Source organism: Mobula hypostoma, chromosome 12 (assembly GCF_963921235.1).
Source record: "Mobula hypostoma chromosome 12, sMobHyp1.1, whole genome shotgun sequence".
Taxonomy (NCBI): Eukaryota; Metazoa; Chordata; class Chondrichthyes; order Myliobatiformes; family Myliobatidae; genus Mobula; species Mobula hypostoma.
The window spans coordinates 101,602,688-101,707,615 of NC_086108.1; the positions used below are offsets into that span (position 1 = coordinate 101,602,688).

General features: G+C 42.6%; 1 pseudogene; it reads left to right on the top strand.

Moving 5' to 3' along the window:
• The first annotated feature begins 23,358 nt into the window (after positions 1-23,358).
• Positions 23,359-86,390, top strand: LOC134354545 (calcium-activated chloride channel regulator 1-like; annotated as a pseudogene).
• Positions 86,391-104,928: the final 18,538 nt, after the last annotated feature.

Below are 104,928 nucleotides of genomic sequence, written 5' to 3' on the forward strand. Positions count from 1 at the left end.
GGCTGTTTGCTGCTACCTTGTATTGGGAACCATCTCTGTGTGTCCACGTCTTCACTAGGTAGTTCTGGCTGTTTACGACCACCTTGTGTTGGGAACTGTCTCGTCATGTTCAGCACTCTGTGTATTAATCCCAGCCCTACATCCTGTTCCCAAGGAGGGGTCCTGGCTCTGTGTTCCTTGTTCCTGCCTCTCAAGACCAAAGGTCTGTGTTCTTCATTCCTGTCTCCCATGATTACCAAGGCTCTGTGTTCCTGTCTCCCAGGAACAAGTCTTAGCTTCGTGTCCTCATCCAGTTCTGGACCCGCGTCCTGCCACCACATCCAGTCCTGTTGCCTTGCCACATAATGTCCTCGCCTAGATCCGGGGTCGGAGCCCGAGTCAAGTCCCAGGTTCCAGGTCCCTGTCCAGTCTCTGGCTTAGAGTCCCTGTCCAGGTTCCAAGTTCCTAGTTCCTTGTCCAGGTTCCACTTTCCTAGTCTAGTCCTAGCCCACGCCCTGTATCCTAGCCTTGTCCAGGGCCTGTATTTTGTCCAGTGTTGTTTCTTCCCCTCTTCCCTTGCTTGCTTGACACACCTAGTCCTGTTCCTAGTACTTCAGTGTCTGTGTCTTGCATTTGGGTTCGCCACCAACACCCCCCTTATGACATTTTTGCTTGTTGTTTGCATGATTTGTTTTTTTTGTGTATGGAGGAGGTGGGGGTGTTGACGCTTTTCACTTTCATGCTTTTTATGCTTCATGGTTATCTGTAGGGAAGATGGGACTGTATCATTGGTCTTATGCCAAGATTATCTTATTGTCGTGAATATCATAAGCAGTAATTTCCTCTGCATTCTGGCCATGTCCATTTGATAGTATAAAAGGCAGGGTTGTTCAACTGATTGTCAAAATTCCCCTTTGATCAAGTTTGTAATGGCTGCAGGTTGAGACTGGACATCTGGCCACCGCTCTTGAGTCCTGTGAGTGGAAGGAGAGACGTGGGTTGTCTCTTATTGACTGGATATAATTGTTGCATGCTTTTATAATAAACAGAGATTTTCTGTAAACTCTACTGTTTAATTGCTGCTTTCACCAAGAATGTACAGGAGCCTCAGGACTCACACCACTAGGTGCAGGAAAAGTTAATACCTCTCAACCAACAGGCTCTTGAACCAGATGGGATCATTTTACTCAGCTTCACTTACCTTATCACTGAACTGTGGACAACCTATAGACTCATCTCATGTTCTTGATATTTATTGCTTATAGTGTATATTTAGTGTTATTATTATTTCTTCTTTTTACATTTGCACTGTTTGTTCTCTTTTACACATTGGTTATCCAACCTGTTAGTGCGGTCTTTCATTGATTCTATAATGGACATTGAATTTTTTGAGTATGCCAGCAAGAAAATGAATCTCAGGATTGTATATGATGACAAATACTGTACATAATTTAATGATGAATTTGCTTTGAACTTTGAATCAGATCTAAACCATCACTAAAAATCTCTGTCCTGGTGTAGAGATATTGCAATCTGACTTGTTTGTGAAGGAAGAAAATTTTGGTAGCAACAGTGGAAGGGGAAGACAGTCAAGAAAACATAGAAACATAGACATAGAAAATAGGTGCAGGAGTAGGCCATTCGGCCCTTCGAACCTGCACCGCCATTCAGTATGATCATGGCTGATCATCCCACTCAGAACCCTGTACCTGCCTTCTCTCCATACCCCCTGATTCCTTTAGCCACAAGGGCCATATCTAACTCCCTCTTAAATATAGCCAATGAACTGGCCTCAACTGTTTCCTGTGGCAGAGAATTCCACAGATTCACCACTCTCTGTGTGAAGAAGTTTTTCCTCATCTCGGTCCTAAAAGGCTTCCCCTTTATCCTCAAACTGTGACCCCTCGTTCTGGACTTCCCCAACTGGTTTAAATATTCTAGTTCTCTTATGATAAATGCTAACACTGCATTTGCCTTCCTTGCAAACTCAACCTGCAAGTTAACCTTCAGTGAATCCTGCACAAGGAATCCCAAGTCTATTTGCACTTTTAATTTCTGATTTTTTTTCCTGTTTAGGAAATAGACTATGCCTTTATTCCCTCTATCAAAGTGCATGACCATGCATTTCCCTACACTGTATTTCATTTGCAACTTCTTTGCACATTCTCGTAATGTGTACATGGCCTTCGGCAGGCACCCTGCTTCTGCGACACTATCTGTCCCTCCATCTTTCTTTGTATCATCCACAAATTTGGCTGCAAAGCCATCAACGGAATCATCAAAATCTTTGACATATAACATGAAAGGAAGCAGTCGCAACACGGTCCCCTGTGGAACACCACTAGTCACCGGCAGCCAACCAGAAAAGGCCTCCTTTATTCTCACTCCTGCCAGTCAGGGCCTTTTTTATGATTTTCCTACAAGAAAATGAATCTCAAGGCAGTATATAATGACATACACTGTACATACCTTGAACTTTGAATCACCACAGAATCAGAATCAGGTTTAACATCACAGACATATGTCATGAAATTTATTGTTTTGCAGCACAATACATAAAATTACAATGTGAAATATATTAAAAATTAAATAAGTACTGCAAAAAGAGAGCAAAGGCAGTGAGATAGTTTTTATGAGTTGGTACATTGTCCATTCAGAGATCTGATGGTGGAGAGGAAGAGCTATTCCCAAAAAACTGATTGTATGTCTTTTGGCTCTAGTACGTCCTCTCTGATTATACAAATAAGAAAAGAGCATGTCCTGGGTGATGGATATGCTAAACGATAGATGCCGCATTTTTTGAAGTATTGCCTTTGGGTGGTGTCCTTAATGCAGGGGAGGCTAGTGTCCATGATGGAGATGGCTGAGTTCACACTCCATTGCAGCTTTTTCTGATCCTGTGCATGGCCTCTCTACACCAGATGGTGATGCAACCAGTTCGAATGATTTCCAAGGTACACTGTAAAAAATTGTTAGAGTCTTTGGTAACATACAAAATTTTAATTAAACATAGCCACTAATGTGCCTTTTTCATAATTGCATCAATATGTTGGGCCCATGATACATCTTCTGAGATGTTGACACCATGCAACTTGAAACTACAGGTTGCTCTTCTCATCACATTCTATCCTGGCTGGAAAATGTATTACTGCTTCCTTAACAGCAAAACTCTAGAACTCTGTACCCAGCAATTTTAGAAGTGCATTGAATTTTTCAAGCAATTGGTATTGGTATTAGATTCTTATTGTCACGTGTACTGAGGTACAGTGAAAATTTGTCTTGATACTGATCATATTGATCATTGTACAGTGAATTGAGGTAGAACAAAGAAAAACAATGGGAGGATGCAGTGTAACAGCAATAGGGAAAGTACAGTGAAGATAAACAATAAGGCACCAGATCATAACAAGTAAGAGTGTGAAATCAAAAGTTCACGTTATCATACAGGAGGTATGTTCATGACCCTGTTAACAGTGATTTAGCAATTGTTCTTGAGCTTGTTAGTAAATGGATTCAGGCTTTCATATCTCCTGTCATTGGGAGAGGGAAGAAGAGAGATAGTATCGGGTGGGTGGGGTCTCTGCTTATGCTGGCTGCTTTACTGAGGCACTGAGAAATATAGACAGAGTTCATAGAGGGGAGGCTGGTTTGCATGATGTGCTGAGCTGTGTTTACCAGTCCTGATGTAGGGTTCACCTTGAAAGGTGGACAACACCTTTCCCCCTACAGGTACAGCTGGCTTTCCCCATCCAACTCTTGCTGGAGATTTAAGCATCACCAGTCTTTTGTGTTCCCACTCTATAAAATGTTGGCAACAGCCACGGGTGAGAGAGAATTACGAAGAGAAATCCAGGCACACAATAAATCTGCTGCCAACAGGTGGCCCTCTTGTGCAAATGCAAAGTCAAAATCAAAGTTAATTTAATGTCAAAGTATGTGTGTGTCACAATGTACTATCTTGAGATCATTTTCTTGCAGGCATTTAGAGGAAAATAAAGAAATACAGCAGGATTTATGAAAATCTATACACAAAGACTGACAAACAATCAATCGACAAAAGAAGAGATATTGTCAAATAAAAAATAAATCATACTGATAACCTAATGTGTAAAGTCCTTGAAAGTGAGTCTGTAGGCTGTGGTATCAGTTCATAGTGTCATGAGTGAAGCTATCCATGGCGATCCAGGAGCCTGATGGTTGTAGGGTAACAACTGTTCCTGAACCTGGTGGTGTGGGACATAAGGCTCTGTATCTCCTGCCCTATCATAGTAGCATGCAATGCCTGTAAGGTGGGGTCCTCGATGATGGATGCTTTTTTTCTTGTGACAGTGCTGTTTGTAAATATGCTCAATGATGAAGAGGGCTTTGCCTGTGATGGACTGGCCTGTATCCACCTCTTTCAGTTCTTCCTCTGCAAAGTCCTGGCCAGAACAAATGTATTTCACCAGAAAATCTTGGAGCTTGAACTCTTTAAGGAATCCTTAAAGTGAGATTATTGGTTGTGGGAACATCTCAACAGAATGGGGTAACTACACTCATCTATTGAGATGTTCCCACCACCAATTATCTCATTTTAAGGATGTTTTATTATTTTACTTCATGCTCTTGTTGTTTGTTTATATTTGCATTTGCACATTTTGTTGTCTTCTATACTCTATTTGATCTTTCATTGATCCTGTTATTATTCTATAGATTTGCTGAGTATGCCCACAGGAAAGTGAATCTTGGTGTTGTACGTGGTGATATATATGTACTCTGACAATAACATTTCTTTGAATTTTGACTGGCCTGTACCCTCTACTTTCTCTAGTCTTTTCCATTTCTCTGCATTGTTGTGTCCCATATCCCACTGATACTGTTAAAGAATAAGAAGAATTGAAAAGGGAGGTCAAAAGTGCTGACATAACCCAAAGGTAAGGCAAGTTCTTCCTTTGCAAAGTCCTGGCCAGAACAGAAGTCTTTGACTAGAAAATCTTGGAGCTTAAACTAGAGGGAACAGGAAAGGCGGAAACATCCTTGACATTGATTGAGATACCTAATATGTCAATTCCAGTCATCATTGGGAATGCTGTCCAGTGATGTCAGGCAGAATTTGACTGAAATGAACATGAAGATCCATCAGAGACAATAATGGTGGAACATGTCCCACTCCCAGCACAGACACACTGTAACTCACAGTGTCCCTGAACCAGTGATAGCACAGGGAGGATGTAAATGTTGTCGGATGGAAATCTGTTACCACTGTTACTGAAGTGCTGTACACTCTCTGCATGCATGCCCATTTGTGATTCCTCTTTTCATTCCAGCCTTGCTGCACCAAGTACTGAGATTGCAGATATGGTAGATTAATGTAGTACTAGTTCTTCTTGTAGTACTACTACTTCTTACTAGTAGTTGTTTCAAGTTGCTAATCTTCATTCAGATGGGTTTTGTTTCTCTGTTTATTTTATGGTGAGAAGGTGGGGGAGTGGGACTAAATGGGAGAATGGATCAGCTCATGATAAAATGGCTGAGCAGACTCGATGGGCTGAATGGCTGACTTCTGTTCCTTTGTCTTATGGTCTTATGGTCTTATTTTCATACCAAGTGAGAAGGTGTCAGGTGTATAATGGGTGACTTCAATCTACATGTAGACTGGGTGAACCAAATTGGTAAAGGTGCTGAGGAAGAGGATTTCTTGGAATGTATGCGGGATGGTTTTTTGAACCAACATGTCGAGGAACCGACTAGAGAGCAGGCTATTCTGGACTGGGTTTTGAGCAATGAGGAAGGGTTAATTAGCGATCTTGTCGTGAGAGGCCCCTTGGGTAAGAGTGACCATAATATGGTGGAATTCTTCATTAACATGGAGAGTGACGTAGTTAATTCAGAAACAAAGGTTCTGAACTTAAAGAGGGGTAACTTTGAAGGTATGAGACATGAATTAGCTAAGATAGACTGGCAAATGACACTTCAAGGATTGACGGTGGATATGCAATGGCAGGCATTTAAAGGTTGCATGGATGAACTACAACAATTGTTCATCCCAGTTTGGCAAAAGAATAAATCAAGGAAGGTAGTGCACCCGTGGCTGACAAGAGAAATTAGGGATAGTATCAATTCCAAAGAAGTAGCATACAAATTAGCCAGAGAAAGTGGCTCACCTGAGGACTGGGAGAAATTCAGAGTTCAGCAGAGGAGGACAAAGGGCTTAATTAGGAAGGGGAAAAAAGATTATGAGAGAAAACTGGCAGAGAACATAAAAACGGACTGTAAAAGCTTTTATAGATATGTAAAAAGGAAAAGACTGATAAAGACAAATGTAGGTCCCCTGCAAACAGAAACAGGTGAATTGATTATGGGGAGCAAGGACATGGCAGACCAATTGAATAATTACTTTGGTTCTGTCTTCACTAAGGAGGACATAAATAATCTTCCAGAAATAGTAAGGGACAGAGGGTCCAGTGAGATGGAGGAACTGAGCGAAATACATGTTAGTAGGGAAGTGGTGTTAGGTAAATTGAAGGGATTGAAGGCAGATAAATCCCCAGGGCCAGATGGTCTGCATCCCAGAGTGCTTAAGGAAGTGGCCCAAGAAATAGTGGATGCATTAGTGATAATTTTTCAAAACTCGTTAGATTCTGGACTAGTTCCTGAGGATTGGAGGGTGGCTAATGTAACCCCACTTTTTAAAAAAGGAGGGAGAGAGAAACCGGGGAATTATAGGCCGGTTAGCCTAACGTCGGTGGTGGGGAAACTGCTGGAGTCAGTTATCAAGGATGTGATAACAGCACATTTGGAAAGCGGTGAAATGATCGGACAAAGTCAGCATGGATTTGTGAAAGGAAAATCATGTCTGACGAATCTCATAGAATTTTTTGAGGATGTAACTAGTAGAGTGGATAGGGGAGAACCAGTGGATGTGGTATATTTGGATTTTCAAAAGGCTTTTGACAAGGTCCCACACAGGAGATTAGTGTGCAAACTTAAAGCACATGGTATTGGGGGTAAGGTATTGGTGTGGGTGGAGAATTGGTTAGCAGACAGGAAGCAAAGAGTGGGAATAAACGGGACCTTTTCAGAATGGCAGGCGGTGACTAGTGGGGTACCGCAAGGCTCAGTGCTGGGACCCCAGTTGTTTACAAAATATATTAATGACTTGGATGAGGGAATTAAATGCAGCATCTCCAAGTTTGCGGATGACACGAAGCTGGGTGGCAGTGTTAGCAGTGAGGAGGATGCTAAGAGGATGCAGGGTGACTTGGATAGGTTGGGTGAGTGGGCAAACTCATGGCAGATGCAATTTAATGTGGATAAATGTGAAGTTATCCACTTTGGTGGCAAAAATAGGAAAACAGATTATTATCTGAATGGTGGCCGATTAGGAAAAGGGGAGGTGCAACGAGACCTGGGTGTCATTATACACCAGTCATTGAAAGTGGGCATGCAGGTACAGCAGGCGGTGAAAAAGGCGAACGGTATGCTGGCATTTATAGCGAGAGGATTCGAGTACAGGAGCAGGGAGGTACTACTGCAGTTGTACAAGGCCTTGGTGAGACCACACCTGGAGTATTGTGTGCAGTTTTGGTCCCCTAATCTGAGGAAAGACATCCTTGCCATAGAGGGAGTACAAAGAAGGTTCACCAGATTGATTCCTGGGATGGCAGGTCTTTCATATGAAGAAAGACTGGATGAACTGGGCTTGTACTCGTTGGAATTTAGAAGATTGAGGGGGGATCTGATTGAAACGTATAAGATCCTAAAGGGATTGGACAGGCTAGATGCGGGAAGATTGTTCCCGATGTTGGGGAGGTCTAGAACGAGGGGTCACAGTTTGAGGATAGAGGGGAAGCCTTTTAGGACCGAGGTTAGGAAAAACTTCTTCACACAGAGAGTGGTGAATCTGTGGAATTCTCTGCCACAGCAAACTGTTGAGGCCAGTTCATTAGCTATGTTTAAAAGGAAGTTAGATATGGCCCTTGTGGCTACAGGGGTCACGGGGTATGGAGGGAAGGCTGGGTTCTGAGTTGGATGATCAGCCATGATCATAATAAATGGCGGTGCAGGCTCGAAGGGCCGAATGGCCTACTCCTGCACCTATTTTCTATGTTTCTATGTTTCTATGCCAGGTCCTGGTTAGTTAACAGCTCACTGTCCAAGGCTGATCCTGTCAGATCCTGGTAAAACACATGCTGTATGACCTGAGCTGTGGGCACAAGAAGTTGTTTTGACACTATGGCAACCATGCTTCAGTCTGAAGTTAATGCAGAACCAATCTGAGCATGTTTTGGTACAGTGAGAGATAGCCAGAACTGAGTTTAAGTAGATTCATTGTCAGAAAAGCCAATCGTTTAACTTACAGGAATTCTGTAAAACTGTGAAAAGACCTTTATGTTTCACTATTTAACCTTCTAAGGGTAAACGTTAACCTGTTTTGTTTTCCAAATTCTGATCATTGCAACTGGGCAAAACACTGTCACTGTTTTCAGATATGGGCCAAGTGTGGAGCGAGAGACACTGAGGTGGGTCAATAGTTCACAGAATTAAATGCAAACAGAGTTAGAGTGAAAATAAAACAATAAACGCTAGGCCAAACAGGGCTGTTTAAATGGAAAATGAAGCCAACACTGCGGCTGAAAGGAATGACTAAATATAAAATGAATACCGCTAGTCTTCAGAGTCAGTTGACTCGACAGCCCTATTTTCCCAGGCAAGGCTGAATGCAAGCAGGCAGCGAAACGTTGCTGTGCTTTGCTCAAGTCTCGACACAGGCTACAATGTAAAGAATGGAGTTCAAAAATCATCACAACTAAGTAATAATTAGCTGACACTTGCACAATTGCCATATCTGCTGCGCTGCTGAATCCTTGGTTGTGACAATCACTTTACTGAGATTTTCTAGTGAGAGAGCTTGGGAGAAGAAGAAAGAAGGAAAATGGCAAGACAACAAAGATAGCAGAAGAAGAGTGAAATACTCACAGGACCCATATGGAAGGACAGATACGGATGTCAGAAAATCCTCATGTAGAGGATTCACAGAGAACAAGCAGATAACGTTCAGTTAATTAGCTAGCACACAACACTGGAGGAAGTTCAAAGACTTTTTCCTTGGACGTTTCATGGACTTTTATTTATGCTTCACTTGGACTGGTTTTTCAGGGCAGAACCATTTTGAAACTATCAGTAAACAAAGTAAAGCAGTCTAGATTGATTATGCAATCATGAGCTCCAATGATTACGTATAAGTTATAGACTAATAGATGCATATGATGGGCCCTTTTTTTTGTACTTTAAAATTCTTCGTCAACTTTAATTTACATTGATTCTGGAGAAAAGTAAATATGCATGGGTGTGGTGTCAGTAGTCAAACTTCCCCTTCGGAGAAGGAAGTCTGATTTTCTGAGCGGAAGTGCGGCGGAAGCCATTTTGAATTTTTTTTTTTTCGATTGGCGTTCAGAGAGGCGGGGCTGCACAGGAGTGTGATGTCGGGCAGTGAAGCGCGGAAGATTTAAAAGGAACACAGCCTTATACAGCGGGCAGCGTAGTTTGCGGGCTGCGGAGTGAGCCGGGAGCAGAGTGATGGCTTAAGGGCTTAGACAGAAATGGGCGAGGCGAAGAGGGTTTGGTTTTCATTTCTTCCTGTTATTTGAAGAAAGGGGGGAAGTCTGAGTGTGAGGGTAGCTTGTTGTTCTCGGTGTCGGATGTGAGACGTTCTGGAGTCTCCTAGCCTCCCGGACGTCCACATCTGCGCCAGGTGCGTCGTGATGCAGCTCCGAAGGGACTGTGTTAGGGAACTGGAGCTGCAGCTTGTCTGGTCAGGGAGAGAGAGGAGTTGATAGAGAGGTTGTTACAGTCAGGTGGTCACACCGGGGCCACGGGCGGCAGACAAGTGGGTTATGGTTAGGAGGGGGAAGGGGAAGTTTCAGGTACTAGAGGGTACCCCAGTGGCTGTGCCCCTTGAAAATAAGTACTCCTGTTTGAGTACTGTTGGGGGAGACAGCTTACCTGGGGAAAGCAACAGTGGCCGTGCCTCTGGCACAGAGTCCGGCCCTGTAACTCAGAAGGGTAGGGAAAGGAAGAGGAGGGCAGTAGTAATAGAGGACTGGATAGTTAGAGGGACAGATAGGCGATTCTGTGGACACAGTCAGGAGACCCAGATGGTAGTTTGCCTCCCTGGTGCCAGGGTCCGGGATGTTAATGATCGCATCCAAGATATCCTGAGATGGGAGGGAGAGGAGCCAGAACTCGTGGTACATATAGGTACCAATGGCATAGGTAGGAAAAGGGAAGAGGTCCTGAAAGGAGAATATAGGGAGTTAGGAAGGAAGTTGAGAAGAAGGACTGCAAAGGTAGTAATCTCGGGTTAACTGCGTGTGCCACGCGACAGTGAGAGTAGGAATGCAATGAGGTGGAGTATAAATGTGTGGCTGAGGGATTGGAGCAGGGGGCAGGGATTCAAAGTTTTGGATAATTGGGACCTCTTTTGGTGCAGGTGTGACCTGTACAAAAAGGACAGGTTGTACTTGAATCCTAGGGGGACCAATATCCTGGCAGGGAGATTTGCAAAGGCTACTGAGGAGACTTTAAACTAGAATGGTTGCGGGGTGGGCATCAAATTGAAGAGACTAGGAGAGAGGAAGTTCGTTCACGAATAGAGAAAGCTAGTAGACAGTTTGTGAGGGAGGAAAGGCAGGGGTCAGAGATCAGGAGCACTCAGACCGAAGATGTAGGGGAGAAGGAAGAAAAAGATAGCAAAGTTGTTTGCTCCATTCAGGATAAACAGAGAGTAAGAGGTGGAGAGTTTCTTAAATGCATCTATTTTAATGCTAGAAGCATTGTAAGAAAGGTGGATGAGCTTAGAGCATGGATTGATACCTGGAAATATGATGTTGTAGCTATTAGTGAAACATGGTTGCAGGAGGGGTGTGATTGGCAACTAAATATTCCTGGATTTCGTTGCTTCAGGTGTGATAGAATCAGAGGGGCAAGAGGGGGAGGTGTTGCATTGCTTATCAGAGAAAATATAACAGCGGTGCTCTGGCAGGATGGATTAGTAGACTCGTCTAGGGAGGCTATTTGGGTGGAATTGAGGAATGGGAAAGGTGTAATGACGTCTATAGGGGTGTATTATAGACCACCTAATGGGGAGCGAGACTTGGAGGAGCAAATTTGTAAGGAGATAGCAGATATTTGTAGTAAGCACAAGTTTGTAATTGTGGGAGACTTTAATTTTCCACACATAGACTGGGAAGCCCATTCTGTAAAGGGGCTGGATGGTTTGGATATTGTAAAATGTGTGCAAGATAGTTTTTTGAAGCAATACATAGAGATACCAACTGCAGAAGGGGCAGTGTTGGATCTCCTGTTAGGCAATGAGATAGGGCAGGTGATGGAGGTATGTGTTGGGGAGCACTTCGGGTCGAGTGACCACAACACCATTAGTTTCAATATAATTGTGGAGAAGGAGAGGACTGGACCCAGGGTTGAGATTTTTGATTGGAGAAAGGCTAACTTTGAGGAGATGCGAAAGGATTTAGAAGGAGTGGATTGAGACAATTTGATTTATGGGAAGGATGTAATAGAGAAATGGAGGTCATTTAAAGGTAAAATTTTGAAGGAACAGGATCTTTATGTTCCTGTTAGGCTGAAAGGAAAGGTTAAAAGTTTGAGAGAGCCATGGTTTTCAAGGGATAATGGAAACTTGGTTCGGAAAAAGAGAAGGATCTACAATAAATATAGGCAGCTTGGAGTAAATGAAGTGCTCGAGGAATATAAAAAATGTAAAAAGAATCTTAAGAAAGAAATTAGAAAAGCTAAAAGAAGATATGAGGCTGCTTTGGCAAGTAAGGTGAAAATAAATCCAAAGGGTTTCTACAGTTATATTAATAGCAAAGCGATAGTGAGGGATAAAATTGGTCCCTTAGAGAATCAGAGTGGGCAGCTGTGTGCGGAGCCAAAAGAGATGGGGGAGATTTTGAACAACTTCTTTTCTTTGGCATTCACGAAGGAGAAGGATATTGAATTGTATAAGGTAAAGGAAACAAGAAGGGTAGTTATGGAAAGTATGATGATTAAAGAAGGGGAAGTACTGGCACTTTTAAGGAATATAAAAGTGGATAAGTCTTTGGGTCTGGACCAGATATTCCCTAGGACCTTGAGGGAGGTTCGTGTGGAAATAGCAGGGGCTCTGACAGAAATATTTCAAATGTCATTAGAAAGGGGGATGGTGCCGGAGGATTGGCGTATTGCTCATGATGTTCCATTGTTTAAAAATGGTTCTAAGAGTAAACCTAGTAATTATCTTCCTGTGAGTTTGATGTCAGTGGTGGGTAAATTGATGTAAAGTATTCTTAGATATGGTATATATAATTATCTGGATAGACTGGGTCTGATTAGGAACAATCAACATGGATTTGTGCATGGAAGGTCATGTTTGACAAATGTTCTTATTGAATGTTTTGATGAGGTTACTAGGAAAGTTGATGAGGGTAAAGTAGTGGATGTTGTCTATATGGACTTCAGTAAGGTCTTTGACAAGTTTCCACACGGAAGGTTAGTTAGGAAGGTTCAATCATTAGGCATTAATATCAAAGTAGTAAAATGGATTCAGCAGTGGCTGGATGGGAGATGCCAGAGAGTAGTGGTGGATAACTATGTGTCAGATTGGAGGATGGTGTCTAGTGGTGTGCCTCAGGGATCTGTATTGGGTCCAATGTTGTTTGTCATATATATTAATGATCTGGATGATGGGGTTGTAAATTGGATTAGTAAGTATTCAAATGATACTAAGAAAGGTGGAGTTGTGGATAATGAAGTTATCATGGTCCGGTCCGTGAAGTCCGCATTCCGGTTCCAGCTGTCCCTTGTTTGATTGAATTAAGCATAAGCACTTGATTCCCATCTTGGGGCTTTGAATATAAGTAGCCTTGGGGTTGAGTGTGAGCTGCTGGTTTGTCCTGTTAAGATCCCCTGGGAGCAACCTGCTGGTGGAAGGCTAGTGTGGCCACTTATCATCTTTGGGCTGTGTTGGAGTACCATTGCTTCATGGACCCTTGCTGTGGATAGTTGGAGCTGTTGTTGTTGTATGGATTTGGCTGTTTCCTGGGCCAGCTGAGTGGTTGCCAGCTGCTCTGAGCTAGGTAGGGATCTGGCTGTTTCTGTAGCCAGGTGAGGTTGCTGGCTGAACTGAGACTTGGAGCCACCCTGATGCAGAGATGGAACTGTCTGTTGTTCTTTGGTGTTTGTCTTGTCTTGGCTTGGCCTTGTCTCTGTGGGGTAAGTCAGGCTGTTCTGCTGTTGCCCTGTGGGGGGATCTGTCTTGTCTTGTCCTTGCCTCTGTGGGGTAAGTCAGACTGTTCTGCTGTTGCCCTGTGGGGTGTCTTGTCTTGTCTTTGCCTCTGTTGGGTAAGTCTGGCCATTCTGCTGTTACCTGATGGAGGGACCTGTCCCACCTTGGTGTGGAGATGAAGTTGAGTCCTGGCCTGTCTAAGGATAAGTCACGGCTCTATGTTGATGTACAGTTCCTAGTATGTCTCTGAGCTCCAGCCTCTGAGTTATCAGCCTCTGCATTACAAGACCCCAGCTCCCAGTCTCCACCCTCAAGGCTCAAGACCCCAAGCCTGTCCGCAAGCCTCAAGACCCAGACCTCAACCACATCCTGTCCGGTAGCCATGTCATGTCCTTGCCTGGATCTGGGGTACGAGCCCGTGGCAAGACCCAGGTTCTGGGTCCTTGTCCAGTCTCTGGCTCGGAGTCGAAGCCTTGGCTCCTAGTCCATGGTTTCTAGTCCTGGTCCTGCTTTCCCTAGCTCAAGTTCTGTTTTTGCCCCTGCTCCTGGTCTGAATCCTGTCACGTCCCTACTTTAGTCAAGTCCTGTTCCTTGTACTTCAGTGTCTGTGACTTGCATTTGGGTCCTTTCCCAGCACCCCATTGTGACAGAAGTAGGTTTTCAAAGCTTGCAGAGGGATTTAGACCACTTAGAAGAGTGGGCTGAAAGATGGCAGATGGAGTTTAATGCTGATAAATGTGAGGTGCTACATTTTGGTCGGACTAATCAAAATAGGACATACATGGTAAATGGTAGGGCATTGAAGAATGCAGTAGAACAGAGGGATCTAGGAATAATGGTGCATAGTTCCCTGAAGGTGGAATCTCATGTGGATAGGGTGGTGAAGGAAGCTTTTGGTATGCTGGCCTTTATAAATCAGAACATTGAGTATAGGAGTTGGGATGTAATGTTGAAATTGTATAAGGCATTGGTGAGGCCAGATTTGGAGTATTGTGTACAGTTCTGGCCACCAAATTATAGGATAGATGTCAATAAAATTGAGAGAGTACAGAGGAGATTTACTAAAATGTTGCCTGGGTTTCATCTGCTAAGTTAGAGAAAGGTTGAACAAGTTAGGTCTTTATTCTTTGGAGCGTAGAAGGTTGAGGGAGGATTTGACAGAGGTATTTAAAATTATGAGGGGAATAGATAGAGTTGATTTGGATAGGCTTTTTCCATTGAGAATGGGGGAGATTCAAACAAGAGGACATGAGTTGAGAGTTAAAGGGCAAAAGTTTAGGGGTATCATGATGGGGAACTACTTAGAGAGTGGTAGCTGTGTGGAACGAGCTTCCAGTAGAAGTGGTTGAGGCAGGTTTGATGTTGTCATTTAAAGTTAAATTGGATAGCTATATGGACAGGAAAGGATTGGAGGGTTATAGGCTGAGTGCAGGTTGGTGGGACTGGGTGAGAGTAAGAGTTCGGCATATACTAGAAGGGCCGAGATGGCCTGTTTCCATGCTGTAATTGTTATATGGTTAAAGAAATATTCAAACATTTCTTTGTTTACCTGAATCATATTTACACTAGATTTGTTTATTTCTTGGAAATGCCCTTTTCATCATTATTCCCATGCATTGTAGAATAATGTTGCTCTTCGTTTTCATTCACAGTAATAGTTAAATTATTATGAGCTCACAGTGAGAGGGTTACACAAAGTATTGTGTACAGGAGTTGGGATGTTACATTGAGATCTAATTTAAAGTACTGAGTCCAGTTCTGGTAACCTACCAACAGGAAAGATAATAAGGTTGAAAGAGCACCAAGAAAATGTTGCCAAGACCTGAGAACCTAATTATAGGGAAAGATTGAATAAATTAGGACTTTATTCCTGAAGCTTTGGCCAATGAGGGGAGATATGATTGAGGCATACAAAATTAAGAAATATATCATCAATGTAAATGCAAGGAGATTTTTTCCACTTGGGTTAGTTGAGACCTGAACTAAAGGTTACAGGTAAAGGTTGAAAGGTGAAATATTTCAGGGTAACCTGAGGGGGAACTTCTTGACTCAAGGGTGGTGAGAGTGTGGAATGAACTCCCAATGGAAGTAGTGGACACAGGATTGATTTGAACTTTTAAGAACAATTTGGAAAGGTACTTGGAGGGAGGAGTTTGGAGGTCTATGGCGTGGGTGCAGGTCAATGGGACGAGACAGATGAACAGCTCGGCACAGAAGAGATGGGTTGACGTTCCTATTTCTGTGCTGTAGAGTTCTATGACTCTATGACTCTAACTTGTTATTAACACACAAAAAGATGAAGGGACATTCAGATGATTCAGCAAAGCAATCAGATCTATGCAATTGCAAACATTTTAAGTATTCCTTGTGGTGAGCTACCTTAGTTAAAGGACAACCTCTCATTTTATTCATGAAAAAGACATTTGTAAAAATGTTCTTTTAAAACAGATGGAACTCTTGGAATCGTGGCTTTCACCATAGAAGACAGAACATTACCGCACAGAAACAGACCATTCAGCCTGCAGAGTTGTGCCAAACCAGCTTAAAAAAAAAATCAAAAACACCAAACACTAATCCTCTTACCCCCACCATGTCCAAAACCTTCCAACTTCCTTATATCCATGTGCCTATCCAAACGTCTCTTAAAAGTCTCCAATGTATTTGCCTCAGCCACCATACTAGGCAGTGCATCTAGATGTCCATCACTCTGAGTAATAATCTTACACCTCACACCCCCCCCACTGCCGCCTCACATACTTTCCCTCTACTCTGTGCAATCTTTAAACATGCTCCACATGTCTAACATGGACTTACCAGAGAAAAAGGTGTTCCCAATTAACACTTCTCAGTTCCTGCCTAATGCCCTTGTAATTTTTTCTACTCCAATTTGACATTCTCCCACAAGAACCATACCTATTCTTATCGATAGCTATCCAGAAAGTTGGTGACTTTTGGTCACTGTTTCCTAACTGTTCACCCACTGTAAGGTCAGTCACCTGGCCAGGCTCATTACCCAACACCAGGTCCAGTACAGCCTTTCTTCTCATTGAACAGTCCAAATATTGAGTTAAGATACCTAGCTGGAGGCACTTAACAAATTCTGCCCCATCTAAACCCTTACACTAAGAAGGTCCCAGTTTATATTAGGGAATCTGAAATCCCTCATGAAAACAATCCTATCACTTTTACACATTTCCTTAATCTGCTTACATATCATAAGGCGGGAGGCGAAGATGGCGGCGCGGCTGTTCCGAATGATAGCGTATGTGTTAACTAGGGGGCCGTGCACAATCCTAATTTGTTGGAGACAGCTGTGTGAAGCACGGAGGAACACCTGGAGGCACTTCTGAAGTGTCCGCTTCGCTGCCGCTGCTACTGTGCGATCGAGGATCTCCGGAAGGGAAGGCCCCAAATCCTTGGCTTTGCCTGTTGCCAGGGCCGGGGTCGAAGCGCTCAGCAGAGATGGTGCTCGGTGCTCTGTGTTGGAGAGCTGGTCAGAGGCTAGGAGTATTCGGACGGACTCAGAGTCGGACTGTGGTCGGGTGCTTCCAGGATGCTGCATTGGCAAGTTTGCGGCGCTGGAGGTTCACAGTCTGCGTGAGTTGATGGGACTTTCGAGAGACTTTGAGATTTTTTACCATGCCCATGGTCTGTTCTTATCAAATTCCGGTATTGCTTTGCACTGTTGTAACTATATGTTATAATTATGTGTTTTTTGTCAGTTTTTCAGTCGGATTGTCATGTGATTCTGTGATATCATTCTGGAAAAACATTGTATCATTTCTTAATGCATGCATTACTAAATGACAATAAAAGAGGACTGCGTGTCCTCATAATCTAATATCTGCTTACCTCAATGTCCTGGTGGCTATTAGGGAGTATGAGGTACAATCCCATCAGTGTGATCGCACCCTGCTTATTCCTCAGTTCCACCCAAATGGACTCAGTTTCTGACCCCTCCATTATGTCTCCCCTGAGCGCAGTTGTGATATTGTCCCTGATTAGTAGTCCAACTACTTCTCCACCCTCCTTTTACCTTCTCTTCTGTCTTTTGTAAAACTTCAAAAACCTGGAATATTAATCACTCATTCCTGCCCTTTTTCAACCAAGTTTCAGCAATGACCACAAAATTGTAGTTCCATGTACTGTAATTGACAAACCCGATATTCATTTTCTTGTGGGAATAAGCAACAAGTCTATAGAATAGTAACAATAACAGAATCAATGAATGACTGCCAGACTAATGCTTTCACCCAGAAAACAACAATGGGTGCAAATGCAAAGAGAAGACAATAATATAAATAAATAAACAATAAACATTGCGACCATCAGATGAAGAGTCCTTTCATAATGAGTTCATTGGTTGTGGGAATAGTTCAATGAAATGGCAAGTAAAGTTGAGTCAAGTCATCACTTTTGTTCATGATCCTGATGGCTGAGCGGTATTCCTACATCTCGTTGTGTGAGTCCTGAGGCTTCTGTACCTTCCTCCTGATGGCTGCAGTGAGATGAGAACGTGTCTTGGGTGGTAGAGGTCTCTGATAATGGATGCTGCTTTTCTGTAAGAATGTTTCATAGAACATAGAAAATAGAACATAGAATAGTACAGCACAGTACAAGCCCTTTGGCCCACAATGTTGTGCTGAACCTTAAACCCTGCCTCACATATAACCCCCCCAACTTAAATTCCTCCATATACCTGTCTAGTAGTCTCTTAAATTTCACTAGTGTATCTGCCTCCACCACTGACGCAGGCAGTGCATTCCACGCACCAACCACTCTCTGAGTAAAAAACCTTCCTCTAATATCCCCCTTGAACTTCCCACCACTTACCTTAAAGCCATGTCCTCTTGTATTGAGCAGTGGTGCCCTGGGGAAGAGACGCTGGCTGTCCACTCTATCTATTCCTCTTAATATCTTGTATACCTCTATCATGTCTCCTCTCATCCTCCTCTCCAAAGAGTAAAGCCCTAGCTCCCTTAATCTCTGATTATAACGCATACTCTGTAAACCAGGCAGCATCCTGTTAATCTCCTCTGTATCCTTTCCAATGCTTCCATATTCTTCCTCTAGTGAGGCGACCAGAACTGGACACAGTACTCCAAAAGTGGCCTAACCAGAGTTTTATAGAGCTGCATCATTTCCTCGCAACTCTTAAACTCTATCCCTATTTCTAACACCCCATAAACTTTCTTAACTACCCAAGTTACCTGTGAGACAACTTTCAGGGATATGTGGACATGTACCCCGAGATCCCTGTGCTCCTCCACCCTACCAAGTATCCTGCCATTTACTTTGTACTTTGCCTTGGAGTTTGTCCTTCCAAAGTGTACCACCTCACACTTCTCCGGGTTGAACTCCATCTGCCACTTCTCAGCCCACTTCTGCATCCTATCAATGTCTCTCTGCAATCTTCGACAATCCTCTACACTATTCACAACACACCAGCCTTTGTGTCGTCTGGAAACTTGCCAACCCACCCTTCTACCCCAACATCCAGGTCGTTAATAAAAATCACAAAAAGTAGAGTTCCCAGAACAGATCCTTGTGGGACACCACTAGTCACAATCCTCCAATCCGAATGTACTCCCTCCATCACGACCCTCTGTCTTCTGCAGGCAAGCCAATTCTGAATCCACCTGACCAAAGTTCTCTGGATCCCATGCCTTCTGACTTTCTGAATAAGCCTACCGTGTGGAACCTTGTCAATTGCCTTAATAAATCCATATAGATCACATCCGCTGCACTACCCTCATCTTCATGCCTGGTCATCTCCTAAAAGAACTCTATCAGGCTTGTTAGACACGATCTGCCCTTCACAAAGCCATGCTGACTGTCCCTGATCAGACCATGTTTCTCTAAATGCCTATAGATCCTACTTTTAAGAGTCTTTTCCAACAGCTTTCCCACCACAGACGTAAGGCTCACTGGTCTATAATTACCCGGACTATCCCTACTACCTTTTTTGAACAAGGGGACAACATTCGCCTCCCTCTAATCCTCCGCTACCATTCCCATGGACAACAAGGACTTAAAGATCCTAACCAGAGGCTCAACAATCCCTTCCCTTGCCTCGTGGAGCAGCCTGGGGAATATTTGGTCAGGCCCCGGGGACTTATTCATCCTAATGTATTTTAACAACTACAACACCTCCTCTCCCTTAATATCAACATGCTCCAGAACATCAACCTCAGATTTCCTGTAGCTTTGAAGCTGCGTCCATCATCAGGGACTCTGGACCATGCAGCAGGTGCTCTCTATCACATGGTTCAATGTTTATATACACCGCACAATAGAATTTCTAAAATTACAATCTGGATCTCAAAGTTAGCACATCGGACATAGAACTGTTCTATGATTTAAAAATTTACTTTGACTTATTTGTCACATGTACATTGAAACATTGAAAAAACTACAGTGAAACACATTGTTTGTATCAAATCAAATCAGCCAGATTGTGCTGGGGGCAGCCCACAAGTATCGCCACACTTCCGATGCCAACATAGCATGCCCACAAATCACTGACCTTAACTGTATGTTTTTGGAATATGCAATCGCGAGGAAAACCTTACAAACTCCTTACAGACAGCAGTAGGAATTGAATCACAATCATTGTTTGATAAGTATGCAGATGACATAGATGGTGTTGCAGACAGTGAAGATGGTGATCAAAAATCACATGGGATCTTGATCATCTTGGTAAGCGGACCAAGGAATGGCCAATGGATTTAAATCCAGATAAATATGAGGTATTGCATTTTGGCAGATCAAATCAGGATAGGACTTGTACAATAAATAGACAGGGAGTATTGAGTGGCTTAGAGCAGCACAGTACAGTTCATTCAGCCCACAATGTTGTGCTTTTTAACCTATTCTAAGATCAATCTAACCCTTCCCTCACACGTAGCCCTCCATTTTATTTCATACATGTAGCTATCCATGACCTCGGAGTTTAAGTACATAATTTGTTGAAATTGGTGTCACAAGTAAATAGAATGGTGAAGAAGGCATTTGGCATGTTAGCTTTCATCAGTCATGGCACAGAGTATAGGAGCTGGGATGTTATTTTGTAGTTGTACAAGATGCTGGAGTGGCCACACTTCGGAAATTGTGTGTAGCTTTGTTTGCCTGTTATGGGAAAGGTGGTGTTAAGTTTGTAAGAGTGCAAGGAGGATTAACAAGGATGTTGCTGGGATTGGGAAGGCTAAGTCTTTATTCACTGGGGCATTGGGGAGTAAGGAGGTTCTGACAGTGTATAAAATCTCGAGGGACAAGGACAGGATGAAGGCACAGAGTCTTCTTTTCCCCTGGGAAAGGAAATAAAATGTTTGAGAGCAAAGCTTTAAGGTCAGAGAAGAAAGACTTTTAAGTGTCTAAGAGCCAACTTCGAAGGGTGGTGCATATACACCAGAGAAATTAGTTGAGGTAGGTACAATAAGAACATTTAAAAGGTTAATGGATAGGAAGAGTTGCAAGGGATATGGGTCAAATGTGGCCAAATGCTTTGGTGGGCACTTTGGATAGCATGGAAATGTTGGGCTGAAGGGCCTGATTCTGTGCTAGATTGCTCTATGATTCTATGTCATTCTCCATCCCAACAATGCATTGAAATTGGGCCATCAGACTATGTTGCCAGAGGAAGGCATTTGAATCATGCCACATGCAGCTTGCCTTCTGGAACCATGAGCATTCACAGAAATAAAAATGCTTAGGGTTCCTTGTTCCATCTACCACTTTGTTGCCGATTCCCAGAATCTGTCTAAGTTCTGCTGCAGACATCCTGCTTCCTCACCACTACCTTTCCCTTCACTTATCTTCGCATCATCTGCAAACTTGGCCACAAAGCTATTATTTCTACTCTGGGCCTTCTGCCAGTCAGCCAATCTTCTATCCAAACTAGTACTTTTCATGAAATACCATGGGGTCTTATCTCGTTATGCAGCCTCATGTGTGGCATCTTGTCAAAGGCCTTCTGAAAATCCAAACAAACAACATCAACGGACTCCTTTGTCTATCCTGCTTGTTAATTCCTCAAAGAATTCCAACAGATTCATCAGGCATGATTTCCCCTTTGGAGAACTATGCTGACTTTGGCCTATTATATCATGTGCTTCCAAGTACGCCAAAACCTCATTCTTAATAATAGACTCCAACATCTTTTCAACGACCAAAGTCAGGTTAGCTGTCCTATAATATGCTTTCTTCTGCCTCTCTACCTAGAGTGGAATGACATTGCAAAATTCCAGGCCCCTGGAACCATTCCAGAACCTGTAGATTCTTGAGAGATCATTATTAATGCCTCAACAATCTCTTCAGGTACCCTTTTCAGAACCTTCAATGTAGTCCATTTGGTCCAGGTGATTTATCTACCTTCAGACTTTTCAGCACTTTCTCCTTAGTATAGCAACAATACTCACTTCTGGCCCCTGACACTCCCGCATTTCTGATCTTTCTTCCACAAAAAGGACTGAGGCAAAATTCTTATTCATTTCATCCATGATTTCTTTTTCTCCCATGACTACCTCTCCAGTCATTTTCCAATGGCCTGATATTCACTGTCATCTCTCTTTTACTCTTTATATATCCGAAAAAATTATTTTTGTATCTATCCACTTTTATATTATTGGCTAGCTTACCTTCATGATTCATCTTTTCTCTCCTTATTGCTTTTAAATGACAATTCATTTCACTGTATGTTATGATCTACATGTGAAAAATAAAGCTAATATTCCGGTCTGATTCTATCACAGTTCATTCCACTATGTGGAAAAATAATTCCCTCATCACTTTTGATTCTTTGGTCAAATAAAATTCTGTCAATGTACATGGCTGGAATTTTAGGGGCCCTAACAACAAGTGAAGTACTGGAGGGTTGGAGGATACTTTGTTCTTTAAGAAAAGCTCTAAAAATAAGTCAGAAAATTATGGGCTGTAGTGGGAAAGTTATTGGAAGGCATTCTAAGGGATCAGATATATAAGTATTTGAATGGGTGGGCACTGATTAGGGATAGTCAACATGGCTTTAAGTATGATCAATCATGTCTAAGACATCTCACAGAGTTTTTTGAGGGAGTTCCATGAATATTAATGAAGACAAGGCAGTAGATGTTGTCTACATGGATTTTAGCAAGATCTTTGACAAGGTCCTGCATGAGAGGTTACTCAGGAAATTTCAGCTGCTTGGCATTCAGCTGCTTGCTAGTAAACTGGATTAGATATTGGCTTTGTGCACAATAATTTTGCCGGGACTTGAGGTCCTGAGCTATAGGGAACGGTTGAACACGTTAGGACTTTATTCCCTAAAACATAGAACAATCAAAGGAGATTTGATAGAGGTATACAAAATGATGAGGGGTAGAGATAGGGTAAATTCAAGCAGGCCTTTTCCACTTCTATTGAATGAGACTACAACTACAGGTCATGGGTTAAGGGTGAAAGGAAAAATACTGAAGAGAAACATGAGGAGGAACTTCTTCACAGAGAATCATGAGAGTGTGGAATGAGCTCCCAGTGCAAGTGGTGGATGTGGTTGAATTTCAAATTTTAAGAGAAATTTGGGTAAGTACATGGATGGGAGGGGTATGTTCAGAGTGCAGTTCGATGGGAGTAGGCAGGTTAATAGATCAGCACAGACCAGGTAAACTGAAGGGCCTGTTTTTCTGTTAAACTTTTCGATGACTTTATAACTCAAAGTCTTTTCATCTGTTCTTGTTTCCTTCAGGGCTAAATCCCTGCACAATATCTCCTCACAGCTTATCCATTGCAAGAAAGACCTACCTTCTCTATTCCATCTACAGTACATAATGTTCCTTAGGTTCTCACATTTAAACCTGAGAAAAGTCACAAAACAAGTTGAATTTGTTACTCACAGAAGTGTTTTGCTTAGGTTAATTCCATGATGACCTATTCTTGTAGCTCTGTGTCTGATGCAATTGCTTGTTATGTTAAGATTTGCTGATGTTGAAAGACAAACACAAATTAGAATGCTGAACCAATATCATACACTTTTTGTGCTGAAGGTATAATATTTCATTCATTTTTTTCTGAAACGCTGGCAAAGGTGTCTTTGTTAAGCATAGGAAACAAGTGGAATGGAGAGAAACTTCAGTACAATGATTGTTCTGCGAAAAAACTTTGCCATGGTATTCAGCTATCTCCTAAGTATTTATGTTGAGAGGAGCTGTGGAATACATGTGGTGGATAAAGACATTGTGATTGCAATTAAACCAAGTATCCCATATGATGAGAAGCTTCCTGAAAAAATCCAGGTAAGATCTAAAGTGAATTCATACCTGTTGCTTTATGACAATGATGTGTTGCATTACCTTGAAATTAGGATTTGATGACAGGAGGAAGAGTTAAAGAATATATGTCTATAATTGGTCTGGTATCATAATTAAAATACAATGAGACATTGATTTTAAACTTGTGTTTCCTTGAGGCAATGATGATTGAAGCCTCCTCTTTCCTGCATCGAGCTACCGAACAGAAGCTCTATTTTTCAGATATTAAAATTCTTTTGCCTAAAACCTGGCCAGTTAAATCCAGCTTGGTTCAAAGACCAACTAATCAATTGTATGAGAAGGTAAGAACAAAGAAATCAGGGAGTGATAGTAAATAGTTGAATATCAGATTGAATAATGGTAGAGAGCTAGTATCTAGTTGCCTAGGGTTCAATACTGAAATGGATGTGTTGGATAACATTTATAAATTTATGGATGAAGGTGTGGCAAAGTGTGAGAGGGTGATAATGTACACTGATGTAGATGGAGCTGCTGAATAGGCAGCAAGTTACAGGTGAAGTGAAAGACTGAAGTATATACAATATAACACCAATAATTTGCCATTCAATCCTTCAGAAATCCTGATGGTTTAGCATCTGCTAACTGCTGAAGTTTCACAACCCACCTCTGAAACTCACCAATGCCCCATTTCTGTTCTCCCTTCAACTCAACCGGACACTAGTTCCTACACACCTTTGGATATACTAAAATCCTTTCTCCTGTGCTCTCTTTATCCTCCCTGGTGCCCCATTTCCAAAGCCCCCTTTCACTGTACTGAAAACCAGTTTCTGCTCTTTCCCTTTCAACTTACCCAGTCCTGGTTTCTGCCCTCCTCCTCAACTCACCAGGACTCTGATGTGATCTCTTTGAACTCAATAGCACCTCATTTCCCACTCTCCCGTTAAGTTCACAGAGTTCCCTTTTCCTGTGGTCCTTTTACACTAATTGTGGTCTGGTCCCTGCTCCAGATTCAGATCCAGAATTAGATTAATTTATTTATCATTGTACATTGAAACAGACAGTATAATGTATTAACAATGAACACAATCCAAGGGTATGCTGGGGGCAGCCCTCAAGTGTCGTCCCATACTCTGGCACCAATGTAGCCTGCCCACAATGCTTGGCAAAACACCATGGACCACCATAGGCAACAAGACAACACCACAACAAGCCTCCTTCTTCTCTCCCTTCCATCCACATACATGGACAGTTCTCCAGACTCCAGACTTTGGCCACCAGTCTTTGACTTCTGGTTTCCTGATCCACATTCAGGCTTCAGTTTTCGGCATTGATCCATTGATCCCCACCTAAGCTAGTGATAGGACCCCAAGCCCAGGCCTCGCATCACTGGGTCTCCTGTCTCTACTCTTTAGGTTTTAGCCATTGGGCTTCAACTTCTGGTTTTCAGATTGACCTTTAGGCTTCAATTTCCAGTATCAATTTTCAATTTCCTCTCTCAATTTCTAATTTTCAGTACCCACACAAGTAAATGAAGGTTCTTGCAGTCCAGGATCTCTGACTCACCAACCCTTGAATGGCAGAGTAGACTCAAGGGGCTAAATGGCCAAATTTTGCTCTTCAAGATTCAATATCGTTTATTGTAATTCTTCAGTACATGAGTGTAAAGGAGAACAAAATGATTCTTATTTCAGATTTGATGAAGCATATTTGATGAAGCATATTTGATGAAGCACAATACACATAAAATAGAATAAATATAATTGTAAAAGCAATCCTGTAAAGCACAAAGTAAAAGTAATGGTCATGGGAGGTGGTTTGAAGCATGCTGAGGGGCTGTGGAAAGAAGTGACTGCTGTGTGTGTAGTGATGGTTGAGGGTGGCAGAGTGGGTTAATTAATGGGTAGAGGTGTTGATCAGCCTGACAGCTTGGGGGAAGTAACTGATTTTATATCAAATTTCTTTGAATGTTTAGGGTTACAAATCATGGAGTACCCTTTTTGACAAAACATACTCTGTGGTGAATAATTATGCTGCCAGAGTCAATGATATCAAAATGAGAACAACAGGAATTCTGCAGATGCTGTAAATTTAAGCAACACACATCAAAGTTGTCCTGACGAAGGGTCTCGGCCTGAAACGTCGACTGCACCTCTTCCTAGAGATGCTGCCTGGCCTGCTGTGTTCACCAGCAACTTTGATGTGTGTTGATATCAAAATGAGATAAGTTTTGTTTCATAACACATTGTTTTAGTCTTTGCACTGTACTCCGGAAACAAGGCTGGTAGTAATTTGGTGATTTAATTGTCCATTCAGTTTGTTCCTGTTCACAGTTACAGAGTGTGGCATGTAAAAATTCATTGCCAATGAATCATAGAGTTATACACACAGAAATGGGCCCTCAATCTTGTCCAGGTTCCCCATCAACGACCTATTTATAGCAATCTCATCTATTGACACTAGGTCCGTGGCAATCCAAATGTTCATCAGATATATTTCAAATATTACCTACACCTCCCTGTAATCCACACCTATCCCTCTTCCAACCTGCTTGTGACATGGCCTCTTACACCAGTGAAAATAAGATTCAAGTTTTGACACACAAAATGCTAGAGGAATTCAGCTGGCCTGACAGCATCTGGAAAAGAGTAAACAATGGACATTTTGAGACCCTTCTTCAGGACTGAGAAGGATGGGGGAAGGTGCCAGAATAAAAAGGTGGATTGGGGGCAGAGGCGCTTATCCCTGTAACCGGCCAAAGTGCTACAGCTGACAATTCACCTCCTGACATTGCTGTCTGTCCACTCTGTCTGTGCCTCTCATAATCCTATGCACCAGTATCAAATCAGCTCTCATTATCTTTTGCTTCAAAGAGAAAAGCCCTAGCTCGCTCAGCCTATCCTCATAAGACATGCTCTCTGATCCAGACAGCACCTGGGTAAATCTCCTCTGCACCATCACTAAAGTTTCCACATCCTTCCTATAATGAGGGGACCAGAAATGAATGCAATACTCCAAGGGCGGTTAAACCAGACTTTTATAGAGCAAAAAAAAAACGCTTCGTCAAACACCAGAAGCAGAATTTCCCAGCAGCTAAACATTTTAACTCCAATTCCTATTCCTGTTCCAAATTGTTGTTCCATGGCCTCCTCTTGTGCCACGATGAGGCCATCCTCAGGATCGAGAGGCAACACCTTATATTCCGTCTGGTTAGCCTCCAACCTGATGGCACGATCATCAATTTCTCATTCCGGTAGAAAATTTCCCTCCCCCTCCCTCTATTCCCCACTCTAGCTTCTTACCTCTTCTCACCTGTCTATCATTTCTCCTGGGTCCCCTCCTCCTTCCCTTTTTACTGTGTTCCTCTCTCGTTTCCTATCAGATTCCTTTCTCTCCAGCCCTTTACCTTTCCAACCCCCCTGGCTTCTAGCTATCCGCCTTCCTCTATCCCTGCCTTTTTATTCTGGCTCAGAATGTTGGACAATATCTAATAATGTGAGGAAGTGAATTGTAGCAGCAGAGATGTGGTTTTTGAGGAGAATGCAAAGAATATCATGGACAAAACGACTATCTAACAAGGATGTCATGAACAGAGCAAACACAAAAAGAAATAACGTATAAGATCATGAAAAGGCAACGTAACTTCATTGGACATGTGATTAGCAAAGAGGAATTAGAATGCATGGTAATTATGGGAAAGATTGAAGGGAAGAAAGCAAGAGGAAGAAAAAGACGAATGACGATGGAGACAGCAGCCAGAGAACTAGAAATGAATACCAGTGAATTGATCTACTTGACCCGAAACAGGAGTGTGTGGGCCATGGCAGTCAAAGCTTAAACTGGGCACGGCACCTGATGATGATGATGATGATCTTACCCCTTCCTTTCCAGTCCCGAAGAAAGGTTTTGGCATGAAACATTCATTTCCACAGACGTTGTCTGACCTACTGAACTCCTTCAGCATTTTGTGGATGTTTTGGTGCTGGGGTGCATTAATAGGTGGAGGTGTTCATCAGCCTGTCTGCAGAGACCAGGCGACCATTTTGCAGAACACCTGTACTCTGTCCGCAGTGGCTACCACAAGTTTCCAGCTGCATGTCACTTTATCTTTCCTTTCCACTCTAACACTGATCTGTCTGTCATCAGCCTCCTCCATTACTACAGAGAGGCCAAATATAAATGAGAAGACAGCTTAAAGCCATAGACTTACGCAGCACAGAAGTAGGCTTGTCGCCCAACTCATCCCTGCTGACCAAGATCCTTTGAATCTTTGACCATCCAACAAAGGTTGGTGGTATTGTGGATGGTGTAGAAGGTTGTTGTAGCTTACAACAGGATATTGATAGCAATCAAAGCTTGAGTCAGAAGTGGCAGATGGAGTTCAATTCAGAAAAATGTTAAGTGATGCATTTTGGAAGGTCAAACTTGAAAGCATAATACAGGATTACAGCTAATAGCAGGATTATGAGCAGTGGGGAGGGACAGAATGATCTTAGGATCCACGTCCATAAATCTCTCAACATTCCTGCACAAGTTGAGAGAATGGTTAAGACAGTATCTGATGCATTGGCCTTCATTATGTTTGTTTGTTTGTTTGTTTGTTTGTTGAGATACAGTACGGAATAGGCCCTTCAAGCCATGCTGCCCAACAACCCCTGATTTAACCCCAGCCTAATCATGGGACAATTTACAATGACCAATTAACTTACCAACCAGTACATCTTTGGACTGAGGGAGGAAGGACACACAGTCAATAGCTTTCAACAGGTATATTTAATGTCAGAGAAATGTATACAATGTACATCCTAAAATTATTTTTCTTCTCAAACATCCATGAAAACAGAGGACTGCCCAAAAGAATGAATGACAGCTAGAACCCCAAAGCCCTCCCACCAGACCCCCTCCCACAAAGAAGCAGCAGCAAAGCTACGATCCCCTCCTCCCCCACTGGCAAGAAAGCATCGGTGCTGTCCACTGAGCACTCAAGCTTGCAAAGCATCAATAAAGCTACAGGCTTGCAGTACCCCAAAGACTACTCATTCACTCGGTATTTGAAACACCACAGGCTCTCTCTCTCTCTCTCTCTCCCTAATAAGGGAAAAAGAGATGTCCCCATTTCACAGTGAGAGGGGTGATATTAGATTATCAGAACACTCAGTCCTCTTTTATTGTCATTTAGAAATGCATACATACACCGGAGTGATATCACAGAAAACAGGACAAACCAAAGACTAACACTGACAGAACCACATAATTATAACATATAGTTGCAGCAGTGCAAAACAATACCATAATTTGATGAAGAACAAACCATGGGCATGGTAAAAGTAGTCTCAAAGTCCCAAGTCGATCAACCCCGAGTCCCCAATAGCAGGCGGCAAAAGGGAGAAACTCCCTGCCATAAACCTCCAGGCACCGTCAACTTGCTGATGCCTTGGAAGCAGCCAACCACAGCCGACACTGAGTCCGTCTGTCCAAAAACTTCGAGCCTCCGACCAGCCGCTCTGATACAGCCTCCCGAGCGCCATCCTCTGCTGAGTGCCTTCGACCTCGCCCCGGCCACTGAAACACACAAAGCCGAGGATTTCGGGGCCTTCTGCTCCGGAGATTCCGGTTACCACACAGTAGCAGCGGCAGCGAAGCGGGCATTTCAGAAATTTTCCAGATGTTCCTCCGTACTCTCACGTCTGTCTCTATCAAATCAGAATTGTGCACGGTCCCCTACTTGACCGATAACAGATATTCATCACCGGAGAGGCCGCGCGTGCTGCCGTCGCGCCGCCATCTTCTCCTCCTCCTATATAATAAGCAACTCGCTGATTTATGGTGCTAAAAGTCTATTATGTTGCTTTTTCTGAGTCCTGTGCCCAACACCGGTCTCTGGGTACATAGCCAGCAGCAAGACCGCTCCTTCCAATCTTCTGTGTTCTCCCACGATGCATCAGTTGTCAGCGGAACCAGCCTTGAATCAGCCCATCTCCAGAGCCATGAAAATCCAGCACCCCAAAGGCATTCTATTTTTCCCAGCCACGTCCTTGGCATACTGAAAATCGGCCAGTCATGAGCCCCTGAGAGCGGATCCCATTCCCGCAAAGAACCAAAGTCAGCATGTAACTGCAGGTCAGGGTCTTCAAAAGAACCTTGAAAGGAAAAAAAAGAGATATCAAAGATAGAAATAGAGCTTTTTCCAAAGATGCAAGCAAAGGAGTCACCGTTTAGCACCATCATTACTAAGCTCTGCCCTTCTCACAGGGAGAATATACAAACTCCTTATAAGCAGCAGTGGGATTAGGACCCAAGTCACTGGTACTATAAAGTGTTGTGCTAACTACTATGCTACTGTGCCACCTCGGTCAGGGAACTGAGTTTAAGAGCTGTGAAGTAATGTTGCAGCTCCATAAAAGTCTGGTTCGACCACCCTTGGAGTATTGAATTCATTTCTGGTCCCCTCATTAGAGGAAGGATGTGGAAACTTTAGTGATGGTGCAGAGGAGATTTACCCAGGTGCTGTCTGGATCAGAGAGCATGTCTTATGACGATAGGTTGAGCGAGCTAGGGCTTTTCTCTTTGAAGCAAAAGATAGTGAGAAGTGATTTGATCCTGGTGCATAAAATTATGAGAGGCATAGACAGAGTGGACAGACAGCAACTTTTTCCAAGGGCAATAATGGTTAATATGAGGCAACAGAATTATAAGTTGATTGGAGGAGTGTGTAGTGGGAAGAGGTAAGTTTTTACACAGAGCGTTATAGATGTGTGGAACACATTGACAGCGGTGTTGGTAGAGGCTGATACAGTGGTGACATTAAAGAGATTCTCAGATAGACACATGGATAATAAAAAATGGAGGGCTATGTGGGTAGGAATAGCTAAATGATTCATCAAGTCATAGGAAAATACAGCACAGAAGCAAGTCATCCGGCTCATCTAGTTCGTACCAAAACTATTTAAACTTCCTGGTCCCATTGACCTGCAGTAGAACATAGCCCTCCTATCCAGGTACCTATCTGAACTTCTCATAAACATTGAAATCGAGCTAGCATATACCACGTGTGCTGGCAGCTCATTCCACACTCTCACGACCCTCTGAGTGAAGAAGTTTCCCCTCAAGTTCTCCCTAAACTGCTCAGCTTTCACCCTTAACCCATGATATCTGGTTGTCGTCCCACTCAACCTCAGTGGAAAAAATCTGTCTGCATTTACTCTATCTACACCCCTCATAATCTTGTACAGCTCTATCAAATCTCCTCTCAATCTCCTATATTCTAAAGAATAAAGTCCTAACCTACTCAATCATTCCTTATAACTCAGGTGCTCCAGACCAGGCAACATCCTTGTAAATTTTCTTTGTTCTCTTTCAATCTTGTTTACGTCTTTCCTACAGGCAGGTGACCAAAACTGCACATACTACTCCAAATTAGGCATCACCAACATCTTACACAATTCATCATAATATCCCATGTCCTGCACCCAATACACTGAATTATGAAGGCCAATAGCTTTCTTTACAACCCTATCTACCTCTGACACGACTTTAAATGAATTATGGACCTGTATTCCCACATTACTTTGTTCTACCACACTCCACAGTGCCCTACCGTACACCATGTTAGACCTACCCTGGTTGGTCCTATCGAAGTGCAAAACCTCGCACTTGTCTGCATTAAATTCCATCTGCCATTTTTCAGCCCATTTTTCCAGCTGATGCAGATCCCTCTCAAGCCATGATAACCTTCTTCACTGTTCACTACACCCCCAGTCTTGGTGTCATCCGCAAATTTGCTGATCCAGTTAACTACATTATCATCCAGATCATTGATATCGATAACAGCAACAAAGGACCCAGCACCGATCCCTGCGGCAAATCACTATACACAGACCTCCAGTCAGAAAGGCAACCCTCTTCTCCCATAGGGTCTGATTTGCAAACAGCTCTGCATCTGTAATCTGTGCAAGGTCCATGAAGTTGATGTCACTTTGCCTCATTTCTGTAGACTCTGTGTCCATCTCCTGAGTAAATACAGATGCAAAGAATCCACTTAAGATCACCCTCATGTGTTGTAGCTCCATGCATGGATAACCATTCTGGTCTTCCAGAGAACCAATTTTGTCCCTTGCAATCCTTTTGTTCTTAACATATCTGGAGAACCCCTGAGGATTCTCCTTCACCTTGTCTGCTCGAGCAAATGCATGCCTTCTTTCAGCCTTGATTTCTTTCCAGTCATCCCACCCTGCAAAAAACTCATTTCAAGGAGGTAGCACCACCATTTCAGGGAGATAGCACCCCCGCCCCCGCAACCCCATAATCCCCCCCCCTCCGTTGACCTCCAAGGGTGTATGTAATACTTTGTTTAGTGATTTTGTCTAATCTGTAAACCAAGTTGAGTATATACAGCAAATGTGACATTAAAGTATGTACATTACAACTTTAAACAAGCCTACAGGAAGTTTGGCCTCATCACATAGGGCATCAATAGCGTAGCTCCTTGGCAGCTAGCCAGCTAGTTTAAATTGGGGGTCCCCAACCTGTTTTGCACCGCAGACCGGTTTAATATTGACAATATTCTTGCAGACTGGCTGACCGGGGGGTGGGGGGGTGGGGTGTGTTGGGTGTTAAACGCGACCGGAATATAGGTGATAAGTCCACTATAAGTCACTTGTAAGTGGCTAACACACTGGATTTCGTTTCTAAAGGGGTTTATCTAACAAATTTAATATTAAACACCCAGAACATATTTTCCTCACATGAATGCAGTGCTAAGTCAATTATAACAGTGGTCCCAAACCTCCGGGCCACAAAGAATGCAGGGGTACAGCGGTGGCTGGAACACACCCAGCACATCTTTAAGAAAAAAGCCGAAATAAACAAGCTAATTGATTAGGTGCTGCCCGGCAGGTAAATGTCGGCCCAGATCAGAGACGACGCCATCGGCAATCGCCTCTGAGGCTGGGGACCACTGAATTATAAGTCAATAGCATCATAACATTTTAAATAACGTTTGGATATTAAACACATAGCGCATATTTTCCTCGTATGAACACATAAAATCATTGCAACACACCAATATCGCTGAATCAGTGGGAGCCCTGGGCTTGTTTTCCTGCAACAACACGGTCCTATCGAGGGGTGATGGGAGACAGCGATACTCGAAGGGGGTTCCTTATGTCCAGTCTATTCCGCGATTTAGTTTTCGTTGCATTCATTGCAGAAAACTCCGCTTCGCAGAAATATGTTGGAAATGAAAGCAAAGTTTTCAGTGCTTTCATGGCTATCTCAGGATATTCAGCCTTAACTTTGATCCAGAATGCCGGTAGAGACGTTATGTCAAACGTATTTTTCAGCCCTCCGTCATTTGCAACCTCGAGGAGTTGATCTTCTTCCCGCACTGACATGGATGATTACCGGGGACATTCACAAATGGGTCACGGACCCATTCCTTTGCACGTCTTGGGTCACTGATGACCTTGCATGTGTTAAAATTCAACAGTGCGTGACAGGGAATGAGGAAAGGTGCAGCTGACTCATATTATCTCATACCACCAAATCATACTGTTTCCTCACGGCCCGGTGGTTGGGAACCACTCTTAGCATGAAGAGAGACCAATCAGGATGCTCGCTCTCCCTCTCCCTCTCCCGCTCAAAAAAATCGATTTCCGGGATATTGTATATAATTTCCGGGCATCAGGGAGCCACTATCGATATGCGGGAGAATCCCAGAACTTCCGGGAGAGGTGAGATGTCTGTCTTTCTTAAGTGTTCACCACCATTTCTTATATTCTATAAGCGTCTCATTTGTTCCTGCCTGCCTATACCTCCCTTTGTCTTCACCAGGGCCTCAATACCTACTGAAAACTAAAGTGCCCAACACTTGTTATCTTTACCTTTTATTCGGACAGGTACATTGTGCACAGTGTAATTACTACAATGATTTTCACATGTAAATGGGCAATTATATTTCACAGGCAAACGTGATCATTGCTGAACCCAATCCTCTGCATGGAGACACCCCATACACCCTGCAGTATGGAGGATGTGGGGAGAAGGGCCTCCACATTCACCTTACACCGAACTTCCTACTGAATGACAGTCTGGTTCAAGTTTATGGCAAAAAAGGTAAATTAACATCTTTACAGCATCTGCTTTGAATCTGATGAAACTGTGTCTTGTGGTTTCCAGTGAGAACACCCTGGGGAAACAATATAGGAAGTTAGCGGTTAGGGTGAAAGGCTTGTGCTGGTTGGTACGTTAAGTGACTACATATAAACCACCCTTTATTGAAGTGGGTGACAGGAGAATAAGGATGGAGTTGAGGGGGGCTTGACTAGGACAGGGAAAAGTGGATCAGGGATGTGGAAATACTGATGGTACTAATCTGAGAGCCAGCATGTCTCACTGGGCCAAATCTCCTCTTAAGAGAAATGAGACATATCACTGCAGTATTTAAACATTCAGAAATGTGATTTTTAATAGCAGTGAATTAAAGTATTACACTGGAAAATGCATTTTTTTGGTGGGTGTCAGGAGGATGATGCTGGAGTTGCTGGGTGTGAATAAAGTACAAGATAGATGAGTGGGCAATGGGACCAATGTTGGTAATCTAGGTAGGTGATGGGACTTAGATTTAGATTTCTTTATTACTAACCACATGTACATCGAAACATAGAGTGAAATGTGTCTTTAGCATGAACAAATAACACAATCTGAAGATGTGCGGAAGCAGCCTGTAGGTGTCACCACACATTCTGAAGCCAACATAGCAAGCTCACCCACCGTGTTCAGCAGTACAACACGGAGACAACATACACCAGGCATCAACAATGAAACAAACTCCCTTCCCACCCCACTCACTACACACACACACACACACACACACGCCTCCAACCGCAGAGAATAAGGTTGGAGTTGATCGGTATGACTGGGGCATGTGAGAAGTGGGTTGGGAATGGGGAAATACTGACCGTGTTCATCTGAGACCTGGCATAGACACAAAGGGTAAAATGTCCTTTTTCTATGTTATAGAAATAAGAGATATGAGAAATATCGTACCAATAGCTAAACATTGTGAGAAGTGTTGTTAACAATCTGCATGTCACTCTATTGTAATGCCAGTGAACCGGGTTCAATTTTTCTGCTGTCTGTGGGGAGTTTGTACATTCTCCCCAAGACTGCCTGGGTTTCCTCTGCTTCTCCAATTTCCTTCCTCATTCCAAAGAAGTACAGTCGGGGTTAGTGAGTTGTAGCCATGCCATATTGGTGCTGGAAGCACAGTGAGACATGTGAGCTGCCCCAGCACATCTTCAGATGAAGCAAAATGCAGACATCCCACCTCTCCCGGAAGTTCCAGGAGTCTCCCACATATTGATAGTGGCTCCCTGATGTCCAGAAATTATATACAATATCCCGGAAATCGATTCTTTTGAGAAGGAGAGTGAGAATCTCTCTTCGTGCCAAGAGTGGTCCCCAAACACTGGGCCGCGAGGAAATGATATGATTTGGCGATATGAAACGATATGAGTCAGTTACACCTTTCCTCATTCCCTGTCATGCACTGTTGAACTTGAACGCACGCAAGGTCATTACGCACATGTCATCCATGTCAGCGCGGGAAGATCAACTCCTCAAGCTTGCAAATGATGGTGGGCTGAGAAGAATGTTTTACATAACATCTCTGCTGGCATTCTGGATCAAAGTCAAGGCTGAATATCCTGAGATAGCCATGAAAGCATTGAAAACGTTGCTTCCATTTCCAACATCATATCGCTGCGAAGCAGAGTTTTCTGCAATGAATGCAACGAAAACTAAATCGCGGAATAGACTGGACATAAGGAACCCCCTTCGAGTATCGCTGTCTCCCATCACCCCTCAATGGCACCGTCTTGTTGCAGGAAAACAAGCCCAGGGCTCCCACTGATTCAGCGATATTGGTGTGTTGCAATGATTTTATGTGTTCATACGAGGAAAATATGCGCTGTGTGTTTAATATCTAAACATTTCTTAAAATGTTATGATGCTATGGACTTATAGTTGACTTATCACCTGTTTTCCGATCATGATTAACAACCCCTGCCCCCCCCGCCCCCGGGTTGGCCGGTCCACAAGAATATTGTCAATATTAAATCGGTCCATGATGCAAAAAAGGTTGGGGACCCCTGCTAAGTAGACATATCGGTTTTCTCTGTGGGTGGGCTTTATAGTCAACCTCAAAAATAATGACAGTGTTGCTCGCTGCACTGTTTGCAACAGTGACTTTTTTATTGCCCATGACGGGTTAAAGTGTAAAAGACATGTTGAGGTGAGTTTAATAGGTGTCATTCATTCATTAGCATAGCTAACGTTATTGAAACTAGCTGGCTAGCTGCTAAGAAGCTACGCTATTGATGTCCTATATGATGAGGCCAAAGTCCCTGTAGACTTGTTTAAAGTTGTAATAGAATAAACATGATGATATAATATAATACAAGTACATATTTTAATGCCACATTTTCTGCATATACCCAGCTTGGTTTACAGATTAGACAAAATCACTAAACAAAGTATTACATACACCCTTGGAGGTCGATCGTGGGATATGGGGTTGCAGGGGGCGGGGGTGCTACCTCCCTGAAATGGTGGTGCTACCTCCCTGAAATGAGTTTTTGCAGTTTGGGTTTTCTGAAAATGACACATTTCACTGTAAGTTTCAAAGTACAGGCGATAAATGAAGCTGATCTTTATCCTTATTGTCAGAGAATGGATGAGACTGATAGTGAGTGGAAATATTTTTCAGTTTTTACACAACTATTTGTGATCCTTTTCCAGCAGATTAGTATCCTGGTGTCAGCTTGCTTTAGGATAGAGTAACCTAGGGTAAGCTATTTTTAAACCATAAGACCGTAAGGCATAGGAGCAGAATTAGGCCATTCAGCTCTTCAAGTCTGTTCCACGATTCCACCATAGCTGATAATGAACCCGGATCCCGTTCAACCCCATGCACCTGTCTTCTCACCATATCCTTTGATGCCCTGACCAATCAGGAAAATAAAAACTTCCACCTTAAATATATCCACATACTTGGCCTCCAACGCAGTCTGTAGCAGAGCATTCCACAGATTAACTACTCTCTGGCTGAAATATTTCATACTAGGTCACCCCTTAATTTTTAAGCTGTGCCCTCTAGTTCTGGATACCCCCACCAGAGGAAACATCCTTTCCACATCCACCCCATCTAGTCCTTTCAACAGTCGGTAGGCTTCAATGAGATCCCCCACATTCTTCTAAATTCCAACGAGCGCAGCCCCAAGGCTGCCAAGCGTTCCTCATATGTCAACCCCTCCATTCCTCGGAATCATCCTTGTGAACTCTCTCCAATGACAACACATCCTTTCTGAGATAAGGGGCCCAAAACTGTTGGACAATTTTCCAAGCATGGCCTGACTAGTGTTTGAAAAACCTCTGTATTATCTCCTTACGAAATCCTGCTGCTGTCTGCAAAGAGTTTGTAAACTTTTTCCATAACTTATTGGGTTTCCTGCAAGCACTGTGGTTTCCTCCCACATTCCAAAGGTGTATATATTCAAGGGTTAATTGGTTGCATGGGTTTGATTGGGCAGTTCAGGTTTGTTGGGCCAGAAGATGACGTTATTGTGCTGTATCTCAAAATGAAATTTTTAAAAATTAATGCATTATATTGAACAAATACACTTCTTTTCCTACAGAACGAACATTTGTTCATGAATGGGCCCATCTCCAGTGGGATGTATTTGATGAATATGATGGTAAGATGCCCTTTTACAGATCTAGTGATGGAAACCTTGAGGCAACAAGGTGAGGCACTTCAAATTATTTTTTTGCATACCATATTTAATTTCCGTCCATCCTTCCCCAACCAAGCTAATTTTGCACCATAAAATTTAGAGTCATAGAATCATAGAAAGGTACAACAAAAAAAAGGGCCTTTGGCCCATGTAGTCCATGCTGAACCATTGAAACTGCCATTTCCCATCGGTCTGCTCTAGTTTTGACCTTTCACTCTCCACTCATGATCTCTGATTGTAATCCCACATAACCTCAGTGGAAAAAGCATGCTTGTATTTACCCTGTCTCTATATCTCATAATTTTGTATACCTCTATCAAACCTCTCTCAATATTCTACATTACAAGGAATAAATCAAATCAAATTAAGTTTCATTGTCATTCAAACCTTACTCGGATAAAGTCAAACGAGACAGCATTCGTCTGGGCCAAGTCCATTCAAACTAGTGAGAGAGGGTGGTGGGGGGGAGAGAGAGAGAGAGAGAGAGAGAGAAACAAAAACACACACAAACACAGCGTTATGCAAGAAAAATACACGTATAGTCCAAGTCCTCTAGCGACATGTGCAAATTGATGATACAGCTCCTGACAATCCAGCCTGTCATTCCATTGGTCAGACACTGGAGGGCAGCACTGACAGGAGCATCAATGGTTCACCATGGACTAAAGGGGCCAAATAGCCCTTTTCTGTGCTGTACCGTCTATGATTCTATGACTCTAAATTTTATGATCTAGCACAGACAACAGGCTACACAGCCTCCAGCATTGTCTCACCTGGACTGTAGAAGCAAGCAAACCTGTTTGAAGATCTAGTCCTCATTACAACTGAGGCCACACTGCTGCCTCATTACCGGTCTCACCACCAAAACAAGTGAAACAGGGATGTGGCATCTCACATTAACAATATCCAACTGGTCTTTCGATTGCTTGGTCCAAGACAGTCACTCACAGTTACACTGCACGCTGCTTTTGTACACCAACTCCGATGTCTTCGAGTAGCAGCAGCATTACTGTCTGCACCCAGGTTAGCTGCTCTGAACCTTCTCCAGCCCATCCACTAACTACTCCTTCTTCCGGCCGGCTGCTGGCTTCTCCTTCTCCCAGCCATTCGCTGACTTGTCTTTCTCCAGCCCATTTCTCGGCCTCTTCTTCTCCAAGTCGAGTGGCACCTAATCAATCTTTCCTTGTACTCAGGCCTTTAAATTAAGCCTCACCAATGTCTTATACAACTTCAATGTAACATCCTGAATCAAGATTTGTGTTAAAAGCTTTCTTTACAACCCTATCTGTCTGTGCTGCTACTTTTAATGAATTAGGGACCTGTATTCCCAGAACCCTTTGTTCTACCTACTTGTTTTTTAGTTATCATTTCCCAGTGCTGATATAAGATCACTCTTAACCAGCTGTCTTTTTCTACAATGCTGACAGACCTTCTGAGTATTTCTGGTACTGGCTAATTTATTCCAAGTTTAGTCTGTGCTTTTTCTGGTTTATGGACAAGAAACACTTAATTTCTGGAAGTGACTGCCATCCAAGATGTTGAAATTCTTCACAATCCATTAATATTCCCAGATTATTAATTGATGTTATTCCAGACAAAATATGGGATGAACTCAGTAGGTCAGGCAACATCTTTGCAGAGGAAATAGTCGATGATTCTGGCTGAAATCCTTCATCAGTCCAGCATTTTGTGGGTGTAACTTTGGCTTTCCAGCATCAGCTCAATCTCTTGTGTTTATTCTGTAATTATGACTGTGTTGAGGTATCTAGCTGTGGAGTACAAAATGACCATAACTTTCTATTGGATTGTATATGGACCCACCTTAGTAAGGCTCTTATTAATGATTGCAGACCAGTTTCCTACAACACACTTAGTGCCCGATGTTACAAAAAATGGACAATAGTCTTTGTTGTTCCTTTGCTTAAGAATAGCAATTGGTAATCTGGCAAATTATAGGCAAGTGAGCTGCACATCAATGTCGGGGGAGCTTTGGAGAGGATTCCTAGGTGTAGGATTTATTTGTATTTGGGAAAATGGTGATTTATTGAGGTAGTCAGCATGGCTTTGGGTAGAGCAGGTCAGGTCTTATGAACCTTAGAGGAGGTGACAAAGATGATTGATGAGGGGAGGGCAATGAATGTTGTCTGCATGGATTTTAGTAAATCAGCAACACACAAACAAAATTGAATTGACTTTATTACTTACATCCTTCATATACATGAGGAGTAAAAATATTTAGGTTATGTCTCCATCTAAATGTACAATGTGCAATTTATAGTAATTTATAATAAATAGTGTGTACAACAATATAACATAGACATACAGTGGTGTCAGCATGAATTAATCAGTCTGATGGCCTGATGGAAGAAGCTGTCCTGGAGCCTGTTGGTCCTGGCTTTTATGCTGCGGTACCGTTTACCGTATGGTAGCAGCTGGAACAGTTTGTAGTTGGGATGACTTGGGTCCCTAATGATCTGTGGGCCTTTTCTACACACCTGTCTTTATAAATGTCCTGATTAGTGGGAAGTTCACACCTACAGATGCGCTGGGCTGTCCGCACCACTCTCTGCAGAGTCCTGCGACCGAGGGAGGTACAGTTCCCATACCAGGCAGTGATGCAGCCAGTCAGGATGCTCTCAATTGTGCCCCTGTAGAAATATCTTAGGATTTGCTGACTGTGGTAGAGACTAGTTCCCAGGAAAGATCTGCATTTTGTGTGTGTTGCTCTGGAGTTTAGGAAAGCTTATGACAAAAGTCTTTCATGGTAGGCTGATCCAGAAGATTAATACATATGGGATTCATGGATTCAAAATTGGTTTGGCCAAAAAGATGGCGATGTAGGAGTTTTTTAAGGAGGTGACAAGGATGATTGATGATGGTAGGACAATAAATTCTATCTACATGGACTAGAAATTTCAATCATTGGAAGTCTGTGGGCTCAGTGCTGGATCCTTTGTCATTTATGATCTAAATAAATGATTTGGATCTCCACTAATGAATGATCTCTGTTAAAGGCTCCAGCAATCGCTTTTCTTTCCTCTGCCAATAATCTAGTATAGATTTCATACCTGGGGATTTACCCACATTAATGTTCTTTAAGAGACCTAACACCACGTGCTTCTTGATATGAACCTGCTCTGGAATATAATCATCCCCTGCACTGATCTCACTGTCTTCCATGTCCTTCTCCTTTCTGGATACCATCAAAGTATTCACTTAGTCCCTCACCCACTTCCTCTGGCTCCCAGCATAATTTTTCTCCTTGAATGTTTCTACCTTCTACCATGTGGGAACTCGTGTTACTGCTGTATAAATGCTTGGAGAAGTCAAATTGGGAATATTGTGTGCAGCTCTGGTCACCACATTAAAGAAAGGATGCGGAGGCTTTGGAGAGGGTATAGGAGACGTTAAATGGGATGTTGTACCTGAATCATCTATAAGTGAAGGTTGGAAAATTTGGATTAGTTTATCTGGAGTTGACCAGATAGAAGTACATAAAACAATGAGATGCACAGATTGGTTGCACAAGAGATCCTGCAGATGGTTGATATCTGGACACACACAAAATGCTGGAGGATCTCAGGCAGCATCTATGGAGAAAAATAAACAGTTTGTGTTTCAGGCCTTTGTTGCCACAGACAACTGCGGAGGCCAAAACACTGGGTGTATTTAAAGTAGAAGTTGATAAGTTCTTGATTCAAAATCGGGCAATTAGAATCACAAAAACGAGAAAATCTGAAGATGCTGGAAATCCAAAGCAACACATACAAAATACCTCAGGAACTCTGGCAGCACCTATGGAAAAGAGTAAACAGTTGACGTTTTGGGACCAAAAGGTTGACTGTTTACACTTTTCCATAAATGCTGCCTGGCCTGCTGAGTTTCTCCAGCATTTGTGTGTGTTGCCATGAAATTAGAATGTCCGTTTAGAATAGAGATATATAGGAATCCCTTTAGCCAGAGGGTGGTGAATCTGTGGAATTCATTGCCACAGGCACCTGTGAAGGTAAAGTCATTGGGTATATTTGAGATGGAGGTTGGTAAGTTCTCAATTAGTCAGAACATCAAAAGTTTTGGGGAGAACGCAGGAGAATGGGTTGAGAAGGATAATAAGTAAGCCAGGATAGAATACTGGAGCAGGCTTGATGGGCCACATGGCCAAATTCTGCCCCTATGTCTTATGGTCCTATCATCTTATGGGATAGCTTTGTTGAACATGTTGAAGCATTTTGGCTCAAAACATCTGCTGTTTATATTCCTTTATAGATGCTGCCTGACCTGCTGAGTTCCTGAAACATTTTGTGTGTGTGTTGCAGAGATAAGGTAGATTGTCAGTCTTTTCCCTGGGTGTTAGAGAGTACAGATTTAAGGTTAGAGTGAGCAAGTTTAAAGGAAATGTGCGATTTAAGATTTTTTACACAGAGAATGTTAAATGCCTGGGATACTCTGCTGGGAAACTGGCAGAAGCAGATACAATAGTGATCTTGGAGACGGATTTGGACAGGTGGGCATCAGAGGGGGTAGAGATCATGTGCAGACAGATGGCATTTGTTTAATTTGGCATCATGTTTGGCAGTGACAATGTGGGCTGAAGTGCCTGTTCCTGTGCTGAGCTCTCCTGTGTTCTATGTATACCTCTCACCTGAGGGAAATTCCAATTCTCAGCTTCTGTGTTCTATGTATAATTGGATTTTCAAAAGGCTTTTGACAAGGTCCCACACAGGAGATTAGTGTGCAAACTTAAAGCACACGGTATTGGGGGTATGGTATTGATGTGGATAGAGAATTGGTTGGCAGACAGGAAGCAAAGAGTGGGAATAAACGGGACCTTTTCAGAATGGCAGGCAGTGACTAGTGGGGTACCGCAAAGCTCAGTGTTGGGATCCCAGTTGTTTACAATATATATTAATGACTTAGACGAGGGAATTAAATGCAGCATCTCCAAGTTTGCAGATGAGACGAAGCTGGGTGGCAGTGTTAGCTGTGAGGAGGATGCTAAGAGGATGCAGGGTGACTTGGATAGGTTAGGTGAGTGGGCAAATTCATGGCAGATGCAATTTAATGTGGATAAATGTGAAGTTATCCACTTTGGTGGCAAAAATAGGAAAACAGATTATTATCTGAATGGTGGCCGATTAGGAAAAGGGGAGGTGCAACGAGACCTGGGTGTCATTATACACCAGTCATTGAAAGTGGGCATGCAGGTACAGCAGGCGGTGAAAAAGGCGAATGGTATGCTGGCATTTACAGCGAGAGGATTCGATTACAGGAGCAGGGAGGTACTACTGCAGTTGTACAAGGCCTTGGTGAGACCACACCTGGAGTATTGTGTGCAGTTTTGGTCCCCTAATCTGAGGAAAGACATCCTTGCCATAGAGGGAGTACAAAGAAGGTTCACCAGATTGATTCCTGAGATGGCAGGACTTTCATATGATGAAAGACTGGATCAACTAGGCTTATACTCACTGGAATTCAGAAGATTGAAGGGGATCTTATTGAAACGTATAAAATTCTAAGGGGATTGGACAGGTTAGATGTAGGAAGATTGTTCCCAATGTTGGGGAAGTCCAGAACGAGGGGTCACAGTTTGAGGATAAAGGGGAAGCCTTTTAGGACCGAGATGAGGAAAAACTTCTTCACACAGAGAGTAGTGAACCTGTGGAATTCTCTGCCACAGGAAACAGTTGAGGCCAGTTCATTGGCTATATTTAAGAGGGAGTTTGATATGGCCCTTGTGGCTAAAGGGATCGGGGGTATGGAGGGAAGGCAGGTACAGGGTTCTGAGTTGGATGATCAGCCATGATCATACTGAATGGCAGTGCAGGCTCGAAGGGCCAAATGGCCTACTCCTGCACCTATTTTCTATGTTTCTATGTATACCTCTCACCTGAGGGAAATTCCAATTGTCTGCCTTTTCTAATAAAGCTGGCACACAATTACTCAATGGTTAATGATAGAAAGGTCACTCAGAAACAAATCTGATTTATTTTTGTCATTGGTCTTTCAGGTGTTCAAAGGAAGTAGAAGGACTGGTTAAAGATTGCAGTGGCGGTGACTGTTTCGACTGCACCATTAATAAAAAGACAGGATTGCCAAATGGATATTGTGCATTTTATCCAGAGAAGAACCAGAATGCATCATCTTCAATAATGTATAATCAAGGATTGAAAAATGTAATTAGAGACACCGGACTGCTTTCCCGACTGATGATGAACTTTTCTACTTACAGCTCATTGTATTAGTTACAGTTGATCACTGCAGAGCATCATCAAGGCAATATCCCAGGCCAGCCTGAATTCTGCTGCTTCAGAATCAGGTTTATATCAGGAACATACAAACTCCTTAAAGAGAGCAGCAGCAATTGAACCTGGGTCATTGGCACTGTAATAACATTGCACTAACTGCTACGCACCAGTGCCACTCTACATGTTGGTTAGTATAGTCCAATCCAGGCAATATCCTTATTCACTACAGAGTATTTTTTGCTTTGTCGAAGAGGATTTTCCATGACCCACAATCCTTAACATTTTGGGAAATCTAATAGGACCTTAAGACATAGGATTAGAATTTGGCCATTTGACCCATTGACTTTGCTCTGCAATTTAATCATGGCTGATTTTTTTTCCCCTTCTCAACCCCATTCTCCTGCTTCTCCCTATAATCTTTGATGCCTCTACTAATTAAATACCTATCAATCAAATACCTATAAATACACCCAGTTCGACATGTACGGTTCAGATGGGAACAAATGGGATCAGTGTAGAAGGGCAAAAAACTCTGCATTGACATGGTAGTTCATAAGGCACATTTTTGTCTTTGACCAGATACCCTGTTGTTTGTGATGTTGATGGAAGATTAACTACCAGGTATAAAACGGGAATAATCCCCTGGCTAGTCTTTGAAATAAGTCTTCGAGATCAATTGTAACCTTCTGGATAAGGACTTACTTTTAGCTACTCATCTGTTTTACACATTAATCATTTTTTAGGTCGTTGAATTCTGCACTGACAAGACCCACAATACCGAAGCACCCAACATGCAGAACACTATGTGTAATTACAGGAGCACTTGGGATGTGATCAGCCACTCGGAAGACTTCAGATACATTTCTTCGTCCCACACTGGTTCAACCATCCCAACATTCACACTTCTACAGGCCAAGGACCGTGTGCTTTGCTTAGTCCTTGGCGTTTCAGGAAGCATGAATAAGGTAAGGTCTTTATGATCAGGCCATTCGATGAATTGTGTAGATAGGGTAACAAGAGAGTGACATTGTAAATGCATTCTGATATTTATTTATTTACGCATATTTTATTCCATTCCCATCTTTTAACCTCTAACTTCATTAGCATTCTTAGTTATATATAATTCTTTACTTTATATAATTCATTATTTGTTATAATTGTTGAGTGTTGTTTTTTGGTGCATTTTGTGCCCTGAGCAACACACCACAGCAAACTCCTAAGATATGTAAATGTATATGGTGATTAAAGTTCAACTTGATGCTTGAAGAGAGGCCTCAGAGTGGGAACTGTGCAATTTTTTGTCTATAATATTTCATTTTCATTTACTGTATGTGAGTAGAAACAAACATATGGTCACCATTTGTTTCAAATTTATGCAAAATGTTGAAGTGGGTTTAACATTCCTGTCGGACTAAGAGACGGCATTCACTCAGTGATGGGGTGAGCTTTTGGCTAATGTGTGTAAATGATCAGTTAGACAGCTTTACCATCTTACACCTGAGCTTCCTGCCCTTAATTTCTTCAAATCTATAATCCTTGGTACCACTCAGTGAAACCACGGGACACTAAACCTAATGCATGGACAATCCTTTGGACCCAAACATTCAGTAAGGTTTTATAATCAAATGGCTAGACAATGGTAGAATAGAGTTGTGGAAATTAAGAATTTTTTTTCCATTTAACCAGTGTGAATAATACAGAGACTCAAAGCAACTACATACTTAGGACAGTGTCACAATCTTTATTATGCTGAGGACATATCTTTAGACAATCCAAACAGCTACATAGATTAATTTATCCAACTTGATCCCTCAACTGGAAACTGAGATACTTGGATAAAATGGACAGCTTTTTATGTTTGTTTGTCAGTCCTTCAGTGTATAATGGTGCAGTGCTGTCAGTTGGTTAAAGTGCTGGCTGTCATGGTCCCGATCGTTAATTCCCTATCTTGCTCCTAATTTTCTTTGATTATGCCATGGTCCCAATCGTTAATTTCCCAGATTGCTTCCAATTCTCTTTGATGATGGCACACCTGGTTTCCATCAAAGACTCAGTATAAGAACCCTTAAGTCACAACCACTTTTGTTGGTTGGCAAGGATCTGTCAAAACCCACTAGCTACAGACCAATTGCATTAACATCAAGTATATGTAAGATAATGGAAAGGATGATAACAGAAAGGTTATCATATGAGCTTGAGAAAAGGGGAATGCTGGCAAGTTATCAGAGTGGTTTTAGAAAGGGAAGGAATTCTATGGACTCAGTGATAATGTTAGAGACTGAAATAAGGAAGGCCCAGGCAAATAGAGAGTCAGTAGTGGCAGTGTTCTTTGACATTGAAAAAGCCTATGATATGATGTGGAAGGAAGGATTATTAATTAAACCGCACAAGATGGGGGTTGGTGGGAGAGTTTTTAATTGGATTAAAGATCTTTTGTTTGGTAGAAAAATTCAAGTTTGGATTGGATCAGAATTATCAAAACAGTACATAGTGGAAAATGGCACACCTCAAGGTAGTGTGATTAGCCCATTACTTTTCATGATTATGATCAATGATGTCTTCACAAAGGTACCAGTGGATATAGGTAGGTCACTGTTTGCGGATGATGGGGCCTTGTGGAAAAGAGGCAGGAACATGGACTATATAATCAGGAAACTACAAGAAGCAATTGATGAAGTGATGGAGTGGGGGTTATGATTGGGGATGTAGATTTTCAGTAGATAAAACTCAAACTGTATTTTTTACCAGGAAAAGGGTTGAGGTAGGGAAGAAGTTAAGGATGTATGGGGTTGAATTAGAAAGGGTTGCATCATTTAAATTTCTGGGAGTTATATTTGATTCACGATTAACATGGGCAGACCATATCAGGGAAGTTGAGGAGAAATGTAAAAAAGTAATAAATGTGATGAGATGTTTGACTGGTAGGGAATGGGGAGCAAGTTGTTCAGCTTTGAAGAGAATGTATGTGGCTTTAGTAAGATCTGTATTGGATTATGGAAATATAGTATATGGATCAGCAGTTAGGTCTCTTATAAGGAAACTGGATGTGATTCAGGCTCAGGCCTTGAGAGTGTGCAGTGGGGCTTTTAAAATGTCACCAGTGTCAGCCCTACAGGTAGAAATGGGAATAATGCCTTTGGAACTAAGAAGGATGCAACTGATGGCAAACTACTGGGCTAACTTGCAGGGGCACAATGATTCTCACCCTACTAAAGGAGTGTTGCAGGAGTGCTGGGAAAATGGGAGGTTTCAGAGGGATACCTTTAGTCGGGTAGGGAATGATATCGCGAAAGAATGTGGAGTGTTTGATCTGAGGATAAGTCCTTCAGTAGTTTATCCGGTTGTAGCTCCATGGAAGCTTGTATGGCCTGACATAGACTGGCATTTGTTAGAGGTAAAAAGGAAAGAAAGATATAAAACAGATTTGGTAAATGCATTTAACTGTCATGTGATGGAAAAGTATAGTGATTATACTCACATTTATACAGATGGTGCGAAGGAACCTGAAACAGGAGTGACAGGGTTTGGGGTGGTAATACCAGCGAAAGAAATTGGAATCAGCAGAAGAACATCTAATAAGTTAGGGGTATTTACAGTGGAGATGCTGGCAGTGTTGGTTGCATTGCAATGGGTGCAGAAAGCCAGACCATCCAAAGCATTGATATGTTTAGATTCATCCTCAGTTCTAGCAAGTTTAAGGTCTTTTCACACAAACAGTCGGCAAGATGTACTTTATGAAGTCCTTCAGTTAGTTACAAGAATTGCAAATCAGGGAGGTCAGGTAAAATTTCTATGGGTTCCAGCACATGTAGGGGTGAAGGGGAATGAGAGGGTGGATGAGTTGGCAAAGAGGGCGTTAAAGAAAGAAAATGTGGAAATGCACATTAGTATCAGTAAAGCAGAGGTTAAGTGTGTAATCTGGGAAAAAGTCAACCGAATGTGGCAAGAAAGATGGGACAGGGAGGGGAAAGGGAGGCATTTATATCAAATACAAAAGAGTATTGCAGTTACTAGGGTAGGTAATGGAAACAGAAGAGAGGAAATTGTGTGGACTAGGTTAAGGCTGGGGCACTGTGCATTAAACAAAACATTGAAAATGATAGGGAAACACCAGACAGGATTGTGTGAGGAATGTCAGGAAGAGGAGTCAGTAGAACATGTAGTTCTGAGTTGCAGGAAGTATGGGATACAGAGAGAGATGATGAGAAATAAATTAAGGGAGTTGGGGATGCAGGAATTTACATTAAAAAGGTTGCTGGGCATGGGTGAGAGAGCACAAGTCCGGGTATTTTTAGCGTTTTTAAGGGGTACAGGGGTTTTTTATAGAATATGACGAATAAACAGGAATAGGATACTAGGATGGTCAAAGATGGGAGGGTGAAGTGTAGGTTTGTGTGTGTGTGTGTGCGTGTGTGTGTGATTGGGTGAAGGGATTTAGAATGTATGTCTAGTGCACATTCTGGAGCAGAGGGTGGCGGTAATGCACCATTAAGCTGGATGCCAACCGCCGTAAAACAAGATACAGACAGACACTTTTGTTGGTCTTTTTCCCTGTGAGTAAACTACATTTCCTGATTGCTTAGAACCGTTTGTTCTAAGTTTAGTTCCAGTTCCAAGGTTTACCTATGAGACTTGTTTCTCTGAGTCAAAGCTCAGGGTCATGGTTCCATATCAGGGCCCCGTGTCAAGAGCCCTCTTGCTTGCTGTTTGGCGTTTATGCCGGTGTAAACATCCAAACTCAATCGCTATGCCTGTGTCCTGCACTTGATGGTTTGCTCCAGTTCCTCATTGCAACACTGGCTTTGGTGAACACCAGGATTCAGTGAGATGGGGGAGCAGAAATTGGGAAAGCAAGGTGAAGTTTTACCTTTTTCCTCAACTCTACTAGTTCACTGCAAGGGTAGTGGTAGTGCTCAGTGGTATATGTTATGTTTGTGCTTAGTAAAGGCAAACTTGGTGTGGGCTGATATTAAAACATTTTATTGCTGAACTGCTCAACACTGTGCACTCTCAAACCCATCACCATCGTCACCTCTGGTTCCAGATGAATTGCTCGCCATGCTCAAGTGGAACTGAAATTCTTCATTATGCACAAATGATAGCACATCTTCCCCCACCCAAAGGAAAAAACAAACAAACACAATACTAAGTCCTTTTAAACCTGCAAGAAACAATAAACCTTTCCAACAAAGACATCTACATTCCATACCCAATCTCTTTTTTTTGAATTTTCAACTGTTCACCATTTCAGCTTCCATTGTAATGAACAACAACAGTCCTTTGCCCATTCATCAACTTTTGGTCTACTATTTGTTTCCATGTGTATGTTGCTTGCATTTGCTTATTAATATTTGTGTCTTTCTGTGAACTATGACCAACATGTTCACTTTCTAGATATGCTGGCCCCTTTGGTGTACTGACAGGTAATGTGTCACAGCTATGGGTTGGAGCTTGTACATCCATGTAGTTCCTTCTCAGAGGTGTCCCTTGCTCCATTTGGATCTGGTAAGAATGTGGAGCTACTTCTTCTTGCACATATCCTTGCATGCACCATGTGCCAGAATCGTGATCTTGGATTCGCACTTGATGTTCAGGCTTCAGGACTAGTACGTTTTTCGCAGTCTTGTTGTGATACTGCTGCTGTTTTTCTTTCTCTTTCACTTTAGCCAATTTGACCTTGCGTGCTCCTCTAGGTGTCAACAGGTTTTTATTGACTGGAGGATTAGTGCATATGCATTGACCCATTAGCACTTGGGCTGGTGACAGGCCATTCCGTAGTCGTGCACTTCTGTAAAACATTAGTCTTACAGAATTCCTCTCATCCATTTTGTGCTTTCTTCATGAAGACCTTCACAACCTTGACCGAACTATTTGCCAGGGCATTGCATTTTGAGTAAGGTGGGCTTGAGTTTGTATGTCAAGACCCACAAACATTGGCAAAGGACTCAAATTCACAACTGAAAAATTGTGAACCATTGTCTGATACTACTTCACATGGAACTCCATGTCTTGCAAACACTTTTTCAGGAAGACAATGTTGGCTTTACTGGATGTTGATTTCAGTATTGCAACCTCTGGGTAATTGGAGAAGTGGTCTGCTATAGCAATATGATGCTTCCCATTACAATCAAAGAAATCCATTGTAACTTTGAAGTATGACCTGTCTAGTACAGGATGTAAGTGGTTCTGCTTGCTGCTTTGGTTTGGAGCTAAGACATATTTCACATGAAGCAATGGTCTGGCTGACATCTTCATTTATTCTTGGCCAGTACATCACTTCACGAGCTCTGTTTACATTTTTCTACACCAAGATGCCCTTCGTGTATCTTCTAGAGCAGCCTTTCTCAACTTTGTTGTCTTCGGGGAACCATTGAAAAAATGTTCAGGTTTCAGGGAACCCTTGGGTAAAAATTATTGTATCTACAGCTCACGGTATGTTAGCGTGATCATTAAGTTGTAGATATAAGAATCGAAAAATAACTGTCAATGCTCTTTTGAGTGGAGAATGATTTTTAGCCAACCTTTCTTGGAAAAAACAGAATCAGAATCAAGTTTATTATCACCGGCCTATTTTTGTGACATTTGTTAACTTACCAACAATAGTTCAATGCAATATATAATAGAAAAGAAAAATCAATCAATCAATTACAGTATACATATATTGAATAGATTAAAATCATGCAAAAACAGAAATAATGTATTAAAACAGTGGGTTGTGTTCAAGGGTTCAATGTCCATTTAGAAATCAGATGGCAGAGGGGAAGAAGCTGTTCCTGATTCACTGAGTGTGTGCCTTCAGGATTCTATACCTCCTACCTGATGGTAGCAGTGAGAAAAGGGCATGCCCTGGGTGCTGGACGTTGACTTTCTGAGACACCACTCCTTGAACAGGTCTGGGGTACCTTGGTGGCCGACTTAATTTACGACCCTCTGCAGCGTCTTTTGATCCTGTGCCGTGATGCAGCTTGTCAGAATGCTCTTGACAGTACACCTGTAGAAGTTTTTGAGTGTTTCTGTTGACATACAAAATCTCTTCAAACTCCTAATGATGTATAGTAGCTGTCTTGCCTTAATAACTTCATCGATATGTTGGGAGAAGGTTACAGAAACTTAAAATTGCTCACTCTCCAATTCTGATCCCTCTTATGAGGATTGTTGTATGTTCCTTCGTCTTACCCTTCCTGAAGTCCTCAATCAGCTCGTTCATCTTTCTGACCTTGAGTGCAAGCTTGTTGCTGCGACACCACTCCACTAGTGGGTATATCTCACTCCTGTATGCCTTCTTGTTTCGATCTGAAATTCTACCAGCAATGGTTGTATCATCAGCAAATTTACAGATACTGTGCCTAGCCACACAGTCATGGGTATAGAGAGAGTAGAGCAGTGAGCTTAGCACACACCCCTGTGGTGCTCAGTGGTGATCATCAGTGAGGAAGAGATATTATCACCAATCCACACAGATTGTGGTCTTCCAGTTGGGAAGTCGAGGATCCAATTGCAGAAGGAGGTACAGAGGCCCAGGTTCTGTAACTTATCAATTAGGATTGTTGGAATGATGGTGTTAAATGCTGAATCATTGTTGATTAACATCATCCTGACATAGGTGTTTGTATTGTCCAGGTGGTCTAAGGCCATGTGAAGAGCCATCGAGATTGCATGTGCCATTGTTCTATTGTGGCGAAAGGCAAACTATAGAGGGTCCAGGTCCTTGCTGAGAGAAGAGTTCAGTCCAGTCATGAATTTCATCACTGTAGGTGTGAGTACTATTGGGAGATAGTCATTAAGGCAGCTCATATTATTTTTTTTTTGTGGACACGTGGCCAAGTGGTTAAGGCATTGGACTAGTGACCTGAAGGTCATGAGTTTGAGCCCCAGCCGAGGCAACGTGTTGTGTCCTTGAGCAAGGCACTTAATCACACATTGCTCTGCGACGACACTGGTGCCAAGCTGTATGGGTCCTAATGCCCTTCCCTTGGACAACATTGGTGTCGTGGAGAGGGGAAACTTGCAGCATGGGCAACTGCTGGTCTTCCATACAACCTTGCCCAGGCCTGCGCCCTGGGGAGTGAAGACTTTCCAGGCGCAGCTCCATGGTCTCACAAGACTAACGGATGCCTTTACTTTACTTATTATTCTTTTTAGGCACTAGTATAGTTGTTGCCTTTTTGAAGCAAGTGGGAAATTTTACCCATATCAGTGAGTGGTTGAAACTGGCAGTTAAGCTTAACCTACCTTTCTTGAAATTCATCTTTCCTTCCATAAATTTTAAAAACTTTTAAGGCAAACATAATAAATTTCTGTAAAAGAACTGGCTTAAGCCAAAATGGGATTTGATTTTTCTAAAGGTAGGCTCCATAGATTTAATTTAAATAAAGGTTGTAAATTGATTTTAATCAATGCTATTTACAACATGAAAATTTATTGATGAAGTTGAATATTAAACTTACTAAAAACCATAAGCCAAAGCCATATGAATAAAAAAATATAGCCTAAAACACAAAATTTTATACAAAACTTCAAAAAAAACATTTTTTACTAAGTGACATGATCAGGTTTAAATATAGGCTGAATATGTGAAACCTGTGCTTTTTTTTTGCTGTGCAAGTACTCAATTCTGGGTTAAACTTGAGATAAGCACACATAGATTTCACCTTCAACCAATTTCTATCCTTGCTCTTGATGCTAGATAAAGAAGAAAAAGCTTGCTCACGCAGGTAAGAAGCTGTAAACTGCAGCCAAATCACAACATTGGATCACCTTTAGAATGAAAATCTTGCTGCAATTTTTCGCTACATCAGTAGAGTTTGTTTGCTCCCATAAGTCAGTCAGTGGCATGTAAGGAGAAATTGCGGAAGATAATTCGGAAGGGAGAGGACTCAAACATGGTCCTGCTGCACACTCCCATACTGGGCTGGAGACCTAACGAGATTGCTAACGAGGCTTTTTGATCACTGCCCACCACTGCAAGTGCTAGCATCGCACTTTGCGCGAAGTTCAAAAACAATTTTATTATTTTAAATCACTAACTCTTGCAGAACCCCTAGTGACCTCTTGTGGAACCCCAGTTGAGAAATCCTGCTGTAGAAAAATCACAAAGACTTCCTCCATTTCCTTCACCTGTGTGTACTTTTCCCTTGGTTGCCTCAGCTTTGCAGCACTTTGCAAAATGATTCTTCTTCCCACAATTATTGAAGGACTTTCCATAGGCAGGTTACATCTTTGGAATGTGACTACCTCACATCTGCTGCATTTGCAGTCTGCGCATTCCTCTTTGCTTTGCTGTTGATTTGGGAAACGCCTTGTGCACTGCTCCTCTGATTTCACACCATGCACTGAATTGAATTGAATTGACTATTTCTTACATCCTTCACATACACGAAGAGTAAAAATCTTTACATTATGTCTCCCTCTGAATGTGCAATTTATAGTAATTTGTAATAGATCGTATGTACAACAGAACAGTCAATATAGCATAGAAATACAATTGTCAGCGTGAATTAATCAGTCTGATGGCCTGGTGAAAGGAGCTGTCCTGGAGCCTGTTCCGTCTGGCTTTTAGGCTATGGTACCGTCTCCTGGATGGTAGCAGTTGGAACAGCTTGTGCTTGGGGTGCCTCAGGTCCCCAATGATCCTTCGGGCCTTTTTCCACACAGCTGTCTCTGTAAAAGTCCTGAATAGTGGGAAGTTCACATCCACAGATGTGCTGGGCTGTCTGCACCACTCTCTGCAGAGTCCTGCGATTGAGGGAAGTACAGTACCCATACCAGGCAGTGATGCAGCCAGTCAGGACGCTCTTAATTCTGTCCCTGTAGAAAGTCCTAAGGAATTGGGGACTCATGCCAAACTTCTTCAAACATCTAAGGTGAAGAGGCACTGTTGTGTTTTTTTCACCACACAGCCTAATGCGAGGGTATTTACAGACTACATGAGGTCCTTGGTGATGTGTATACCAAGGAACTTAAAGCTGTTCACCCTCTCAACCCTAGATCCATAGATGTCAATAGGGGTGAGACTGTCTCCGTTCCTCCTGTAGTTCACAACCTCAATTTTGCGATATTGAGGGAGAGGTTGTTTTCTTGACACCACTGTTGTGTCAGCCCTGTGCAGCTCCTTAAAATATTCCCTCGCTAACGACTGAGTTTCTCAAATCACTAAATTCACAGGATTTACTCAGTGTGTGAAGCTCAGCTAGGTATTGGTCAAAGCTAACACTTTGTTTCTGGTCACAGGGAAAAAAATGTATCTCTCAGATGTGATGATCCTCAAATTTTGTTATCAGAGTGACCAACGTAGAAGTTGTCTCATCAATTTGAAAGTTGTTATAGATGTCCAAAGCACCTTCATCAATTACATACAGAAAAATAGTCACTTTCAAATTTTCATCGGCCTCTCCCACTCTGCTAGCAGCTAAATATAAATTTAAACACTGTTTGAAGCATTTCCAATTATCAGTTGGATTGCCAGTAAACTGCACAGGTGTGGGAGGATTTAGCTTATCCATGATGGGAACTCAAGCCCTCTCAATAGAATCTTTCTTGGTGAATCTGGTGACTTGGTAAAAATATGTTTTCTTGCCTCATTGGCTGGCTTCTCTCTGTCACTTGCTGCTAGCACCTTTGGACTCTCTCTCTTTCTCAGTTGCACACAGTATTCATTTACTCTGTGATCAGTACGTTGACTTCTGACACCATGTTATATTTGTTCTTAATAGAGACAAACTTGGTGTGTGTTTACATTAGGACATTTTATTACTGTGCACATGCAACCACAGTCACCATTGTGGCCTCCAGTTCTGGGTGAATCGCTCATTTTGGCCACTGGAGAGTGAAGTTCTGTATTATGCACATATAATAACACTATGTGTGCCTCTTGTGTGGTGAGGGAGATCAGAGAACAGTCAGGTGACACTGAGGACAATTTCTGCAGCAAGTGTTGACCAGCTGTAGCTCCTCTCCGACTGTATGGATGGTTGGAGCAGCAGTTGGATCAGTGAGGAGAGTACAGGAGGCAGAGACTACTACAGTTAGCATTTCCAGGAGATGGTCAGACCAAAAGTTCAGCCAGAGTTTGTGTTGGATATTCATTTCCAGGGACCAAGGGACTTATTGCTAACCTTTATTTTCTAGGACAGCAGCATATCCCTTCCAATGGGTGACAAAGTTAAACTCCTAACCGATGTTCCTTGTTCACCCTCACATCATAAACTGGAGAACAAATTTCTCGTTGGACCATGGTTTAATCCAAAATACAATGTGATGTACCTGGCGTCATTTAATGGATATACAGTCTATGTATAAAAGCTAATCATATGTAAATGCAGACATATTCAACATCCTGTTTTACATTCATATTTCTAGTGTCTTTTTTTAATGCTGCCTCAGACCCAGAGTAAACAATCATTTTGTTCTGCTTTATACTCATTTACTGATGAATGACAAGAAACAACCTTGAATTGAATTGCATTGGACAACATTTGAAAATACGTTTTAGTTACAGACAGTAGTAGGAACATTGAAAACAGCACCGAATGAGCAAGACCATGGAACATAGAAATTTACAGCACATTACAGGCCCTTTGGCCCACAATGTTGTGGCGACCATGTAACCTACTCTAGAGACTGTCTAGGATTTCCCGAGCGCATAGCCCTCTATTTTTCTCAGCTCTATGTACCTATCTAAGAGGCTCTTAAAAGACCCTATTGTATCTGCTTCTGCCACCGTCACTGGCAGTGCATTCCACACACCCATCACTCTTTGTGTGAAGAACTTACCCCAATATCCCCTTGGTACCTATTTCCAAGCACCTTAAAACTCTGCCCCCTCATGTTAGACATTTCAGCCCTGGGAAAAAGCCTCTGGCTATGCATATGATTAATGCCTCTCATCATCTTATACTTCTCTATCAGGTCACCTCTCTGGGGATGGTGAGCCCCACATTACCAAACAGGTAAATGTGCTGGTCACTTGCTCATCCAGTAATGTGGGGCTGAATTGCAACAACAGCCTGATTCCAGCAGAATGGCCGCAGCTTCATGGTTTACATCTAAAGGCATTAAGATTCAGTTGTATCCAGCACTGTCTGGCCCATTAAACGGGGCTGAGATTAATCTTACATCACACTTTGTGCTTTATGTTTGTGAACAGGGGAATCGCATTGTCAGGCTTCGACAAGCTGCTGAGATATTCTTGCAGCAGATCATTGAAAAAGGACACAAGTTGGAATTGTCACTTTTAACTCTGATGCAAGCATTAATACACAGTTAAAAAAGATTGATAATCCGAGTGTGAGGAAGCATCTTGTACAGCTGCTACCAACATCAACTGGAGGGGGAACGAATATCTGTGCGGGGGTTCGATCTGGCTTTCAGGTAGGTCTGGAAAACTTCATGAACACATTCCTTTCAGGGATTACATTTTACCCAATTTGTTGACAACTCATTGTCTTACAGATACTTCGTGGTGATGATGGAGATACAAGTGGTGATGAAATTATTTTGCTTATGGATGGAGAGGACGACAGTATTAGCAGTTGTTTCACAGAGGTGGTACAGAGTAACACCACGATCCACACAATTGCACTAGGGCCAAGTGCAGACAAGGATCTAGAGAAGCTCTCAGCAAAGACAGGTAACCAGTACCAGATAGCTAGCACTAGAAGAACAGTGTGAGAACATTTTTGGAGAGGGTGCAGAAATTCACCAGAATATTACCTGGCTTGGAGATCTTCACCAATGAGGAGGGAAGACACAATTGTAGTAACGCATCCTATTTTGAAACCCTGTCCGTTTTGTAATAAAGACTAATGAGCTATTATAAAGATTAGCTTTATTTGACAGATGTACATCAAAACATGCAGGGAAATGCACTGTTTTCATCAACTTTGAACTCGGTCTGAGTGCTAAAATGGTTGGCACAACATTGTGGGTCGAAGGGCTTGAACTGTCCTATAGTGTTCTACATCTGGGAGCAGCCTGCAAGATTCACCAGGATAGTAACACCACAGATTATTTACCCAAACTCATACTACTTTGGAAGATAAAGGAAACCAGAGCACTTGGAGGAAGCTCACGTAGTCACAGGAAGAACGTGCAAACCCCTTACAGACAGCGGCGGGAATCAAACTCGAATCTTATGGCTGGGACTGTAAAGGGTTGCCTTTCTATTATATCTTCTGCACTTTGGTGATTCTTGTCTAGCTGTCTAGTTATATCCCTGCAGCTGACTAGACTCATCTATTCTGACTCTGTCTTCTATGCAATACATAATGTTCATCATGGTAGCATACATCCCACTAAAAGTCTTGCTATACCCACACAAGTCTACAGAAGAGAATGATGAACATTGTCACCACCAGAGTTGAAATAAATAAACCTCAACATATTTTGTATTTATTTCCAATGTTTTGAACACAATGGTGACTAATATTCTTGCAGATAGGTTTGTTGGAGCTGTAATGGAGGGTATAAACTACTTTGACAGTGAGATTCGCTGGACAGTGGTGTAGTAGCATCAGACTTTGAGACAACTGGTCCTGGCTAGAATCCAGCTCCTTCCACACTTTCCAACTCTGCTGAGTTGAGCATCAAGCAAGCAACTCAGTCTTGTTTAAAAAAAAAGACAAAATGCTAAAGGTTGCAGCCTGATTAGCCACAAGACACAGAGGGATAACTAACAATGAGATGGGAGCCAGAATAATAGGTCAGAGGATGGAGCAGTTGGTGTAAAGGTAAATGTACTGTGTAGAGAGACTGTGAGGATGAACAGCCAGTATATAGAGCATAACTGTAGTTTGTTAGATTAGTTGAAATGTGTCTATTTTAATGCAAGACATATGAGCAAAAGGGTGATGAACTTAGAACATGGGACAGTATATGGAACTATAACATTGTGTCTATTACAGAAACTTGGCTGTCACAAAGGCTGGAATGGCTAATGGATGTTCTGGGGTTTAAATCTTTCAGACGGATAGGGAGGGAGGTGAAAGAGGTGGCATTGCTAATCAGTGATAGTATCACAGTGGCAGAAAACAATGTCGTTGTGGAAGGATAGTGTACTGAGTCAGTGTGGGTGCAAATCAGAAACAAGAATGCAGCAATCACTCTATTGGGAGTATTCTATAGACCCCCAAAAGCAGCAGACACTGAGGAACAGGTTGGCAGGCAGATTTTGGAAAGGTGCAAAAAAAAAGAGCTGTTGTCATGGGTGACTTCAACTTCCCTGCTATTGATTGGCACCTCCTAAGTGTAAAAAGTTTTGATGGGGCAAAATTTGTTCAGTAAATCTGGGATAGATTACTGACAAAATAAGTAGACAGGCTGACTAGAGGAAAGGCCATACTGGATCTGGTACAGGTATTCCTCCGCCATCCGAAGGCAGAACGTTCCTATGAAACAGTTTGTAAGCTGGAATGTTGTAAAGTGAAGAAGCAATTACCATTTATTTATATGGGAAAAATTTGTGAGCGTTCACAGACCCAAAAATAACCTGCCAAATCACGCCAAATAACGCATAAAACCTAAAATAACAGTAACATATAGTAAAAGCAGGAATGATGATAAATACACAGCCTATATAAAGTAGAAATACCTTTCCATAATCATTGCTTGCACTGTTCTCCGTAGCGAAAAACTCACACAAGTGCTCTCGGCAGAAACACGGCGCAAGCGCTGTTGGCAAAAACACTCTCCAGTAATCTTTAAGCTGTGAAGCTGCCAAATCATACCAAGTAACACGTAAAATTACACAGCCAATATAAAGTAGAAATAATGTATGTACAGTGTAGTATCACTTACCGGAATCGGGAAGACAGGGCCAAGCACACTGATGATGGTGTGTTAAGCTGAGTCGTCAGAGGTTGGGGTGGTGCAGTGGCCCCCACCCTCCGGGCAGCGACCCAATACCGATCCGCGAAGCATGCAGGGCTACAACGGTAGCCGGGACGCCCCCAGCACATCTTCAAGAAAAAAGCCAAAGTAAGCAAGCTAATTAATTAGGTGCCACCCAGCACGTAATTGTTGGCCCAGATCAGAGGCGATGCAAAATCGCCTCTGATCTGGGCCAACATTTACGTGCCAGGCAGCACCTAATTAATTAGCATGTTTATTTTGGCTTTTTTCTTAAAGATGTGCTGTGTGCCTTCTGGCTACCGTTGCATTCTCCACGAATCGGTATCTGTCTGCAGCCCGGGGGTTGGGGTGGTGAGACACTGGGGTGTCATCTAATCGTCGTGTTTCCATTAGGGCAGGCAGCTCATCTTCTCCTATGACTGCCTGCCTCGATGTCGAAGGTCGAGGTTCATCGTCTGCTGTGGCTGATGTGGAAGGCATGAAAAATGACTGTATGTTTGACTGCTGAGCCTCAAGGACTCAAACCATCTTGCAAATATGCCCTAGACCGACGTACCGTTTCAAAATTAAAGTCGTACTGTCACAAAAAACTGTGGGTCAATTGTTTAAGAAAGATAACAAGATGGCTTGAGTCGCAAAAATAGATTGAGGTGCTTTCATTTACCTCAAAACAAGAAAAAAACTAATATATGTATGTATGTAAAAATATACAGCCACCCTCAGACCAAACACAAAAGAAAACTAACCCAAAAGCCTTGGTAACCTGAGCCTTATAACTGCTAAGCCCCTCTCCCTGGACCAACCAAAAGCTAATTAACTCAATTATCCAATTAAGAATGGTATCCTCCACCATCAGCACACCTGTGCAGGTTGCTGCTGCCTCTATGAGACAGCTCCATACAGCAGCTCTGTTTCAGACTCAGTCACTATCACTGCTGGGGATAAGTGTTTTACCGAGTGCGCCATGTGCTGTCCATAGTCAGTGACGGGCCTTCATCACACGTACTTTATCATTGCAGTGAAAATCTCACGCAGTTGCTTCACGTTCAGTTCCTGGACGACTTCACTTCTGTTTATTACTGCATTCGGTTTCGATTGTTATCCTTTCCTCTTCCAATTGCATCAGCTCTTCCTCTATCAGTTCTTGGTCATGAGATGCCAAAACCTCTTCAATATCATCTTCGTCAACTTCCACAAAACAAACTCACTTTGTCCTTACTTCATTCACCACGATCAAAACACTTAATTATGTCTAGTTTTACGCTAAGTGTAACACCCTTATGAGATCTTTTATGCTTTTCCGATACCTTAGAACTCATCTTGCTAATGGCTGCTCACAGGCACGTGTTTAAACAATGCAGGCGAGAATGCTGTTCCGGATCCGGGGGAGAGTGGCTGCTTGGGGCGTGCGCTGCTTTTTATCACGCGCTGCCTTTCTTCATAACAGTGAAAACACCTTCTGTTAGCGAAAACAGGTAACTAATGTAGGTCTTTCGTAACAGTGAGGTTTCGTAAAGCGAATGTTCGAAAAGCGGGGGACGCCTGTACTAGTAATGAACCTGATCAGGCGACAGATCTCTTGGAGGGCGAGAATTTCGAAGGAGTGATGACAACTCTCTGACCTTGGACAGTTTAGGAGCAAACAGAATAGGAAGGCGCTGACTTGGGGTAGGGGAAATTTTGATCCTATTAGGCAGGAACTTGGGAGCATAAAGTGGGAACAGATGTACTCAGGGAAATGCACAACGGTAATCTGGAGGTTGCTTATTTATGTATTTTATTTATTGAGATACAGTGCAGAATTGGCACTTCTGGCCTTTGAGTCACACCACCACTCAATCTCCCCATTTGACCCTAGCCTAATCACGGGACAATTTACAATGACCAATTAACCTACCAACCAATACGTCTTTGGACTGTGGGAGGAAACGGCAGCACCTGGAGGAAACTCACTCTGAAACATGGAAAATGTACAAAGTCCTTACAGGCAATGGCAGGAGCACTTGCACAGGGTTCTGGATAGGATTGTTCCATTGAGGCAGGGTAAGGATAGTAAATTGAAGAAACAAAAGATGTGGAACATCTAGTCAAGAGGAAGAGAAAAGCTTACTTAAGGTTTTGGAACCAAGGTTTAGACAGAGTTCTAGATTTATAAAGTAACCAGGAAGGAGCTTGAAATGCACTAAAGAGAGCTAGAAGGGGACATAGGAAGACTTTGATTAGTAGAATTAAGGATTCCCCAAGGTGTTCTATACATATGAAAAGATACATATGTATGTGGATAACTAGAGTGAGGGTTGGACTGATAAAAGAGGAAATCATGGATAACATCTGAATTATTTATTATTTTTCCTTTTCCATTAAATAGGAGGTCTACAGTTTACAGTCACCGATAACGTGGACACGAATGGACTAATTGATGCATTCAGTGCACTAGAATCAGGAGATGGTGACATTAATTAGCAGTCAATCCAGGTTTGATTACCTTAGAGAGTTAATTTCAAATTATTCTTCTGGTACTAAGTGCTCTGTAATAATGTATATTATTTCCTCATTTCTAGCTTGAAAGTAAGGGAAGAAATGTTGATGAAAACAGTTGGTTTAATGATTCATTTGTCATCGATAAAACTGTTGGAAACAACACACATTTTGTGTTCACTTGGGAGATGTGCACACCACAAGTATTTGTACGTGACCCCAATGGAAAAGTATACGGCAACAATGACATTGTCATAGAAGAGTACATGCGCACTGCACGGCTCGAAATTGAAGGCGCTGCACAGGTATACTATGTACCTGAAAGATTATCTTCATTTCTCTTTCCACAGATGCTGATGGACCTGTCCGGTTTCCACAGTTTTCTAGTTTTACTTTCTGTTAACATTGCAGTCAACGTCCATTATTTGGTCATGTTCATTCAGTTTCTATTGACTGAGTGTTACTGTTTATTGCCATACACTTTCTATTCTACAGATCAAATTGGACTATTGTATACAGTTATGTTTTTCACACTACACTTGTTTCATTTGCTTTACACTTATGACAGTGAAGCTAAGTACAACGCCAATACCATACTGATGTTTGCTGATGATATCACTATTGGCCAGATCAAAGGTCGTGACGAATCAGCATAGAGGACGGAGATTAAAATCTGGCTCAGTGGTGCCACAACAACCTCTCGCTCAATGTCAGGTAGTAAAGAGTTGATTATTGACTTTAGGAGGAGGAAACTAGATGTCCATGAGCCAGTCCTCATCAGGGAATCATAGTGGAGAGGCACAGCAACGTTAAATTCCTTGGTTAGCATTTCAGAGGATCTGTCCGGGGCCCAGCAGGTAAGTGCAGTAAATCTACTTCCTTAGAAGTTTGCAAAGATTTGGCATGACATCAAAAAAAATCTTGACAGATTATATTATAAGAGTATATTGACTGGTTGTATCATGAAAACAAAACACCCCTGAACAGGCATTCATACAAAAAGTAGTGGATATGGCTCATTCCATCACAGGTAAAGCCCTCCCCAGTTTGAGCAAATTTACACAGAACGCTCTCACAGGAATTCAGCATCATTAGGGACACCAACCACGTATGCCATGCTTTCTGCTTGCTGCTGCCATCAAGATGAAAATACAAGATCCTCAGGACCCACAGCACCAGGTTCAGAAACAATTATTACCCCTCAACCATCAGGATCTTGAACCAGATGCATAACTGCACTCAACATCACTTACCCCATCAATGAACTGTTGCCACAACCTATGAATTCAATTCCAAGGACTCTATCTCATGTCTATCTCCTCGATATTTGTCGCTCATTTATTTATTATTTTTCTCTATTGTATTTGCACAGTTCGTACTCTTCTGAACATTCAAAATTAGAAACATGGAAAACCTACAGCAGAATTCAGGCCCTTTGGCCGACAAAGCTGTGCCAAACATATCCTGAAATTACCTAGGTTTATACATAATCTACTTTTCTCAACTTCATGTACCTGTCCAGGAATCTCTTAAAAGACCCTATCGTATCCACCTCCACCGCCGTCGCTGGCAGCCCATTCCACGCACTCACCACTCTCTGCGTTAATAAAAAAAAAACTTACTCCTGACATCTCCTCTGTACCTACTTCTAAGCACCTTAAAACTGTGCCCTCTCATGCTGGCCAATTCAGCCCTGAGAAAAAACCTTTGACTATCCACAAGATCAATGCCTCTCATCTTATACACCTCTATCAGGTCACCTCTTATCCTCCGTCACTCCAAGGAAAAAAGGCTGAGCTCAATCAACCTATTCTCATAAGGCATGCTCCCCAATCCAAGCAACATCCTTGTAAATCTCCTTTGCACCCTTACTATGGTTTCCACATCCATCCTGTAGTGATGTGACTAGAGAACTGAGCACAGTACTCCAAGTGAGGTCTGACCAGGTTCCTATACAGCTACAACAATACCTTTTGGCTCCTAAACTCAATCCCACGATTGATGAAGGCCAATGCACCATATGCTTTCTTAGCCACAGTCAACCTGCGCAGCAGCGTTGAGTGTCCTGTGGACTTGGACCCCAAGATCCCTCTGATCCTTAACACTGCCAAGAGTTTTACCATTAATACTTTATTCTGCCATCAAATTTGACCTACCAAAATGAACCACTTCACACAATCACCTGCCACTTCTCAGCCCAGTTTTTCATCCTATCAATGTCCTGCTGTAACCACTGACAGCCCTCCACACTATCCACAATACCCCCAACCTTTGAGTCATCAGCAAATTTACTAACCCATCCCTCCACTTCCTCATCCAGTCATTTATAAAAATCATGAAGAGTAGGGGTCCCAGAACAGATCCCTGAGCCACACCACTGGTGACCTCCATGCAAAATATGACCCATCTACAACCACTCTTTGCCTTCTGTGGGCAAGCCAGTTCCAGATCCACAAAGCAATGTCCCTTTCGATCCCATGCCTCCTTACTTTCTCAATATGCCTTGCCTGGGGTACCTTGTCAAATGCCTTGCTAAAATCCATATACACTATATCTACTGCTCTACCTACATCAATGTGTTTAGCCACATCCTCAAAAAATTCGATCAGGCTCATAAGGCATGGCCTGCCTTTCACAAACCCATACTATACCATATTATACCTCTCCAAATCTTCATAAATTCCACCTCTCAGGATCTTCTCCATTAACTTACCAGCCACTGGTCTATAATTTCCTGGGCTACCTCTGCTCCCTTTCTTGAATAACATCCGCAACCCTCCAATCCTCTGGAACCTCTCCCGTCCCCATTGATGATGCAAAGATCATTGCCAGAGGATCAACAATCTCCAGCCTCACCTCTCACAGTAGCCTGGGTACATCTCATCCAGTCCCGGTGACTTATCTAACTTGATGCTTTGCAAATGGATGTGGAGAGGATGTTTCCTATGTTGGGAGAGTCTAAGGCTATATGAGGAACATTTGATGGCTCTGGGTCTGTACTCACTGGAGTTCAGAAGAATGAGGAGGGATCTCTCTAAAACATACTGAATATTGAAAGGCCTATTTAGAGTGGACTTGGAGAGAATGTTTTCAATAGTGGGGGAGATGAGGACCAGAGGGCACACTCAAAATACAAGGTTGTCCGTTTAGAATGGAGATGAGGAGGACTTCTTTAGACAGAGGATGGTGAATCTGTGGAACACATTGTCACAGACAGCTGTAGATTCTAAATTATTGCGCTTGTCTAAAGTGAAAGTTGATATTTTTTCATCACTAAATGTGTCAAAGGTTACTGGAAGAAGACAGGTTTACAGAAAATTCAATCAACCATGATTAATTAACTGAGCAGACTCAATGGCCCAAATGGCCTAATTCTGCCCATTTTATAGTCTAATGGAGATTTGAGGAGCATGCTTTCACACAAGGGGTGGTAAATGTCTGGAACAATCTGTCAGAAGAGATGGTAAGAAACTGATACAGTTACAACATTTAAGAGGCATTTGGACAGGTATCTGGATAGAAAAGACATAGAGGAATATGGTCTTAATGCTGGCAAACAGTACGAGTTGTGCCCAAGGACCCAGTCCTGTGTTCCTCTTCTCTATGGCTCAATAACATTCCCTGTGACTGTGTAGGTTTCCTCTGGATGCTCCACTTTCCTCCCACATCCCACACTCAGAATAGTAGTGATTTGGCCAGTGTAAATCGCCCCTGTATGTAGGTGAATATGAGTATCAGGACAGAGATAATGGGCATGTCTTATTCTAATTCTTGGGTCATTATCTCCCAGTGGAGCATAGACCATTGATGACCTTCTGTCTCCATTGTTCTCCGTTCTTTGTGGGTGGACCAAGAATGTCCCCATTGCTGAATTTTGGTCTTTGTGTCTCTCCTTCATGGATTCCATTTTAATGCCTGCCTCATGACGATGTTGTTGGCTTCTTCAAGCTGTGAATAATCCACCTCCATTTCTGTTTGCATTTTTGTACCTCTGTGGATTCCTGGTTGATGTTTTCTCATGGTGTCTGGTTGGTTACTTTGTCAGTCCATGTGATGTTTAGGATACTTCTCAGGCACTGGTTGATGAAGCCTGCAGCTTTTGTAGTGCCTTCGTTGTTGTTTTGCAGTTTTCAGACCCATATAGGTGCACTGTTTTAACATTTGAGTTTTGAAGATTCTGATTTTGATTTTCCTTAATATTTTTCTGGATGTTCACACTTCAAGATATTGAAATCTGCTCTGGCCTTTTTGATCCTGGCTTTGTCATTGCGACGGGATCCTGAATTATCCCTTATGAACTATGCTTTTAAAAAGAGAGAGAGAGCTGCACAGCACAAACAAATTGTTAGAGAGAGAGAGAGAGAGACAGAGCGAGAGACAGAGACAGAGACAGGCAGGCGCGAAGACTGCTCAGTTTGTTTGGAATTTCTGCAAGGACACTGCCAGCTTCTGAGTTCCTACAGAGAGAGAATGGAGGAGCTACTTGATGGACAGCTGGTGTCCAGTATGCTGAGATAAATACAAGGTCAGCTGGTTGTTGGACATGCATGATTTTGGACACTGGATGAGCTTTGTTGTGCCCACAGAAAGGTGGGTTTTTAGAGGTTTGATCAGGAGAATTGATCAGTGGCTCTCGCAGTGTGGAAAAGGTGTGACCAGTGGGAAGTTATTAGTGTGTGTTCAACCCTCGCCTGGATTGATAACTCCACTACAGAAAACGGTCCCCTTGTTGTGGTCACATTCGGTGACTTCTAAAGGATTTTGGAGGACAACGGGAAGAATCAATGGCATCGGCTTACTCAAACAACTACAACACCTCTCTCTCTCCAATACAACTCAACTCAATACCACAAACTGACCTGAACTTTACCCATCACCATAAGACTGTATCCATTTACCACTAGGTTTGAAGAAGCTTGGTTTTTATGTTTCCACACTTACATATGTATAATCTGTGCTAACCTGTTTGATATATCTGAATTTATATTACTATATTGCGTAGTTACTAATAAATAGCGTTAGTTAACAGCAATAGCATACTCCAAGGTGTTTTCCATTTCTGCTAGATCTTTAACCCATCACGGGGTATGTGACAGAATTGGGGTCTGTGTCCAGGATTTGAACAAATTGTGTGGGGGCTTGTTTGAATTGATTGGGGAAAATCCTTTCTGATTTGTTTGTGTGGAAAAACAGCAGAAATAGAGGTTAGTGTTGAGAGATTTCTGTTGGAACCAACCCCTGAAGCGTTGGAGGACGCTATGAGGAATGTGCTATTGGCAATCACACAAAAGTTAAAAGTTAAGGTGACCACTAAAATGAAGAGGGCTCAGATGCAGTCGTTAATAGCACAGCACTATGTATCCAAAGGAACAATGCAACAGATGAGGTTGTTTTAATCCACGATGTTGAGTTTACTCCGGATGAGAGTTTCCCAGAGAGTAGCTGGGAGGTTCGGGGTGACCTTGAATTTGAAATTGGGACAAGTGATGAAAGCCCATAAGAGGCAGCTGTCCCGATTGCCTATGTTCAGGTTGTTGAAGTACCCGTGGATTTCCAGGGTACTGAACCTTGTGTTGAAGCTCAGTTAAGGTCTGAGGTGTCTGACTCGGTTGACAAGGAATGCAGTCCTTTTGTGTCAGATGGTTTTGGTTCAGTGAATAAGGGGTTAACCTTGCTACCAGTGGAAATTGAAGATTCTCTGTCACTTGTATTAGACAGTGTTCTAAAAGTTAGTGATGGGATGAAAATTGCTGAAGTAAGTGTTACAGAAGGTATTGAGAAAAGTGTTGTTTTTGGACTTTTGAATAAAGTACTTGTGAAGGTTGGATTGGTTTCGCGACCTTTGACCCTGCTTTCAGGATAAGGGCCTGCTAAAGAAGTATGTGCCACTCTGTTGAATTTTGTTTTAACATTTGGATGTAAATGCCTTCAAGGTTATGGAGTTGCTTTTCACGATTGTGATGTGGAGAAGAAGGATTGGTTTGGTTTTGAGAAGCCATTTGAAGAGGTTACTATGGAGACATATAGAGATAAAGGTTGTAGGAATGGAATAAATGGATTGTTTGGCATTTTTCACAATATACACATGGCTTTCGTAAGTCTGGTGATAGTGCTGAGTTTAGTAAACACTGGGGAGAAGTTGACACCTATCCAAGGTAATCTTTATTCAGCAGTTCAGCTAACGAGTAAGCCTGCTGCTGCTGCTGCTGCTGAAGACCTGCCCATAGATACTGATGTGTACCCCACATGCGCAGTAACCAGAAGCATATCTAAAAAGTCTGCTGATGCTCATGATGATTTACCAAAGACTTTCTTACCGTCCCTATTCCAGCAGGACTTAGAGGGTAGTAAAGCTGATGAGAGTATGTCACAATGGGGGCATTGGGAACGGACCCAAATGCAAGACACAGACACTGAAGTACAAGGAACAGGACTTGACTAGAGTAGGGACATGAGAGGATACAGACAAGGAGCAGGGACAAGAACGCAGACTAGGGCTTGGACCCCGAGCCAGAGACTGGACAAGGACCCAGAAACTGGGTCTTGCCTCCGGCTTGGGCGCCAGAACCAGGCATGGACATGACATGACTGCAGGACTTGAGGCTGGGGTCTTGAGGCTTGAGCTTGGAGACAGGCTGGAGTCTTGGTCTTGAAACTTGAGCTTGGAGACCAGCTGGGGTCTTGGTCTTGAGGCTTGAGCTTGGAGACAGGCTGGGGTCTTGGTCTTGAGGCTTGAGCTTGGAGACAGGCTGGGGTCTTGGTCTTGAGGCTTGAGCTTGGAGACAGGCTGGGGTCCTCAAGGCTTGGGTTCTTGGAGCTTGGCTTGGGATCCTCGAGGCTTGGGTTCTTGGAGCTTGGCTGCGGGACCTTCGAGGCTTGGGTTCTTGGAGCTTGGCTGTGGGATCTTCGAGGCTTGGGTATGGACTCCGAGCCAGAGACTGGGCAAGGACCCAGAACCTGGGACTAGTCTCAGGCTCAGACTCAGACTCCAGAACTACGCAAGGACAAGGAACTCCTGGGTAGGACAAGACACAAGGACAGGTAAAGGCACATGGACAGGACTCGGATAGGACTGGACTAGGCACGGGCTGGACGAGGGCCTTCAGAAGCACGGAGCCTTGGACTAGAAGAGACAGGAGCACGGAACATAGAGCTGCAACCCCTCCTTGGGAACAGGATGTAAGGCCGGGACTCACACACATAACACAGAGCTGGGACCCCTCCTTGGGAACAGGACATAGAGCCGGGACTCATACAATGAACACTGAACGTGAAGAGACAGATCCCAACACAAGGTGATGGCAAATGGCCAGACTCACCTAGCGAAGGTGTGGACACAGAGACAGATCCCAACACTAGGTGGTGGCAAATGACTGGACCCACTAGCGAAGGCGTGGACAACAGAGGGACAATTCCACACAACAAAAGACAGTTCCTTATCTTGATCTAACAAGGCTCCGGTCTTGCTCTGGCGGTAACACTTCAGTGGTACAGGTGGGGTATCCAGGTGAGGTATTGAGGCAGAGAGTCAGGCGAGGTATCCAGGCAGGGACTCAGGCAAGGGGGAAAAAGACAGGGAGGGGAATAGAACAGTCCAGCAGGGAATCCCTGGTTTGCAGAGGTATTTATGTCTCAGCCCCATAACGAGAAACATGTGCCCACAACAGAAACTGGGGAAAACCAGATACCCCGGAACAAGGAACCATGGACTGGACCGTGAACTGGAACATGGACTTCATGGAGCGGACTACGACAGAGTAAGGAGGATGAGAAAGGTTTGTCCTTGTCCAGGGATAAATTTATAGAGGAACTGAATTGAGATTCTGAAATTGTGGCTTTAAAGGAAACAGCTCTCTCCGAGGATGAGATTCAGAAAGAGTCAGTAGGATATTATCTTAAGGATGGGGTGTTAATGAGGAAGTGGAGACCCACTACAGTGCCTGCCAGTGAGGTTTGGGCTATTGTGCCCCAGGCAGTGGTTCCGAAAGTTTACAGGGCTGAGATTTTAAACATGGCTCATAGTATGCCTTTAGGTGGACGTTTTGGAGTGAGAAAGACAGTGAACAGGATTATGAAGAAATTCTACTGGCCTAATTTAAGAAAGGATGTTGTGAATTTTTGCAGGACCTGCCATACCTGCCAGGTTGTGGGGAAACCTAATCAGGTTATTCAAGCAGCACCATTTAAACCGATACCTGCTTTTGGAGAACCTTTCTCTAGGGTCATAGTGGATTGTGTTGGCCCATTGCCAAAGGCTGCAGCTGGTCATCAATACTTGTTAACAATTATGTGTGCTGCATCTAGGTTCCCTGAAGCAGTGCCACCCAGACATCCAGGCCAAGACTGTGGTAAAAGCACTCATCAAGTTTCTCTCACTGGTAGGTCTGCCCAAAGAAATTCAACCTGACCAGGGTAGTAACTTTACTTCAAGAACATTCCAGGGGATAGTTGGAGAACTGGGAGCTAAGCACATTGTGTCATCTGCATATCACACAGAGACTGAGGGAGCCTTAGAACGGTTCCACTCGGAGATTCTGCAGGGAGCACTCATGGAGTGAGGTCGTTTTTGGCTTCGCTCCATTCCCGTTATCTTTTTTCAGTCACAGGCCTAGAGGACCTTTAACCCTACTCAGAGAATAGTGGTTTGGTCCGGAAGTATGTGTCAGTGTGCTGGATTATGTCTTGAAATTTTGAGAAAGGCTTAACAGGGCTTGTGACCTTGCAAAGCAGAATTTGCAAAACTCCCAAATTAAAATGGAACACTGATTTGATAGGAAGGCTACTCAAGTCATTGGCGTAAACATGCTCAAGCCTTATCATGACACGGAGACATCACCTGTGAGTACTGTTGTGAAAACAAATGAAGCTGGAGGGCCTGGTACCGAGATACCAGATAATTTTAATGTACTCAGTGTAGTCTCCACAAAGTTCGAAAACACTATTGTTTTGAAAAATATCAATAACAAGGTCCATCATTTGGAGCCTGCACAGCAAAAACAATTGAAAGGCTTCATTAGTAAGTATAAAGATTTATTCCCTGACATTCCAAGATGGTGCACAGCTGCAGTGCATGACGTCATTGTAGGTCCTGCCAAGCCGATCAAACAGAATCCCTACAGAATGAATTTAGAGGAAAGTAAAATAGTTGAACAAGAAATTAGAAACAAGAAAGGACAAGGAAAGGGATGACTGTACTGATAAAGTAGGAAAGGCTAAATACCTCACAAAGATTGACTTATTAAAAGGATACCTTTGACAGAAAGAGTTAAAGAAATATCAACATTTGTGACACCAACTGGGCTGTGTGAGTACAATGTTTTACCCTTTGGGGTGAAAAATGCTCCAGGGACATTCTAAAGGATGATGAATTCAGTAATTCAGGGTTTAGAAAATACAGGGGCTGATATTGATGTATGGAATGACATGTGGGAAGAACATACTGCGGCTGTAGAAAAGCTATTTGAAAGGCTGTCCAAGGCAAATCTCATGGTGAACCTTGCTCAAAGTGATTTTGGGCATGCTACTGTTACTTATCTTGGCTATGCTACTGTTACTTATCTTGGCTATGTAGCAGGCCAAGGCCAACTGGCTCCTGTACAAGCCAAAGTACAAGATATTGCTGAAGTTCCTGTTCCAACGGGCAAGAAAGCTTTAAGAAGGTTTTTAGGAATGGTTGAGTATTATCATAAGTTTTGTAACAACTTCACAAATATCGCTCTCTCCCTAACGAAACTCCTCAGGAAGAATGAAAGATTTGTATGGAGTGACCTTTGCCAGGAGGCATTTGAACACCTGAAAACTATTCTGTGTTATCATCCTGTGCTCAAAGCACCTGATTTTAATAAACCATTTTCGATCGCGGTAGGCGCTAGTGATGACACTGCTGGGGCAGTACTGCTACAAAAGGATGATGATGAAATTGAACATTCAGTAGCTTATTTCTCAAAGAAATTTAATATTCATCAGAAAAATTACACTACTGTTGAAAAGGAGTTGCTATCACTTATTCTGGCTTTACAACATTTTGAGGTCTATGTTTGTCCTGCCCAGAAACTACTTGTGGTTTACATGGACCATAATCCATTAGTGTTTCTAACTGAGATGAAGGATAAGAATTAGAAGGTTATAAACTTGAGTCTGATATGGCAAGAATATGACCTGAAAATAAAACTTGTGAAAGGTACTGGCAACATTATAACTGATTGTTTATCCAGATGTGGAGTTAAAAGTTGTACATATTTTGCTCTGTTATCTGATGATTATACATGTATTGTTTCAAATTTTGTAATCTGCAGTTAAACTAAAAATTTTCCTGCTTCATCAAAATTTTTCCCAAAAGGAGGGAGGTGTGACGGAATCCTGAATTATCCCTTATGAACTGTGTTCTTAAAAAGAGAGAGGGAGAGTGTTGTACAGCACAAACAACTTGTTATTCTTGGCATCATTACCAGCCATTACCACTCTTAAATTGCAAACTGACTAGAGTAATCTTCCAGTGGTAGGAAATGGGCCTGGATTCAGCAGAATGCTGCTTAATATATTTGGGTTAGGTTACCAAACTACATTTATTTGCATTAATTCCCTTCAAAACCATGACATTAGAATGTCCCGTTGGTACAGCGATGAGTAGGAATTTCTTTAGTCAGAGGGGGGTGAATCTGTGGAATTTGTTATCACAGATGGATGTGAAGGCCAAGTTATTGGGTATATTTAAAACAGAGGTTGATAGGTTCTTGCTTACCAAAGGCATCAAAAGCTACGGTGGGGGAGGGCAAGAAAATAGGGTTGAGAGGGATAATAAATCAGCCATAATGGAATAGGGGAACAGACTTGATGGGCCAAATGGACTAACTCTTCTCCTATGTCTTATGATCTTATAGTATCTTTACAGCACTGAAGATAATGACTCAGCACAACTTTCTCAATGGTCCCCATCACAGAGATAATCAGTCATACCACGTGTCCAGTATTAATGATTTTAAATATCACTAAGAAGTTATTTCCAGGATGGAACTTGGACTTACAATATCATGAATACTGGAAATAAGCAGAAAATAACAGTTACAGTAACATCCCGCGCAGCGGATGAGAACGTTCCCCCTGTCACAGTCAACACAAAAATCACCAGAAAGGATCTCACTAGTCCAGTGGTCATTTATGTGAAAGTCTCCCAAGGATTTTTACCAGTCTTATCTGCGAGAGTGATGATCGTTGTTGAAACAGCCACAGGTCATACAGAAGAAGTGGAGCTTTTAGATAATGGATCAGGTAAGTCATATAATATTCTCTTTGAGAAATAGAATTTCTCACATGTACATCATAACCATGTAAAATAAATTTGGTATTGAACTTGACCAATGATGAATATTCAAGGTAGTTATAGAGCTTTGTGCTTTATGCATTCAGTGTCTGTCTGGGATTTTTTTGTGACCCATTCAGAGGTCACACCTTCAGTGGATGTGACAGAACAGACCAATTAATGGAAAAAATTGCCATTCTTGAATGTTGCCTTAGAAGTGTTCCTGCTCAACATATCCCACATTTGTCAGCATACACAGCAATGAAAACATTTAAAATTGGAAGTTCGTTCTTGACCTGATCATTCACTGAGGATATCATAATGGACTACCAATGAGATGAGATTAGGAAGCGTCTATAGGCAGCTTTTAACCAAATTGTATTATTAGTGTTGCATTCTCTCCTGGGCTGAAAATCATTGACCCTTACTTACTTTTAGGTGCTGATATTGTCAGCAATGATGGGGTTTACTCTAAGTATTTCCAGAACATTAATGAACATGGAAGATACAACTTCAAGGTGCGGGTAGAGGGAAAAGAAAGATCTACCACGACGGCAAACAGAAGAGATGGGGGTGCCATGTACATACCAGGATACACAGAAAATGGTAATAAATATTTGGCATTTCACAATAAGACAACACAGGTTTGTTTATCATCATAGTGTCAGAGAATCATTGAGCTGTACAGCATGCAAACAGGCCCTTTGGCCCAACTTGTCCATGCTGACTATCCGAGTGCCATTTGTCTTCATTGGTTTACATCAATCTGAGCCTTTCCTGGTTTGTGATGTAATGACAGGGTGAGCCATTGAATTGTATGCTTGCTTTGTGAACTGGTGCCCATTCCTCCAGCAATCTTGCCTATGCTTGTTCAGTCACTTCTTATCAGGAAGAACACAATCCCACAACTCCACCTGCACTCTTTAATGGGATGGTATCCAGGTAAGTCACTGTCAGTCTACAATGCGTGTGCTGCTGTGGATTACCGTCTGGTGTGTCCAGATTTAGAAAGAACATCGAACATAGAACGCTACAGTATTGTAAAGGTCCATTGGGCTACAATGCTGTACTGACCTTTCAATCTGCTCTGAGGTCAATCTAAGCCTTCCTTCCTATATACTGTTCCATTTTTCTATCATCCATGTGCCTCTCTAAGAGCTTCTTAAAATGTCCCTAATGTATCTGCCTCTATCAGCACCATGCATTCCATAAGGCACTCCATGCATCCATCAGTCTCTGTGAAAAGACCCTAACTCTGACAAACCCCCTATACTTTAGCCCAATTACCTTAAAATTATGCCACTTTCTATTAGCTGTTTCCATCCTGTGAAAAGGTCTCTGGCTATCCACTCATTCTATGCCTCTTATCATGTAAACCTCTGTCAAGTCACCCCCTCATCCTCCTTCACTCCAAAACATTGGTTCCTACAGTAAAACTCTGAAAATATGCTATTGTTCTAATTGAAATGAATTGGAGTTTACAGGTAAGCAGGAAAGAGTGTGGTGTATATATTTCTCTTTTTTTTGTAATTTATTTTTATTGAATTTCATCATCAAACATACATTTCCATAAGATGTATTTCAGATACTGTACATATATATCATATAATCATATTTGTCACATCTCCACATAATATTTATCTGAGGTATACACTTATAGAAAGGAGAGGAAAGAAAGAAACAATCGAAAGAAGAAAACTATGTACAGAGTAGGGAGTGATCTTTTTTTTTACAACATATTCATTGATTTGTGAGAATAAAATCAGGCCTATGAGGTGTTATGTAGATAAACCATTTTTTCCAGTGTGAATAAAATTGTTCCAACTTCTGATTAACAGATGCTGTTATCTTCTCCATTTTGTAAATGTCCATTGTAATTTCCATCCATACATTTAAAGTTGGGCTCTCCTGTGATAACCATTACCTGGTAAGGGTCTTTTTACCAGCCACCAGCAGTACATTCATTAAATATTTATCTCTTTTCAACCATTCTTGAGGTATATACCCAAATTATATGGCCTTACTCTCTAAGGGTATTTCACACTTAAAGATGTCTTGTAGGGCATTATGTATCCCACTCCAATAGTCTTTGATAATGGGGCACTCCCAGAAAACATGATAATGGTTTACATTTTGATTTCCACAATTTCTCCAGCAAACAGGAGGGGGTTACCATCATAATAGGATTTTTGAGAGGGTGTAATAAAATATCTTATCAAGTTTTTCCACCCAAACTCCCTCCATTTCTGTGAACTGGTACACTTCCATTGATACCTCCATATTATTGTCCAGTCTTTCTCAGATATTATTATCCCTCCTTCCTTCTCCCATTTTGTTTTAATGTATGAAGTCGAATGTGTTTTAAGATTTGACAAACCCTTATACACGCTTGATATTATTCTACTACCATTATCTGAATTATACACTTTTCCAAATAGCTTTATCAGACATGTACTTGCCTTGGTTACATTTTAAACTGTCCTATTAACATACTGTTGCATCTGTAAATACTGGTAAAAGTCTTGTTTTTCTAATAAGTGTTTCTCTTTGAGCATTTCAAAACTGAACAGTGTTCCTTCTTTCATTATATTGCAAATAGCTGTTATTCCTTTAGCTGTCCAGTCCTTAAATCTAGCAACCAGTTTATTTGAGTAATTACTGGAACCTTGTTTCCAATGCTGTCTATGAACTGTGTAAAACTGTAAGTGATTTTAAAGTACATTAGTGTTTTTGTAGAATAATACCTGACGTTCCAGAAGGATGGCAGGATCCCTGTCCTGAAGGACAATACTGAAGAAGAAATGATTTGTGATGATCTCACAACTTCATTATTACTACACTGGGACTCCCCTTTTGTTCCAAATGTATTAATTTATGTTATGGGATTTTAAAATGCCTTCTGATCAATAATATGGTACAATCCCACCAGGCATGCAGTAACTCTGACAGAGCAGCATTCCCCCAGTCTGTGTCAACTTCGATCCTTGTGCCCAAGTCACTGGAGGAAATTTATGACCTTCGGGCAGGAATGTGCCATGGTTTGAGTGAGGATAAGATGGCAGAGATGGAGAATGGAATTATGAAGCAACGGGAAGAAATAAAAATCAGGGAGATAAAATGAAAAGAGTAGAAGAAATGCAGAAGAAGAATGAGAAAAGAACTGAATGATGTAAGCTCTCATCAGTTCAAGCAACATCTGTAGAGAGAAATACAGTGCTAACACCTCTGGCTGATGAACAGAACACATTGCTTGATCCTTTGAGAAGCTTCCTGTGTTTTCTGCTTCTAACACAGATTTCCAACATCCATCATACTTTGCTTTTGACAAAGGATATCAGAGAGAAAATGTCAGATTAAATATCAAACAGGAATTCTGCAGATGCTGGAAATTCAAGCAACACACATCAAAGTTGCTGGTGAACGCAGCAGGCCAGGCGGCATCTCTAGGAAGAGGTACAGTCGACGTTTCAGGCCGAGACCCTTCTCTTCCTTCAGTTAGTCCTGACGAAGGAGAGCCAATAATAGACCATAGGTGGATTGGAATCCTTCCACTTCAATAGAACAGCTCTCCTAGCCAGTAAGGTCGAAAAAGCTATCAAACATTGAGTGGAAACAGGAATATTTCCTGCTTCTGATGGGATAATCCCAAAAATTGCTGTAAGCAAATTAGTTTGTAAATCCAGATCCAAAACTTTTGATAGTATTTTAAAAACATCTCTCCAAAAGTTATCTAGCTTTATACAAGACCAATACATAAGAATGAAAGTGGCCAGCTCAGCATTACATCTGTCACAAATAGGATTGATATTGGGGAAGATACGCACGCGCTAGTTTATCCTGTGACATATGGGCCCGATGCACTACCTTGAACTGTATCAAGGAATGACGGGCACAAATAGAGGAGTTATTAACCGAATGAAAAATCTTACTCCATTGATTATCTGAAAATGACTCTTGAAGTTCCGATTCCCAAGCGTGTTTAATCTTATCATTAGATATCATTCGTGATCTCAATAACCGTTTATAAATTATACCTATCAACCTTTTTTGAAATGGTTTAAACTGAAAGAGAACGTCTGTCATATTAGGTGGATAAGCAGAAGGGTAATTTGGCAACAAACCACATAAAAAATTCCTATTTTGTAAATACCTAAAAAAAAATGTACATAAGATAAATCATATTTATTCACTAACTGAGAAAAAGACATTAAACAGTCCCCTAAAAACAAATCTGAAGTTATTATTCCCTTGGTTTTCTAAATTAAAAAGGCCTTATCCAGAATTGATGGTTTAAAAATGGATATTAAAAATATTATAAAAATGGAGATGGATATTACTAGAAAGAATAAAATTATTTAACTCAAAAAATCTACAAAACTGGATTCAAATTCTTAATGTATGTTTAACAATGGGATTAAATTCTTCTCTGCTAATCTTAGAAAACAAAAAGGGAAGAGGAGCTCCAGGTAAAGAGGCCAAAGAGAACCCTTTCACGAGTTTACCTCCAAATCCAACCATGAAGGACTTTCATGTATATCTGAATAGTGAATCCAAAAAGTAATATATCAAATATTAATTGCCCAATAGTGCATTATAAAGTTAGGCAAAGCCATACCACCATCCTTTTTTAATTTCTGCAATAAGGGTTTACTCAATCTAGGATTTTTATTGTTCCAAATATAAAATAAAATTATAGAATCTATTCTGTCAAAGAACTTTTTAGGAACAAAAGAAGGAACTGCCTGAATTTCTATAAAACTTTCAGTAAAGCTATTATTTTAATAGCATTAATTCGACCTATTAATGATAATGTCATAGGTGACCATTTAGAAAGCATTTGTTTAGTGTAGGCAATTAATGGAAAATAAGTATATGTATCCTTAAAATTATACATCTTTAAAAATTTTTAGTAATTTTAATACCAAGATAGGTAAAGTAATTTTTAGCAATACTAAAAGCTACTTGATGATTTGGATCCGAGTAATTATTAATCGGAAAAATTCACTTTTATGTAGATTTAATTTATACCCAGAAAAACTACTGAATTCAGAAAATATAGATAACATAGAAGGAATAGATTTCCTAGGATCTGAAATATAAACTAACAGGTCATATAACGAAACCTTGTGTACTTTCTCCCCTCTCTTAATACCCTGAACAGTGTTAGAATCTCCAAGAGCAATAGCAAGGGGCTCTAAGGCCAAGTTAAATAATAAAGGGCTAAGAGGGCATCCCTGTCAAGTACCCCTATGTAATCTAAAATAGGGAGATGTTTGATTATTAGTTATAACAGCAGCCATAGGAGCCTGATAGATCAATTTAATCCAGGAAATAAATTCCAGGCCAAGATTAAATCTTTCCAAAACCTCAAATAAATAAGACCACTCCACCCTATCAAAAGCTTTCTCTGCATCAAGAGAAACAACACATTCAGATTCTTCAGATTGAGAAGAGTGAATAATATTTAATAATCTTCAAATATTAAAATGTGAATATCTATTTTTAATAAATCCAGTTTGGTCATTGGAAATAACAGTAGGTAAAGTATTCTCAAGTCTATTAGCCAAAATCATAGAGAGAATTTTAAGATCCAAATTCAATAGAGAAATTGGTCTAGAAGAGGTGCATTCAGATAAATCTTTATCTTTTTTGGGAATTAAAGAGATTGAAGCTTCATAGAAAGTTTTCGGGAGAGTCCCAGAGGATGTTGTCACAATGGGGGCGTTGGGAACGGACCCAAATGCAAGACACAGACACTGAAGTACAAGGAACAGGACTTGACTAGAGTAGGGACGTGACAGGATACAGACAAGGAGCAGGGACAAGAATGCAGACTTGGGCTAGGACAGGGTCTAGACACAGGGAACCCAGACAAGGAACTATGAACTAGGAGCCTGGGCTTGGACTCCGAGCCAGAGACTGGACAAGGACCCAGGACCTGGGTCGTGCCTCTGGCTCAGACCCCAGAACTAGGCAAAGACATGACATGGCTACAGGACAGGACGTGGCTGGTGTCTTGACTCTTGAGGCTTGAGGCTGGGAACTGTATATCAACATAGAGCCGGGACTTATCCTTCGAAAAGCTGGGACTCATCTTTAACACGACATCAACATGAGACAGGGCAGTACATAGACAAAGAGCCGGGACTTACACTTAGACAAGCCAGGACTCAACTTTATCTCCACACCAGGGTGGGACAGGTCCGCCAGTTGGGTAATGGAAGAACAGCCGGACTTACCGCACAGAGGCAAAGACAAGACAAGACCCCCCACAGGGCAACAGTAGAATGGCCTGACTTACCCCACAGAGGCGAGGACAAGACAAGACAGATACCCCCGCAGGGCAATGGCAGAACGTCCTGACTTACCCCACGGAGGCGAGGACAAGACAAGACAGATCCCCCTGCAGGGCAACAGCAGAATAGCCTGACTTACCCCACGGAGGCAAGGACAAGACAAGACAAATACCAAAGAACGACAGATAGTTCCACCTCTGTATCCTAGTCTGGCTATGGAAACAGCCAGATCCCTACCTAGCTTGGAGTGGCTAGCAGCTGAACCCATACCGCAAAGACAGCTCCGACTACTGACAGCAAGGCTCAATGAGGGGATGGTTCCCCAACACGGCCTAAAGATGGCAAGTGGCTGCTCTAGCCTTCCACTGGCAGTTGCTCCCAGGGGATCTTGACAAGACAAACCAGCAGCTCACACTCAACCCCAAGGCCATTTATATTCCAAGCCCCAAGATGGGAATCAGGTGCCTATGATTAACTCAACCAAAACAAGGGACAGCTGGAAGACCTGGAGTGCGGAGTCCACGGACCGGACCGTGATCCAGAATGTGGACTTTATGGACCGGACCATGACAGACATAGAATCAGTGAAAATTTGACATAAATGAGGTATTGTAGCGATGTGCTACACACAGAACTAGAAATAATGATACGCAGTCTGTAAGTGGCACTCGAGACTCGTTTATTCAAACTTCGCGGCACTGGCTTTTAAGCAGTTCCCTTCCAGCCCTCTCCGGGCAGAAATGACGTCAGAGGTGCATTACAAAAGTCTCTCCCCGCGTGCGGGCTATTTTGTGAGCCGGTTCGCTTGTGTAGAAAGTGGGTCGCCACATAACCCCATCCCCCCAGAACCGGCGATACACCCTCAATGTCCACAGTCTGGATCAGTCTCTGTTTGGGTGGTCTGCCTCTGTGCCGCGGTGCCTGAACGTTGACCGGCTGCACCAAGTCCACCTGAGCCGGTTTGAGTCGGTCCACCGTGAAAACCTTCTCTTTCCCCCCAATGTCCAGAACGTACGTGGACCCGTTGTTACTGATCACCTTGAACGGCCCCTCGTACAGCTGCTGTAGCGGTGCCCGGTGTCCGCCCCTTCGCACGGATACAAACTTACAGTTCTGCAGGTCTTTGGGTCGGGATCTGTCCGTGCTATGAAGTCGGTACGGGGGCCAGGTTGCCGAGCCTTTCGCGTAGTCTGTTCAGGACTGCTGCGGGTTCTTCCTCTTTCCCCCTTGAGGCTGGTATGAACTCTCCTGGGACGATCAGGGGTGCGCCGTACACCAGCTCGGCCGACGAGGTGCGCAGATCCTCTTTGGATCCAAGCAGGACCCAGGGAAGTTCGTCCACCCAGTTAGGCCCTTTCAGGTGGGCCATGAGAGCCGACTTTAAGTGACGGTGGAAGCATTCCACTAGTCCGTTCGACTGTGGGTGGTAGGTAGCTGTGTGTAATTGTGTTCCCAACAGGCTGGCCACAGCCGACCACAGGCTGGAGGTGCACTGGGCGCCTCTGTCGGAGGTAATGTGGGCCCGGATCCCGAAGCATGCTACCCAGTTTGCAATCAGTGTTCAGGCGCAGGAATTGGCGGTGGTGTTGTTGCACGGAACCGCCACTGGCCATCTCATGAACCGGTCTACCATAGTTAGGAGGTACTGCGCTCCTTGTGACACTGGCAGGGGCCCCACGATATCCACATGAATGTGGTTGAACCTCCGGCGGGTGGGTTCAAACTGCTACGGCAGGGCTTTGGTGTGCCGCTGCACCTTGGCCATTTGGCACTGCGTGCACATTTTGGACCATTCACTGACCTGTTTGCGAAGTCCGTGCTGCACAAACTTGCTGGAGACCATCTGGATGGTTGTCCTCATAGATGGGTGTGCCAAGCTGTGTATAGAGTTGAAAACTCGCTACCACCAGGCTGCCGGGACGATCGGGCGAGGTTGGCCGGTAGCCACGTCACACAGGAGGGTCCTTTCACCTGGGCCTACGAGGAAGTCCTGTAGCTGGGCATCTCGCCATCTGCCTGCTGCACCTCTGCCAGTGCTGCATAGTCCACCCCCTGGGACAGGGCCTGGATAGCTGGTCTGGAGAGTGCGTCCACCACGACATTGTCCTTGCCCGAGACATGCTGGATGTCCGTCGTGTACTCAGAGATTTAGGACAGATGTCGCTGCTGGCGGGGCGACCGGGGATTGGACACCTTCGTGAATGCGAAGGTCAATGGTTTGTGGTCCGTGAACGCGGTGAACGGCCTGCCTTCTAAGAAGTACCTGAAACGCTGGATTGCCAGATATAGTGCCAACAGCTCCCGGTCGAAGGCACTGTACTTGAGTTCGGGTGGCCGTAGGTGCCTGCTGAAGAACGCCAGGGGTTGCCAGCGCCCCACGATGAGTTGCTCCAGCACCCCACCGACTGCTGTGTTGGATGCATCCACTGTGAGGGCAGTAGGAACGTCCGTTCTGAGGTGCAGCAGCATCGCAGCATCTGCCAAGGCTTCCTTGGCTTTAACGAAAGCTGCCACGGCCTCTTTGTCCCAAGTAAAGTCCTTGCCTTTACCCGACTTCAGGGTGAACAAAGGGTGCATGATACGGGCTGCTGAGGGGAGGAAGTGGTGGTAGAAGTTCACCATACCAACGAACTCCTGCAGGCCTTTGACTGTGTTGGGCCGGGTGAAGTGGCGGATCGTGTCTACCTTGGCGGGCAGAGGTGTTGCGCCATCTTTGGTAATCCTGTGGCCCAGGAAGTCGATGGTGTCGAGTCCGAACTGACATTTGGACGGGTTGATCGTGAGGCTGAAATCACTCAGGCGGGAGTAGAGCTGGCGGAGGTGTGACAGATGCTCCTGACGACTACTGCTGGCTATGAGGATGTCGTCCAAAAGATGAACGCAAAGTCCAGGTCGTGTCCCACCGCATCCATTAGTTGCTGGAACATCTGTGTGGCATTCTTCAGGCCGAACGGCATTCGGAGGAATTCGAACAGGCCGAACGGGGTGATGAGTGCTGTTTTGGGGATGTCTTCAGGGTGTACCGGGATTTGATGGTACACCCGGACGAGGTCTAATTTGGAAAAGATGCTTGCCCCATGCAGGTTTGCTGCAAAGTCCTGTATGTGCGGCACGGGGTAGCGGTCTGGAGTTGTAGCCTCGTTCAGTCTGTGGTAGTTGCCGCATGGTCTCCAGCCCTCGGCTGCTTTGGGCACCATGTGCAAGGGGGAGGCCCATGGGCTGTCGGACTGCCGTATGATCCCCAATTCCTCCATCCTCTTGAACTCCTCCTTCGCCAGGCGGAGCTTGTCCGGGGGGAGCCTTCGTGCGTGGGCATGGAGGAGTGATCCCTGGGTCGGGATGTGGTGCTGTACTCCGTGTCTGGACATAGCTGCTATGAACTGCGGTGCCAGAACTGATGGAAAGTCCACCAGGATTCTGGTGAATTTGTTGTCAGACAGTGTGATGGAGTCCAGGTGTGGAGCCGGCAACTTGGCTTCACCCAGGGAGAATGTCTGGAAAGACTTGGCATGGACCAGTCTTTTCCCTTGCAAGTCGACCAGCAGACTGTGGGCTAGCAAGAAGTCCACCCCCAGGAGTGATTGGGCTACGGTGGCCAGTGTGAAGTCCCACGTGAACAGGCTGGCGCCGAGCTGTGGCTGCACTGTGCGGGTGCCGTAGGTCTGAATCATGCTGCCGTTTGCGGCCCTCAGGGTGGGTCCCGTCTCCCTGTTGCGGGTGTCATACCCAGTCGGGGGTACAACGCTGATCTCCGCTCCGGTGTCGACCAAGAAGTCTGTTTGTCCAGAAGTCCCAGACGTACAGGAGGCTGTCCTGGTAGCCAGCCGTCGTAGCCATTAGTGGCGGCTGGCCCTGGTGTTTCCTGGGAACTTGCAGGGCATGCGACAATGGCGAGCTTCTGTGCTCCACCACTGGTGGTAGAAACACCACTGTTCATTGGCCTCCTCACTCCTGCCTCTGGGTTGTGTGTGCTCCGTTGCCGGGCCTGGTCTGGCCTGCTGTTGGGCGCGTGGCTTGGTAATCTGTCCGACGGACGCTCCGCTCTCCCTCTTGGCTTTCCACAGCACATCTGACCGGGCCGCCACCTTCCGGGGGTCACTGAAATCTGTGTCGGCCAGCACAGATGTATGTCCTCGGGCAGTTATTCTCAAACATGAAGCAGGGCTTGTGTCCTTCAGCCAGGGCCAGCATCTCGTTCATTGTGCCAGAGGTCCGTGAGTGTCAGGGAGAATGAATGAGTGCCATTGCTATTACAAAGGAAAAAGTGAGAGGCAATCTCAAAAGTCTTAAGGTGAATAAGTCACCTGGGCCAGATGGACTACTGTACATCCTAGAGTCCAGAGATGTTGCAGAAGAAATAATGGATGCATTGGTTATGATCTTTCAAGAATTGCTTGATTCTGGCATGGTCCCAGAGGACTGGAAAATTGCAAATCTCACTCCATCTTTAAGAAGGGAAGAATGCAAAAGAAAGGAAATTATGGTCCAGATAGCCTAATATCAGTGGTTGGTAAAGTGTTAGAGTCTATGATGATGAGGTTTTGAGGTACTTGGAGACTGATGATAACATAAGTCAAAGTCATTTACGTGGAGTTTCAGCAGGTATTGATAAGGTGCCACACATGAGGCTGCTTACCAAGATAAAATCCAGTACCCCACGTTTTCTCTCCACAGTTTCAATGAAATATGTGTAAACTGAAGAAAAATGTTTAATGTTACCAAATCATGAATGGGATCTGCAGCTCGACGACCTTTGGCTTGTTCGGGAAAATGAAACACTGTTGGACATGAGCTACAGGGACCTGTCACCCCGAATCTAAAGGAGAAGGAAAAATGGGTGACTGTCAGGAGAGGAAAGGTAGAATGTCGGATAGTGGAGATCATCCCGTTGCCATCCCCCTCAACAATAAGTGCTCCATTTTGAGTTCTGTTGATGGGGAACAGCCCACCTGAGGGAAACAACAGCAGCTGTGCCTCTGGCATTGAGTTTGACCCTCTAGCTCAGAAGGGTAGGGAACTGAGGAGTATGGCAGCAGTAATCCTATGGTGGGGGTATCAGAACTAGACAGCATAGCCTCAAAATTGAGGGACGACCTTTTAGAACAGAGGTAAGCAGGATTTTTTTCAGCCAGACAGTAGTAAATCTGTGGAATGCTCTGCCACAGACTGCGTTGGAGGCCAAGTCCATCCATGTATTTAAGGCGGAAGGTGATAGTTTCCTATCAGTCAGGGCATCAAAGGATATGGCGAGAAGGCGAGTATATGGGGTTCAGTGGGATCCGGGATCAGCCATGATGGAATAGCAATGGGCTGAATGGCTCCTATTCTGCTCCTACGTCTTATGGTCTTATGATTATGAATTATATTCCTTCTGGTCAAACATTACTTCAGTAGTTAGAATTAAGTACACATTGATCACATTTTAGTTTAAAGAATTTTACATATTCACAATGAGATAGATTCCAGATGGGTAAATACAGATTCTAAATGCTTCCCAACACCTGCTGTTCATACACACAGCTTCAATGTGGCAATTTTAGCTGCATATCTGTAGTGGTCTTCCTGACAGGTTTTACCAATAGTTCCTGTATCAAGCACGAGACAGTCTGCAGGTGCTAGAAATCCAAAGCAGCACACACAAAACGCTGGAGGAACTTAGCATGTTAGGCAGCATCTATGGAAAAGAGTAAATAATCGACTTTTCATCCAGGACCCTTCAAGACTCAGAAGGTGGGTCCTCCCACTTTCTCCAAACTCCAAAGCCTTTCCCTATTATACTCCCCACCCTTCCTCTGCTGTATTGACGACTGCATTGGCGCATGCACTCATGCTGAGCTTGTTAATTTTATCAACTTTGTCTCTAACTTCAACTGTGCACTTAAATTTACACAATCCATCTCTAATACCTCCCTCTCCTTTCTCAATCTGTATGTTTCCATCTCTGGAGTCATATAGTCCACTAACATCTTTTATAAACCTACTGATTCCTAAGGTTATCTCGATGAAACACTTCCCACCCTATCATCTGTAAAAATGCTATTTACTTCTCTCAGTTTCTTTGCCTCCGCCACATCTCTTCCCAGGGCGTGACTTTCTATTCCAGGACATTAGAGACGTCCTCCTTCTTTAAAAAGTGGGGTAGCCCTCCTGCTAATATTAATACTGCCCTCTCCCACTTCTCCTCCATTTCCCGTACGTCCACACTCACCCCATCTTCCCAATGCCACAATAGCCCTGAACTACCACCCCATCAACCTCCACATCCAACATATTATCCTCCGAAACTTCTGCCATCTCCAAAGGGATGCTAGCACTAAACATATCTTTACCCCTAACCCTCCCCCTCTCCCATCACTACACCTTCCGCAGGGTTCACGCTCTCTGCAATTCCCTAGTCAATTCGTCCTTCCCCACTAATCCCCCTCCAGGCACTATTCCTGCAAGCAGTCTAAGTGCTGAACCTCCTATTCACCTCCTCCCTCACCTCCATTCATGGCCCCAAACAGTCCTTCCAGGTGAGGCAACACTTCAACGGGGAATCTGCTGAGGTCGGCTATTGTGTCCAATGCTCCTGATGTAGCCTCCTCTACATTGGTAAGACCCGTTGTAAATTGTGGGACTGCTTTGGTGCACACCTCCACACCATCCACCACAAACAGGACTTCCCCGTGACCAAACATTTTAATTCCCACTCCCATTCAAGTCCTGATGTGGTGATCAATGGCCTCCTCCTGACCAAGATGAAACCGCCCAACAGGGTGGAGGAGCAACACCTTTTATTCTGTCTGGGTAAATCTCCAACCCGATGGCATGAATATTGATATCTCCTTCTGGTGAACAAATCTCCCTCACATCTTCCTCTGAATCTACTGAACTGGAATAGAAATAATTGAACAGATAAGGTTTCAAAATTAAAATGCATTACATTGTTCTGATTTGTAATGACAATTCACTTCAATGCAAAATATCCTAAGTTGCTTCCCAGGACAATGAAACAAGAATTTAAAAATTTGCAGAATAATATGGAAGTAGGCAGATCAGTCACGAGTGTTTACGTATGCACAGAGAAACAATGACAACTGATTAACTGTTCTTACTGAGTCATGCTGGCCACTGCACATACTGGGCAACTTCCAGTGTGGGAGCAGAGAACTTGGCCCGCCAAGATGGAAACATATGCACTTGAAAGCCCGCACAAAAAGAGAGAGCTTTCTGCGCACAGGAAGCCCAATTAATTTATCACACAATCGATCAGCTGCATAAGCACTCACTACATTTCACATTTATCCGATACCGTTCAATATGTCAATGCAATCACTCACAGTATTTCCTTTCTTTATCAGCCTCCTACTATGAGATGAGAATGAGTGAGAAACTGCTGCAGCTACGGGACAGTTTCTCAGGAGCTGAACAGGTTAATTTGACAAGTTTGAAACCGCAACCATTTGGCTCCAAAGAAACATTTACAATTGCCGTTGGAAGTACAGAACTTAAAAACAGTACCACGTTTTATTTTGCTCTATGTGCTTATGATGAAAACAATCAGCCTTCCGAGATGTCCAATGTTGCCAGCGCTTCTTTCTTTCTGCCTTTGCCTGATGAACTGGGGGACAATAAAGTATAGGTTCTGCACAGTATGTGGATTTCAGTAGTAGTGGCAGTAATTGTATGTTTGATTATTGGGATTACTTATTATATTGAGCAGAAGAAATACAAAAACAGATTGCCAGTAGCAGTAGAGCATGCAGACAATACAGCTGCTGAATGTTTACTTTATCCTGAGGTATTATTGTTGCAGATTAGATTGAAGATTTTCTGAGATATCTATAATCATTCCCAGACAAATGGAAGGCCTTCCTTGGATATTCAGTCCAAATTATATGCCTAACCTCTTGCGTTAATCAGATGCTTTAGTTTGGTGACATTGATTTTGGAGGAGGATGTGGTTTTCTTCTGGGGTAGAATCTGTATCATTGAATAATCTTGATGTAGTTCTGTATTAATAAAAACAATATTTTCTGAAATGGTAGTATTATTCATTTTCTAATACCACCTTTTAGGAGTTCATAATGAAGGTTATTTTTTGGAGTCTGTTGAGTCTCTATAGAAACTTCAAATACTTGTCTTATACATTGAACCTTCCACCTTTGTCACCAGTAACAGCAATAATGTATAATTAAGTGGAGCCATTTAATGTAAAAAGATACGTCTATGACATTGAAGAAGAACAGTAACGTTGGAAAGGGAGGCCTAGCAGAGGATGGCGAGGCCAGGTGACCACAAGACTGATCAGAAAAAAAATTCATGGAACAGAGAGCATGGATCAGAGAACAGACTGCAAACTACAGGCCTTCAGCCCAAGGTGTGTATTAATCCCTTAATTTACTCCAACATCAATCTAACTTTCTCCTCCTGCTTCATCCTTCATTTTACTTTCATCCATGTTCCCTTTAAGAGTATCTTAAATGGTACTAATCACTCTATCACTATCCCTGGCAGCATGTTTTATGCACCCACCACTCAGAGTAAAAATAAACCTGCCTCTGATATCCCCCTGTATTTTCCTTCCAACCCCTTAAAGGCATACCCCTTGTATTAACCATTTGCATTCTTGGAAAAGAAAGTTTCTGGCTATCCAATCGATCTATGCCTCTTATTTTGGGCATTTCTCTCAAGTCGCCTCTCTTCATCCTTCTCTCTAAAGAGAAAAGCCCTAGTTCATTAAAACTCTCCTCATAAGACACATTCTCCATTCCAGCATCATCCAGGCAAATCTCCCCTGCATCCTCTCGAAAGCTTCCACATCCTTCCTATAATGAGAAGCTTTACATGCAAGAGAAAGACTAAACCAGCAATAAATTTCTAAATGAAAGGGGAATGAGAGAAACTATAATCTAAAAACAAGATAGTAAGTAAAATAGGGAGGAGATTAGAAAATAAAGGAACATATTTGCATATTGTTTATTTAAAATGGTAAGAATATCCTGTTTCATTGAGAGATTACCACAAGTTTGTGTAACTGAATAAAATTAGGTTAATCTTCAGAAATGACAATTATTTAAATGAGAGACTATTTCCTAACAAGAAGCTGTTTGTTCAGTTATGAAAAAATGGCAGGCTTGTAGAAAAAACCACCAGTGATCTGATGTAACATGAGCCAATGTTTGGCTGACCTGGCTAAACTGGTTTGAACTAGGCTGATTTGGGAAGGAACAAAAGAAGTTGTCTTTGGGGCCTTGGGCCAGATCCAAAGAGAAGTCAATGAGCCTCAGTGAACAAAATTGCAAGATTATAGATTGATCTGATAAGGAAAAGGATATGAATGGAGGATGCGGAGATACAGGCAGTGCCAAATCTGGAGAATACCCATCGCAGAAGCGGATAACCCCATGTCAGAAACGTGGAGATTACAATGGGATCAGGAGGAATACCTGGCCATCATAGAATCCTGTCCCAGGTAATATCTTTCCTACTTTGACTGTTTAGGGAGTGTCAGGGAAATCCAGTAGTGTGTGCACAGGTACTCAGTTTTGTAACTTCATGTGCTTGTTGTTAACTGAACTAATAACAGTATTTGTCAGTTAATAATGAAGCAGTGAACATAATATGATTGAATTCATACTCTAATTTGAAAAGGAGAAACATAGGTCACATGTATCATTATCACAATGGAATAAAAAAGAATTACAGAGGCTTGAGAGAGGAGCTTGCCCAGGTGGATTGGAGGACGACACTGGAGGGGATGACAGTAGAACAGAGATGGCTGAAGTTTCTGTGAATAGTTCACAAGGAGCAAGATAAATATATCCCACAGAAGAAAAGTTCTTAAATGACAGGGGTAGGTAACCGTGGCTGACAAAGGAAGTCAAAGACTGTATAAAAGCCAAAGAAAGGGCATATAAGGTACCAAAAGTGAGCTGGAAATTGGATGATTGTGAAGTTTTAAAAATCCAACTAAGAAAGCTGTAAGAAGGGAGGAGATGCAATCTGAGGGGAAACTAGCTAATAATATAAAGCAGGATGCCACAAGATTTTTTCAGTCATATCAAGAGTAAAAGGGAGGTTAAAGTTGATATTGGACCACTGGAAAATGATGCTGGTGAGGTAGTAATGGGGGACAAAGAAATGGTAGATGAACTTAATGGGTATTTTGCATCTGTCTTTACTGTGGAAGACACTGGCAGTGTGCCAGAAGTCTGTGAGAACAGATGCATTGGTCATGATCTTTCAAGAATCACTTGATTTTGGCATGGTCCCGGAGAACTGGAAGATTGCAAATGTCACTCTACTCTTTCAGAAGGGACGAAGGCAAAAAAAGAAAATTAGAGGTCAGTTAGCCTAACCTTGGTGGTTGGGATAGTGTTGGAGTCTATTATTAAGGATGAGGTTTTGGGGTACTTGGAGACAAATGATTAAGTCAAAGTAAGCATGGTTTTGTAAAGGGAAATCTTGCCTGACAAATCTGTTAGAGTTCTTTGAGGAAGTAACAAGTAGGGTGAACAAAGGAGAGGCAGTGGATGTCATTTATTTGGAGTTTTTGAAGGCGTTTGATAAGGTGCCATACCTGAGGCTGTTTAACAAGATAAAATCCTATGGCGTTACAGGAAAGATACTGGCATAGAGAAAAGCATAGCTGTCAGGAGGCAGCGAGCGGAAATAAAAGGGGCCTTTTCTAATTGGCTGCCGGTGAGTAGTGGTGTTCCTCGGTGGTCAGTATTGGGACTGCTGCTTTTCACATAGTTTGTCAGTGATTTAGATAATAGAATTGATGGCTTTGAGGCAAATTCTGCAGATGATACAAAGATAGGCGGAAGGGTAGGTAGTCTGAGGAAGCAATGCGATTGCAGCAGGGCTTAAACGAATTGGAAGAATGGACAAGAAAGCCGCAGATGGAATACAATGTTGGGAAAGGTAGGATAAAGCATTTTGGTGAAAGGAACAATAAGTGCAGACTATTACCTAAATAGAAAGAAGGTTCAAACATCAGAGATGCAAAGGGTCTCTCAGAAGGCTCCGTGCAAGGCACCCAGAAGGTTAATTTACAAGTTCAGTCTGTAGTAAAGAAGGCAAATGAAATGCTGGCATTTATTTCAAGAGGAATAGAATGTAACAGCAAGGAGATAATGCAGAGGCTTTATAAGACGCTAATCAGGCCATAGAGTATTGTCAACAGTTTTGGGCCCCATATCTCAGAAAGGATGTGTCCAGAGGAGGTTCTTGAGGATGATTATGGGAATGAAAGGGTTAACATGGAGGTGTATTTGCCAGGTTTAGGTCTGTACTCACTGCATTTCACAAGAACGTGGGAGGATCTCATTGAAACTGATTGAATTAGCAGCGGACTAATCAATTTGCACAGAGAGAGAGAGCTTCACACAGGTCAGAAAGAGAAGTTTAAAAAATGCTCAAGAGATTTCAGTGAGGAGGCAGAGGTAGGTAGCAGGTAAGAGTGTTATAGTAGCTGAATAAAAAGTCACTAATTTACAGCTAATTGAATAAGGTAGGAATGATGCAGGGTCAGGTGATGTGCTGTAGCTGCATGATGTGGGAGCTGGTGAACCCCATTGTGGTTCCTGGTGACCACACCTGCAGCAAGTGTTGGTTGCTCGAGGAACTCAGGCTCAAAGTTGATGACCTGGAAGCTGAGCTTCAAATCTGATGCAGCACATCAGGGAGAGGGAAAGTTACCTGGATTCTCTGTTTCAGGAGGTAGTCATACCCGTTAGATTAGCTGCCTCAAATTCGGTCTGTGGTCAGGTACAAGAGGGTGTGACCGCGATTGAGTCGGGCAGTGGGATCTAAGAAACAGTGCTAGAGGAGCCTCAGCCCTTGAGCTTGTCCAACAGGTCTGAGATTCCTGCTCCCTGTGTGGAGGAAAGTGGGGTCTGTAGGAAGGATGAGCAAACTGACTGTGGCACTGTAGTTCAGGGAACCTTTCAAGAGGGTGGAGAGAAGAGAAATGTAGTAGCAGTTGGGGATAGTATAGTCAGGGGAATAGACAGAGTTCTCCATCATGTTGCCTGCCTGGTGCCTGGGTTCGGGACATCTTATCTGACCTGCAGAGGAATTTGCAGTGGGAGGGAAAGATCCAGTTGTCATAGTCCATGTGGGTACCAATAACATAAGTAGAACGAGGAAAGAGGTTCTGCTGAGGAAATTTGAGCAGCAAGTGACTAAATTTAAAAGCAGAACCAAAAAGGTGGTAATCTCTGGATTACTACCTGAGCCACTTGCAAATTGGCATAGGGTCAAGAAGATTAGAGACTTAAATGTATGGCTCAAGGATTAGGGTGTGAGAAGTGGGTTTGAATTCATGGGAAATTGGCACCAGTATTGGGGAAGGAAGGAGCTGTATCAATGGGATAGGCTCCACATGAACCGTGATGGGACCTGGATCCTAGCAAATCACATAACTAGGGCTGTGGATAGGGCTTTAAGCTAAATAGTAGGGGGGTGGGTTCAACAGATTGGAGAAGTAAAGATAAAGTAAAAAAGAAAAGTGTAGATAAAGATAAAGAAAGAGCAAAAGAGAAAAAAGAGTAAAGTAAGAGTGGAGTGAAGAAAAGTCAACTGCAAAAGAGTAAATGGTTACAAGATATTAAAAGCACAATGAGTGTAAGGCCACTTTATTTAAAAGGGAGGTGGGATAGCGCTTTTAATTAGAGATGAGATCGGGGTGTTAGTGAGAGGCGATATGAAATCTAAGGAGCAGAATGTTAAATCCATCTGGGTAGAGATTAGGAGTAGACTTCTTCATGTGCCTTGCGTGTTACACGCTTGGGCGATCATGGCTCTCCACATCAAACGATCTCTTGCAGCGTCAGTGAGTAGTAAAGGGAAAGAAATCACTGGTGGGAGTTGTCTATAGACCACTGAATAATAACATTACAGTGGCACAGGCAATAAACAGAAATATTTGAGGCATGTAAGAATGGGACAATAGTTATCGTAGGGGGCTTTAACTTGCACATAGATTGGGTGAATCAAGTTGGTCAAGGGAGTTTGAGGACTTCATAGAATGCATGCATGATGGTTTTCGTTAACAGCACATTACTGAACCTACATGGGAACATGCTATCTTAGACCTGGTCCTGTGCAATGAGACAGGTAAAATTAGTGATCTTGTAGTTAGGGATCATCTTGGAAAGAGTGATCACTGTATTCCTGAGTTTCTTGTACAAGTGGAGGGTGCAATAGTTTGATCTAAAACCAATGTGTTATGCCTAAACAATGGAAACTATAATGGGATGAGGGACTGGGAACACATAGAAACATAGAAACATAGAAAATAGGTGCAGGATAGGCCATTCGGCCCTTCGAGCCTGCACTGCCATTCAGTATGATCATGGCTGATCATCCAACTCAGAACTCTGTACCTGCTTTTTCTCCATACCCCCCCGATCCCTTTAGCCACAAGGGCCATATCTAACTCCCTCTTAATGAACTGGCCTCAACTGTTTCCTGTGGCAGAGAATTCCACAGATTCACCACTCTCTGTGTGAAGAAGTTTTTCCTCACCTCGGTCCCAAAAGGCTTCCCCTTTATCCTTAAATTGTGACCCCTCGTTCTGGACTTCCCCAACAACGGGAACAACCTTCCTGCATCTGTCCAATCCCTTTAGAATTTTACACATTTCCATAAGATCCCCCCTCAATCTTCTAAATTCCAGCGAGTATAAGCCTAGTCGATCCAGTCTCTCTTCATCTGAAAGTCCTGCCATCCCAGGAATCAATCTGGTGAACCTTCTTTGTACTCCCTCTATGGCAAGAATGTCTTTCCTCAGATTAGGGGACCAAAACTGCACACAATACTCCAGGTGTGGTCTCACCAAGGCCTTGTACAACTGCAGTAGTACCTCCCTGCTCCTGTACTCGAATCCTCTTGCTATGAATGCCAACATACCATTCGCTTTTTTCACCGCCTGCTGTACCTTCATGCCCTCTTTCAATGACTGGTGTATAATGACACCCAGGTCTCGTTGCACCTCCCCTTTTACTAATCAGCCACCATTCAGATAATAATCTGTTTTCCTGTTTTTGCCACCAAAGTGGATAACCTCACATTTATCCACATTAACTTGCATCTGCCATGAATTTGCCCACTCGCCTAACCTATCCAAGTCACCCTGCATCCTCCTCACAGCTTACACTGCCACCCAGCTTCATGTCATCCGCAAACTTGGAGATGCTGCATTTAACTCCCTAATCTAAATCTAAATCATTAATATATATAACACAGACTATATGGTGGGACAGTTGAGGAACAGTGGAAGACTTTCAAAGAAATTTTTCACAGTGCTCAACAAAAGCATATTCCAGTTAAAAGCACGGACAGTAAGAGTGGGCAGAGCCATCCTTGGATAACTAAGGAAATAAAAGAAGGCATCAAACTAAAAACTTGAGCATATAAAGTCACCAAGAGTACTGGGAAACTGGAAGATTGGGAAAACTTTAAAAAGCAACAATGTACCACTGAGCGAGCAATAAAGAAAGGGAAGCTAGAATATGAAAATAAACTAGCACAAAATATAAAAACTGATAGTAAAAGTTTTTTATAATTGTAAGTGGAAAAGGGTGACTAAAGTGAATGTTTGTTCCTTGGAGGACAAGAAAGGGGAATTGGTATTGGATAATGAGGAAATAGCCAAGGCTTTTAATGTCTATTTTGTGCCGGTCTTCACGGTGGAGGACACATCTAGCATGCCAAAGAGAGATATTATGGATGCAATGGGAGGTGAGGACCTCAATACAATGGATATCACTAAAGACATAGTGCTAAGCAAACTTGTGGGTCAGAAGATAGATAAGATAGAAAGTCTTATGCATAAGATAAAGATGCATAGAGGTTACATCACTGGTGATGTGTCCCAGCGCATCCTACGATGTACCTCAGCATCAAAAGCTGAGTTACCTCTCCTTACGTTTATATGAAATCCAGAAATTGCCTTTCAATGGAATTGGCAAATTTTAATCCATTCCATTTAATTCTGTCCAATATATCATTGAAAGTCAAGTGATACATTTGGGGTAATTTTCTCAAATGTCTTCAGCTATTCTACTCTGCCTGCTATCTTAAGCCATTTTAAACCTATGGTGTCACATGGAGGAAGTTTAAACTCAATAGTTCATAAACACTTCTGTTTATCTATGTGTTAGAATATTTTGGATCCAACCACTTTGATTAACCTCGGATTCTTCTGACATACAGTTCTGCAAAATGTGTCCAGGTGTTATTCATTTCTTTTAAAAGCACTATAGCAATGCAGGCTGTTACCATTGTAAGAAATATTTCAACCATTAATGAATAACATATATAGAAATTGCAATTATAGTGTACATGGATTTTAGTAGGTCATTTGAAAAGGTACCCCATGCAAGGCTTATTGAGAAAGTAAGGAGGCATGGGATCCAAGGGGACATTGCTTTGTGGATCCAGAACTGGCCCACAGAAGACAAATTGTGGTTGTAGGCAGGTCATATTCTGCATGGTGACCGGTGACCAGTGGTGTGCCTCAGGGATCTGTTCTGGGACCCTTATTCTTTGTGATTTTTAAATGACCTGGATGAGGAAGTGGAGGGATGGGTTAGTAAATTTGCTGATGACACAAAGGTTGGGGGTGTTGTGGATAGTGTGGAGGGCTGTCAGAGGTTACAGTGGGACATTGATAGGATGCAAAACTGAGCTGAGAAGTGGCAGATGGCGTTCAACCCAGATAAGTTTGGCAAGTCAAATATGATGGCAGAATATAGCATTAATGGCAAGTCTCTTGGCAGTGTGAAGGATCAGAGGGATCTTGGGATCTGAGTCCATAAGACACTCAAAGCTCCTACACAGGTTGACTCTGTGGTTAAGAAGGCATACGGTGCATTGGCCTTCATCATTTGTGGGATTGAGTTTAAGAGCCAAGAGGTAATGTTGCAGCTATATAAGACATCGGTCAGACACCACTTGGAGTACTGTGCTCAGTTCTGGTCACCTCACTAGAGGAAGGACGTGGAAACCATAGAAAGGGTGCAGAGGAGATTTACAAGGATGTTGCCTGGATTGGGGAGCATGCCTTATGAGAATAGATTGAGTGAACTCAGCTTTTTCCCCTTGGAGCAACAAAGGATGAGAGGTGACCTGATAAAGGTGTACAGGATAATGAGAGGCACTGATCTTGTGGATAGTCAGAGGCTTTTACCCAGGGCTGAAATGGTCAGCACGAGAATGCATAGTTTTAAGGTGCTTGGAAGTAAATACAGAGGAGATATCAGGGGTAATTCTTTTATGCAGAGAGTGGTGAGTGCGTGGAATGGGCTGCCGGTGGCGGTGGTGGAGGCGGAAATGATAGGGTCTTTTAAGGGACTCCTGGATGGCTACATGGAACTTGGAAAAATAGAGGGCTATGGGTAAGCGTAGGACATGTTCGGCACAGCTTTGTGGGCCAAAGAGCATGTATTGTGCTGTATGATTTCTATGTTCTATGTTTCTAATATATCTATTTTGTTGTTGACTTAACTTTCCAAATTTCAATCTTGGAGAAGTATAGTGCATCTTCATAGGTTTTTACATGTTTTTGGAGATAATTGGGTCTTTGACTATGGATTGAGAACTAGATGATACTAAACAAGGAACATTGAAGCAGGAATGTGGATATCAGAAGGAGGTAGATCAGGTGGGGGGGATAGGTTGGGCAAGGGCTGGAGATCAATAGCAGCACTTTTGGACTTGAGAGATGAGCATTGCAGACAGACAAGCAGCGTATCAAGGAGTGTGGTCACAGGACGGGGAATGGTGATGGAAAAGATGAAGGAGACAGAGGAGAAAGGGAAGAAGTTGTATTTTTATCTTGCCCATCTCGCAGTTTGACACTATCATTTTAAAGTCAAATTGTCTCAGCAACATGAATCCTCAGGATGTTGTGGCCAATATTACCCCACAAAGCTCCAGAAGTAGGATTGCCTGGGCAATGATTCCATTCTGTGAGAATCTGACATGGAACTTGTGTTGGGTTGTAAGGTTGACTCATAACACAGAGTACTGAGTTGTATTTTCTGAGTAATGTGAGTGATCCAGAAATAGTTGTTAATGCGCTTTACAACTTTACCTTTCCTCTTTTATGTTCTCATTGTAACATCAGCATTGTTTGATAAATATCCTTGACTGAGGAACTCAAATGTAGCCTAGGTTGCTGGAATGAATATTACTTCTGACTGATGACAATTAGTTTGACTTGAAACTTCCCCTTTTCAGCAACACCACAAGAGTTTTGTACTTTTACCAGATATCCATCAAGAAGATTTTCAAATGTTTCCTAACTTATGATGTTATGAACTTGAAGTAACACACCACTAGGTTCAGAACAGCTGCTTTTCCATAACCATCAAGTACTTGAACCTGCTTTGACACCAGTTAACACTTCATCGTTATGAGCTCACCGGTCTCTCCTACAAATTAAAGTGGTCCATAGGCCCACATGACCAAGGATAAGTTGTCTCGTTTTTACTTGGATACCTCTTCTTATTGTGATAAATGTAATTATGGAGACGCTTCACTCATTCGTATGTTTTGGGCATGTCCGAGTCTTGAAAAAAATTGGAAAGAAGTATTTCAATCCCTCTCAGTACTTTTTAAAGTAAATTTTCTGCCTAATGCTTTGACCACTCTATTTGGTATTGTTGGAGGAAAGGATATTATTTTGGAGAAATTTGATTTGCACAGTTTGGCTTTTATTTCTCTTATGGCTAGGAGGGCACTCTTGCTTAAATGGAAAGATGCGGTTCTGTCCATTCACATTCAATGGCTGCGTGATATGATATCATGTTCAAATTTTGAGAAGATTCGGTGTTCAATTTCAGAATCTAATCAAGACTTTCAAACATTGTGGGGACCTTTTCTGAACTATTTTCAAAACCTTTGATTTGCTGCTAAAGCACAGATGATGGCTAATAATAAACTTTTTTTCTTTTTTTCTTCCTTTTCTAATCAGCTTTGGTCTTGGCAGTGGGTTAGATTTTTTTCCCCATATAATAAATTTACCATATTTCAATATTATGAATTAATCAATTTGTATGAATATAGAGTAAGGCATTTTGTCTGTGCGATTCAGTATAATGTATCTGATATATTTCTTTTTTCTTGGACTCTGTATTCTCCTATGTAGGAAATTAATAAGAATACTGAAAAAAGAAAAAGATCAATTCTTTTTACATCATATGTCACTGATTTCAATAATGGAATAAGACCATAAGACCATAAGACAAAGGAGCAGAAGTCGGCCATTCGGCCCATCGAGTCTGCTCCACCATTTTATCATGAGCTGATCTATTCTCCCATTTAGTCCCACTCCCCCGCCTTCTCACCATAACCTTTGATGCCCTGGCTACTCAGATACCTATCAATCTCTGCCTTAAATACACCCAATGACTTGGCCTCCACTGCTGCCCGTGGCAACGAATTCCATAGATTTATCACACTCTGACTAAAAAAATTTCTTCGCATTTCTGTTCTGAGTGGGCGCCCTTCAATCCTTAAGTCATGCCCTCTCGTACTAGACTCCCCCATCATGGGAAACAACTTTGCCACATCCACTCTGTCCATGCCTTTCAACATTCGAAATGTTTCTATGAGGTCTCCTCTCATTCTTCTAAACTCCAAGGAATACAGTCCAAGAGCGGACAAACGTTCCTCATATGTTAACCCTCTCATTCCCGGAATCATTCTAGTGAATTTTCTCTGTACTCTCTCCAACGTCAGCACATCCTTTCTTAAATAAGGAGACCAAAACTGCCCACAGTACTCCAAGTGAGGTCTCACCAGCGCCTTATAGAGCCTCAACATCACATCCCTGCTCCTATACTGTATTCCTCTAGAAATGAATGCCAACATTGCATTTGCCTTCTTCACTACTGACTCAACCTGGAGGTTAACCTTAAGGGTATCCTGTACGAGGACTCCTAAGTCCCGTTGCATCTCCGAACTTTGAATTCTTTCCCCATCTAAATAATAATCTGCCTGTTTATTATTTCTGCCAAAGTGCATAAACATACACTTTCCAACATTGTACTTCATTTGCCACTTCTCTGCCCATTCTTCCAATCTATCCAAGTCTCTCTGCAGACTCTCCGTTTCCTCAGCACTACCGGCCCCTCCACCTATCTTTGTATCGTCAGCAAATTTAGCCACAAAGCCATTTATTCCATAATCCAAATCGTTGATGTACAATGTAAAAAGAAGCAGCCCCAACACGGACCCCCGTGGAACACCACTGGTAACCGGCAGCCAACCAGAATAGGATCCCTTTATTCCCGCTCTGTTTCCTGCCAATCAGCCAATGCTCTATTCACGTATGTAACTTTCCCGTAATTCCATGGGCTCTTATCTTGTTAAGTAACCTCATGTGTGGCACCTTGTCAAAGGCCTTCTGAAAATCCAAATATACAACATCCACTGCATCTCCCTTGTCTAGCCTACTGGTAATTTCCTCAAAAAATTGTAATAGGTTTGTCAAGCAGGATTTTCCTTTAAGGAATCCATGCTGAGTTCTGCCTATCTTGTCATATGCCTCCAGGTACTCTGTAACCTCATCCTTGACAATCGACTCCAACAACTTCCCAACCACCGATGTCAAGCTAACAGGTCTATAATGTCCTTTTTGCTTCCTTGCCCCCTTCTTAAATAACGGAGTGACATTTGCAATCTTCCAGTCCTCCGGAACCATGCCAGAGTCTATCGACTTTTGAAAGATCATCGCTAATGCCTCCGCAATCTCCACAGCTACTTCCTTCAGAACACGAGGGTACATTCCATCTGGTCCGTGATATTTATCTACCTTTAGACTATTAAGCTTCCTGAGTACTCTCTCTGTCATAATTGTGACTGCGCACACTTCTCTTCCCTGCCACCCTTGAGTGTCTGGGATACTGCTGATGTCTTCCTCAGTGAGGACTGATGCAAAATACTCATTCAGTTCCTCTGCCATCTCCTTATCTCCCATTACAATTTCTCCAGCATCATATTCTATCGGTCCTATATCTACTCTCACCTGTCTTTTACTTTTTATATACTTGAAAAAGCTTTTAGTATCCTCTTTGATATTATTTATTAGCTTCCTTTCATAGTTAATCTTTTCCCTCTTAATGACCTTCTTGATTTCCTTTTGTAAGGTTTTAAAAACTTCCCAATCCTCTGTCTTTGATGACTTTGTTGCAAAATTTGCTGATGATGTGAAGATAGGTGGAGTGGCAGGTAGTTTTGAGGAAGTAGTGAGACTATAAAAGAACTTAGACAGGTTAGGAGAATGGGCAAAGGAATGGCAGATGAAATACAGTGTCAGGAAATGTATGGTCATGCACTTTGGTGGAAGAAATGAAAAGACTAACTATTTCCTGAATGCAGAGAAAATACAAAAAACTGAGGTGCAAAGGGACTTGGGAGTCCTTGTGCAGGATTCCCTAAATAGGAGTGGCCAACGTTTACATTCCGTGCATCAATTTTTTCACGCACGAGTTCAGATGTGATTTTTTTCACGCACGAGTTCTATATTAACATATTTTTACAAGAATTGAATGGGGATACAAGAGTTGTGTGGTGCATCTGAAGTGTCACAGGGGAATAGGGTTCCCCTGGTCCTCAGCCCAATGTGTGAGCTGCCAGCATGAGCCATTTATTCCTAGTGTTTAACTTCTGTCTGTTAGCCAATCCCTGAGAGACATACTCAGAGTATAGAACCGAGGCAAAAGAGTAGTGAGGTCATGGACTGTGCCTCATTACAGAGGAGGAGGTGCTGGCAATCTTAAAGTGAATTTGGATGGATAAATTCCCAGAGCCTGATAAAGTGCCCATTGGAGCTGGTATGAGGCTAGTGTAGAAATTACAGGGGCCCTGGCAGAGTTATTTAAACCATACTTAGCCACTGGGGTGATGCTGGAGGATTGAATGTTGTTCCATTGTTTAAGAAAGGCTCTAAGAATAATCTGGAAAATTATAGACCGGTGAGCATGATATCTGTAATGGATAAATTATTGCAGGTATTAATAGTGGAAGCAATAAGGTAAAGGAACATGATGTTGCAGGCATCACTGAATCATGACTGAAAGGAAATTATAGCTGGGATCTTAATGTCCAAGGATACATGTTGTACCTAAAGAACAGACAGGTAGGCAACTACACAGAGAACATGGCATGGCTCCGTTAGTAAAAAAGGAAATTACGCCATTAAAAAGAAGTAATGTAGGGTTGAACAGTGTTGAAGTGCTGTCAACAAATTACATTGAGAGAATGAAAATGCAAAAGGGAAATGTTACAAGAGCCATGAGGAATTTCAGTATGCACAATAGATTGGGAAAATTATGTTGGTGCTGAATCCTGAGAGGGGCAATTTCTAGAATCCCTATGAGAATTCTTTTAAGAACAGGTTGTAGTTGAGCCCAATTGGGAACCAGCTATTCTGGATTGGATATTGTGCAATGAACAAAATTGATTAAAGACTTTAAGGTAAAAGAACCCTTTGGGACGAGTGATCAGAATATGATCAAATTCACTGTCAAATCTGAGGAGAAGCTAAAGTCAGATGTATCAGTATTACATTGGAGTAAAACATATTACAGGGGCATGAGAGAGGAGTTGGCCAAAATATATTGGAAAATAACACTGGCAGGGATGTCAACAAATCAGCAATGGCTGAAATTTCTGGAAGCAATTCAGAAAGCATGGGATATACACATCACAAAAAAGAAGAAGTATTCTAAAGGCAAGATGACACAACCATGGCTAACAAGAGAAGTCAAAGCCAACCTAAAAGCCAAAGAGAAGGCATATCACAAAGCAATAATTAGAGAATTGGGAAGATTTAAACACCAGAAGAAGGTAACTGAATAAAAAGTCACTAAGGAGAAAAAGATGGAATACAAAAGTAAGTAAGCCAATAATATTAAAGAAGATACAAAAAATTTCTTCAGATGCATAACGTGTAAAAAGAGAAGTGAGAGTGGATATCTGAGAATTAGAAAATGTTGCTGGAGGGGTAGTACTGGGAGACAAGGAAATGACAAAGAACTTTTTTGCATCAGTCTTCACTGTGGAAGACACTTACAGTGTAGTGGAAATTCTGGAGTGTCCAGGGCCAGAAGTGTGTGAAATTGCCATTACTAAGGAGAAAGTTCTTGGAAAACAGAAAGGTCTAAAGGTAGATAAGCCACCTGGACTAGATAGTGTACACCCCATAGTTCTGAAACAGGTGGCTGGAAGATTGCAGAGGAATTAGTAATGATCTTTCAAAAGTCACTGAGTTCTGGAATGGTTCCAGGAGGCTGGAAAATTTCAAATGTCACTCCACTCTGTATAAAGGGAGAGAGATAGAAAAAAGGAAATTATAGGCCACTTAGTCTGACCTTAGTGGTTGGGAAGATGTTGGATTCGATTGTTAAGCATTTGGTTTCAGGATACTTGGAAGCACATAATAAAATAGGTTGTAGTCAGCATGGTTTTCACAAGGGAAAATCATACCTGACAAATCTGTTGGAATTCTGTGAAGAAATAACAAGCAAGATAGACAAAGGAGAATCAGATGATGTAGAGTACTTGGATTTTGATAGGCCTTTAACAAGCTGCCACACATGAGACTACTTAACAAGTCACAAGCCCATGATATTACAGGAAAGATGCTAGCATTGATAACCAGTGGCTGATTGACAGGAGGCAAAGAGTGGGAATAAAAGGAGCCTTTTCTGGCTGGTGGCCGATGACTAGTGCCGTTCCACAGTGATCGGTGTTGGGACCACTTCTTTTTACATTATAAGTCAATGATTTGGGTGATGGAATTGATGGATTTGTTGCAAAGTTTGCAGATGATATGAAGAAAGATGGAGAAGCAGAGAGTTTTGAGGAAGAAGAGAGGCTACAGAAGGATTTAGACAGATTAGGAGAATGGGCAATGAAGTGGCAGATGAAATACAGTGTCAGGGAGCGTATAGTCCTGCACTTTGGTAGAAGAAATGAAAAGATAGACTATTTTCTAAATGACAGCAAATTCAGAAATCTAAGTTGCAAAGGGACTTGAGAGTCCTTGTGCAAGATTCCCTAAAGGTTAATTTGCAGGTAAAGACTGTGGTGAGGAAGACAAATGCAATGTTTTGATAAGGTGCAACAGATGAGGCTGCTTAACAAGATAAAATCCTATAGCATTACAGGAAAGATACTGGCATAGACAGAGGAATGGCTGACAGCCAGGAGATAGTGAGTGGGAATAACACAGGCCTTTTCTGGTTGGCTGCCAGTGACCCATGGTGTTCCTAAGGGGTCAGTATTGGGACCGCTACTTTTCACATTGTTTGTCAGTGATTTTGGATAATGGAATTGATGGCTTTGTGGCAAAGTTTGTGGATGATACGGAGATAGGTGGAGGGGTAGGTAGTGCTGAGGAAGCAATGCAATTGCAGCTTGCAGACAATACGATAATGCATTTCGAGGAAAGGAACAGTAGTGCAGACTATTATCTAAATGGGAAGAACTTTAAAACATCAGGGGTGCAGAGGAACTTAGGAGTCCTCCTGCTAGACTCCCAGAAGGTTAATTTACAGGTTGAATATGTGGTAAAGAAGGTGAATGGAATGTTGGCATTTATTTCAAGGGGAATAGAATATATAAACAAGGAGATAATGCTTTATAAGACTCTCGTCAGGCTGCACTTGGAGTATTGTCAACAGCTTTGGGACCCATATCTCAGAAAGGATGTGTTGTCATTGGAGAGAGCCTAATGGAGAGGTTCGCAAGGATGAGTCCAGGAATGAAAAATAGCTTATGCATTACAGTAAAAGCTCATTGTGTGTTGAATATTATTGTAATATTTTAGGTATTCTGCTAACTTGTTACTGTTATAAGTCTGAGAACTGAAGTCATGGAAAGGCTGGCCAAACTGACTTCAGACTCATGGAAGATCCCAGTCCATACAACCAGCTGGGCTAGACATTCATCTGAATACTCAGGTGAGTGAAAATTAGTCAGGCCGTCTTGCCGTTACCCTGCGGTTGGTTCTGTTCCTTCCTGTCCCTTGCCTCCGTCGGGTAAGCCGGGCTGTCTTGCCGTTACCCTATGGTTGGTTATGTCCCTTCCTATCCCTTGCCTCCGTTGGGTGGAGATCTGCGCCCTGCCCAGGAGGAGCTTCAAGACCCCAAGTCTCTAGCCGAGCCGAGCCTCAAGTCTCTAGCCAAGCCTCGCCCCAAGTCTCTAGCCGAGCCTCGCCCCAAGTCTCTAGCCGAGCCTCGCCCCAAGCCAAGCTTCAAGACCCCAAGCCTCAAGCCTCGCCTCAAGTCTCTGGTCTCCAGCCTCGCCTCAAGCCTGAAGACTTCAGCTTCGTCCCGCCTGCCAGCCAAGTCACATCCTTGCCTAGTTCTGGGGTCCGAGCCAGAGGCAAGACCCAGATTCTGGGTCCTTGTCCAGTCTCTGGCTCGGAGTCCAAGCCCTGGCTCCTAGCTCTCTTGTCCAGTCCTGTTCTGGGTGCCCGGTTTTCTTGTCCATGTCCTAGCCCTCACCCTGTATCTTAGTCCTGTCCCTAGTGCTTCAGTGTCTGTGTCTTGCACTTGGGTCCATTCCCAGCCACCACCTTATGACAGTCCTAGCTATTCTGCTTGTGAACGTAGAGGGTAAAGTGAATGCAGGAAAATACATGGAAATCCTGCAGGAAAACCTGATGTAGTCTGCAAGAGAACTGTGACTTGGGCTAAGATTTGTTTTCCAGCAAGACAATAACCCCAGCATAAAGCCAAAGCTACTCAGGAATGGCTTAAAAATAACAAAGCCAATGTCCCTGAGTGGCCAAGTCAGAGTCTGTACCTCAATCCTATAGAGAATTGTGGCTGGACTTGAAAAGGCCTGTTCACTCACAATCCCTATGCCATCTGACAGAGCTTGAGCAGTTTTATAATGAAGAATGGGGAAAAATTGCATTGTCCAGATGTGCAAAGCTGATAGAGACCTATCCACACACTCAAGACTGTAATTGCTGCTAAAGTTGCATCTACTAAATACTGACTTGAAGTTGGTGAGTAATTATGCAATCAATTATTTTGTTTTTAATAACTATAATAAATTCAATCCAATTTGTAGAAATTTGTTTTAACTTTGACATGAAAGAGTGTTTTCTGTTGATCAGTATCAAAAAAGCCAAATAAATCCACTGTGATTCAATGTTGTAAAACAATGAAACATGAAAACTTCCAAGGGAGGTGAACATTTTTTATAGACACAGGACACAAAAATTATACCAGACTGTGAAAAAAAGTTAGAGTTATTGAACTATGTTCAAGTGCCTGATGTTTACAGAAAAGTTGCTGTTCTGAACCTAGTGGTGTGGGACTTCTAGTTCGTAAACATAAGACTATAAGACCATAAGACATAGGAGCAGAATTAGGAGATCTAGCCTGTCGAGTCTGCTCCACCATTCAATCATGGCTGATCCTTTTTTTTTTATCTCCTCCTCAACCCCAGTTCCCGGCCTTCTCTCTGTAACCTTTGATGCCATGTCCAATCAAGAACCTATCAATCTCCACCTTACACACACCCAACATCCTGGCCTCCAGGGCTTCATGTGGCAGCAAATTCCACAAATTTGCCAACCTTTGGCTAAAGAAATTTCTCCGCATCTCTGTTTTGAAAGGGCACCCCTCTATCATGAGGCTGTGCCCTCTTGTCCTAGACTCTCCCACCATGGGAAACATCTTTTCCCCATCTATTCTGTCTAGGCCTTTCATCATTCGAAAGGTTTCAATGAGATCCCTCCTCACCATTCTGAATTCCAGCGAGTACAGATCCAGAGCCACAAACATTCCTTGTATGATAACACTTTCATTCATAGAATTATCCTTGTGAACCGCCTCTGAACCCAGCACATCTTTTCTAAGATGAGGGGCCCAAAACTCTTCAGAATACTCACGTTTAAGCCTCACCAGTGCCTTATAAAGCCTCAGTATCACATCCTTGCTCTTGTATTCTAGACCCTTTGCAATGAATGCTAACATGGCATTTGCCTTCTTCACCACCGATTCAAACCACAAGTTAACCTTCAGGGTGTTTTGCACAAGGACTCCTAAGTCCCTCAGCATCTCAGATTCCTGGATTTTCTCCCGATTTAGAAAATAGTCCGCACATTTATTTCTACTACCAAAGTGCATGACCATGCATTTTCCAACATTGTATTTCATTTCCCAATTTCTTGCCCTTTCTCCTAATCTGTCCAAGTCCTTCTGCATCTTACCTGTTTCCTCAACACTATATGCTCCTCCACATCATAAGTTAGGAAATATTTGAATAACTTCTTAATAAAAGTACAAAAGTCTTGTGGTGTTGCTGAAAAGGGGAAGTTTGAAATCAAACTAATTGTCCTCAGTCAGAAGTAATGTTCATTCCAGCTACCTAGGCTACATTTGAGTTCCTCAGTCAAGGATATTTATCAAACAATGCTGATGTTACAATGAGAACATAAAAGAGGAAATATAAAGTCATAA